The 124266-nt window shown below is 40.8% G+C and overlaps 5 protein-coding genes and 2 long non-coding RNA genes across 11 annotated transcripts; 1 reads left to right on the top strand and 6 right to left on the bottom strand.

Moving 5' to 3' along the window:
- Window positions 1–17235: 17235 nt before the first annotated feature.
- Window positions 17236–23380, bottom strand: LOC121184755 (adhesion G-protein coupled receptor G1-like). 2 transcript variants are annotated; one of them, XM_041042609.1, is made up of 12 exons: window positions 23259–23380; window positions 22863–22917; window positions 22263–22350; window positions 21881–22009; window positions 21245–21388; window positions 21109–21163; window positions 20932–21023; window positions 19952–20070; window positions 19070–19350; window positions 18200–18302; window positions 17732–18048; window positions 17236–17638 (listed from the first exon to the last, which is right to left on the bottom strand). In XM_041042609.1, exons 1-12 carry the CDS (start codon window positions 23317–23319, stop codon window positions 17523–17525), a joined length of 1560 nt encoding a protein of 519 aa, XP_040898543.1. In that variant the 5' UTR covers window positions 23320–23380; the 3' UTR covers window positions 17236–17522. The 2 variants fall into 2 exon arrangements, with proteins under 2 accessions (XP_040898543.1, XP_040898551.1); XM_041042617.1 differs by lacking the exons at window positions 20932–21023; window positions 21109–21163 and having other exon boundaries at window positions 23259–23363.
- Window positions 23381–26908: 3528 nt separating this feature from the next.
- Window positions 26909–30173, bottom strand: LOC121182017 (adhesion G-protein coupled receptor G2-like). Its single transcript, XM_041038296.1, has 6 exons — window positions 30037–30173; window positions 29672–29787; window positions 28664–28932; window positions 28160–28265; window positions 27191–27516; window positions 26909–27027 (listed from the first exon to the last, which is right to left on the bottom strand). The coding sequence occupies exons 1-6, from the start codon at window positions 30142–30144 to the stop codon at window positions 26909–26911; spliced, it is 1044 nt and encodes a 347-aa protein (XP_040894230.1). The 5' UTR covers window positions 30145–30173.
- A 3390-nt stretch (window positions 30174–33563) lies between these two features.
- On the bottom strand, window positions 33564–42382 carry LOC121180101 (adhesion G-protein coupled receptor G2-like). Of its 2 annotated transcripts, XM_041035363.1 has the most exons (15): window positions 42269–42382; window positions 41451–41599; window positions 41270–41345; window positions 40901–41042; window positions 40183–40299; window positions 39203–39328; window positions 38997–39045; window positions 38807–38901; window positions 37694–37809; window positions 37131–37234; window positions 36834–36998; window positions 36622–36712; window positions 36175–36301; window positions 35505–35652; window positions 33564–34838 (listed from the first exon to the last, which is right to left on the bottom strand). In XM_041035363.1, the coding sequence occupies exons 2-15, from the start codon at window positions 41596–41598 to the stop codon at window positions 34738–34740; spliced, it is 1605 nt and encodes a 534-aa protein (XP_040891297.1). In that variant the 5' UTR covers window position 41599; window positions 42269–42382; the 3' UTR covers window positions 33564–34737. The 2 variants fall into 2 exon arrangements, with proteins under 2 accessions (XP_040891297.1, XP_040891216.1); XM_041035282.1 differs by having other exon boundaries at window positions 36834–37234.
- A 3212-nt stretch (window positions 42383–45594) lies between these two features.
- mmp15b (matrix metallopeptidase 15b) lies at window positions 45595–74126 on the top strand. Its single transcript, XM_041043127.1, has 10 exons — window positions 45595–46571; window positions 53732–53880; window positions 54374–54496; window positions 54922–55229; window positions 59488–59649; window positions 59885–60081; window positions 63191–63329; window positions 66368–66518; window positions 67441–67559; window positions 67994–74126. Exons 1-10 carry the CDS (start codon window positions 46452–46454, stop codon window positions 68506–68508), a joined length of 1983 nt encoding a protein of 660 aa, XP_040899061.1. The 5' UTR covers window positions 45595–46451; the 3' UTR covers window positions 68509–74126.
- LOC121185129 lies at window positions 72409–91736 on the bottom strand. 3 transcript variants are annotated; one of them, XR_005894340.1, is made up of 9 exons: window positions 91689–91736; window positions 80892–88551; window positions 80509–80611; window positions 79590–79691; window positions 79001–79129; window positions 78571–78643; window positions 77736–77792; window positions 77485–77559; window positions 72717–72804 (listed from the first exon to the last, which is right to left on the bottom strand). It is a non-coding gene; the product is annotated as an uncharacterized LOC121185129 (long non-coding RNA). The 3 variants fall into 3 exon arrangements; XR_005894339.1 differs by adding an exon at window positions 72409–72547 and having other exon boundaries at window positions 72705–72804; window positions 77736–79129; XR_005894338.1 differs by lacking the exon at window positions 80509–80611 and having other exon boundaries at window positions 77736–79129.
- LOC121185139 lies at window positions 91725–112842 on the bottom strand. The gene is made up of 3 exons (XR_005894342.1): window positions 112810–112842; window positions 92041–92126; window positions 91725–91756 (listed from the first exon to the last, which is right to left on the bottom strand). It is a non-coding gene; the product is annotated as an uncharacterized LOC121185139 (long non-coding RNA).
- Window positions 112843–113677: 835 nt separating this feature from the next.
- On the bottom strand, window positions 113678–122730 carry dhcr7 (7-dehydrocholesterol reductase). Its single transcript, XM_041043473.1, has 8 exons — window positions 122614–122730; window positions 121632–121738; window positions 118043–118265; window positions 117853–117943; window positions 117413–117626; window positions 117048–117252; window positions 115658–115789; window positions 113678–115463 (listed from the first exon to the last, which is right to left on the bottom strand). The coding sequence occupies exons 2-8, from the start codon at window positions 121736–121738 to the stop codon at window positions 114999–115001; spliced, it is 1437 nt and encodes a 478-aa protein (XP_040899407.1). The 5' UTR covers window positions 122614–122730; the 3' UTR covers window positions 113678–114998.
- Between the last annotated feature and the right edge of the window lie 1536 nt (window positions 122731–124266).

Below are 124266 nucleotides of genomic sequence, written 5' to 3'. Positions count from 1 at the left end.
AAATTTCCTACTCCAGTCTCCCCTTGGAACAAAACTTGGCAGAGCAAGACGAGCCAGTGTTTGACTTCAAAGTCCAACTCACCCTTCCTGTACAATAAAGCTTCTATTAAAATTTGGCTGGTGATGATGGACAGCAGTGCAACTATGCTCAGGACACAGGCTGAATACTATTAAAAAAACAACTCTTACTTTGGAGGATCCCCAATCGATCTACATCAGACCTGCCCATGTACCTCCACCATTTACTGATGGAAAACTTAGCAACTTACTGACCTAACAATGATTTTAGTCAATATCAAAAAATGTGATCACAAATGTATCTCAGATGCCAATACAGAGTTTAAATGCAGTGATAAAACATCATCCATGGGCTGAATAACTGCTTGAGAAAGCCAAAATCAGAAATACATTTACAACCAATTCATCAGCTCAGAACAGCAATAGTCTATCAATAATTCCATTTAAACCACTCTTCAGTCTCCTTGCTCACACTCTACCTTTTTACCTCAACAGTAATCACTGCTATAAATTAGTAAACCTATGATATACATATAAATATGAAAATGTGTTTATTTTTTTTCTGATATTGAGGTGTATGTATATTCTAAGGGGTGGGTATTGTAGTTTTTTTTATTCTATTTGTTATTTATAATTTAAATTTATCAAAAAAAAGTTGTTGTTTTTTTTTTATCTTACTTCGGTCTGTCAACTCTTCTGCATACTATGCAGAAGAGTTGAATTTTCTTAATTTTCCATTGGGAGTTTGATTGTAACTACAGAATTTCCCTCCAGGGGATAAATAAAGGTTCTCTGATTCTGACATATATACAAAGAAGATTGTGTTTGTTTCTGAATCGAACAAAAAACAAAACAAAAACACAGCTGGACAATTCATTCATAACACGTGATCTATGAACTGAAAAACCACTTGAGAAAGCCAACATCACAAATGTTCAGCTGTGTTTCATTTGCACTTTCCTGAGACTGTCTCCTCTTGAGGCATCAGAAATAAAGAGTTTGTAAAACTTCAATCAGCACTTGAGCTTCATTATGCAGAAAATCAGTCCATCCACCTCCTAGATGCAGCAGATTCACGTCCTGCTCGTGTCCTGTAGTTTGAAGAGCAGCTTGCAGACTTGCGCGATGAGGGCTGCAACAGTCCTTTAGAGATGAGGTCCACAACAGTCCGTTAGAGATGAGGTCCACAGATCTAGGCGGTGTCCAGGGCTTGGTGGATCAGATCAGGCCACAACATTCCCCTTCCAGCCCCCCTTAAGGTTGAACATATGACTAAAACAGAAAAAAAACAATTATTAACAATAAGTAAAAAGTAAACAGACTAAACCAAACCTTTAACATGACCTCAGATCTCACCTTTGGTTGACGCTCTCTCACTTCCTCTGACTCTGGTGTCTGCTGGTTTCACAGACTGTGGTGGAACAGTCCAGTGCATCCATTCCTGCAGGGTGGAAAGTCTGCTGGGAGTCTCTGAACTCATCTATCCATCAGTCCATTAACTCAAAACTTCATCACATTCCAGTTCTGTATTGCCTGTGGAACTCCTCCTCAGCACGTTCTGCCGTGGTCTTGTGATCTTTGCAAACCCTTCCACAGAGGCTCAGCAGTAATTAGCAAGTCCAATGTCCTGACGTGCATGGAGACAGTCTGAGAAGACGCTATTATCTTCTACTGCACTTAAAACCTTTTGCAGACTAATATCAACAAGTTGACAGCTCCATGTCTTGGGGTCAGAGACAGAAAAGTCCAAAAGGAAAGTAAGAAATAAAAAAAAAAAGACAAAACAAATGATCAAGCACTACAGAGTAAAAGGTTTTCTTCATCCAAGTGACAAAGTTAAATTCACAATAACAAAAAAATTTAAGAAAAAGGATAACTATGAAAACAGAACTATGTATTTTAGTTGTCTGCTAAAAGACAGAGAACTGACAATTTGGGAGAAATGTGTGCAACACACAATGCAAAAGTAAACAGCATGGATGAAGAGAGTAACATCATCACTGGAGGTTCAGCCACAGAATAAGGCCTCAGTTCACACATAATCGAACTACAGCAGCTACACAATCATTTAAGCAGAATTTATGGTCTGTCCAAACGTCAACATGTCTTCCTCACTCTGTTCCTTCAAACACTGGAACGAGGCCTTAACTGTGTCTTCCCCTCTAGTGTCTTTGACGTGGTTTTTTAAAACATAGTGAAAGGTTTCTTTACCATCTGTAAACATCTTTTCAGGTTTGCCTTCTGAGATGGCTGTCACTCTGTTCACATTGTTTATAGAGATTAGCAGTTCTACTTCAAGACAAAGCCTGTTTCCTTAAGACCTTCTCTTCAATTCAGCCCATGACAATGTTTCATTTCAAGTATGTCAATGGCACATAGCTCAGTAGGAGCAAATTAATTATTATTGTTCAACCTGGTAAACTTGACACATCTATTAGGTTTTCACAGTGGTCACTGCGCTCATCATCACCACCAGATGGAAAATGAAGCAAATATACCCAAACTGGGTGCATTTTTACAGTCGTCTGAGCTATCTGAGTCGTCTCTCTGCCAGGCTTTCTTCCCTTACCCTGTCCACCACGCAAAAAAAAAAAAGGATGAACCCACCTACACTTAAACCTGACCCAAATAACCCCACGTCGCTTGATACTGCAGTGAATCTTGTCCGCGATTGACCGTACGTAGCGCTTTACAGGGGTGGGAAAGATTCCCCTGCCGGGAGGCCTCCCTTTGTGCCGACGCCAAGAAAAAGCAAACTCACTGCGCCTACTTCAACCCAGAAATTTCCTACTCCAGTCTCCCCTTGGAACAAAACTTGGCAGAGCAAGACGAGCCAGTGTTTGACTTCAAAGTCCAACTCACCCTCCCTGTACAATAAAGCTTCTATTAAAATTTGGCTGGTGATGATGGACAGCAGTGCAACTATGCTCAGGACACAGGCTGAATACTATTAAAAAAACAACTCTTACTTTGGAGGATCCCCAATCGATCTACATCAGACCTGCCCATGTACCTCCACCATTTACTGATGGAAAACTTAGCAACTTACTGACCTAACAATGATTTTAGTCAATATCAAAAAATGTGATCACAAATGTATCTCAGATGCCAATACAGATTTTAAATGCAGTGATAAAACATCACCCATGGGCTGAATAACTGCTTGAGAAAGCCAACATCAGAAACAAATTTACAACCAATTCATCAGCTCAGAACAGCAATAGTCTATCAATAATTCCATTTAAACCACTCTTCAGTCTCCTTGCTCACATTCTACCTTTTTACCTCAACAGTAATCACTACTATAAACAGTAGACCTATGATATACATATAAATATGAAGATGTGTTTATTTTTTTCTGATATTGGGGTATATGTATATTCTAAGCTCTTCTGCATACTATGCAGAAGAGCTGTATTTTCTTCATCTTATATTGGGAGTTTGATGATAACTACAGATTTTCCCTCCAGAGATTAATAAAGTTTCTCTGATTCTGACATGCATACCAAGAAGATTGTGTTTGTTTCTGAATCTAACAAAAAAACAAAAACACAGCTGGACAATTCATTCATAACATGTGATCTATGGGCTTCAGGTATCACAAGTGATGAGCTGGTAAAACTTCAGTTCCAACAACAGAGATGATAAATGGTCACAGTCTGTGCTTAATCAGCACTTGAGCTTCACTATGCAGAAAATCAGTCCATCCACCTCCTAGATGCAGCAGACTCACTTCCTGCTCAATCCTGTAGTTTGAAAAGAAGCTTGCAGACTTGTGCGATGTGGGCTGCAACAATCCTTTAGAGATGATGTCCAGAGATCTAGGTGGTGTCCAGGGCTTGGTGGATCAGGTCAGGCCACAACATTCCCCTTTCAGTCTTCCTTAAGGTTGGACATATGAGTCAAACAGTGAAAAAAAACAAACATTAGTAATAAGTAAAAAGACAAACAGACTAAAGCAAACCTTTAACATGACCTCAGATCTCACCTTTGGTTGACGCTCTCTCACTTCCTCTGACTCTGGTGTCTGCTGGTTTCACAGACTGTAGTGGAACAGTCCAGTGCATCCATCCCTGCAGGGTGGAAAGTCTGCTGGGAGTCTCCAAACTCATCTATCCATCAGTCCATTAACTCAAAACTTCATCACATTCCAGTTGTGTATTGCCTGTGGAACTCCTCCTCAGCATGTTCTGCCGTGGGCTTGTAATCTTTGCAAACCCTTCCACAAAGGCTCAGCAGTAATTAGCAAGTCCAATGTCCTGACGTGCATGGAGACAGTCTGAGAAGATGCTATTATCTTCTACTGCACTTAAAACCTTTTGCAGACTAACATCAACAAGTTGACAGCTCCATGTCTTGGGGTCAGAGACAGAAAAGTCCAAAAGGAAAGTAAGAAATAAAAAAAAAAGACAAAACAAATGATCAAGCACTACAGAGTAAAAGGTTTTCTTCATCCAAGTGACAAAGTTAAATTCACAATAACAAAAAAATTTAAGAAAAAGGATAACTATGAAAACAGAACTATGTATTTTAGTTCTCTGCTAAAAGACAGAGAACTGACAATTTGAGAGAAATGTGTGCAACACAAAATGCAAAAGTAAACAGCATGGATGAAGAGAGTAACACCATCACTGGAGGTTCAGCCACAGAATAAGGCCTTAGTTCACACATAATCAAACTACAGCAGCTACAAAATCATTTAAGCAGAATTTATGGTCTGTCCAAACGTTAACATGTCTTCCTCACTCTGTTCCTTCAAACACTGGAACGAGGCCTTAACTGTGTCTTCCCCTCTAGTGTCTTTGACGTGGTTTTTTAAAACATAGTGAAAGGTTTCTTTACCATCTGTAAACATCTTTTCAGGTTTGCCTTCTGAGATGGCTGTCACTCTGTTCACATTGTTTATAGAGATTAGCAGTTCTACTTCAAGACAAAGCCTGTTTCCTTAAGACCTTCTCTTCAATTCAGCCCATGACAGTGTTTCATTTCAAGTATGTCAATGGCACATAGCTCAGTAGGAGCAAATTAATTTTTATTGTTCAACCTGGTAAACTTGACACATCTATTAGGTTTTCACAGTGGTCACTGCGCTCATCATCACCACCAGATGGAAAATGAAGCAAATATACCCAAACTGGGTGCATCTTTACAGTCGTCTGAGCTATCTGAGTCGTCTCTCTGCCAGGCTTTCTTCCCTTACCCTGTCCACCACGCAAAAAAAAAAGTATGAACCCACCTACACTTAAACCTGACCCAAATAACCCCACGTCGCTTGATACTGCAGTGAATCTTGTCCGTGATTGACCGTGCATAGTGCTTTACAGGGGTGGGAAAGATTCCCCTGCCGGGAGGCCTCCCTATGTGCCGACGCCAAGAAAAAACAAAAAAAACACGTAAGAATCGCAAAACTTTTCCTCACTGCACCTACTACAACCCAGAAATTTCCTACTCCAGTCTCCCCTTGGAACAAAACTTGGCAGAGCAAGACGAGCCAGTGTTTGACTTCAAAGTCAAACTCACCCTCCCTGTACAATAAAGCTTCTATTAAAATTTGGCTGGTGATGATGGACAGCAGTGCAACTATGCTCAGGACACAGGCTGAATACTATTAAAAAAACAACTCTTACTTTGGAGGATCCCCAATCGATCTACATCAGACCTGCCCATGTACCTCCACCATTTACTGATGGAAAACTTAGCAACTTACTGACCTAACAATGTTTTTAGTCAATATCAAAAAATGTGATCACAAATGTATCTCAGATGCCAATACAGATTTTAAATGCAGTGATAAAACATCACCCATGGGCTGAATAACTGCTTGAGAAAACCAACATCAGAAACAAATTTACAACCAACTCATCAGCTCAGAACAGCAATAGTCTATCAATAACTCCATTTAAACCACTCTTCAGTCTCCTTGCTCACATTCTACCTTTTTACCTCAACAGTAATCACTGCTATAAACAGTAGACCTATGATATACATATAAATATGAAGATGTGTTTATTTTTTTCTGATATTGGGGTATATGTATATTCTAAGCTCTTCTGAATACTATGCAGAAGAGCTGTATTTTCTTCATCTTATATTGGGAGTTTGATGATAACTACAGATTTTCCCTCCAGAGATTAATAAAGTTTCTCTGATTCTGATATCCATACCAAGAAGATTGTGTTTGTTTCTGAATCTAACAAAAAAACAAAAACACAGCTGGACAATTCATTCATAACACATGATCTATGGGCTTCAGGTATCACAAGTGAAGAGCTGGTAAAACTTCAGTTCCAACAACAGAGATGATAAATGGTCACAGTCTGTGCTTAATCAGCTCTTGAGCTTCACTATGCAGAAAATCAGTCCATCCACCTCCTAGAGGCAGCAAACTCACTTCCTGCTCGTGTCCTGTAGTTTGAAGAGCAGTTTGCAGACTTGTGTGATGTGGGCTGCAACAATCCTTCAGAGATGATGTCCAGAGATCTAGGTGGTGTCCAGGGCTTGGTGGATCAGGTCAGGCCACAACATTCCCCTTCCAGCCTTCCTTAAGGTTGGACATATGAGTCAAACAGTGAAAAAAAACATTAGTAATAAGTAAAAAAACAAATAGACTAAAGCAAACCTTCAACATGACCTCACTACTATAAATTAGTAGACCTATGATATACATATTAATATGAAGACGTGTTTATTTTTTTCTGATATTGGGGTACATGTATATTCTAAGGGGTGTGTATTGTAGTTTTTTATTCTATTTGTTATTTATAAATTTATCTAAAAAAATGTTCATATCTTAATTCTGTCAACTCTTCTGCATACTATGCAGAAGAGCTGTATTTTCTTCATTTTCTATTGAGAGTTCGATTATAACTAAAGACTCACTTCCTGGTCATGTCCTGTAGTTTGAAGAACAGCTTGCAGACTTGTGCGATGTGGGCTGCAACAGTGCTTCAGAGATGAGGTCCAGAGATCTAGGTGGTGTCCAGGGCTTGTTCGATCAGTTCAGGCCACAACATTCGCCTTCCAGCCCTCCTTAAGGTTGGACATATGAGTCAAACAGCCATCAGTAAAAAGCAAACAGACTAAAGCAAACCTTCAACATGACCTCAGATCTCACCTTGAGTTGCTGCTCTCTCACTTCCCCTGACTCTGGTGTCTGCTGCTTTCACAGATTGTTGAGGAACAGTCCAGTGCATCCATCTCTGCAGGGTGGAAAGTCTGCTGGGAGTCTCCAAACTCATCTATCCATCAGTCCATTAACTCAAAACTTCATCACATTCCAGTTCTGTATTGCCTGTGGAACTCCTCCTGCCGTGGTCTTGTGATCTTTGCAAACCCTTCCACAGAGGCTCAGCAGTAATTAGCAAGTCCAATGTCCTGACATACATGGAGACAGTCTGAGAAGACGCTATTATCTTCAACTGCACTTTACACCTTTTGCAAACTAACATCAATAGGTTGACAGCTCCATGTCTTCTGCTCAGAGACAGAAAAGTCCAATTGGAAAGTAAAAAATAAAAAAAAGACCAAAAAAAATGATCAAGCACTAAAGAGTACAATGTTTTCTTCATCCAAGTGGCAAAGTTAAATAAATTCACAATAACAAAGAAATTTAAGAAAAAGGATAACTATGGAAACAAACAAAAAAAAAACACATACACATAAATATGTAAAGTTAATGACAAGTGTATGAAAAGGGTGCTAAAGGGCAGAAAATTGACAATTTGGGAGCAATATGTGCAACACACAATGCAAAAGTAAACAGCATGGATGAAGAGAGTAACACCATCACTGGAGGTTCAGCCACAGAATAAGGCCTCAGTTCACATATAATCGAACTACAGCAGCTACACAATCATTTAAGAAGAATTTATGGTCTGTCCAAACGTCAACATGTCTTCCTCACTCTGTTCCTTCAAACACTGGAACGAGGCCTTAACTGTGTCTTCCCCTCTAGTGTCTTTGACATGGTTTTTTAAAACATAGTGAAAGGTTTCTTTACCATCTGTAAACATCTTTTCAGGTTTGCCTTCTGAGATGGCTGTCACTCTGTTCACATTGTTTATAGAGATTAGCAGTTCTACTTCAAGACAAAGCCTGTTTCCTTAAGACCTCTTCAATTCAGCTCATGACAATGTCTCATTTCAAGTATGTCAATAACACGTAGCTCAGTAGGAGCAAATTAGTCATTATTGTTCAACCTGGTAAACTTTGCACAGCTATTAGGTTTTCGCAGTGGTCACTGCGCTCATCATCACCATGAGATGGAAAATGAAGCAAATATACCCAAACTGGGTGCATCTTTACAGTCGTCTGAGCTATCTGAGTCGTCTCTCTGCCAGGCTTCCTTCACTTACCCTGTCCACCATGCATTAACCTAAAAAAAAAAAGTATGAACCCACGTACACTTAAACCTGACCCAAATAACCCCACATCGCTTGATACTGCAATGAATCTTGTCCGCGATTGACCGTGCGTTGCGCTTTACAGGGGCGGGAAAGATTCCCCTGACGGGAGGCCTCCCTATGTGCCGACGCCAAAAATAAAAAACCTAAGAATCGCAAAACTTTTCCTCACTGCACCTACTTCAACCCAGAAAGGTCCTTCTCCAGTCTCCCCTTGGAACGAAACTTGGCAGAGCAAGACGAGCCAGTGTTTGACTTCAAAGTCCAACTCACCCTCCCTGTACAATAAAGCTTCTATCAAAATTTGGCTGGTGATGATGGACAGCAGCGCAACTATGCACAGGACACAGGCTGAATACTATTAAAAAAGCAACTCTTACTTTGGAGGATCCCCAATCGATCTACATCAGACACGCCCATGTACCTCCACCATTTGCTGATGGAAAACTTAGCAACTTACTGACCTAACTGATTTTACACAATATCAAAAAATGTGATCACAAATGTATCTCAGGTGCCAATACAGATTTTAAATGCAGTGATAAAACATCATCCATGGGCTGAATAACTGCTTGAGAAAGCCAACATCAAAAACACATTTACAACCAATTCATCAGATCAGATCAGCACTGTTCTATCAATAATTCTATTTAAACCACTCATCAGTCTCCTTACTCACACTCTACCTTTTTACTTCAACAGTAATCACTACTATAAATAGTAGACCTATGATATACATGTAAATATGAAGACGTGTTTTTTTTTTCCCCTGATGTTTGGGTATATGTATATTCTAAGGGATGGGTATTGTATTTTTTTTTTTTGTTTGTTTGTTTTTTAAAATTCTATGTTTTTTGAATTTATCTAAAAAAAAATGTTTATATCTTAATTCTGTTAGTCAACTCTTCTGCATACTATGCAGAAGAGTTGCATTTTCTTCATTTTCCACTGGGAGTTGGAGCTGGGAATTTCCCTCCAGGGATTAATAAAGTTTTTCTGATTCTGACATGCATACTAAGAAGATTGTTTCTGAATCTAACAAAAACACAGCTGGACAATTCATTCATAACTCGTGATCTATGGGCTTCAGGCATCACAAGTAAAGAGCTGGTAAAACTTCTGTTCCAACAACAGAGATGATAAATGGTCACAGTCTGTGCTTAATCAGCACTTGAGCTTCATTACGCAGAAAATCAGTCCATCCACCTCCTAGACGCAGCAGACTCACTTCCTGCTCATTCCTGTAGTTTGAAGAGACTTGTGCGATGTGGGCTGCAACAGTCCTTCAGAGATGAGGTCCACAGATCTAGGCGGTGTCCAGGGCTTGGTGAATCAGGTCAGGCCACAACATTCCCCTTCCAGCCCTCCTTAAGGTTGGACATATGAGTCAAACAGAGAAAAAAAACATTAGTAATAAGTAAAAAACAAACAGACTAAAGCAAACCTTCAACATGACCTCAGATCTTACCTTTGGTTGACGCTCTCTCACTTCCTCTGACTCTGGTGTCTGCTGCTTTCACAGACTGTGGTGGAACAGTCCAGTGCATCCATCCCTGTAGGGTGGAAAGTCTGCTGGGAGTCTCTGAACTCATCTATCCATCAGTCCATTAACTCAAAACTTCATCACATTCCAGTTCTGTATTGCCTGTAGAACTCCTCCTCAACATGTTCTGCTGTGGTCTTGTGATCTTTGCAAACCCTTCCACAGAGGCTCAGCAGTAATTAGCAAGTCCAATGTCCTGACAAACATGGAGACAGTCTGAGAAGACACTATTGTCTCCTACTGCTCTTTACACCTTCTGCAGACTAACATCAGCAGGTTGACAGCTCCATGTCTTGGGGTCAGAGACAGAAAAGTCCAAATGGAAAGTAAGAAATTTAAAAAAAAACAAAAAAACAAAAACAAATACAAATGATCAAGCACTACAGAGTACAATGTTTTCTTCATCCAAGTGACAAAATTAAATAAATTCACAATAACAAAGAAATTTAAGAAAAAGGATAACTATGAAAAAAAAACAAAAAAAAAAAACAAACAAAAAACACACATTAATATGTAAAGTCAAACAAATAAATAACATGACAAGTATATGAAAAAGGTGCTAAAGGACAGAAAACTGACAATTTGGGAGCAATGTGTACAACACACCATGTAAAAGTAAGGAGTGTGGATAAAGAAAGTAACTCCATCAGTGGAAGTTCAGCCAAAGAATAAGGCCTCAGTTCACTCAATCAAACTACAGCAGCTACAGAATCATTTAAGCAGAATTTATGGTCTGTCCAAACTTCAACATGTCTTCCTCATTCTGTTTCTTCAAACTTCTCCTTGCTGAAAAACCACTTGAGAAAGCCAACATCACAGATTGCTGTTTCGTTTGAACTTTCCTGAGCCCGTCTCCTTTTGAGGCATCACAAGTGAAGAACTGGTAAAACTTCAGTTCCAACAACAGAGATAATAAATGATCACAGTCTGTGCTTAATCAGCACTTGAGCTTCATTATGCAGAAAATCAGTCCATCCACCTCCTAGATGCAGCAGACTCACTTCCTGCTGGTGTCCTGTAGTTTGAAGAGCAGCTTGCAGACTTGTGCGATGTGGGCTGCAACAGTCCTTCAGAGGTGACGGCCATCACACCAACATGGCGGCTGTAGATACCTCCTTGCTCATACTCTACCTTTCACCTCAACAGTAATCACTTCTTTATATAGTAGATCTATGACACACACATTTTTGTCTTACTTCAGTTGTGAGGACACACTGAAGCATAATGCCTTAGCTCCTTACCCTGACCTGACCTTAACTATGCAAACTGAAAGTTGAAAGGAGGGTCTGACTTATCAAAATGCGTGATTGTTTTACTTTTTTTTTTTAACAGCTGCCTGTGTTATTTGTCCTTCCACACTTGTGACTATGGTCACAAGTTCAAGTTAATTTGTCTTATTTGAAGCATTTTGTCATGTGACATAACTGCTGATAAATAACACTGTGTATTGTGCCAATCATCTGTCTGCTTTGCAAATTTGGTGTTTAGGTTGATCTGATCTGCCAATAAAGCTAATGGGGGGCGGGGGGGTTTGGGGGGGGCTGATTTGGGGACCCAACACAGGGTCCCCAAATCAGCCCACATAAAGCTAATGGGGATGGGAGAGACCAAAACAGGCCCTAAATAGCCCCAATGTTGGGCCCCCAGATCAACCCCTAGCAGGCTGATTAGAGGGAGGGAGAGAGACAGAGGTGTGGGTGTGAGTCTGTGTGTATGTGTGTGAGACAGAGATAGACAGAAGGACAGAGACTGGCACAGCAGCCGAGACAAGGTAAAGTGAAGGCACTGTGGCTGAGCAAACATCACATAGCACAAACCTCTTGAAGACTCAACAGACGGAGGGACAGCAGCCAGGTTGGAAGGATGGACAGGAACAAATTCTGTGGGAGGAAAAGTTATGGCACGGCGGCCAGACATCCCAGCATCAAAGACATGAAACTCATACCTCGTATAGCCTCTTCTCCAACATGGTCAAAATCGACGCTACAATGCTGAGAGAGGGTTAGAGTGCAAGAGAGAGACAGACGGGCAAATGGTCGGGCGGACAAATAATTATGGCATGGTGGCTGTGCGTGAGACAGAAAGAGAAAGAGGGTGAGACAGACTGGTACAGTGTGTGTGTGTGTGTGTGTGTGTGTGTGTGTGTGTGTGTGTGTGTGTGTGTGTGTGTGTGTGTGTGTGTGTGTGTTTGTGTGTGTGTGCAAGAGAGACACACACAAACACACCAGCAGCAGAATAAAAACTTCACTTACAATTAGTTGATTTCTTCTCATGCTGAGCTGTTTGTGGACCTGAAAGAAGAAGAAGAAGAACCAGCTCAGTCTGAGTCTGCAGGTCAGAGCCAGTTCACCTGTGAAGACAGAGTGGACTGATCCTGTCCAACACTCACACTCTGTAGACATCGGTTCACTGAATATAAACCCATCTGTGTGAAGCTTTATACACACACACCTCACACTGATCTGGAAATAAGAATTTCTCCTGCTGTGATCGAGCTTATGGAACATTCCTGTCATAGTTATTTATCATATTGGAGACTGTGATGTGTGAGTGAGGATGACTGTGGTGAAGCTGAAAGATGAAGATTTTCAGACTGACTGCAGGTGGTTTACTAATCGGCAGCACATTCTCTTCACTGAGCAGCGTTTCACAATCTTTAAATATTGTTTATTGATTAAATTCTGCTCAACGAGTAAAACGGAAAATCAACACTGATCAAACTGATGGCGGTATTTTACCACTTACTTACTACCACTTATTCACTCAGTGCGAAGCACCGCCCTCAGGTTCACCTTCACCCAGGCCGCTGCTGCACCTGTGAGCCAGAGCAGCAGGTGCGCTCCAGACAGCCACAGTGCGCGCGCACTGATCTGCAGCTCTGGACTCTAATATAACTATTAAATGTTTATTTGGGTAAAAACTCCGGGGACCAGAATTTAAATATGTCAAACCACCAAGACTTAAGAAATATTTACAACAGAACCATGTGAGCTCCACCTTAAAACATAATCCCAGGTGGCACCAGCGCAACATGGCACTGTAAACTGTGACTGTTTTCGGAACCATGTCGTTGGCGCGCTCGTTGGGGTTCGTCTGAAATCGTGGACTGAAATGCTGTGTGTACTCACTTCTCGTAGAAAGTCCAGAAAGCCGTTTCCAAGCCGTCTGTCCAAGGTGAGCGGTGCGATGGAGACACGCGCACTGAGGCTGTGTGCGCGAGCGTGTGCGCGGGCGTGAGCAGAAAGTGGCGTCTGTGGCTCACACGGTGGAAAGGCCTCCGTTGCAGCACCTGAAATACAGAGATTCACAGGCTGATACACCTGGTCTGATACACCTGGTCTGTTTCCCTCAGTGTGCTCACACTGTCTCCATACTCACTCAGAAACTCGGTGGAAGTCTGTGTTCCGCGCACACGCGCTCTCCTCTCCTCCAAACCGGCGCGGTAATGGCGGACTCGGTGCAGCGCGTGGTGGTCGCAGTGGTACCGTGGTTTAGCTGAACTACGAGCTGAAACCAGCTCCAACACACGGCTCAGCGTCCGGTTTTATCAGGTTACACTTTGACTCAAAGTCCCGGGTCTTCAGTGAAGACTCTTCACCTGATGAACAACAGTATTTCACAGATTTGAATAAACTCGCAACCAGCGTCTCCGTGTCCACCTGTTTCTAGCGTCAGCCCGGCCTGCACCTGACCCTTTTAAGTCCCACCCTTCTAACAACCAGGTGGGTCGTCATCTCTGATTGGCTAATGATTGGCCAGTGATAATTGAGCCCGACCATAATATCACAGGTCATCTATTACGAAACAAAACATAGAAACCAGTAGGAGTGTGCGATACTGCAAAATTTGGTATGATCCCATACCAAGTAAATACAGGGCCAGTACTGCTGATACCCATACCAACAGCAATACTCAGAAAAGCAGCTTATCTACTTTTGTGTAGGGCGGAGCAATGCGTCATAATGACGTGAATGCAATATGCAAACTTGAATGAAAATTAAAAATTTAAATTTTCATGATCATTGAATGATTTTGTGATTTTTCAATTAGTTGATCATGATTATGATGATAATAAAACACAGAACAAAGATTTTAGGCAAATAAAAAATACTTTTTAAGTCAAAATTTAAATTTGACTTTTTCAATTAAGATTTTTGCTCAGTTTTTAACAGAAGAGGGCAAATAAAAAAGTGCAAATAACTAAACAAAAGCAAAAACTACTATTGGCTGTCATTCATGATCTTTGGCTAAGGTCCCCTTTTGGTCCCTGTCCCCATGTTTAAAGCCAAAGATTTATAGGTTTTTGTTCAGAAACAATAACACGTTTACATTTTTCCCTTTTATTGCACTTGCTGCAATTGCAATTGCTGACCACTAAATCTGCTACTGTTACTATTTTTATCTATTTTATATTTGACTTTTACTGCAGTTAGTATGACTACTGTTATCACTGCTAATCACAGTAATAATTTGTCTGATCCTATGAATGGATCTAATGTGCCTGCACCATGTCAGGACACTGGGATCCTCACAGGACTTCGTTTTCTCTTGTTTTCTTGTATGCCGATGTTTTGCCTTTGGGAAATTTCACAAATCAGTCATGATCATTAAAGGGACACCGTTCAAACACACCGTGTTTTGCACAACTTAGGAAAAAAGTTGAATACACCTCGAATACACAAGACTTGTGTCTACATTTTAAAGTTTGAATGGTGTTTCTCAGTGATAGTATGCCAGAGCAGTTGATGTTTGAAAAACACTGAAAAATTGTGACTTTTTTGACCTTGTCCCATTCATTTTCTATGGGAATTTTTTTCACAAATTATGTCGTGAAACCTGAATATTCTGGAGAAAAAAATACAAGCACACTAAGTCCGATCAAGCCGCACATTTTGATGTATTATTTGTTGGTGTGCGCAAGTTACAAACTGAAATAACAGAAGAATAACAATAGTGTGCGGTGCTACACCCCTCACCACTAATAATAATAATGAAAAAAATAGTAAGTGGGAAGTAGATAGTAGTAGTAGTAGAAGTAAAAAGAAATAATATTAAACACCATTCCAGACAGTATTTTACAACTCTGTTTAAAAGTTTTAGTAATTTGATAAAGCAAAATATAAATTACATTAAGAAAAAGAAAAAACAAAGAAACTCAGGGTACAAATAACTGTGGAGATTAATTAAGGACTTTGATTATGTGAATTACTAGAAGAAATACTAATCAAAAGAAATCTCTGATACCAGTATTCAGATTATATCATTATATCCAAACTGCTGTTGAATGAAGTTAATCCATCAGAGAGTTAGTAAAACTGGAAAACCGTGTTTCCACTCACACTTTTGTGTCACTCAGTCTGTGAACTTTTGCGTCCTCAGGTGTGTCCTGAATCATTGGCTGAAAGTTGTGTGCTGTCCTCCTTCATTTTCTTCATGCAGTACAACAGTGTAATGTGTATTTGTGGTCTGAGTTAAGTGACACACCTGGTTGGTCTTGCTGAACAGCTCCAGTGGTTTTATCATGCTTTGTGCACATACAACAGGAGGTTCCACAGTGCCTGTAGAGCTGGACACTGTAGGACAGAAGAAAAAAAACAACAACAACAAGAGTCCCACATATACACAGGAAAGTAAAAATTGTATTCTGTATAAATAAGCAATTCTGGCAGTTGTAAAGGGAACATTTCCCTTGGCAAATTAGTAACATCAGACAGTGTCAGCCCTAAACATAAGCTAATTGACCTTTTGGACAACTTTGAAGACAGAATGTGTACAAAGCACAGGGAACTCGTGGAGCTGAATTTCAGCAGATGATCCAGGAGACACAGCTGAAGATACAGGAGCTCAGACGGTTTGCAAAGCTCAGCATAGAAGCTGCAGACAAAGAGACAGCAGATGGCGTACATGTCTTCTTTGCTCTGAGGCAGCATGCTGAGACAGGCCTGGCATAGCTCACTGAACAGATCGAACAGAGGCAGAATATTACAGCAAAATCTGCTGAGGGCTCCATCAAAGACCTGGATCAGGAGTTCTCAGAGCTGATGAAGAGAGAAAAAGTGACTTTAAGAAGCTGTCAGTGTTAACTATGAAAAACATAAAATCAAAGCCTGTAAACACATCTGGTTCCACATACTTTAATTTCTGCGGTATGTTTTGAATCTGGGTTAGGGTTGCAAGCAGAAGAGATTTAAATATTTCCCTTATAACAACAGACTCAAAATATCACCTAACAAAATGACAAAAGGAAAAAACCCAGACAAAAACAGCACATTCAAAGCAAACAGATAACAGCTGCTTCCAAATAAAAGTCTAATTCACATCAGCCTTTACAAAATGTGGAATCGCAGTGGTTTGACTTTGGTGAACTTTGATACATGAGTTTGCACAATTAACCAATGGCCAATCATCCTCCCAATGTTAACCTTTCAGCAAATGGAGACCCAGGAAGTCTGTTAGGAGCCAAGCTTACAAGTTCTTCACTGAAATAAATGATGCACGGTCCTGAGATGGTATGCCAGGTGTGCGTAAACAGCACAGAAAAAAAACAGAAGCTTGTAACTGACCAGTCCTAGCATGAATGTGCTGGAAAGAAATCCGACACCACGCACTGTCATATTAAGCAAAGGTGAAAGAGTCGGGAGCAAAGCAACACTGTTAAGAAAAACATCATTTTAATAATAATTTTGACTCTGCGACACGTTTTTATTAAATGGTCTAGCACACATTGTGACTGCATTAGCAACTGGGCGAAAGAAACACTCATTGTTAATGCAGAGGGAAGAAAAGAAACACCTGTTACCAGCCGTCCTGACAAAGATTCCTGACAGTTAAACCTGATTTGCTTATATACTGAAAAGAAATTTAGCACTTGAGTGAATTACACATGATGCAATGCATGTGACATTTTCTGTTAAGTGTTGTGTGCTGTACGTGCTGGCACAGGTAGGCATATCAGACTTGCACAGGCTCAGAGAAAAACCCAGTGTTACTCCCTTCCTGTGTTCATTTCTACCTGGTTCTTCTCTATTGTGTCCATTTTGTTAATTTGTTTTATGAAAGGTTGTGCTTTGGATTTTAAGGCTACAGCAGGGTTTCTAAGGGTGTTTTTCAATCATTCAAAAATGTTTTAAGCTTAAAAGGCAAATAGCAGCAACTGATATCTTCTGAAAACAGTCTTAGGTTTTAATGTGTAGCCTAACGATTTGAAGTCGCTGCTTTAAAGACAGAGAAAATACAGGGTTGTCTTTCCAGTCATGACAAGTGTTATAATGCTCACTTTTGCAGAAAAGACTGAGAGATTGTTTTATTCACTGATTCAAGTAAATCACTGACAACTTTTTCCATATTTGATATAACTGTAAATAAAAGAATCACAATTGTGTTATAATTATACTTTTATTATATTATTGTAAAAAAATAAATTAGTGGAAGAGTTCCTGTTCATGATGTATTATTTTCAATTTAATCTTTTAAGTTAACTGAAATACTGAATATGTCTGGAGTCCAAAGGCCAGTAAAGACCTAATATAGGCAATAGATGATTGTTTTAGCTGTGAACATCAGCTGTTGAAACTGGTAGTCATCATTTTCTGAGAGGAAGGGTCTCTGCTTGAGGAATTGTTGTCCGATCGAGATTTGCAGATCAAAGCTATGGACCACAGGAACACAAACACACCTAAGACGAGGGGATAAAAAAAAGGCTGTGAGTACTTAAGCAAATCACTAAAACACTGAGCGTACTGCATATGAAGAATGTGCACATACTGACCCTGCAGGGAGTTTAGTATAGTGAATACATAGATCCCAAGGAGAGAGAAGTAGGTGGTGCTCGCTAACCCCCAAGGTAACCCCAGCACGCAGCTAAGTCCCAGCACTGTGGCACAGTCCTTCAGTAATGTGGTCCTTTTCTCTCGGTTCACCTTCTTCCAGACACTGCTGCTTTCACTACCTTTTCTCAAGCCCCAGAGCTTAAACACCACCACCCCCAGCATGCAGGAATTATACACTATCACCAGGCAGGGAAAGGCCACAGTGGTGACGTAGCTGACTACAAGCCTCTGTGGGAACTCTGTCTTCATCCAGCATCTGCGGGTTATTAAAAAGCAAAAGTCAAGAATTTAAAATTCCAAATAATCTTCATGTGGACAATGAATAAATCAGAGCTCGGCTGAAGGTTATCAAACCTCTTGTGGTGGCTGAATATTCAAAGTCATGACTATGAATCTCAAATTCTTACATCTGTGCTGTTGAATTGTGGCTTTTGTCATCCCTAGGTACCAGACTGAATTTGCCATAGACACGTGAAATCCCACAAACCACTGCAATCAGTGTGGGAAGACCTGCAGAAAGACGGGAAAGACACAGAATTTACTTCGACAAGCCATGATGGTTAAATTGCTTGAGCATTTGGTTACACTTCTCTATTTTTAATATTATGTTATTGGATTCAAAGAACAAAATAAAGTTTAAGATCAAAAATTCAAACACTTGGAATATGGTTTTGAATGTTTTAAACCTGTATTGTCTACAGCTGCTGCAGACTCCTTCATTTCCTATTACTTGCTGGTTTTTACAGTGCATCACCACCCACATAACCGCCTGCTGCACTCAGCAGAAATACTCACTGTTTTGGTTCATTCTCATTGCTCTTATCAGCATGGTTTTCTGATGCATCAGGCAGCTACTTTTAGTGACTAACCACCACTTGACCTTCACCAAGTGTCAGACATTTTTCTCACGAGTCAGGAGAGCTAAAGGGACAGTGAATATTGGACTTGTATTTATCAGGTGGATAAATGAATGCTAATATTTTTCCATATCTACTAGTTGTGTGACAGGTTTGCTAATTCATCATAAAATATCTAAATATGTCAACAGCATGTTCCTGCTGGTCCCAAGTGGCTCTACTGCACCCCTTGTAGTCAAGTGGGTACCCTTGATTTGCTGAAGTTGTTCTAAATGAAGTCCCATAACTGCATTTGAGCAGTTTACACAGGGAATTTTTACCTAGATATTTTTCCATCTTATGAACAGTGTAATGGAAGAATGCAAATTCATGCACCTTAAATGTCTGATTGAAACACTGTCCCAACCAGACCCCACTCACCCCATCCCACCAGGCTGAGTTTGAGCAGGTATCTCCTGACGTAGATGTTGAAGACTCGGACGAGGAGAAGGTAGAGGTGGAATCCCTCCAAAGCCGTCCAGCTGATGGTGGCCAGCAGGGACCAGTGCAGAAAGAGACCCAGAAACTGGCAAACCCAGCCCTCCATATTCTCCTTCATCAACCACACCCAGAAGCAGCTCAGCAGGAAGCTGAAGTGGAGGCAGAGCAGTGCCCCTGTTAGTTGCATGTGCACACTGATGGATTTTTCTGGACGCCGCCGCCTGAAAGACAAACAGTATACGGTACGTCATGATCATTTTTGTGTGGCCTATTTAGCAGATAGTGTAATACATCTGGCCATTTTCATTTGAATTCTGCTGGTACTTTCACCTCAACATAGTCAGCCCTCATATTTTTTCACACACTGATCACTTGCCCTCTTGCTAAAAAGACGTTAGTCAAATTTATCTCACCCATTCAGGCTGACTGACTACTGTACCACACTGACGTGAGACGTTTCTTGATTCTGCCTTCTTTGATCTTTCTAGCACACAGAATTTAAATAGTAATGATGGGTTGTTCTGTCAAAGCTTGTAGACTGGAGTTGTTCAAGAGGAACTAGCTAGTCAATCAGATTTTTGATGAGATAACTGAGCCTCATACTGTGTATAAATATGTCTGCCCCATGGTTTGACTTCTACCAGAAGAAAACAGTTGTTCTGTGAAATAAATAAAATGATGACACACACTTAACAGCAACATATTGCTTCAGTTCCTTGACTTAAGCACAGAGGATGTCGCTTCTGGTGAACATAACATCACAGATATTTTATGAAATGTTACGATGCATCACACTGTAGAAATAAGAAACAAAAAACTCACTGTAGACATATATAGATGATCAAGCTGATAACTGTGAAGAAGACTGAGAGTGCTGATCCAATGTAGGTGATATAGCTAAGATTCACAGAACTGGTTTCATCCACTGATAACACAGGGTTCTGGAACAAAAAAGGATAAGATAGGGAAATACAGTAAACACCTGAATAAATGAGTGGAGAAACAAAACTGAGCATAAGCTGAGCAGGTCCAGTTGATTTGGGTTAGTAAGAATTTGAAAGAGTTCTCTGTTGAGGCACTAATGGCAAAAGCTTCAGTCACAAAGACTGTTCACCTGGCTACTGTTTCAATAGGAACTGTGGATAAAGTGACATCTGCTTTCAGATCTATGGGAAAAATGTAAGAAACTGTGGTCGACAGCACACATTTGATGACCTTGATGTTCGTCGACTAGTGACATGAAAGAAAAAACAAAAGAGCAACTCCTCCTCTGGTGACTGAGAGTGTCAGTGCAGGATGTGATCAGACTGTCAGCAAGAACAGTCTGCGAACAATTACATACAGAGGGATATTATAGTTGGGTTGCAGAGCAATTACAAAATGGAGACACATTTGAGAGATCAGTGGTGAGACAGAGACACCGGTCTGCAGAGATGTGGAGAACAGTGATGTGGTCAGAACTTTCATAAAGTGCATTTCCACCCACCTGTTTTGATGTGCATTTTTAATCTGCACTTAAAAAGTGGAGTGGAAACACCATAAATTAAAAAAAAAAAAAAAAATCAGAGTTGGTGCGCATTAATTCACATTTCCATCTGCATATCTGCTTAAAATTTTTTGAATGGAAACCTGACCACTAGTTTTGTAAGTGACAAAAATGTACCTTTAAAGAATGACAGCTTATAAGTGATGCAACCCCTGTTTGGGGGAAGTGTTTAACTAGCATTAGGTGGGATGTGGTTGATGACAAAACACCAACACTAACAGAGGAAATGTATTTTGGAAAGGTGCCATCAGTTTACCACAAGGACAGCAAAAAAACTGAGATGATTGCAGCTGCAAATAAAGTGAGATCCACTGTCACTGGTGTTGCAGCCGTCTGTACTCCAGCGACCTAGAAAAAACACACATAATGATCATTTGTAAATTGTCTTTTTACTGAAGAACAAAAATACTGCAGCCTGGCATATGTAGCCCACCTGTTCCATCCTCTAGAACTGACTCCTGCCAAAACACACAAATCCCATCTTTCTCCTGAAAAGCGAATCACAATCAGTGGGAAGCAAGTTATTGTTTCCAAGTGTATGATAAGCGCAGCTGCTTTCGTCACTTTACCTCTTTGTTGTGTGGGAACATTAGTTTGATAGGTTGTGAGAGGTTTCCGACAGGGTGGTGCCCTGCCCTCACTGCTAGGACTGACTCTCCCAAAACTGTGGGTGTGGTTTGCATCACCTTTCCTCTTGCCCGAGAGGGACTCTGCTGCAAGGACAAACAGAGGTTCCATAGGGGAGCAGTGACATTAATGTTAATAAGGTTAATTTGAGGTAAATCAGCTTTCAAAACATGTTGAGGAATTGAAACAACTATAGTTGCAGAATCAACCTTTCCTCGATTTCATAGTACACAGTGGCTGATTATGAGTGTATAGGGTTCCTGGAAATCAATGCAAATCAGCTTCAAGGGAAAGTTACCTTCTATAATTATACAGAGGCAGCCAACATGAAGTAGGATCCACTGTCAGTAAATAAAAACATTAATGTCTTCCTCCTCATCCATCCTCCTGAATTTCTGCCGCTTCTGCACAATCAGATTTCCCAAAGCTCAAAAAACTTCTTTAACTCGCCTACTTCTCTTCATCCTTACTTCCAATGTGACTGGTATTGAATAAATAAGAGGAATTAAGGTGGGATTAACTCATCTCGCTTCAGAGGTCACCTGTGGCTCACATTTTGTAACTCCAGGGCTACTGACCTTGAAGTGAGTGCTATCGATCACTGTGGCCACCACCAGTACATCCTGGTTAATTACACCTCCCATGCTTCTCTGGAGAGCTGAGGACGGGATGTGAATCCTGTGTGTGGAAGTGAGACTCGCTTCAGCCTAAAAGCCAAAAAAAAGTACACACAAAGCGAAATAAATAAATAAATAGGACAAACACAGCTCTTTTTATACATGTCCCAGGAAAAACGATTGAAAGGAATGTGTATGATTAAGACTAGAAAAAGTATTTTTCTCGTGTCGCTCATTTGTCGGTGCATGTCATGTGAAACTTAAGATTCTTTTACCTCAAAGAATCAGCTGAGAACCAGATGAGACAAGAGCTGTGAACCAGTTACCCAAAATAAAACCTCACCTCCTGAGAGAAGTTCACCATCATACGAACGAAGTTTAACGAGAAACGGCCTTTTGGTGTGCAGGTTGCAATTCTGTCCTCATAGCACCTACCAACACACATTTGACACATTTCAGCAGTCATGGAGTTATATAGTATAACAACTACACTGCTGCTCAGTTGTAACAGCTTTAATTAGTGCTGACTTTATGTCAACAAACAACGCAGCACAGTTATCTTAAAGAGAAACAACAGCACTGCTGAGTGAAAATCTCTGACATTAATTGAATGATTATAGTACAGTAGTTTTTTTTAGGGGTCTAGAAAGTTGTAAAACACTCTGGCTGATGAAGCCATTGCCAAACACTTTAGTATAAGCAGTGAAATGCATGTGCATTTAGTTCCTGAGAGGCTGACAAACTTTTCTTTGACAACAATATGATTTCCTTTGTCATTTTGAATGTTTGTTTCACAGCCTCACTTGTCAAAGCTATCCCAGCATTCATCAGACAGCAGGGAACTATGATGTGCATTCATTAGTGTAGGAGAAAGAAATATTACCCATGAAAGAGAGGAGTGAAAGAGCTACAGCATCAACTTAGTGTCTGCTACATGAGTTACCTGGTCCAGGGGCCAGCACTTTTCTTGCACTCTTCAATGGCATCTTCACAGTAGTCTGCCAGAGAGACAGATACAAAGAGCCAAAGATAGTACAACATATGGACGGCCATACAAATAAAGACTGACTGAATAAGATTTATAGGCGACAGGCCTCACTTAATAGAAATGTGAAAGACTTTCTGTTTAACTGCTGGATCATTGCTTACTCTGGGAAACAAGGTTTTTAGTGTTGCACAACTGGTTGAGTAAGAGCTCCTAACACCAAACAGAACCACAAGCAAGCTCATTTCCCCCTCCGTTTTAATGATCCACAACTTTGATAGATTAACAGTTAAAATGGTATCCATCTCACATACACACAACCATAAACACACATCAAAAATGCGAAAAACTCACCTCCAGCTTGAGTTGAAGAAACCCAGGCAAGTGTGATAAGAAAAAGAGAAATCCACATCATGTCTCACAGTTCCTCAAACACACATGCAATGAGACAGCTCATGTGTTGTTATGCTTGCTGATGAGGAGAGTGGGGAGTTTCACATCTGCATCACATGGTAGTTGCAGAGGGGGAGGTGGAATATGTGAAGGAGGTGATTCATGTCAAATGTGCTTTCAGGGGTATTACTATGACTCAGTTCTTATAAACCACTGATGTTAACTTTAGAAACCCTGACACATTTTAACTGCTCATCACAAAGTTAGGTACTGTGGGTTTATAGATTAATAGTAAATCAGTGTGTGAAACTGATCTGAAGCCAAGCCAGTATTATTTGATTTAAAGACTAGAAAGACAGGAAATTTAATCTCCACCACAGTGACTGCTTGTTCACCCTGCCAACAGAAAAGAGGAAGTTTCAAAACATGACCATTTTCTCATATACGCAAGAAATAAGAAATAGGTCAACAAGTTGACACAGCCTGCATGGGGAAGAGAAACTCAGACCTACACCACATAATGTTTTTCCAAAGCTGGCAAGTTTGTATGGGAAAATAAAACTGCAAATTCGTCAATGTGTCATCTGAAAAATTTAATGTTATAATTTAAAGTTAAGGTTCAAAGCTTGAAGTTACCTTAAAAAGGCTGAAGTTATTGGAATTTCCAACCTTAAACGTTGTCAGGGCTACACGTGGGAGTCACTGTTATGGTTATATGAAGCGGGCCATCAGCTCATGCCATCAATGACTACATCTAGGTCTTATCATCCAGACTAATGACAGGAAAGGAGGTCCAATCAGATTTGATTCCTGAAGTCTTCTCAGGAGTTGATGTCATCCCATTCTCCATATCTCTCTTCCTATGCTAATAGGCTGACTGACAAATCCACAGGAAGATAAATAAAACCAGACACAGAAACACACTTATTCAGTTGGTTTGTGAGCTGGTAAAAGACTTTGAACATATATATCTGATAAACATCTGTCCATATACAGACTGTTTAAAACTCAAAAACAGAGAAACTGTACTACTCAGACAGTACATCTAGTGTGGTGTTGAGGATGCTGAAAAGGTAGAATCCTGAGTCCAGGAGGGTCAGGATCCTTCAGCCAGAGCCAGCACAGTGAGACCGCTCCTGCAGGACTCACTGAACCTGTGTCTCTCCAAATCTTTCTCTGTCTCTGCTCGAATTTGGAGTTGCTCCTTCAGACCTGATTACTTATTGTTTATTACAGGTGACTACATACCGTATAATGTTATAGGATCTTTCTCTCTGAAGTGCTCATGAAACAAAAAACAACAAAAAAGAAACATCAAACACTCTGAACTGAAATTGATCAACCAGCGCTGTCTAGCATTAAGACCAGTTCTGAAGTGACTGCGGGGAACATGATTGCAGCTCTATTCCCTATATATTATCTACATTGAACCCTGTGTGTAACACACCAAACGGGTTCACTTTGTGAGTCATTTAAGTCCGTCTCATATATGAGCTGCACAATATTTCAAAGTGGCATAGCAAGGAAAAGAGTCCAAACATCATTTTCTTTGCACTGGGTATGGATCTGCGCTTGGTCCCCTACTCTTCTCAATATACACCACCTCCCTTGATCCCATTATTCACTTTTTCTTACCCAACTCTATCTGTTCTTCCTACCAGACCACCCCACTGTTTCAGCTGGGATCTAGGTCTGCCTCAATGGTCGCTCAAATGTGTTTTTACTTTATCTCAAATATATTATTTTTACTACTGTCCTTATATTGTGTGTTTTTTCATCATCTAAATATATATTTCATCGTTCATCATTCAGCAGGACAGTGATCCTAAACATACAGCCAAAGCAACCAAAGAACTTTTCAGGGTGAAGAGGAGGAATGTCCTTGACTGGCAGAGTCAGTCACGTGATCTCAGTCCTATAGAGCTACACTCCACCTGCTGAAGACCAGACTAAAGGCAGAGAGAGCCCACAGCAAGGAAGAGCTGGAGGTGGCTGCAGTGAATGCTGGGAGAGCGTCACAGAGTGGAGTGACCGTGACAGCATAAAATACTCTTCTCTGTGGGGAGCTGACACACCAAGGCAACAAAACCCAGGGCAAGGTTCAGTTAAAAATATATACATTTTTTTTATTACAAAAATAAGCTAAGAACAATAGATAAAAGAAAAGAGTATCGAATTAAAAGAGTCCCACAGGCTGTCCACTCGTCCAGACAGAGTGTAGATGATTCCCTGGACAGCAGGTCTCTGCGTGGCTGTCGGGTGGTAGTTTGAGGGAGAGACAAATTAGGGCATCCGTCAGGGTGGCCAGCTACCTATCAGTCTTTGTACAAGGTATACTAGTCCCAGAAAACAAAATCAATAAACCTTATGTGGGGCGCAAATGCTAACAAAACTCTATATATGGATAAACAAAGAAACACAAACTAAAAAAAAAAAAAAAAAAAAAAAAAAAAACTAACCCAACACAGAACAACTCAAGAATTTACATAACTAGTCCATTGAAAGTAAACCCACTCCAACACAATAAGGCCCGATCCACAAAGATTGCTGAAGAAGTTTGGGGAAAATGACTGAACCCTCAGATGCCAAATTTGTCCAAGAGTATCAGAACCCCCAAGAACAAAGGAAGACAAATAAATTATCACAGGAAACACGTCACTTAACCGCAGGAGGCATCCAGACTTCCCCCTCTCGCACCGTGCGTCTGTGGCGTGACGGCAGCCTGGATCCCCACGCGGTAGCGGACACACAGGACTCGACCGAAGCGCTCCTCTCACGCTGTTCACCTGGCTCTTAAGATGAGATGGCGTAGCGACCATCTGACCAGCACTCACTCTTACACGCGTTCTCGGCCGTTTCTTACCAGCAGTCAGCTCAGCTGCTTCTCCTGTCCGCTGCTCCCCTTTCTTATCGCCGCCTGCGTCCACTAACGAAAAAAACTGCCCGCCAACACACACACCTGTGTCTCATCAGGTGCTCAAGTAGTTCCGGTCTGTGCGCACGCAACCTCTCATACACACATGCAAAAAAGAAAACAGATTTGTCAGTCTAAAGCTTTTGCTTTATTTTACCAGCTTTTCGTGCATTTTATTCTAACCAAGCCAAGCAATTGTTATGTATTTATTTATAAGTCAACAGAAATGCAGTCTTACCTTTTATGTAAGAAAATGCGATGCACAGTCAACAACTAACTTTTGTGGTGCTCTATGGATTGGAAAATTACTGTATATTCTACCAGTGCTAATTCTAATTTGCATAATATATAAATATATATATAATTATAAACTGGATCATTCTCTTAAATTGACTAATTAAAGTTTCATTCAAATACACTTGCAATGTTGTACAGGAGTTTAGAAAAGGAAACAACTTCACTTGCATGGCAGTACTGATTTAAACTAGAGTTTTCATGTTTATGAAGAACATTTACAAATTACACTGGAAACAGTTTTAAAAGTTAAATTAAAAATTAAGGCAATTTTCAACCTAGTGTTGACAGGGCTACATGCAGCTGTTACTATTGCTGTGGTCACATGGAGGGGGAGTTATGCAATCACAGACTCCATTTATAGGTTTTTTTTTTCATCCAGACAAATGACAGGAAAGGGAGTCTAATCAGATTTGATTCCTGAAGTCATCGTCTTCACAGGAGTTGAGCTGATCCTGTTCTCCATATCTCTCCTCCTCTGCTTCTTGGTTGACTGGCAGATCCACACAAAGATAAAGAAACCTTGACAAAGAGACACACATGTTAGGTGGGTTTATGAACTAATGAAAGACAAGCTGAACAGATGCATCTGCGTTTGACAGCGCACGGACTGGTTTAAAAGCCCTCAGGCACAAAGGCTTGAAACCAAAAGAGCAAAAGATTAAAACTCAAACGGACCGCAGACCTTGTAAGGAGTTGAGGATACAGAATAGGTATAGGATGGGGTAGTTGACATATCCTGAGCCCAGGAAGGCCAGGCCCCAGGTGGTCCCCATCAGCCAGGTAAGACCCAGCACAGTGAGGCCACTCCTGCAGGACTCGCTGAACCTCTTTGGGTCGCTCCAAGTCTTTTCATCAGTCTGTGCTCCAAACTTGGATCGGCTCATAAATGCTTTCATCCTACAGATGCTAGAAGCCACTGCCACCAATATGCCAGAGTTGAAGATGAATGTAAGGGTGAAATACACCAGGTTTAAGGAGTAGAAGAAGGAGTCATCTGTGATCCAGCACCTGTGGGACAGGCAGGTTATCCACAAGACTGTCAGAATACTTTCCCAATACATTAGAGAAGACAGATAATCTGTGGTTATACAGGGTATATACAGCACAGTAAAAAGAACACAAACATTATCTTAATTTTTTTTTTAAATTTAAGTTTTTATTTGGAACCAGGTTTGTACACAGTACAATAGTACATGTGATTGATATTAAATTATTTAGTCATTTTCAAATACCTGTCAGTTTTAATATTAGAAACTATTATTTTAAACATTTTAAATTATCATTGTTTTTTTAATAAAAATCTTTTTTTGTATTTTTAATGGTTGGCATTAAAATTTAAAAGCCAATCAATGTATTTACATTTTGTAATTACTTCCCTGTATAACAGTGTGAGAGCACCATTCCTCCATATGTTATGGTCTTAAAGTCTTTTTTCACACAAAATGTATACAGGATTATCCATTTAAGTATGAATATGTTTTGTGTGTGACTTACAGCAGATGTCATATAAATCAGAAGATATCCATGACATACATTATTTTTCATATATGAGATGTATGTCATGTGAAGAACAATCTTGTATTTAAATATAGATAAAAAAAAATCAAAAGCTGGATTATTCATCAGTGAAAAGCTATTAGAATTTACTCACATTTCATTAGTTTGGTTGGTGTCGGCCATGGTCATTTGTGTAACTCCGTAAAACTGTTTGAAGTCCTTCATTCCTAAAGAAACTGTCACGATCACACCAGGGATCCCTGAGAATCACACATGTACCAAAACACAGATTTTGGTGTTAATCACCAGAACCAAAGTTCTGGCGATTAACCAACCTTTTTTTTTTTTTTTTTTTAACCCTGCACCAGTGTTCAATAATTATATATGACAAAAGGAATCAAGGAAGGGGCAGAGATATTCATAGTATCCACACACAATAAATACAATACATGTTCCAGTCATCTTCTAATTAACATTTTTCTGTGTACCAGAGACTCAGTGGGTGTTCTCTATTTGTCTGTCTAAAAAAAAAAATCAACTGGGACATGCTCGTGGGGTCTTCCTGTCAATGTTCTAAGTTAAACTGGTGTCATTAGTCACACACTGACGCACAACATCAGCATGTAGTAAATAGAGTAGGTGGTCTTGCAACACTCACCCCATCCAACAAGAGACAGTTTGGCCAGATAGTGTTTGTAGTGGGTGTTAAACACCTTTATCAGCAGTAGATAGAGGTGAAGTGCCTCAATGGCCATCCAGGTGAAACAGCAGAGCAAGGAGTAGTGCATGAAAGCTGCAACAAACACGCACACCCACTCTTGTTCCACCGTGGCCCCCCACTCAGTCAGCAGGAAGGTTGTATTGAGCAGAAATAAGGCGCCACTCAGAGATACATGAATAGAAATGGAGTGATCTATTCTGTCTTTTCTTTGGGAGAGAAAGAAGAAATGAAGTGTTTATTAACAGATGCCATGTTTCATGATATTATGATATTGATTATGATATTATTCAGTCTTGTTTCTCATTGTAGAAGTTAACTGTTCCATTTCTCAGTGTTTTTCATCCAATTTATTAGTATTTTTTGCCATCATAGTAAATTTTTCATAACATGCTTTGACTGTGAATGAAACTTCAGTAGCGATGGTGTGGTTAAGGATTTTGGAGAGCCTCTTGGAGACCTCCAACCACAAGGACTGAACTGGTGAACAAAGCCAGAATGTGTGGGTGTGATTATCCACTTGGATACAGGTTGAAAACAAGTTGTGTAGTCCTGGTTCACTTTGGGCTTTAATACCAATCAATCATGGTCTGAATGCCACAGTCTGTCTGAGTATTGTTACTGATCATGTTCATCCCTTTATGGTCACAGTTTACCATCTTCTAATGGCTACTTCCAGCAGGATAATGAACTTAAACTGGTTTCATGTACATGACGATTACGTCAGTGAACTTCAGTGACCTTCCCAGTCACCAGATCTTAATCTAGTAGAACATCTTTGGGATGTGATAGAACAGATTAAATGCGCAGCTGACAAGAAAGTTTCCAACATTTTGTGGAACTGATGAAAGCAAAGGGAGGAACTACCCAGTATTAGTATGGTGTTCCTAATAAAGTGCTCAGTGAGTGTATATCTGCATGGAATGCAAAGAATACATATATACCTACCGACTGAAGAAATACATCACAAGGGACAAAGAAGTGAAGAAGGCAGACAGGCCACAACCTATGTAACTAATGTATGACAGTATTTTCCAGTGGACTTCTTCAACTGGTTGTCTTACCTGCCGAAAATATGGAAGAATGATTAATGGTCTGCAAGTTACAGATGAACTAACATCTGGAAATAAGTCAGAGACATAAGCAACAAATTTTTTCTCATATTGCACTGATAAAGATAACCAAACTTTCAAAGATGGCTATCATCTGTTTTATTTCCTGTGTTCTATAACTGCTTGACCCATTAGTTGATAATTATTTTTCTATAGATTAATACACCATTGGGAGCACAGTCAAATCAAGTGTCTCCTTACCAGTAGGACAGCAAAGGCTGTTGTATGGCTGCATTGGCAGATAATGCCATTTTGACCATTGTCGTGAGTCTCACATCCATCTGCTTTCCAGAGCCAGTCTGAGAACATGAAAACTTGGTTAGCTAACTAGACCTTATTCTGCTGGCTGTAAGAACAGCAAATTCCCCTTAAAGCCATAAAAATAAAAATAAAAAAGCCACCTTAAATTATAACCTCTCTTGTCACTGCATGCAAATTAAATCTTCTTTTATGCAACGTATAAGGTATCACAGACATATCTGTGATGTACAAGCCTGTTCTTACACACACACACACATGAATCAAAACATCAAAGTTAATTATGTTACTGGAATGATTCTGTTTGTTCTCAGGTAATAAAAAAGTGACATACACCTACCATGTTCATTAAAATAGCAGCACTGTAACCTCGAGTCATTCTGTGAAAATACAAAAATGTAGAAATACTTGAAGTCAACAAGGGCACATATGGCACAGTTAAAGAAATGTACCAAATAGATTAAAAGTGCATTTAACAAAATACTAAAGAACCCCAGTGCCACAATACTGTGCTTTTTAGTGACTGATGAATTAAGAGAATTGAATGTGATTACAGCACCAAAGAGTGTCCTCAATGAGCAGGTTTAAATAACGGCAATAGATTACAAAAGGAACAGGCATGAAAACAGTGCCCAAATTTCAAAAACATTGCTTGAGCAATGTGTCGCAAGCCTTTATCAAAAACAAGTCAAGTTTTATTTAGATAGATCTGTTTCACAGCCTGTGCAGCATACAGCACTGTGTCCTTAAACCACAGTTGACAGCTGAACGATTTGACGCTGAAAATATTAAAGCATGTGTGCATGAACAGACTTACACCAATGTCTATGTGTGTAGCAACTCTGAAAATCATCTTAATGGACGTTTTCAGATTGTGAAGGCGTCGTTCCCCCAGCAGTTCTATCCTGAGAACCATTGATGAGATGTTCTCCTGTTCAAACTGATGAGGAGACGTTTTCAGTACAGGCATGGAAGGAAACACAGCAACGTACATATGATACGATCTGAACATTGCTGATAGAAGAGAGATGGATTTAAAATGTTCAATGTCAAACCCATACTGACCAAAGAATCTTCAAAGATTCATGACAGGGGCTAAACTGTGAATGTAATTTATGGACTGAAACACAAAGGTGTCAGGATGGATTAATGCAAGAGTAAATAGGAGAAAGGATATACTTGGAACTGGCTGTGCTCCATGTAGCTGACCAAACCAATAATCCTCTCCTCCTTTGGGATGGTTTGCAGGGCAGACACAGGCAGCCAAGTCTCAGGGAGGAATGACTCATTCTGAGGCAGCAACTGACAGTGGATGAAAGAAGATGATCAAGATCATCAAGCGAGGGCAATTTGTGTCTTGCATGAAAACACGCACACAAAAATCATCAAGGACCAAATTGGCAAGGTTTGTTTTAATTGAACACTGTCTAAACTGATGTCGGCCTTATGTAGCACAGACATTAATATATTTACCACAATGCTTTTTAAACCTTAATTATCACTGTGCTTTCGAAATTCATCACCACCATCTTCATCTCATCCTGTGTACCTGTGGAACTTTTAACTGGATCCTGGATGTGGTTCCTGAAGAGCTGAGGGCATCCTCACTGATGTTAACCACATTCAGGGACAGGTCCCTCAGGCTATATTCTATGGAGCCTCCAGTCTCAAGCTGGGATCTTCTCATGATGTTATGGATTATCTTTCTTTCCGCTCTGCAGACAGAACCAAGAAAGAACCAATTGTGCAAACAGGACACATACTGAAGTTCAGGGGATCAAAGTGTTTAAGATTCATCCTATGGGAACCATGAATGCTTGAACCAAATCTTCTTCCAATTCATCCTACAGTTGTTGAGATATTTCAATTTGGACCAAAGTTAACAATCAATAGACCGACATTGTCAATCGAATGGATCAAAATAAACAGTAGTGCAGAAAACAATATGAATGAATGAAATAAATGTATCTGTTCGGCTGCACACAGAGGAGTGCATGCAGCAGGACTCACACTTACTCTACAAAGGCTGCCTTGGTGTCAGTATTGGTACTGAAGAGCTTTGGACATGAATGCCTTATGTAGAAGAGTTGCATCATTTCTTTCTGGTCAGAGTTGTCATTATTCAGAGACTTAATCAGTTGCAAGATGACAGTGACGTTACATACGAACAAGTTGCAAGTTATATCTGAGAAGTGACACAGGAATCAAACTTTAGATGCAGACATATAATCTCCCTGTTTGAGGATACAGCGCCGTTGGGGATGGATATGAATCAGCTGCTGTGCCTCTGCACACTTTCTGACCCTGCCTGTACTGAGTCAGCTGTCTACTTGAGAAAGAATGTACTTACTTGGTTGAAAGCTATATTCATCCTTGATGGGAAATTTTGTCACTTTGGCATCTAAGCAAAAAGATGATCCATTGAACCAAGTCATATTGTTGAATGTGCATTGAAAGGTGCAACGGTCTCCTTTCACGTCGCATTTCACATGATTAGTTCGGATTTCGAGAATGCTACCGTTAATGATGGTAGTGCTAATGCCACCATTTGAAATGTTGAAACAAACTGGACAGAAGAGAAACACAAGACAAGAAACAAATACAAGTTATTTTACTTTATCTTGTGACATGCAAAGTAACTTTTACAGCCTATGTAATGGTTTAGTGTCTGTCTCACTCTAAGGAAAAATAAATGAATGTTTCTTCTGATTTTAAAGAAACATAAGAATATATTTCAAATTTTTACTATTTTTTAGTAAAGTCATTTGGATTTCAGTAATTGCTCCTGGATTATGCGGCAAAAGTTACAAGCTCTCAACTGTTCACTTTTTTTTTTTTTTAAACTCCACAGAACCAGATCTCAGTCAGTTCTGTTGTGTCCTGCTGTGGTAGATAAACCCTCTATGTGTTATTTTATTGCTGTTTTGACTGAAGTAGGAGATAATAGTTACACTTTTCCTTTTAATGTGTGAATTAAAAGTAAAAATAAATCCCCAAAATAGAAATAATTAAATGATATCTATTTCTACCCATTTTGAATTGATGCATTATTTTTTCTTTGGTGAACAAAACCTGAACTAATAAAACCAACATTCGTACCTGGGTCAGCCAGCGATTCAGGCAGCAGCAGTAACAGCAGTAAGGGAACCATTGTACTTCCTCTGAATGTTTGACCAATGGAATATGTACAAAATAGAAATAAACACTGCATTTTAACACAGATACATTCAGTGTATCTCAGCTCTGAGTCGATTCACATCCAAAATCCTTTTGTAAGGTCAGACAAAAGAATCAGCACAGGACAGAGAGCCTCTGCTTTAACAATGAAACTCTTACTCTGTTCCTAAACAGGGTCAAGTAAGTGACATGAAAGCAAATACTTATTATATAATATTAACATATGCTCCAGTTTTCAACTGTGGTATAAAAGCATAAAGGAGTTCAAAGAAAGAAAGAAAGAAAGAAAGAAAGAAAGAAAAAGATTTTAATCCTTGTACAAAGAACACCAGTCCACTTCGCAATTACAAAGGCAAATATGGGGCCAGTTCTTCTAATGGAAACACCACAAAAAACTAAAATTCAAAACTCAGAAACATTCAAAACATCAGACATAGTTGCTATGGCTTTTCGAGTCTTACTCTACTGTTGGCCAAATACAGGAAAATCTTTTGTACAGTTCCACCTTTGAAGCCCATCACCAGGATTTCTTTCAAATCAACAGTATATCTACAAAACGAATTAAAACGTTCAACTTCATTAGTTTGATTACGCTGACCAAAATTACTCTGTCATTTTGATGAATTTAACAGGTAATTTCACAATACCATCACAGTAACACACCTGATACATCCTATTAAAGGAAAAAAAAGAAGAAAAAAAACAAGACTTACATTATTAGCCAGTGGATATAGAGTAGTACTCTCTTACCACTAGAGTGAACAGGATCAACCAGACAAATGCTAGTAAGCTGTGCTCATGAAGGGAGAGATAAAGTGAAACACAGCAGTGCCTGTGTTTGGTCTGCGGGGGGTATTTTTTTTATGCAAATTTTTTTTTTCATCAGAGCAACCAAATTATTACAGGTGAGGTTCATTTTTATATGTCAACAGAAATAAAATAATATAATATACAAACATGTAATGATGGGGAAAACCACTAAAGACTAAAGTTTCCAGCTGTCATTGGTATTAGGTATACTGACATATAAGCCTTCAGCCATTCTGGGATCTCAGTTCTGGCTTTTCTGTAGGGAGTCTTACTCTGTAAAGAGTTTACGAGCTCTTATGTTCACACAGATGTGAACAGAAAGGGTGAAGTAGGACAATTGCCGATAGATGTGAGCGTGTTTTTCTGTCTTTTGCCCAGTGGATGAATAAATAAACCCCTCACCACAACACTTTTATAAGCACAGCAGGGTATACTAATGACGCGGCACTAAAAAAAGATCTGAAACTGCGAGCTGCTGAAGTATTTTACAATTAATATTATATATTAGCTTGCATGAGTCATTACCAGGTAGTATGATTGGTTCTATGCCATGTTGTTGTACATGATGTACAGAATGTAATTTAGAAATAAGTATGTCAAAAGTATCCACCCCTCCCACACACACAAATGTCTTGGTGTAATGAGCTGAGTTTAGGCTCAACGGTTGGAGCTATGTGCTTCAGTGGTAGTGGTAGTGGTAGTAGCGGAGCTTCTATTCTTTCTCAAAGACATCACAAACCACAGGAAGATGAAGAAACCTGTGATTCAAAGGACAGAAAGAGAAATAAAGTGTTAGGAGGAGGAGAGGATCATGCAAAGCATGCAAATGCCTCTGATAAGGTCACTGTTCATCAATTTACAAATGAGACAGTATCCATTGCAAATTAAAGTATGTATTTTAAAACCATTAATTCCTGATAGTGCAAGTGTTTTAACGTAAATGTGTTTTTTTCATGCAATCATGTCATCATATTTGCAAAAGGAATAAATGTCCTCAACCTGCAAAGTTATGATTCCAGAGACTTTAGCCCTTTATTTTATGACTGTCCTTGTCCTGCTGTCCAAATTTGTGTTTCCATTACACATTTACAGCCTGGCCTGTTTGGTCTGGAATGGTCAAAGGATTACAGTTCCTGCTCTTAAACTTAACTTTGTTGGGCATAAATGTGTTGTAATGTGAATAATTTCTATTTTCAGTTTCAGTAGTTACGGATGTTACACACTTCGATGCCCCATCCTGAAATGTAACCTGATGATTCTCAACAATTGTGGACGTTACAGTTGCAGAATGTGGTTTGCACCTTAACCCTAAGATGACCCAGTACATAGTGTTTTTATATTTGCCTCATATAACCCTTTCTGTTATATATCCAGTAACATCACCACATAATAGAGATGAACAGGTGGAAGCAGGTTATGCAGACCTTGCAGTGAATTCAGGATGCAGAAGAGGTAGAGGCCTGTAGTGTTCAGGTAGCCAAATGAGAAGAAGGCCAGCCCCCAGGCCACACCAAACAGAGTGGACACTCCCAGCAAGGTACAGATGTCTCGCTTTGTGGTGCCAATGTTACCCTGCTCATATTAGCAAATCATAGGCAATCAGAAATGACCAGTTAGAAACTGAGAAATGTATGTACTCTGTTAGAGTGAACACCAAAACTGGTTTGAGGACAGTAACTGAGAGAAAGCTCCTGAGTGGAAGCATATTTGTATTCTTTAGTTTGTTTAAAACTATGCTCTCTAGAGCCACACATACAGGATTATCACTGTTTTCAGTGCTCTTTACAAGAGGCAGCGGGGCAGTGGTTCAGTTATACAAACTATGTGTGCAAGAGAGACAGCTATAATTTCAATGAGTACATATTAAACAAATTTACTGGACATGCGAGAAAGGTTATCATAACAGCAGAGATCGGCCAACCCAGTGTATGTGTATTCCTTAAAGGGAAAATGCATCCTTTAAATATCATTTTAAAAAAATAAAGAATAAAACTGGCTATATTCTGTATTTTCTTTCTGTCAACAAATCCCATGAAAAGACTAAAAGAATATGTTAGTCAGCTTGTAATGCAAACAGTGCAGATTGACTTGTACCTCTGTTCTTTGGCGGAGACTCAAAACACGTCTGATTGCCATCCCTATCAAGATGACATTCGAGGTGAACACCAAAAAGAGGGCTCCCACTACAGTCACCGTCTTTGCTGTACCAGTGACAAAGCATCTGCAGGTAGAGGGAGTATGAACAACAGTTTAATCTTTGACTATCTGTAACAACAATGTCAGTTCAGGTGGCTAAAGAATCAGCTGTATGCAGTAAGGTTACGTATCCCTGGCACTAGTAGTAGGGATTCAGTATTTCAACATAAGGAAATTCGATGCTTGTAACCTGTGGCTTGCTGTCCATGAAATGAAAGATGTCAGCACATTCCAGCTATTCCTTCTTATCATTTATAATAACTGTTGTCACAGTGAATGGTTAAATTATTTTACTCATTAGTCTAGATTGTACATGCTTGCAAATTTCTACCCTTTTTCCCTTACATTGAGGTGCTGTTAGGCGGGTCCAGAACGAAATTACGATATGACTTTATGTCTATGATGGCCACCAGAGACACAATGACTGCAGGAATACCTGCCAGAAACACAAGGATAAAGCAAGGGAATGACTCTTTCACTTAAGGGTGCAGTCACTCAAATGTTTGCCAGCTGATACAGACAACTTGAAGGTTCCTAGCCTCGGTGACTCTACTCACCCCATCCCACCACACTGAGTTTGAGCACATATCTCCTGACATAGATATTGAAGACTCTAACTAAGAGAAGGTAGATGTGGAACCCCTCCAAGGCCATCCAGGTGAAACTGGCCAACAGAGAGTAGTGAAGAGAAATAGCGATGTAAAGGCAAACCCCAGAGGGGGGCTGTTCTGTCACATTGGGGAGGAAGTCTCCCTCTAAGGCAAACTCTGTGTGGTTTGCCTTAGAGGGAGACTGTTCTGTCACTGTCTCATTGGGGAGGGACAGTCCCACTGTGGGGTTTGCCTTAGAAGGGGACTGTTCTGTCACTATCTGACTGAGGAGGAAGTGTAGGTTGAGTAGGATCAGGGCAAAGACGAGGCTGATGTGGATCCTCATAGAGACATCTCCTCTGAGTTTTCTGTCAAACACAGGAGAATTGATCTGTGTGGCGTTAAGTAATGCACAGATGTATCATAGTGGCAATGAAATTTGGAAAGTGGAGGAAGAAATGAAAGAGAAAGAGAAAGAAAATAAAGATAGAAGGATGGCGTTTACTGTAAGAAATAGAGACAATGTGATAAGAGAGGAAGGACAGCGCATTGCATTTCAAAAGTAACTGAAAGAAGGAAAAACAAAATGAGGCAACAAACGGACAAACAAGAAAGGGCAACAAGAAAAAGCCAAACATGAATCTTGGAATGATCACCTGATACAGTAGTTAAGAAGAGAGCTGAGGAACTGAAGAAATGATGGGAGCAAGGACAGAGGGATGCTGCTGTAACTGAAAATATGTCAGGGGGAGGATAGACTGAAGGTAGGAAGGGATAAAGGAAAATGAAAGGTGAGGAGAATAACCCACCAAGGAAGAATGAAGTACCTATTTGTGAAGAAGAGCAAAACAGTGATAACCAGGGAAAATAGAGAAAGGCCGCAGCCAATCACACTAATGTATGTCAGAATCTCCTGGTCTTCAGGTGAGGGGATCTCAGACACCTGTGGAGAAAAAACACAGGGATATTGCGGTGTAGCTGTATACTTGCTGCATTTCTGTTATTACATCTATTAGTCTAAAATCAAATCAGAGATTTTGAAATAAATTGTACGCAGAGGGTACGTAAGTGCTCAACATGGAGCAGACTAAGGACATTTATTTAAATATTCAAATATGGTACTTTTACTTTAACTCCACTACCTTTGCTCCTTTACTATAGTAACAACTTATATTGGATGTTAAGATTTGCATACAAAATCTACAGGCATGAAAGTTATGACACCTGGTTACAGATTAAACTATAACATCGTTAAAATTAGCTCCACTGCCACCTGGCTTTAACATGGCCTCTTACATGTGAATGTCTCAGTATTAATAATCCCATAATATAACCAAAAGAATATACTGTACTACAATATATTGAAGACACCCTTGTACATAAAACTCCCCTTTTGATACTTTCAATAACATGACATTTTATTGTTAATATTTAACTCATTGCTTGAGTTAAATTTTGAATACAAGATTACTAGTAAGTGATCTTTACCCTGTGGTGTTACTATTTCTACTCAGTCATTGTGTGTAGAATTTGATTCATTTTTATCTCTTGGGCCATCTAGTGGTAGCATCAAGAATGACATTGTAGTAGTCAGCAAGTCATAACAAAGTAAATGTATTTTCTGTACAAAGTCATCTGACTGTGCATAACTGTTCTACATATCACTGTGTAACATGAACAGTGTGCAGTAGCATGTAGACAATATTGGTATTCCCATTATTTAGGATTTTTAAAATCATGTGGAGGCCATGTCAGAGGGTTATCCACTGTATACTCTCTCTGTTATGTCCAAATTTTTAAAAAGAGTTCATGCTACACTGGTTTCTGGGCTAAACTCTGTGTTTGTCACTCTTATCATATTTTGTGAAAATGAAGCCACTTGTTTTCTCACTCTAGGAGTTGCAGTTTATAGTCATTCAATTGTAAATTTACTATCCTACCACAAGCACACCAAAGTATGTGAGGTGGTCACAGGAGCAGGTGATGTTATCCTGACCATGTACCCACAGGGTTAGGCAGCCATTGTTGCTATATTCTGGAAAGGCAAACAAAGACAGACATCCATTCTGCCTATGATGTGGTCACATTTGAATTATGTATTCATGACAAATGTGATGCTTGGTTACTCACCATCACTTAAAAAATTATAGAACACACATATGGGCACAGTTTGGTTATCCTGTAACACAATGACATTCAAGGTTTACGTAAGGATTAATACAGGGCGTATTTATGACTTTCACATGGGCAAAACATACAAATATATGCAGTATTCAATAACGAGAAAAGATTACAGAATTTAGAGTAAATGATCTGTGAAATGAAGATGTAGTTACATTTATGGCTGTAGTCAGATTCATGGTGATGTTGACACGCTCCTGTAGTCCTGAAATACTCTTGAGATGCACACTTAAGCCATGCATTCTGTTCTCATACAGTTGACCTGAGGCTCCGGGTATGGTCTACAGTACAACACACCTTCAGTTAGTTTGACAGTTTCCAAGACAGTTGTTGCATAATACTTGATCACCATCCTTAAGCACCTTTACTGTGTCAAATGGAAAAAGCCACCCAGTGATCCTCTCACACTGCTTGATACCATGTGTGTTTTTATTTGAATAAAACATTGTGGTTTACCTTTACTGGTGTACTCACTTTCCTCAATTAGAACTTCTCTAATCTTGTATTCAGTGACATTTTACATGTCTCTGCAGACAACAATGATAAAAAACAAAGGAGCAACAACCTGTAGTTCAGAAAAAAAGTGACAGCTGTTTGTTCCCTTTACTTAACAAAAGGCAATATCACCAAATGCAATGGTGCTATTGCCTTTTGTCACAAACTGACATCACTGACAAACTGACCCAGATTTGTCAAACTTTTCTGCAAAAGGAAGGCCCCTGTTCACAGCAATGTAACGTATTGTTCTTTTTAGTAGCTCTACTAATATTTAATGAAATTAAATGAATGAAATACACTAATGCTGGTCATATTAGCAGCATTGTGAAATGAATAAACGTGTGCCTTATTCATCTGTGATCATTCCAAGATCTAAGAGCTTTAACATATTAAGTGGGTCATTTAGTTTCAAAAATGATCGCATGCCAGGCATTTTTGACATTTTCAGGTATTTTTTTTGCAGATTTGTGACTCACAAATCACAATTCACACTGTCGTTGTTTTTGCCAAACCAGCCTAAACCCTGTTCACTGCTCCATAAGGCACACAGTTCCATTTATTAAACCATGAAGCCAGTAGACAGAACCTCACACTCACTAAATTTTAAACATTTTACATAAAATCATGCATCTCTGACCACGTTTGTTTCCGGCCAGGGAAGCGAGCAAAGCACAATTGTGTTGTCTGATCCAACATCCAACCCTTTCGGCAGTTGAACTCTCACTTTGCTGTTGGCGACAGGCTTGTCTGATGCCTGTAACAGAGGTACAGAGCCAAAACAGGAAGAGACACGCTAAATCAAAATACCCGTAACAGCATGCTCACAGCAGTGAACTGAGCTAAATGCAAATGTTGGCATGCAAACAAACTCACAAAGTAATATGGCTAACGGATGGGAATGTACAAATTAAAATTTGACCTAATGTTGGTGCTAGTGGAAGAGTCAGAGGGTCAGTCAGATGTTTAAATCTATTTTGATGGGATGAGACAGTTCACTCAAAATTACATGCCAACCTTATGGTGGTACCAGAGTCAAAGTCATGAGATCACCAACATCATTAGGATGCATTGTCTGAGAACCATGAATATCTGTATCAAATCTCATGACAATCCATCTGTCTCCAGCTGTCATGCTGTTTCACTAAAAGCCAAAAATGTCAACCTCACTGTGATGCTAGAGAAAAGTATAATTCAACATCTGGGAGCCATGTATGTCTGGACAAAGTTTTACCGCAACCCATCAAGTAGTAGTAGGAGGACAATGCCATCCCTAGAAAAATCTACCAGCAAATTCAAAATGTCACTGAGATTCTGATTTTTACTCAGTCTCCAATTAAGATTAAACATAGCCTTACCTGATTCTCACTGGCATAAATTTCAAGGCCTTCAAAGGAGCCTTTGGGTTTGTGCAGGGCAGCCACCAAATTATCGACAGACATGAATGTAATATCATCCACTTCAGTTTCCTCTAGAAAATTTTCTAGATCCTCAATGGCGCTTGTGGAAAAAGACAGGAAATTATAAGTTAATTTTTATTAACAGCTCCTTAAATCTGATTGATCTGATTTCAACATCAACCCATGTACATATCTGGTAAAACTATATCCAAACACACACACACACACACACACACACACACAGTGCTCACACAACATAAAATTCCCAAAGGATTTTGGGATTTGAGGGAAAAAAAGAAATCTTTGATATATAATTAAAATGTCTACTTGATAGAGTCACGTTTGTTTCCTTTTGTGAAAAATTTCGTTACATTCTCCATACAACGTTTGGCCTCCTCACTCTCTGTAGAACACAAATAACATATATTTACTACTTTCCCATTCAAGAGAAGGTAAACACATATGGTTATGCACATATTAGATTAAACCATATACTGAACCATCTTACTTGGGTTATTTCCCTTAGAACAACATCTGTTGCACCTTCCACGTTGTGAACATTTTTTGGGGGTGTTATTGTTACACTGACCACAAGTGTGATTTTTAAAGATGATGTCATGAGACAGGAGAAGCCACCAGAGGATCCACCACTTCATCCTGTGGAGTGAAAAGGTTTCACTAAGAACAAAAACCTGTCTGTGCTGTACTAACAGACCTATGTCATGGAATCAGTTCAAAAGTAGAAAAAAAGGTGGCACTCTACCAAAGCAAGCTGAGAGCTTCACATTTTATCAAATTATCACTGTCAGCCAGCCATAGGCCTTCCTCAGAGCATGAGTAGTATTAACATCAAATCACTTAATGCATTCACAAGGCAATGAAGGCGACAGACCACACCCAAAAGGACTATGCACACTCAACATGTGAAGGGACAGAGACAAACTTAGTAATTCTGGCAAAATATAGTCTAATACAGAGGACAGGAATACAAGAATACAACTGCTGTGTTCATGTGTGCATCAAAATTCAAATATTAAAAGAAAGATTTAAAATGAAAAACTATCATTAAGAGCTTGCCACCTTTTTTGATATTTCATGAAAAATTCTTGTATTAAAACCTTATACACAGACACGGGGAAGAAGGAACACAATCATCCAACCACATTTATTGATCTAAACTAGGAATACAACAGCAAATATGTTTGCACGTCATTTCCATACAGTTAGTTAAATAACCAACAGATAATTTTCATGCCTAATATCAGCATCATTATAGATAGCTAAATTATGTGGTTCTGACATAAAGAGAATCAAAACACAGCCTACCTTTGTATGTTACTGAATTCCTGTAGAAATGATTTAGTCTGAAGACGTCACAGAACGCAGCCGATGTGACAGCTAGACAGAACCAAGTGAGGAAACCTGCTGAAACCAAAGAGCTCCTGGGAAGTAAAGAAAAACACACACACACACACACACACACAAAACATGTAAATGATATTCTAAAATAAAAGGAGGAAGCAGCAACAGACAAATGGCTAAAAAAAAGTTGTATCTTACCTCTGTCGCCACTGAATCTACAGTAAATGTCGGCTCATATAAAATCACTGAAAAAGATTATACTTGACAAAGACACTGCACATTTGTTCTGTATACACATTCAGCACTAGTTCATGGTTTTGTTTAGAGGCTAGTTTATCCTGAAGTAGTCATCATTGCTCCGTAGCACATCACTTGGTTTATGGCTGCATGTCATTACTCCTACCAACAGAGGGGAGTAGTGCATTTAAAAAAATCAAGTGAAACAAGGTGTGTTGAGTCCAAGCCTTTAATTCTGCAGTGGAAGTTGAAGCCAAAGCCAGGAGGAATCAGTTATTTCAAAAATATAATAATGTTACAGGCAAATATTGTGAGAGAACTGTGTCTCTCCTGGTAGCTTTGTCAACAACTTTGCATTCCACATGAAAATCTTTGTCTGTGTTGCAAGCCATGCAACACTTATTACCATATTTTCTTGGTCTGTTCTCTGTCTGTCATTTGTGTCAGCTGTGACTTTCAATAGAAGAAGAAAAAAAAAAAAACTTTCCAAACCTGTGTGCTAATTCATTTCATTTTTTCCCCACATTAAGAACAGAAACAAAATGGCTGAGTCCCGTTGCCTTGATGAAGAAGTGATGGAGTTTGGTATTTGGAGCTGGTATTGTCATTATAAGAACCTCCATTCAAGACACATGTTTGATTATAATACAAACCCACATGTGTTTATGGACTCACCTGTAGCTTGTGACACTGTGCATGCATTCCATGGCTGTGTCTGTGTGAGTTGCACATAGTGTTTTATCCATCAGCAAGTTTACTAGCTGGACATCCAGGTGGCCTTTGTGCCAGGTGGCCTGTATGGCATAGAGACAACAGAACAGACTAATTTAACAGAATACCTACACATCTTACACATGTATGTAAAGTGAATATATGAATGTTTTGTTTTGTATTACAGGAATTAATTCATATTAAATAAATAAATCAGTATAAAACTAATAGTTTAACAATAATCCATTCTGGTATGGCGTTTTGAGCTAAATGTTGTCAGTGTTATGGACACTGGTTTCCACAGTTTACTAACTAAGCAAAACAATGAAATAGAGTTCTAACAGAATGGAGTCTGTTAGTGGGGGATTTCTCCGTGTTTGGTTGATTGATGCTGAGACAGTTGAGGTCACTGGTGTGTGACAAGGGTTGACTGATCCTATGTGTGACAAAATGCCACAGACCACTCACCTGGATAAAAAGAGAAAAGGGAAGAAGAAGAATGGAATGACTCATGTACAGCAGGTGTTGAGCCTTGTTCTGGCAAACTGCAAAAAACCCAGATGATAAAACACACTTTTGATTTGTATGTAAGTGAAGTGATTTACTATACACTATTAGCAAAATTGGCTACAATGCCATATTAAAGCGATGGATATTTCCAAGGTGTCAAACTCTTTTTGCTTTTTGCCTCCCTCCCAAGTGGACTTGCTTGAAAATGTCAAGCCTTGTTTTGTTTTTATTTGTACAAACTTGAATCTAAAACACTAGCTGAGAACCAGTAGAATTTACCACATGCACTGAGGCTCTATCATAAAGGAGAGTAGTTTAGGGAGGCTTTAACAGTGACCATTGCATGTGTTCAGTAGACTACAGCACCTCTTCCTCTGTGATGACCTCGAGCTGCAAAGATGTGTGAGCTGTATGTATATAATGTCCAGAAAAACCAGCCAACACTGACTGCATATCTCCTGGTATCCTGATGGCTGAAGACCACATGGACACATCATGTCTTGAGTACAAGATACCTTCATCATCCCATCACCGTCTCCCTCACCACCCTTGCCCTCCTTTGTCCTGTCAAAGTATAAATTACAGAATTTTTCTGCAAGTAGCTATTTCCTATTGCCTTAGAGTGGATCCACTGATAGGGATCTAACTATAGACATACCTCTCCACAGTCTGCATCACGCAGAGTAGCAACAAATGACAGGAACTGCCCGAGGAACTAGGATCACTCTCTGCTGTCCTACCAATCCATCTGCAGAGACGACAGGTGCTTCCTACTCACCTGGGCTCATGTTGACTACCACAATAGTTGTATGTATGTATGTATGTATGTATGTATGTATGTATTTATTTATTTTTAACACAGCAGCGTTACCTTATTACTTATGAGGATTTCATGAATTTGTGAGGATGAAGCTTTGTGACAGCTTTATTGTCAGGCAAAATCACGTTTGTGGTGGTGTTGTGTTATGTCTGCATAAAACTACATTCTCATATTAGTTAATGAATATTTGTGGTCACCTTACCACACAAATGGTGGTTTTAAATCACGTCTTATCAGTACTTTCCTGATGTATTCAGCTTGTGTGTGTGTGTGTTTGTGTGTGTGTGTGTGTGTGTGAGAGTGATGTGGTCTATTACCTCGCTGTAGTGCAGCTATAAAACACAGGGGGGAGGGTCATGTTTGCCGGCGTCCTCCTCGGGCTCGCTCTTTTTTTCCTGCTCCATCTCCGCTTCCACCTCCATCCGCCTGGTTAGTAGAAGCATTGTAGTGGTCAAAGCCATCATTTTCGCCAAAGAAACACAAGACAAAACCGGAAATTAGACATGCCGTCAAAATAAAAGATTTTTTAAAAGTTGACTTTTCGGTTCGAAATAAAGAAGTGTAGTTCACAGTTCCACCAGTTCATCCCTTGCTGCCTATTTCAAATGTTTATTGTATTTATCAAATAAATTAACATATGTGTTCCGTGTACCCCCATATTCCAAAGTGTGTAACTGTCGACGCGCTGTTAATGGGAAATATTCGAGAAGGAAAAATATAATACGGAAATAAATGAATAAATAAATAAATAAATAAATAAATAAATAACGGTTTTGATGGGAGAAAATCAATCACTCACTCTCTGTATTAGTTGCTCCTTTCATGCCTGGTTTTCATGTTCACGACAGTCTAACCGTCAGAGCAAGTCAAACAACTCAGGCTCCCTTTTATTCTGAAAGTCATAGTAGGAACACATCGTCCCCTTGCAGTAGCAGATGGATCTGGAGTCTCCACGTTAGGTACTGAAACAGCAGGATCAGCGGACCACTAACAGTCCTGCTCCGGTTGGGAGACAACGCGCGTGGGGCACCGACTCAGGACAGGACCGATAGAAACTAAGTACCGACTTCTTATATTATTTCCTCTGGGAAAAGGGAAAACTGGATATAAAGGGCGAAGAAGCATCAGATTTATGTATATATTCTGCAAGAGGTCGCTATCTAAAACAACCGTGCTCGCTTTCAGCTGCGACACGGCTTGAAGCTGCTGCTGAAGGAGTGGGTCAAGTGCGGTGAACTTTGCGCTTATTATTTGCTCGTTGTTCTATAGTTCGCAACTTTCTCGCTCCATTAAGCCTCAGGAAGAGAGGAGGCTGTTAACCCACCGGATTTGAACATGTTGGCAGTAAATGATTTACTAAAGCATTTCTGCTGTACACCCATTTTGGTGATAACAGGCATTCCTGGAGACGTTGTGGCTTTTTTGTAAACCACACGTTCAAGGTTACTAATTAGGCAACGACTTTGATGGTAATTAGATGAGACGTGCGCTCCGGTGGGTTAAAACTCCCGCTACAGATAACAGAGCTCAGTGCGTTCAGAAAGGTGAGGCAGTCTGTCATCGGTGTAAAAAAACTAAACTTCAAGGAGAAAGCTGTATGGACTCATAGGGCTCACACATCAGTACAGAAAAAAAACACCGACATTTATGGAGGGTCACTTTGTAAAGCGGCTCTGACTGTAAATCTGGAATGGAGCTCTTTTCCAGTATACAAGTGCACTGCTGAGGACCGTCGTAGCACTCCTGCCAGGGAATAGTTTACTGCAGGTCTTTTATTAGCGGGTTTACCGCACAAACTTAGCTCTACTTAGAGTAAAAACTAGTCAAAGGCATTACACCGTCGAGACTGAACCGCGACGAGCGACGACCATGGCCTCCACCTCACGGGACCGCTGCTTCTGGTTGCTCTGGAGACGGACCGTCCTCGCGCTGTGGCTGTGTGCGCTCGGGGCGCGTGGAGCGGAGGATGACAGCACCTTCAACTCAGAGGTAAAAACACGGCAGCCCTATAACTGTAGACTGAATAATGCTTGTTATTTACCCACTACAGCAGAGGTTTGAGATGACTTATTATTATTACTATTAATTTTCTTAATAATAATAATAATAATAATAATAATAAACCAGGCATTCACCACTGCATGGTGAATGCCTGGTATTATTATTATAGTAAGAGCACAATTTGATATATCATTTGCTCAAGTCAGATAAACAATGGTATGCCTCACTTTAATCAGCCGGTATGAAGGTATGACATTTACCTGTGTGAAACAGCTAGACATAGCTGAGGCAGGACTATTCACTGCACAACATCTGGATTATGTTACTAACACAAATTACATTATTATTATAATTCCCTCAACACACATTTCCATTTACAGTCTACAAAAGAAAGGTCTTATACTCTGGAATGACCATGTAGCAGTTATAACAGGAGTTTGTGTAAACTTTTATGCTGCAGTTTACAAACATTACAAGTGTTCCAAAAATCTACCCCTTGTGGTCTCTGGACTAATCACTATGCTAGAATTAAGGAATCATGCCCCTTTCCCCTCATGAGAATATGCAGACATACAGAAAAGCAAAGCATCATACTCATGGTCAAAGACACTTTTAGTGATCATCACTTTAGAAACCGTTGTTTAGTTAACTGTTTGGAATTTAACTTCTTCAGCTAACAGAGTTAACAGAAGAGAATCAGTGTAAAAAATCATCCAGCTCATATCGTAGTCACTATATCCAGGTCTTTTCTCTTGGCCATTCATTTTTCACACTGCTCATGTTGCCCCTTCCTCTGATCTCTTAACCATTAGGGACACCAGTGCACGTTTATTCCATGTTTATTGGTGTCACTACACACCAGTTTGCACCAAAGTGTCAAGTCAGAACTTGAACCAGCACAACTTGTTTTCGTGTTCCATCAGTCCATCGGTGTTTTGCGAGACATTTCACTATAAGAGATAAGATCTCAGTCTATACCTATTAGAAGGTGATTAGTGGTGCAGCTCTTGTGTCTGTTTTTGTGTGCTGTTTGAGAGAGAGAGAGAGAAAGAGAGGGAGAGAGAGGGAGGCAGGCAGACACAGAGGCTTCCCGGTCATTAGAGGTGAGCTTGCATCACCAAACCCAGTGACCGGGGGTCTGGTTGTCACTCAGGTCACAACACATTCTGATGGAGGTATTAGCATACCTGTGGTATGTGAGACAAGAGGTAGGGTTTACACAATGTGTGGACTGATGTGAAATTCATAATCACTTGTTGCCAAATGCGTGTGTGTTTGTGTGCATCAGCACAAATAGTAACAACTGCATTAACCATTTCTACTGCTCCATACAAGCATAGATCTCAGAAAGTATAGAGTGCTTCTGTGCATCTTGGGCACAGGGAACTTCAGCTTTATTGGTGGTTGCTGTTCCAACAAAAGTAAATTAAAGCTGCACAATTGAGTGGAGACGAACTTGGCTGGCATTTGTCCGAAAAGGATATTGTGCAAGATGTTAAAAAAAACTGAATATCCATGCTAATCAACCCAATGACAAATACAAAGCAACAGCCTTCTCTCTTGAAAACCTGCAATTTTAAAGTGCATGAGTGTTTTAATATAAGTAGGCACTCCAAGTGTTGTAGTTTCAATTCAAAGTTAAATTATTGAAAACATGTAAGAGTGTCAGGACTGCTTTTACTTAAACCTTAAAACAATTTTCAGCTGATTTTCATAACATTCATATGAGGATATGCTAAATTTCGATATGGGAGCATATCAAGCACCTGAGGACAAGTTCAGATCATTTTAACGTGTAGAAGCTTTAAAATCAGCAGTGGTCCAGGAAATATAGCAAAGAGGGAAGGGCTATATCTGTTAGATTTAAGTAAAACTGCAGGTGTTAGTTGAGGACTTAGCGGGGACTTCAAGTCATGCTGATCATTTGTTGATGGGCTTGCTATGACTTGCCCACTAATCTTTCTGGCAAGGGAGACTCAAGTTTTTTAAAGTCACTGATGGCCACAGTGTGTCTTTGTGGAGGAGATTAAGGACAGGTAAAAGAGGACTGAATGTGTTTTAAACAACATAATCAACATACAAAATTAAATGTAAAATTGATGTTTCAAAGCAGCTGTTATCTTTACAACAATTCCAGACCGAGTTGGACTGTGTTGAAACTGCATTATACACCGACTTTATAGTTAGTTCACACGCTGAAATACCAATTCAAAACTCACTTTTGAAATGTGGCTCAATCCGTGTGTCAAAGAGTTGGTGAGAGAACTGAACTCCTACTCTGTCTGGACAAAAAGGATGAGGTGGGAGGTGAGAGGAATGAGGGAAAAGAGAGGGATTATCAAACGTGTGTGTGACAGGAATCTGAGAAATTTTGATTAACAAAAGGGAAATGTCACAGCTACGGCCAAGAGAAATCTGTGATGGAGCTATTTATGAAAAGACAAAAGTGGAGAGAGAAAGTTGACAGGGACGGTATTGGTCAGTCTCAGCTGTGCAGCATGTGACGGCTGAATGTGACAGCTGTTCTCTAACTGGGACGGACACACACACACACTCACAGTGCGCAGGCATACTGGGCCTGGGACTCCGAGGCATCTTAGGAAATACAATGGAGCCTCTTGTCTGAAGAGGGAGAGCTGTGAGAGTAAAACTTGTGAATAGGAGAGAAACTTGGATATGATAAGACGGGCTGTATAGACAGAATGAAAAGAGTGTTCAACAGCAACTGGCAGCTAAAGCAATAGTAATAGTAGCGAGGGCAGGAGTAATCAGTGGCTCATTGGAGCACATAAGGCAGCTTCCTCAGTCCATATTCTCTTTGTATCCATGTAATCTGCAACGTGTCGTCTCTTAGCAGTCCTTCTGCTTCCCCCCTACTCCCGTGTGATTTGGCGATCACCATGTCCACAAGGACTCACATGGTATGGGGCAGGGGAAAGCCATGAGATGGAAACTTTCTCTGAGTGTGTGATAGGATGATTGTGCATGTTTTTATGTTTTCTGTTTGACTCTGAACCCTGATGTGTGCTTCAAGAAACCTTTGAGCGGAACAAATCAAATTATCTCCCTCCTCTCTGTCTGTTTCTCTTTCGCTCCCACTTCTCCATTTACTTACCCGTCCTCCTGGTACGACTTTGGGGGTAAGAGATGGCAGCAGACCAAGCCTCGGAATAAAAGCTCTGTTAGTATCTTGGCTGACATTGTGGTGGACACACACACACACACACACACACACACACACACACACACACACACACACACACACACACCCCTGGCAGGTTTTACAACTCCTTGTATATTGCTGGGTCTGGTCTTGGCAGGTAAGCTCAAGGACTCTTTGAAAGCCCATTTAATAGACAAGGTCTGGCGTATACATGAACACACACACGCACACACAAAACCCTATTCCTCCTGTTGTCTAAAACGTATTTTGTATTCAGCTCAGCTGATGAGGAAAGGTGAGCGGCCAAACTGGAGTAGTGTACAGTTGAAGACGACGGGGGTGAGAGGTGGCAGGGGTTGGTATGCCTCCATACATCCTCCCAGCAGCACTGCATCTCTGCCCTTGTACCTGATTATAGCCTGGGATGAAACAGGGAAAGAGCGCATAGAGACAAAATCAGATGTCTATATATACACAAAGACACACACATCAACAGACATCAAGGCATTTCCCTTCCACACCAAGTACTATTACTGCTGCAGTGACAACCATGTGGAGAGGCAGATCACATGGGGGCGGGGAGGCAGCGACTGAAATGTGTGAAGACACATTGGCGATTACACAGGACAGTAGATTGGGGTTTCCTTTAAATTACTTTGATTTGAATTTAGATGGAATTTCTGTTTTACCCCACTGTTTCTCCCTCAGTGACTGTTGTTTTTAGATGACCACTATGGGGTCATCACAGCATCACAGAGTGCTTTGTTTTTATTGTCAGACAATATGAACAGCATTAGCTGCCATGAAACTCAGTATTGCTCACTACTAATCAGCCCTTGAAAGATTTTCTGCCTTTTGTGGACATGTTTTTTTTCCCCGACCATTTATTTTCCTAACTCCATCTAGTGGAACCTAAACCAGCAGAACTAGCACTGGGCTTTGGATTGCGCCACATTCCAAAAGTGGTGTTCATGGGACTTTAGTTAGAGCGATGCTTTGCATCTAAGAGCTTGAAGATGTGTCTTTTTTTAAATAATCTTCAAACTCAAAAAACATAAGAGCAAAAGTATAAGAAATGTATGAAACTATGTTTTTGTGCTGTCATAAGCTCAAAATAAGTACCCAAGATACTGTTTTGTATCATTTGTCATTTATACAGCCATCAAGTGCAGTTTAAAACCCTTGCTTGAGTTTCTCACTTTCAAAGGACTAATGCTAGGTAGTTCTAGCTGATTAAATCTGCCAGCGAGAGTTGTCATTTCAGCTGGAAACATTAGTAATCACAATAGGCTGAAATTGAGAAGCTTTTGTTTGAAATAAAGGGACAATTGTTGGAAAAACTGTTAAAAAATGAATTGAAAAAAAATTGAATGGCAGATCTGCTGCTGTTACCACTGTGATCTTTTTTATGTGCCATGTAAGAACTAAAAGCCTGGGGGAGGGGCTTAGTGCTTGGCTCTTTTGTTGTAATATGAATCATATTGCTATTGTGTAACAGTGAAAACATGTATGTTTAAATTATTTCAGATGAAAAGAGTGTTTTGTGAACCCTGCCACCTGTTTCCCTTGCCCTGGACTATGTGGATGTGGAGAGCATGTGTGTGTGTGTGTGTGTGTGTGTGAGAGAGAGAGAGAGAGAGAGAGAGAGAGAGAGAGAGAGAGAGAGAGAGAGCATAGTCACATAGTGTTTCAGGAAGTGCATGTTTGTTTTTGAGTGTGTGTGTGTGTCAGTGTGTTTGAAGTTTCCTTATCTAAAGGCAGAGGTGGGTTCAGGGTCATGTCCAGTTCAAACCTCTCTACAGACTCTTAAACAGAGAAAACCTGTCATTATGCTGCCTTTGCTTGTTTCCACTGAACCGAACAAATGTAGCATAATGCTGCCTCCCTGTGTGTTTTCAGATAGCATTTTTGGAAACAGAGACATGACCTGTAACACAACAGCGTAGTCGCCTGTCCTGCCATGCCAGCTCTCTCTTTTACACAGATGTCGATCCGGCTCCATGTCTGTCTCCGCTGCCCCCTGATTCTGGCAAGACGGGAGGATGTATGGCCAGTACATCCTCTGCCAGAAAGAGAAAGATAAAAGGGAATAATAGTAAAATAATATTCTGCGTTCTGGAGCCTCTGAATATGGTTTATAACTTTAAGAGAAAGCAACCAGAACATGCATAAGGAGGCCAGAGACTTGCTATCTTGAATGGCAATAAACTGATTGCATCTTTCATTGAAACAGGCTGGTCAGTTACATTGATCATTTGCTTTTAATTTCAACATTTTAAATTTTAAATAAAGTTTTATTTTTTGGCCTGTGAGTGTACTGAACGCTGTACTGTTATGCAGGATTTCAAACTTTTTTTTCTGCCGTCAGAGGAACATAACACACTTTTTGATGTAAAAACCTTAACCTTCAGGGAAAAAGAGAAGAGGTTGTACTTCAGCAAAAGCCATAAATGGGTGATAGTAGCCATCTACTGTCTTAACTGATCACAAAGGATGGGATTCTGTCAGGATCTGTCAGACTCAGCTCAGCGTTTGACACTGATTGATTGATTACTTCATGATAATTGATCACAGCAGTAGTGTAATGACTGGTCTAATGGTGGAGGAAGGGCACATGTAGGCAAAACATATAGAGGAAAAGTAGTGGGGTTAAAGTCAGTGGAGGTTTGATATCACCAGTCAGTGGGTGATTTCAAAGTGAAGCACACATCTGCCTTTTGACCGTCTTATTACATCCGGCCATATTGTAGATATGTAGACGGTGCATGACAGACAGGCAGGCAGAGGGTAAACAGAGTAAATCAAGGAATGTCTGGGAGAACTTTTGTAATTTGTAATTGGACTGTGGGGACCTTTTGTTTCTGTGGAGCACACATACAGCAAATAAACCCTTTGTGTGGGTGGACAGTTACCATCTCCACTAACCAGTTTGGTTGGCAGTACATTTCATATTTATAAGATGCATGTAGCCTACTGTGTGTGTGTGTGTGTGTGTGTGAGGGAGAAGGACTGAAAGAGGTGAGTTTGTTTTTATGGCTATAAAGGAGTGGGTAGGTAAATACAGAGCATTATCAAGCAGTATTCTGCATTGTGAAAGATGGGCGTAAACTTGAGGCCTGCACACACAGATGCTCACACAGCTACATGCATGAGCACACACGCACACTCAGGCACACACCCTTTTACATTCCCTGCACCACCAAGGGGAGTGTGTTCATGTGTAGGCGTATCTAGTGTCTCAGACTACCCAGTGTGCAAGTGCTTGCCTGTGTGTGAATGTGTGTGTGTTGTGATATAAGGTTTCTGCATAACAGGTGGGGTAGACTTTGCGTCATCTGTGATTGGGTCAAGTATCACGTTTTCTCCCTCATGTCTGTCATTAACCCCCACCCTCCAGCCTTCCCAGCCACATACTCCTAGAATATGGTCAGATACAGTAGGCTGATCTCTTCCCTGCCTTCTCTCTTTTATGTACAAAACATCAAATGCAATCCAGTACACAGCAGCATACATTTAAAAAAAAGCACTGTTGCATTGTAAGATCAATTTTTCCTTTTCTTATAAAACTTAAAATCTGCTCTAAACCAGTGCATACCTCATTCCTCTCACTGAAGATCAAATAACAGGAGTGATTTTCTCACAGAGCCTGAGTACCAAGGCAAATCTCATGTCATGTCATCATGTTACACAAGTTGAAGCTGAGGAGAGGAAAAACTTTTAAGGTCCCCAGTGCTTCAGATGATTGCTCTCAGCTGTAAACAACACAAATTGCCCGTATGTTTATAAAACAGCTGTTGCTGTTTACATAAGTTCTGTTTCCTTGTTCATGTTAATTATATAACAAGTTTTCTGTTGTTCCTGTTAGTGTCAGTAATATAAGTCTAATGAGCTTTGATTCAAATGAATTAGTTTCACAATATTTGAATGGATGATACTTCATATTTGTAACAGTTTCCTTTATGTTTTTCTTCCTGTGTGTCTCCAGTCATGGCTGAGGATGTACGGCTACCTGCCCCAGGCCAGCAGGCAGATGTCGACCATGCGATCAGCTCAGATCCTGTCCAATGCCATCAGCGACATGCAGCGGTTCTACGGTCTGGAGGTCACTGGACAGATGGACCCTCAAACCATCAGGTCAGCAGGGCTTAGCTAAGATATTTTTGTACATGGACACTTACACCCATTCATGAAAAAAAAAAATATGGCCCAGCCTGCAAAACACTGTCCTGAAACCCATTTTAGGTCCCAAACTTTAATTAAAGTGTTAATTCTAAGTTTGGCAAAGCCCTGAAATGTTTTTAGTAGAATGAAGTGTCCTAGAATTTCCAGTATGGACCTTTAGCCAGGATTTGTTGAAAGGTAATATTTTCCCCCTGCCATTGTGCAAGGTGTACGTTCTCCCTTTTTGCTTGAGAGGAACTGCTCAGTAGGGCGGCTGCACTAGGCAGCTCAGAGGTACACTTTCAATTAAACAACCAAAATGTACACAGACATCAAGAGGAGAAGGTAGGGGTTTTAACGTCATACTCCCCTTCATCTCTTCTCCGGGGTGCTTCTTTCTTTCAACACACACACACACACACACACATATTTCTTGACTGTTTCTGACATCTTTCAACTCCTTCAGCGCCATGAAGAGACCCCGCTGTGGTGTGCCTGACAAGTTTGGAGGCCAGATCAAAACCAACGTGCGGCGGAAACGCTATGCCCTCACCGGACATAAATGGAACAAGAACCACCTCACTTACAGGTAACAAAAAGGCGTTCTGTTTGTAAAGAAAAATCGAACCTGCCACAAACGTACAGTACATGCACAAAGTCTTAGTTTGTTGTAGGTGACTACTGCAAAACATTATGTTCCAGTTTGGATTTGAATGAATTCAGCTTTTATGTTTGACATTTCTTTTGTTGATTTTGTCATATCAAGAAGGCATTTACCACCATAGATCCCCCATATAATGTGCCAGACTAGACACACTTGCCTCAGCCAAAGACTTGTGCATTTTTTTGGAACAAAGTTGTAATTGCTGTTATTTTTTCAAACTTGACAAACATCTGAAATTACTAACAGCATAAAAATGAGAAACATATGAAATACTAGTTATCAAAAGAGATATGTTTTACTCAAAAATGATACAGGACACTTTTCCACTCTTCCCCTCTTTGTTCCCATAGTATCCAGAACTACACTCCCAAGATTGGAGAGTATAACTCGTATGAAGCCATCCGGCGGGCCTTTAAAGTCTGGGAGAGGGTCACCCCATTGACCTTTGACGAAATCCCCTACCAGGAGATCAAATATGGACGCCGCAAGGAGCCAGACATTATGATCTTCTTCGCTTCAGGTTTTCATGGAGACAGCTCTCCTTTTGATGGAGAGGGGGGATTCCTGGCTCATGCCTACTTCCCTGGACCTGGAATGGGTGGGGACACACATTTTGATTCCGATGAGCCATGGACCATAGGAAACCAGAACATACAAGGTAAATGGTGACTATCAGCATAATTTGGAATGTGTGTTGGATTTTAGGGGCAGTGGTAATTTTCCTTAATGACAATCAAATACAAAAAAAAAAAAATTAAAAGCAAAAATAACAACTGGAAAGAAAGTGATGCTCCAAGATCTAAGGGAATACCTTTCTAGGTAGGTTTTAAAGACTTACATCATCTAATGTGGCTTCAGGTGGGTGGATGTTTTGCTGTAGAAGTTGAGTTGGTGTGTAGTATGTCTGTGTTTATGTGTGTGCAGCCACACCACACAGATAGCTTGTTGTGTTATGAAGCTTTTTTCCTTGAGGGCTTGGGTGTTGCAAGGGAGTCATTTGATTAACTTTCAGGTGGAAATGGAAGATCGAGGGGTTGTTAGGCCCTTGATCATTTCTGTAGGTGTTGAGCTGATGAGCAGTTTGCAGTGCCAAAGTCATGTCATGTTGTGAAGGTTGTAGTGGATCTATATAATAGATTGCAAACAGCTGTCCCCATCCTGTTTCCTCCTCACCTAACTAGAGTTGGCATGGTTCAGCTAGCTACATCATCTCTTATTTGTCAGGCTCTGCTGGTCCAATTACCTCTTTAAAAGTTCAAAGTCAACGCTTGGTGTCATCACACAGTAATTGTCCCAACAGGACCTCCTCCGGGGTCTCAAATTTACCCCCAGTTATGTTGCTGAGAACTTATACTGACATCCCTCTTTTCTTTAGATGAACCCTAAACCCAATTACAACTCTTAACACCAGTTTCTAGCACTAAACTAATCCTGTGCACGACTGATGATCAAGAAAATATCTTCATTTTTAAGACTCTTTGAGAAGTGTTCAGAGTTCCTCTCCTTCCAGTGCACCCATTAACCCTGTTGACCAGAAAAGGATTTTTTTTGTGACAATAGGCCTTCCTGCCCTGTTATCTACATACACACACCAGACACAGACAGCTGAGCTTTGTGTATGTGCAAGTACGACTGTGTGTGCCTGTGTGTGTGTGTGATCAGCTCTGTGTGGGACGTGTTGCTGGACAGATCACAGGGACAGTGGAATCCCACAGTAAGTGGGAGTGTGTTCCACTCGGGGAGATCTGTAGACCGGTCTCTTTGTTGCACCACGCTACTCACACAGCTTAAAAGCAAAGAACAACCTAATTACAATCTTGTCTGACTTTGGACATGCCTGGCTAGTCGAACTTTTCACAGATGTAGACCTCATTTAACTCTGGCATCTTCACTGCCCTCCAGTTGCATTAATGTTGAAATGTATCCTCTACCATTTCTGAAATTTGAATTTTGTTGTTTAAGTTTGCTGGCAAAGCGCATGCAGATTGATTCAGCAACTGGCTGCTGGAGTGATAATTTACACTAGAGTCAAGAATATCTTAACAGAAGCAATCTTTTGGTTGATTCAGGTAATTGTTTAAGTTGATCAAGCAAAAATGCCAAACATCCAAAGGCTGCAGCTTCTCAAATATAAAGATTTGCTATTCTTCCTCTATTTCCTAAATTAAATATCTTTTAAGTTTTAAGCTGTTATTTAGTTAGTTTGAAAACACCACCCTGGGCTCTAGAAAATTGCGGCATACATTTTCTTTATTATTTTCTGACATAGATTAAATGACAGATCAGTGAATTGTATTGTTTTCTGCATTTATTCAGAGTAGGAATATTATAGCCCTTTCCCCTAGGACTACCACTGCTCAAATCCTGGTGCAAACAAAATGTCACACAAAGCAGCAGAATTGTATAAAGGAAGAAGTGAGATTTGAAGAGTTCAGACCTCATCTTCATCTGCCCCGCTGAAGTGTCCTGGAGCATGAAACAGAATCAGCTCTGACCTCTGACCTTCTTTTGGGTGAGGTCAAACAAAAACAGACTTTATCTCAGGGATCAATAGTTACTCATAAAAAATGAATATGATGGCATTTGATGGTAAAAGCACAAATCTGTTTCATGAACTTTTTGCAGTCGTAGTGTTTTCTTTTCCTCTCCCTGACCTCAGTTTCATTTGTTAGTGAATAACAGTTCTATTGGCCTAAAACGTTTTGGTGTGAGCCTTGTGACGCACAGTGTGATTAATCAGCCTTTTTGGCACAGAACAAAACAAAAACAGCTTTTACACTTTATTCGAACAACTGACAGACATACACACTCAAACACACCTTACACAAATGACACCCAGTAGGCCAGTAGTGGTAAAAGGCCAGAAGCCTTTGTGGTTCTTTGTGGTCAGATGAGACTAATGTGAGCAAGTTACTGGAAAAAGGCAGAGCGAACTTGGAAAGTGCATTCTGGTTGTCAGGGTGCTGCTTTAGACTGCCCTTGTTACACAGGGAGTCTCCGTAGTTGCTGATGAATACGGTGTGAGACGATGTAAACAAGTGAAATAGGAATGACTAGCCTGTATGTGGGGTAGTCAGAAATAGATGCGTTGGCTGTACTTCTAACTTTGCTAAGATGTTTGAAGTTTACTATAGCTTTTCTCTGACAAACTGAATGGTTGCTACGGTTACCTCACAAAGGCCTCTTTATCTGCTCTCAGTGCTCTCTCTCTTTCTCTTTATTCACCCTTAGCTATCCGCGGTGCTCTGTCTTGCCCTCTGCTGTTTTCTCTCCTTGAGTGTTAGTGCAGCTTAGCATGCCATGAGGACATTCATGTGACTCTGAAATTATAGATGGTGGGGGAGATGAACTGTGTGTATCCTTTTTGTGTGTGTGTGTGTGTGTGTGTGTGTGTGTGTGTGTGTGTGTGTGTGTGTGTGTGTGTGTGTGTGTGTGTGTGTTTGTGTTGCAAAGAGCAAATTAGGAGACACACAAGGACAGGCATCCAGAGCATCCCCCCCTTTCCCTTGCATGCACATCGATGACATCACCAAGTCCCAATCCCCGAACAGCATGATGTCACTGGCACAGATCTGACCAATCAGCATCAGGCCAGACAAAATGGCTCACAAGTTCAAAGTTCACAGAGTGCAGGGCCGGGCAACAAAGAGGTATTGACTGAGGGGAAGTACCCAATTGTGTTCTGGCTTCACTTCAGACACAACGATATAGGAATATGTTGGTCAATTCTAAACCAGGTTTTCTTTGGTTGTATTTTTCAAAAAAAAAAAAAGAAAAATCTGTGAGACGTCTTTTGTGTACAGAGGAAGTTGATGCAGTGGTCAGTGTGGCACAGCTGTGTTGTGGCCCTGTCAGTGTGTAATTGTTGTGGTGGCAGTGGACAACAGCATCCCTTGACTGGTTAGAAATGTTAGAAATGTATGCTGATTTATATCAGCAATCATTAACATGCCTTTTGTGATTCATGTGCCAGATCTGTGGAGATTTTTAGATAACTGGGAGAGAACAATAAATAGGCATCCTCATACATTAACTACATGGATATACACTTACTGAGCATTTTCTTAGGAACATCTGTAAGCCTGCTTATTCAGGCAATTATTCAGTCAGCCAATCATGTGGCAGCAGTGCAATGTATAAAATCGTGCAGTGAAGAAAAAATGCGATCTTACTGACTTTGACTGTGGCATGATTGTTGGTGCCAGATGGCCTGGTTTGAGTGTTTCTGAAACTACTGATCCCCTGAGAGTTTCACACACAACAGTCTCTAGAGTTTAAGTCAGAATGAGAAAGGTCAGGGGAGAATGGTCAGACTGGTTGGGGGCGAGAGAAAGGCTGCTCAGATAACCACTCTTTACAACTGTGGTGAACAGAACAGCTTCTCAGAATGAACAACATGCTTAACCTTGAGGTGGATGCACTGCTACAACAGCAGAGACCATGTCAGTCCTGTCAGCCAAGAACAGAGATCTGAGGCTGCAGTGGATACAGGCTCAACAAAACTGGACAGATGAAGACTAGAAAAACATAGCCTGGTCTGATGGATCTGGATTTCTGCTGAGGCTGCAGATGGTAGGGTCAGAATTAGGCATCAACAGCATGAATCCATGGACCCAACCTGTCTTCTGTCAACAGTCCAGGCTGGTAGTTGTAGTGTACTACTGTCGGAAATATTTTCATGCCACATCTTGGGCCCAAGAGAGGCCCCATCCAGTATTACTGTGAGAGACTTTCTTCTATATGCAGCATATGAATTCCTGTATGTGTTTTTCAAAAGACACATATTTATTAATGCAGAAGGACGTGTATTCTCTCTTTATCCTTCAGCACAAATTCAGATAATACGCTTCTAGTGATAAATGTAGTGTATATTGTCTAACTTTCTTTCCTCCTCTAACATTTCTCTTTCCATACAGGTAACGACCTCTTCTTGGTAGCAGTGCACGAGCTAGGTCATGCCCTGGGTTTAGAGCACTCCAACAACCCACTGGCCATCATGGCTCCCTTTTACCAGTGGATGGAAACTGAGAACTTCCAGTTACCTGAAGATGACCGGCGAGGCATACAACAGATCTATGGTAGGATGCACCTTGGATAACTTTCCTGGTTGGATATCTGTTTAAAACCCTATCCCGATAAGTTGCCTTAATATATTTGGAAATTCATTTTACAGCTTTAAATTCATCAGCATTTCAGAAATATCAAAGAAATGTGGTGTTCTCTGTTTTTTTTCAGTCAACTATTCCTATTTCTTGTCATCATGCATAATGTGGTAAAATACGTTTAACCCACAGTGTTCGTTTTTCCTTTCAGGTCAGCCAGACAGCGGCCCCACCCAAGCCCTGCCCACTGTGACACCCCGTCGCCCAGAACCGAGGCCACCTCAAACACCTCCTCGGCATCCTGATCGCCCCAGGACTACTGAAAGGCCAGATCACTATGGACCCAATATCTGTGAAGGGAACTTCGACACAGTTGCTATGCTCCGAGGAGAGATGTTTGTTTTCAAGGTAAAGGGTTTACAGATTGGGAAAAGGGGTGTTTTTAACTGCTACATTGATCTTGTTCTGAAGTAATGAGCATAAAATGTCAAAAGAAATTGGTTTACCATCACAGTAGTTTATTATATGTCCTTGCTTGTCCTCAGTCAGCTTCCAGCTTAGGAGCTGTTCTGACAAATTAACTGTGTCAATAAATTAGTTTTTCTTTTCTGGAGAATCAGTTTAAGACAAATGGCGTGTGCTCAGCCAACAAGAAGTCTGTTTTCAATCAGGTCCTTGTGGATTGTAAACCAAGAGGGCCGGTGTTTTTTTTATGAGACAGCACATTGTTAAAAGGGTGGGGTGCTCTCAGGTGTTTGCCTTAAAGAACCTTTGGACCCACACAAAATATTCATAAGGGCTGAAACAGCAGCGAGCAACATTTTTACCTTTAAAAGCAATGTAGAAAACTCTCACTTTGCAGTTGGCTGCAGTTTCTGTAAGCTGGATTTTATTATTCATTTAATATTTATATAATTATATGCATTATGCAGCCCAGCCCTGTGGTCATTTGTTATTATACATTTGCTATTATACGGTTCCTGGTCATTGTTGATGATGCAAGTAATTTATATGGTCATTGCCAGTTTAATTAAGTGAAATTTCAACAGAAAATAACACTGGGTTTCTTCCACTGTATTTTATCCCCTTCAGGATTAGTTCAGTGACAATCTATACATAGAGCAGCTCTATAAAGATAAAGTAATGATGTGTTTCAGTGCAAGAGGTCGAAGGAGGTGTCGAATGTTGGCACTGCTGAACACTGAAGAGGTTTGCAGATATGAGAGAGCTGGACAGAGAACACCAAGGCTTTATAGTAAATAGGCCTCAGCTTTTTTTCAAGTTTATTTCGTTGTCATATATGTTATATACAGTGAATTCCAATGCAATGGAAAACCTGTTCTCTGGCTAATGTTGACAAAATGTTGTCATGATATCTGAAATGTTGACGACTGACAGTGAACTGCAGTGGTAGGGAGTCAAAACAAGTGAAGCTATCCAGTGTCAACCACATTTTAAACTGGATCCCAGAAATACAAACCTGTTTTCTATTTCTGCAAATCTGTAATGCATCAGTGTGTGGGCCTTTTTGTTTGCATTATTATTGTAATATAGTAGAATATTTAGACATCAAACTGGCATTCAAATCAAACAACACTGTTTCAAAGGTCTACTCTATGAGAGAACCCTGTCCCTCTGAACACTCAGAGATCAGTCTATGAATATCTCTTATCTTCGTCTGTAAGTGTGTCTGACACTGACCAGTAGTTATAAGACTTGGCAACCAGCTGCCTGGACATGTGCTGCACATGATCAGACAGTTATATCTATGCTCTTAGATTTCATCTCAGCCAGTAATGTCTGTGCTCTTGGGTTTCATTCACAGTCATGAAGCTCGTCTGGATAGCATTAATAAGTGTCCAGAATTAACTTTTTCCTTGCCTACCAGTGGTTTTTACACTAATACAAATGACGCAGTCAGAATAAATGCAGACCAAAAGCAATTCCTATACCTAAAGCGATCAGATCTCTGTGAATATAATTGTGTTTAGTACATCATTTGCTGTGTGAAAAATGATCTGCCATTTGCAACTGAGCCCAAAAATGAACTGCAAGTTCAGAATGCAATTAAACATTCATTGCTTTGTTTATTCATTTTTAGCCATTCTAGCGTGTTGCTCAATGGATGGCAATGTTGGCCTGTTGGTCAGTCGGTCTACCATTTTGTTTTCTCTAAGAGTTGTTGAATTATCTCAGTAACTATTAGATGGAAGCTCGTAGAGGCATTTGTTTTCTTCTGAGAACAAATCCTTATAACTTTGCTGATCCCCTGACTTTTTCTCGTTTTATTGTCATTTACCCCTCTGTGTACTAGTTTGGAAATGATGCCTCCTCTGTTTAGAAATTGTGGTTACTGATGGCAGACATTATTTGTCATTGCTGTTACTCTGCATAGGCAAAATTTCTTACTTTATGTACTGTATGAGTGGGAGTAAACTGTAGCACATCAGCACCACTCTCTCTTTTCCACACGGTCCTGCACATTAAAAGAAGAAAGGGGCTGTCATTCTGGATGGAAATGGCTCATTTCTTTAATTCACATCTACTTTTTATTCTCAGCAGAGGGCTGGACATACAGACAGCCAGCACACTGAGCTGCCTTCAGTACTGAAACTCCCTCTCTGGTCTCTGGTCTGTTCTGCTGAGGACTAATATGGTCAATTCAGTCTTATTCTGGTCAACGCAAGGAGCTGTCAGACCACACAAATCAAAGAGCATGCAGTCTGTTCGGTTCGGCCTTGTTCTGTTTCTCTTAGCTCTTGCCAACCCATCTCCGTTCTGTTCCATTCCATACCGTGCCGCGCCGTCCTGTCTGCCAGTGTGTCCTGCGTGAAGGACGAAACTAGGTGCGCTTGCCAGAAAGAAGCAGCACTGAGCATTTTACCGTTACATTATCCAGGACAAGCAGGGCTACTGACTCACCACTCATGAATGAGTCTGAGGGCTTCTGGTGTAAATCTGTCCGCTGGCTTGTGTGCACAGCAAACACTGTACAGTAGAGATGAATGTTCACAAGCATAAGTTTCTTTCTGTGTTCAGGTTAAAGAATGCTACTGTGATGCTGACACCACAATGAAATCATTCCAGCAGTTCTTTATAAAAATTTGATATAAAAGTTAAACATTTGTAGCAGTATGTGATCAACAGAGAGAGAGGGACATGAGGACATATAAAGCCACCAGAGTGGAGACTGACCATTAGTTGCCTGCTGCTGTTCCTCTATTGTTAGTTTATTGTACGTTCTGGTCTAGTTATCCTGCAGAGCTCAATTTGCTTGGCACAATGGCCATCAAGCATTACAGCAATGCTAGCTGACCTTAGTGTGATAAAACTCATGGACTGATGAAAAGTGACTTAAGAGTACCTTTCACACAGTAGCTATCTGTTCACCTTTGTGGCCACTGCATGTTCTTGGGTGCACAGGAATGCTTTTAAAGTCTGCTGTGAATGAGACATGTTTAACTGACAATTAGAAATGACTCACACTCAAGCACACTTCTCAATTTTGTCTCCTTAGGGACGTTGGTTCTGGCGGGTGCGTAGGAACAGGGTTCTGGATAATTACCCTATGCCCATTGGTCACTTCTGGAGGGGTTTGCCTGGAGACATAGATGCTGCCTATGAAAGACAGGACGGCAGGTTCGTCTTCTTTAAAGGTAAGCAGCAAATACTCATTTATCACTCATTACTGTAAAGAACAAGAACAGAGAATTGCTCGTCAGTACCTGGACTTGTGTCATATTATCTCACATTACATGACATTAAGAGAAACTTAAAACTTGTTATTATGTTTGTGAATGATATAACATAATAACCCAAAATCTAACATCTAAAGAACATTTTTTATACAATTAAATAAATGATAAAATATTTCTAAATTATACAGGCTCAGTTTGTTATGAGTGTTGTTTATTTTTACAATATGATGGCTTGCTTTTGAACATGTTGGGTGGACAGCATGAGACCTTTCATAAACGTGATCAGTCGTTTTAGAAGATCATCAGATGGACTGACACAGATTCATCTCTTCATCCATGCTCTTCTTCCCCTGCTAGCAAACAGCAATCTCTCCTCTCTCTCTCCTTAAGGGATCAAATATACCATCTACGGTTAACCATTTCAGTTTAATGTTGCTATAAAAACAAGCTTCTGACTTCCAGTATCAACAACAGCCTTTTGAGAATGTGCTCAATTTTGAAATCAGGGTAATAACTGTCTTACAACAGGCAGGAGAGTAACACACAAACTTGTGCTCGAGTAGCAACAGTGACAAACAACACAAGTGTTTTGGTTCAGTTTCTAGTGAAGCAGCGCTGTTTACTCTGACATGCCAAAACACAGTCATAGTGCTTTGGGATCACAACATCCACACTGTATCGTAAGCTAGTCTGCCTTACATATGCAGCAGCATGTCAGTGCATTAAGGTAAAAAAATATTCTTTTCTTTTCATCTTTGTAGATAAGATATGGCAATTTTTCTAATGGTGCAGGGTTCGTATCACAAGCATATGGAAGATAAGTATACCCAATGCACAAATATACTCTTCCTGCATCGAAAGCCATCCACCATCTGGCTTCTTCTTAACAGCCTAAATACAGTTATATTGCTCCATAGTCATTCCAAACCACCACGTCTTAATGCTATCATATTTCAACAGTAAAACAGATTGTGGAGCTTTTTTCATCTTCTGCAGATAATGTTGAAGATATACAGTACATAGCCCCGCTTCCTCAAGAAAGCAGCAGTACATAATGTATTCTACATGCAGAGTATAAATCTCCTTTAGCACAGCTCATTATTTATGCCATGAGTCACCGAGAGCAGCTTGTCTTTTACAATGGTGGATAAAGTTGTTGAATGAAAAAGAAAGAACTCAGCCTTTAATGCAACTTAAACCGTGGAGCCACAGGCTTTGGGGCAGCTGTTGATGATGAGGAGGATGATGTCATTGGCAAGTCTTTCAGTATGACACTTGGCTGTAAGCCATTAGCAAAGAAAGAACAAGAGAAAGGAAGAGGAGGGAAAGAAAAAAGGAAGGGCTGTGAGACCTGGCAGCACAAGAGAAAGGGAGGCCAACGCAGCAGTGGGATGTCTGTTACTCAAACCTTTAAATGGACCAATCAGATCAGCAACAGCTTGACTTTCTGTCAGCGTGATAACTGCTTTCCTTTCTTAACTGGCAATTTTGTGTGTACTTCTTGTGGACTTGTGAAAAGTCATCAGTCACAGCCAAGGTTCTGCACATTTAGCTAAGTGGAAGTGTCCTTTTTCTTGGGGATACTTTGGCGGCTTACTTGTGTGATTTGGTGGTAGACAAATATCTTAGACAGACATACAGTTCACATCAATCAGCGGTAATGGCAATCAACAACAAACCCACAACCATCACAGAAATGAATGTCATCATCACGTCCCACTCCCTGCTGTGATGAGACTGGTGTTTCTTTATGGGGCCAGAGTAGACTCTAAATATCAACTGTGTTCATACATTTTTATGGACACAATTTTTGTTAAGTGTAATTACTTGAGTCTCCCTGAACCAGTGATGTCAACTAGAACACTGTTGTACCAGTTTAATCTACTGCATCCCTCCGTCCTTGGGAGTTTAGACTGCCAAGTTCAACTTACTGGCATGCTATTTACTGAGAAAGGCCAAGGGTGAATATGTTTTTGGAGAAATGAATGGAAAGGTGTAGTCCACACTTGGAAAGAAGGAGAACATCAGAGAATTTTACATATTCTCGGTACTGTAACATTCAGAAATGTATTCAACTTCTCTGACGCAGCTGTTGTATTACCCAGAGGTTTCACAGCTGTTTTTATCCCAAACAAGTCCAACTGTGATGGAAACCACACTCTAGGAAAACAACAGTTACATAGCAGGAAGGAATCAAACCTTTAGGTCACTGTAGCATTCTGGCATAGATGTGGAAAGTCATGGGATTTTACATCGGGGCTGTGCACCGCAGGAACCCTGGGAAGCATTGCGTCAACCTCTTGGTCTCTCCAGATGCTGAGTGTAGAGCTTTCATTTTAAATGAGGAGCAAGGGGCTGGAGGTGGGTGGATGGATGGGTGGGTGGGGGAGAACTAGAGAGGGAAAGGCGGATTGAAGCCAAGAGGAGAGATGTAATGGTGCCAGGAGGAACAGAGTACCCCTGTCTGACACAGTGAAAAACAATAAAACCTTCCCTTCAGAGGGAAATCTGCTTGAGCCTGACATGAGACAAGCCGCTCCTAATGGATAATTACAAGCCAAACCCAAACTCCTTAGTCAATGATGTTGTGCTCGCTTTTGCAGTGTTTTTTGATTGCCTGCCAACAAATCATTATTACAGTCATATAATTTACAAGTGTGTGTAAATGCTGGTTTCATTTCTCATATTGCTCTTTTTGTTCTTTTTTTGTCCTTATTCAGTTTCAATTATTCAACATGTTCTGTGCCAGAAAATCAAACGTGTGTACACAAGCATGTGTGCCTATCAGAATATGTGTGTGTGTGTGTGTGGACCTTTGTGTAATCAAACGCACATGCCAAATACAGTATGAGGGTGTATGTGTGTGTTAACATTTTTCTGAGTCCTAAAGGGTTATGTGTGGGAGTGGAGAGCAGCTATCTCAATGCATGCATCAAAAAGGATTATTAAGCAGTTTGCCTCTGTCTCTTCTCCTCTCCTCTCCTCTCTCTCCTCAGGAAACAGATTCTGGCTTTTCAGGGAAGCTAACCTGGAACCTGGCTATCCACTGGAGCTAAGTGATTATGGTCAAGATATTCCCTACGACCGAATAGACACGGCCATCTGGTGGGAGCCGTCCGGCTACACTTACTTCTTCCAAGGAGACTGGTAACATAGCCTACATCCTCTCAGCACCACATGAAACCCCTCTAATTCACCTGCTCCAGTATATTAGTTTGTTATATGTAAATGTATTAGTAGTTTGATTAGATTTGAAAGTTTCAGCAGTCTTTCATAGGTTGATCTTGATCTCAACCATTAGCATTCTAGGAATCAAAATTAAAATGCAGTTGCATATGCTCAAATACAAGTTAGCCATGCTAACACTGTGCCTCTATGGGGGGCACTTTGGCCCAGAGTGAAACATCTCAGCAACTATACGAAAGATCGCTACGAAATTCTGAACAGACATTCATGGTCTCCAGATGACTCCTAGTCACCTCAACTCTTCGGTAAATACAAACACAGCTCAAACTATTCCTTTGGTAACAAATTGTTTTGATTCCTGATTTTATCTTCAAAGACTGTTCATATGTATTTCTACTAATGTACTGTATATACTGTATATACTGTATATCTCTACCAAACTGAAATCATAATATCTAAACAGTGTAGTTTTTTCTGTCCATCAGGAGCTTGTTGTCTTTCCATGATTTTTCTTACTAATTTAATTACAACATGTTCTTACCAGTATGAAGCTGTACAAGAGGAAGAGCAGCAACTGTATTTGTACAGCTCTTTGCTAACAAAGTTAGAAAGTTCTGTGGACATTACAAACATACTGAACATACCTTGCACTGCCGGTGAACTGAAATAACACAAATAAATGCAAGGGGAACATATTTCTGAAAATACTCAGGAAAGTCATTACACTGGAGGTTGCTTCAGGTTTCTAGTGCATTTACACTCAACAAATTTGAATGTTCTGTGGAAACCGTACTGTTATATAAACACCATGTAGGCTCCCACCATGCTCTTGTTTAGACAGCTGATAAACAGTTACAACCATCTTCTCTGGTGCTGTCTGCAGGTACTGGCGTTTCAGCGAGCAGACCCGCTCAGCTGACAGAGGCTACCCGAAACCAATCAGTGTCTGGGGATCGTCAGTGCCCTCTACTCCCAAGGGGGCCTTCCTAAGTGATGATGGAGGTGAGCTGGGACAAGAGGAGTGGTTTCTGTGTGTGTATGTGTGTGTGTGTGTTGTGTGTGTGTGTGTGTGACAGGCAGAGACATGCCTGAAACAAAGACCCTGAAACAAAGGGCGTGGTCATGCAATCATCATGAGAGAGGGGATGGGTGTGTGTGTCTTTGTGTGTTTGTTGCAACCGGTGGAGACCCCAGGACAGAGCCAGGCTAGCTGTTTCACCCTGTCTCCAGGCTTTATGCTAAGGCAAAGCTAAGCAGCTGCTGGATCCAGCCTAAAATTGAACAGACAGATATGAGGGTGGAATCAATCTTCTCATCTAACTCTTGGCAAAAAGGCAAAGAAGCTTATTTCCCAAAATGTTAGACTATTCCTTTAAATTGAGTGTCTTCAGGTTTTTATGTTGGCTTACATCTTCTGCTCTCCTTCCCTTCTCCAGCTTACACATTCTTTTACAAAGGTTCTAAGTACTGGAAGTTTGACAACCACCGCATGAAGAGTGAACCAGGCTACCCCAAGTCCATATTGAGAGACTTCATGGGCTGCAGTGTGGACCTGGGCCCAGATAGAGACACGGACACAGACTCAGGACGCAAATACCCAGATGTGAACCGGCCACCATTCAACCCCGACGCTGGACGTGACAGTGACAAGGGCAAAGACCACGATGGAACGGATCGAGGCGGAACAGACAAAGACTCAGGCAAAGGATCAGACAAGGACAAAGACGAAGATTACCGCGAGGGTCGTGAGGAAGACACCAACGAGGTGGACGTGGTGCTGAAGGTGGACGACAGCGAGGAGCGGACCATGAACATCCTGATGGTAACCATCCCACTGGTCCTGGTGCTGTGCATCCTGGGACTGATCTACGCCATAATCAACACGCTGCAGAGCAAAGGGGCGCCGCGGCTGCTGGTGCACTGCAAGCGCTCGCTGCAGGACTGGGTCTGACCCTTGACTTTACTTTGAACTTAAATTGGACCTTAGACACCTGCATCTTCTAATCCAAGCCTCTCCCCTAGTGATCCATCTGTCTCAAGTCTCTTCTGCAACTCTTAGTAGTAGATCCATGCAAATACTGTACTGATAAAATCCACACACACAAACTAAAAGCAAACATAAATTATGTCTTACATATATACATACACTCTCACACTCACACACACACACACACACCATCTTAACCTCCTCTTGTCTCCCATGGTGCTCTACAATGCATTGACTGTAGTCTATTTATATGAGAGAAGTTTGCACATTGTTTTTTTTTCTAGTTGTTTTTGTTTTGGTTCATTTTGTGTGACTTTTTGTTGTTGTTATTATTATTTCTAAAACAGGAAGGCCGCTCTATTCTCTCTCCTGTGTCTGTACCTCCCCCCTCCTTCCCCTAATCTCAGTAGGGGCTTTTTCCTTGCCGATAACTTGACATCTGCTTATGCTATCACAGTTGCCACAAAAGAGGGACACACAAAGGGTTAGAGCAGATTTGTAGACGGACCACTACACTTCATGTAGGGTTTAGTAGTGCTCCTTCCTCCTTTAATCATCTTCTTCTTCATCACCTCCTCCTTTGTCTCTGCAGTACAGTATGTCATAAGGTGAGGGCTGAGTTAGTTGACAGCAAGAGGAATTCTGAGGCCACTTTATTACTTAAAGTTTTTATTACTTAAATCTTATTTTTGCAGTTTTGGCCATTGATTTTAATGGTAATAATAAGACTGTACTCTCCAAGCTAATTGCTGAGTCAGTCTCAGAGGCTTTAAATAAGTTAGCCAGACTTATTTGGGAGACTAAATGAGGACAGACGGTGCAGTTATTACTCAAACAGATTTCACTTCCAGGTTTCACATTGACCAACTGTACTTGCCGTAGTTGTGCAATCGCATCATTTTTGGGTGCGAGGACCTTTGGACATTTTGGTTGTACTCACTTTTGGTTTTAACTCCAAAGAAAGTTGTTCAGAAAAAAACGAATAAGCGTTTCTGAAAAGGGCGAATTATTTCTTTAAAATCTGGCTGATTGTTTGACTGATTGTGTATCTTGCCTCGTCAGGCTTTCTGTAGCCATTTTGCCATGTTCACAGATATCTGCAGTGACTTTAATGAGTACAGTATGATAACAGAGAGAATTGATGGCTAAAACTACAAAAATAAAACCCAAGCTCTAACACATGATAATTATCCTTTAAATTCTGCTTGCTTCAGCCTTTGTTTTTGCTCTTTATCTTGTGCCCACGCAGCTGGACAATCTGCTTCTTTCTTTTCCTTACTTGGAAACCATTTAAAGACCTCTTTGGCTGAAAAGGTAAACAGACTTTAAAGGGGACCTCTTCCTTTAACTTTCATTTATGTGGCTAATTCTCAGAGAGCCTCTTTTCTGTCAACAATAAGACCTTTTATTTGTCCTGCAGAGGAGACAGACTAATGGTTAATTTAAAAAGTCACTTCGCTGTTAAATAACACAGGAGAGCTGCATTCATTGCATCTGCGTGTGTGACATAAAACAAGGGACAAACAAAGCAAAACCATGGCCTTTAGGTTCAGAACAGGATGTAACACCACAAATGCAACACAGCAGTCACAGGGTACAACTAATGTACCATGCAATTTATAACAGACTTTTTACTGCTAGTGCTTTTTAAAAGGACGATCTAAGAAACCTCACTGATGACCTGTGGTCTTTTTGTTATAAAGATAGCGTAGCTGTAAGCACCAGGGTGGGCTCGGGCCATGCGGGCTCATGTGAACACAGACTAATCCTCTTCATTAAGAACAGCAGGTGTGTGCAAATGCTGTTAACCCCCGTGACCCCTAAACTAAACTTTGAACTCCCAGAATCAAAACACTCTCCACTCCCATTTCATCTCACAAGAGCAGAGATAGGATGAAGGAGAGTGTGTGCACAGGAAAATGTCTGTCTCATCTACTCATAATGACTGCTGAAGCATTAAAGGACCATACCAGAGTTTTTGAACATATAGCTACTTCACTACAAATCACTGCCAACCATTTTCAAATGCATGCCACAGAGTTTTACATGGTATGTATGTGTTCTGCCACTGGCGGCAGCCTTTGGTTTCCATTTTCTTTATATAGAGTATGAAAACCAAGTAACACACTATTTAACCCCAGAAAATAATGTAACTTAAAGCAGACTTAGCATTAATGTGTGTCTTGGGTGATCCAATCACAAGTGGACAGCTCTAAGTACAGATGTGTGTGCACCAAGATGCATTGAGGACACATTTGAGATCCATTCACTCAGACCACATTTGGAGGTGGTTTGGGCCGCGTATGGCCACGTTCTTTTAGGAGTGTGAACGTAAATATGTCCTGGGCCACAGTGAAGGATCATCTACTCCACTGACGTCCTCTCTGTAAACAGACATACTAATTTGTCAGCAAATTACAAATCGTACAAATCATGTAGGCTTTGTCCATGTCTGAAATTTTCAGAAATCCCAAAGAGATATATTAAGAGTTTGTCAAACAACTTGGGTGATTTGGATTGCCTGGAACACAGTTTCTTCTTCTTCTTTTACTTTCCAGTGGACAGGGGACATCAATTTCATTTCTGCCTCCGGTTAAAAACAACACATTTGGTCTATTTTCACATACAGCGGGGAAGTGAAATCCGATTACAAGTGGTCACTGGAGACGCATTTTAATGGCAGGTGTGAACTGACATAATTGTGCTGTCCACTTGTGATCGGATCACGTATGTTAATGCCTGGGTCTGAACAGGGCCTTTGATGATACAACTCAAGCAAGTTTAAAGAATCTGCTGAGTTTTATATCTTTTTTAAAAAATGAATGAAAACCAAAGGCTACCATGGAAATGTATGTTTAAAAAAACTGCATGCTTTGCAAAATGGTTGGTGTAAAACAGTTAATACATTTTTAAATAGTAAAAAGGCTAAAACATGTCAAATCAATTGGGTTGTCATATAAAACCGAAATTTCTTCTTAAAAGAAGAAAAACAATATTCAACAAAGACAATATCATTTCATTTTTTAAATACATTTTCAAGAAGTTCTCGGGTCAGGTGACATTACCCACATACTTAAAAAAAATTGTAGCAGCAATGGAAAATGTGAAAATCTTTTTTTTTTTTTTTTTTTTTAATGAAACTAAGATTCTGAGTTTGAAAATCAGGCTGAAGTGAGCAAATGTGTAGGGGTGGAAGATTTGAGAGCGTGACTTCAAATATGAATGGGAGGAAGGCTTATCTGTGGTATTGTGAAGTAAGCTACCACTCTGACCAGAGGGGGCTCAGCTCACCCAGCTCAGGTTACACAGATGTGGATGGGGAGGGTGAGGAGAGAACGAATTTCCTGCGGCTGAGACAAGGAAAGGGGGAAGGGCGAGGGGGGGCCTGACCTCCTCTCCCTCAGCTTGAACAGTTCGGATCTCAGGAATAAGGAGGGGTGGGAAGAGAGAGAGAGAGAGAGAGAGAGAGAGAGAGAGGGCTTTGATGGCTCTATCCCACTGGCAACAGCCCATGTGACCCAAATTCTCCTGCTAGCTCAACAACAGTGAAGCCAAAGAGGAAACTTAAGCCTACAGTAGGTGACAGACCTTTTCTTTAGGGGTGCTTGCTGTAGGTGCTTTGCTCCTAGCTGTGTATGTACCTAATCACATGTTTTAACCTTTCAAAATGCAGCATCCCACGGGTGGGATGCTGCATTTTGCCTCAGTAGCGCTTCTATAGTTGTGTTTTGGTCTGTACCAGACTCAATATTCACAAACCTTTGACAAATTATACGAACAATCAACAACCTTTTTATTTTCACCACATTTTCAGGCTTGTGCACAAAAACGGGGGTGTCTGGGAACAGGTTACAGCCTGCATATGGATTCCACCCCTTATTCTCAAGCAGTAGCAGTTGCGTTTCATCATACTGCAGCTTGTATGCTGACAGACCAAGCAGATACGTCACCCTGCTGCTCTGTTAGGCCTCCAGCTACGTGAAAACAGGCTGAGGTGGGACACCTTAACAGATAAACAGACAGAGTTAAAGTTAACTGGACACTTGTACTGAAAGGAAGAAAAGGAAGAGCATAAGCAGCCAACACAAGAAGTCTGGAGATTGATCTGTGGCCAGTCGATAGCGGTTGCCAGGAAACGGTATCCTGTGTCCATCGCTCACCTCCTCATCATCAGGGTTGGGGGGGTTGGCAGACGCAGCTAATCAGTGTTAAAAGCACCCCCACCCTCCTTTCCTCTCCTGTGCTGCTCTTCCACTGGTCCTACAGACACATCAGTGAGTGCTTAGACAGTTGAGCGTCTGGACAGGCTCAGAAAATGCAGACTCACTGACACAATGTAGTATATGGAGGTTTTTTTTGTTTTTTTTTTATCAAGCCTCCATTTCTCCTCTGTAACCTCCGTACAGAGAGCCCACAGGGAGTTGACCACTTCAAAGCTAAAGTAACCTCCTCAAAGTTGAAAAAGTTGAGTGCACCTAAGTTTGCTTTTCTCTAAGTCACAGATTGGGTGAATGAGCAGTTTGAGAGATTCTATGTGAAGTGACTCTGACTGGGATTGAATTTAGTACAGTTTGTCTCTGGACTCAGAAGCAGAAGAGAAATGTCGAAAGGTTAGGAAAATTGATTGATGAATGTTTGTGTGTGTGGAGGTGTTCAGTTTATCAGCTCTACTCTAAAAGTGAGGCCTGTTTTCTGACTGTAAATTTCCTCATTGTCTTTATCCCCACCCCTCTGCATACTCAGCCCAGCCCTCTAAGCCCGAGGGGATCATAATAACAACAATGGCCTTCTCTCTCTCCTTCTCCGTCTCTCTCTCTCTTTTCACTCTCTTTCTCCTCCCCTCCCTATTTTCTCTCTCCCTAATACACACACAAATACATTATTGTCTTCCCCAACCTCACCTTCCTCCCCTCTCAGGAAACTAGTCCAGGCCAAGGTCCAGCTTCACACAGCAAAGCCTGTTTTTAGATCCACCTCCTTGTTCAGCAACATTTAGCTCTGCCGAAGGCTTCACTTAAAAGCACTGTACCTGTCAGGTTTTGGGTTTGTTGAGCAAAGATTTGGCGAGAGGACGTCACATTTAAAAATAAAGCTGAAAAGGCTGAAGTTCTTTTATATCAATGCCATGTTTGTTTTGAGGTGCAGGGTCTTGATGCAAAGTTGAGGTGAGGTTAGGACATCGCCGTGCTTGTCTGAGCTTTCATCTCTCTCAGGATGTGTTTCTGTAAACACTGCATGTTAAGCTTTCCTGATTCAACCCTGCTGTTTTGGCTCTGAGCACCGGCTTTATGCTTTTCTTTTTTGTTAATTATATGTTGATGGACATCTCTGTTAAATTCAGAAGGTGGTATTCTTTTAGAGGTGTCTTTGCTCTCCTCTCTGTTTACCCTTTGTGTCTCTCCAGCCTCCTGCGGTCGCAGTGTGTCCATGCGCTGCCTAATAACCACAAGCTTCAAAAAGCCATTGCATCAGCCCTGTGCAAAGTCTGAACTGTACCAGGAAAAAACAGATCGATAAAAAAAAAACAGACTGAAAAGATTAAAGATGAAAAAAAAAATCTGTCCAATATGACATAAAGTACAGACGGTGTTCTGTTTCCGTTTCACTCGGATCAGCTTTGTGGCTTACGATAGCTCAACCCCAAAGGATTGTGGGTTGTCCAGATGCTTCTCTCTTTTCCCAGAGCGCATCTCAACTTGCTCATTGAGCCCATCCTCTCTGAAACCACTCATTGGCCCACTCATCCGCTCACCGTGGGGATGAAACAGAAAAGATGGCTGACAATTGACTTTTAGCGTCTGTGTCGTCGTCTTGTCCTGGGTAAGTGCAGCGGATCAGCTCTCACTGTGCTTCAGACGGGCATTGGAACTGTTGCAAACAGCCCACTTCAGAAAAATGTCTTCATCCACTAACTGCAGCAACAGTAGAGAGTAGATTTTGTTGGATTCAGTCAATTCTGCACTGACCATCAATACTTGGCATCTCACACTAAGCCGCCTTGAACTTCTCTCCTCATTGCTACCAGAGTAATGGTTCAGTGACTTTCTGAAAAAAAACTTCACCTTCATCCCGGATTGGGATGAGATGGGAAAAAAATAGCAGCAGTCGATCAAATCAAAACATACAAGGCAATTGTTTGTCCTTGATTTGTCTTACTTTGATTTCATTTTGTGCATTTTTTTCTTTCCAAACTTGATATGACATTTTTTTTTGTTAATAACATTCCAATTAGTTTTTTTTTTTTGATTGGTTGTTAGTGGGTTTTTTTCTGTAGAAAATGTAAGATTTTATACATTTGTGTTGTTGTGTGTTCACCTCTAGTTGAGTGTGTTAACAAGCCATGCTGGACATGTACACATTAAAAAAAACGCTCTGAAAAATTCAGTGTAGTGCTGTTTAAACTTTTTTATGCAGATACTGGTGCAGCACAATGCTTTCTGAATTTTCTGCACACACATTGAGTACACACACCCTCTACTCTCTTCCTGCGGTGAGGTCACTGTCCATAGGGCCTTGCTTCCTGTCCCATGTGGGACATTCAGCAGAGTAGCCTTAGAGAGAAGAGAGTGAGGGGTCTGGCCGATTGCCAGGAAGCCACATAAGTGGGGAGGAAGTTAGTAGGCAGCTTGTGGAGCCTATAGGAAACCAACCAGGCAATGGTGTCATCACACTGAAAGGAAGTTCATTGTTCACAACACCAGTGTTTTGTTGTTGTTGTTTTGTTTTTTTTTGGATGGATTTTACCCAGTCACAAAAAATGACAGAACAGAGTCTGGTGACAGACTTTAGTGAGATGTTTTCCAGACTTAAATTGTTTCCAAGACAGAAGTGACACCTTCTGATATCCCATCTCAGGTGTATTTGGCCAAAATTGGAACAAATCAAGGAATCCAGCTGAGGGCTGCAAGCTCTCAGTTGAAAGAAAGGACATGTATGTTTCATCATGACAGGGGAGAGAAAATGGCATGCCATGTCTTCAGGGGTGACACTGTCTGACACATTGGTCCAGAGAGAGATACCTCAACAACTACTCGATGAGTCGTTGAAATTTAGCACAGATAAGAATGAGATAAAAACAGTAAGATGAATCCTAACTATAATCCTGCATATTGTCAACAGATCCCATAAAAATACCAAAACCAACTGTCCATTAGACCATCTCTCAATACTTTTCGCAAAGCTCAGTCAAACAGCAGTATAAGCACGTGTTGCAGACAATCTTCAGCCATGACAGACACTTACTGCAGCAGAAAAGTGTATAAGGGACTGACTCAAAATGAGCTGTCCATGTCCAGAGTAAAGGGTAAATAGGGTAACTACACAAACAGTACTAGGGTCAATTAATCGCTGGTTTTGAGATTTGTTGAAAAACAACATTTGAGCATATCACTTTCCTTATTCTTCAACTCTGATAACTCTGACGTTGTACCTGTTGCCAACAGTAGGTCTGACACTTGCAGAAATGCTCCATGGAGGTGATGGGAATTGCAGAGTTGGGTATGACTTATCTGTGGAATCTTTACAGACAGTCTTTTCACTTTATGCATAGTCATTTAATCCACTGTTAATATAAAATATTGATCTGAACAGCTTTGATGGCCATTAACATTGCTTGAGGGCTGCTGCAGAGCTTAGCACATTTGAGATTTGTACTTTTTGTAGTAATTGTAATTTTGTACTGTAGGTACCAAATGTAATAACTGCGACCTGCCAACATCTAGATGAGTGGCTCTGTTTTACTGGCCTTATTTCAGATTATTCATTTGGGACTGTGATTATACTGGAGGAGGATGGGTGCACAACCAGTGTACAAGCTTTCCAACCCATGATGACCTACTTTTGGATGCGCCATCAACCATTAAAGTGGACATATCCCTGTGCACTTTGTAAACAAACAACTTCAATGGTTCATGTCGTGTGTACATGGTATTTGAGTATGTTGGCCTGCTTTGCACTTTGTTTACATGACTTTAATGCGTTCCTGCTGTGTACTCATGTGTATGTGAAGTCTGAGTCTGGCCTGGATCATTGCTTGTTAAATCTATCTGCTACAGTTATCACCAGGTACACCCTGTGGAGTACCGTAATTACTTGCAGCCATCTCTTTCCTCTGGATAGAAAATTAACTCACTTTCAGCCCCTCAACACACACAAGCGTAGGCGAGCACATATGCATAAAGTTAATCACTAGGGGCTACAGCTAAGTACTCTGCTGCAAATGCCTCAACCTAGTGAAGCTGAAACACCTGTTTAAGAATATGTTTCCAGTTTTACAACTGTTGGGTATCCTAAGTGGTGTGTACAAACAGGCAGGGTTTTAAATGGAAATGAATGGACTTTAGATTTTAGTTAGTTTTTTGGTTTGTTATCATTGGAACTAATTTCTACTAAAGTAATTTTTTATGGAAACAACAAGATCTGTAGATTGTCCAGTGAAACCGGGACATTATCTCTAGTAAGAGATTACTGTTGAGTTGTTCGTCATGCTAGAGGTGGCTAGGGATGGCAATGTTAATGGGTTCACTGCTTAGAGTCAGACTAAAATATCTCAACAATCACCTAGTACATTTATGTTTCAACATACTCCCCACACTTAGTGTAGCGGTTGTGGAGCATAGGGATCCCTACTCTGTAGAAGTCAGCATCTTGGACCTAACAGATAACTTAACAAAGGTCGGAGTTGCCCATTTTCTCAGACAGAGCTGACTTGCAATTTTCAATGACCCAAAACAGAAATATCGCAGCAGTTATTAACTTTAAACTTTCTGCATAATCATTCAAAGAGTTGAACTGAACGGGCATGTAACAGAGATCTGTATAACTCATCTCCTTCTAACTCAGGTAGAAGGAGATGAGTTAGGTCAAGTACAAAGGAGATGACTTATATATTCTACTTAGACCCTTGTTCAAATGCTTTGATCCACACAAATGAAAATTTACCTCCAGGGAGTGTGCCTCACAGGGGGATCCAGCAACATCCAGTTCAGCGGAGATGATCCTCCATTGACCTTGTTCCTTTTTTGAAAAAATAAAGTTGAAAAGTGAACAGTAAAAATTTAATTACATCAGCATGCATCTCAAAGCAATTTTGAGAAATGTAAAATAGATGTAGACAAGAGTAAATGTGCTAAAAATTCAAAGGACTCCCATTTTCTTTTCTTTTACTTTTCTTTAGGTGTAACTTAACTTACTTAGATTAGCTGATTAGATTAGATGAAACTTTAATGAGTGCTGGGGGTGATCCGAGGCTGCAGATAATAGGATACAGCAAAGAAAAATAGGAATTGAGCAGATGAGGGTTCATCAGTTCAGTTAAACCATTTAAACGCACAACACAAAAACACCTAGACTGTACAGACTTATAGCACGTGACCATATCCTTTGACTAAGATTGAAAACAAAGTAAATGTAGGGCATAGAAGTGCACTGAATGCAATTCAGCTGAGGGTCTTTCACTGATCATTCTGTCAATCAGCTGAGATTCAGTGAACTATCAGTGCCGATGCTATTTACCCAGTCTGTCTTCTCTCTAATGTGAAAGTCCTGCCGAGTATGCAGGCCTATTTAAACTATCATGGGTCCTGGTGCAGTTTTTCTGTCTCCACCACCCAATGATACCATCTTCATTTATCTACCAGACCTGTTTTCCTACTTTAAGATCATTTATGTTGAAAAGGCTGCATTCCCCAGAAATCTAAGTTGGGCATTTGAAGTAGCAAGCAAGAATTTTACCAGTGACTAACTTTAAATGTGAACCCACTTCAAATCACAAAGAACATAAAACAAACAAAAAAAACAGAACACAGGACATGAAAATCTGAAAATATAAAAACTGAACAGTTCAAACAGTCCTGGTTCATCACCTAAACATCATGTTTCTGTGTCATTCCTCAGATGAGCAGGTCAGTGGTTACTGTTTGATGTAATTACTGTGATTCAGCCAAAGATCATTTTCAAGTCTAAACTCAGACTTTTACTCAGGTTGCACATGTGTAAAATCACAGATCAAATCAGTTTGTACTTGACCTTGTGCAGAAATCTGTAGTCCACTCAGCCCAGTTGGACTCAAATAACACCTGGACGTACTCACAAATTCCGTCTGGAAACACAAACATGCAAAGAATGCACAAATGAACATGCACAGACACAGGTGCATGGATGTCTTAAAAACACACATGCTTGTAAGTACTGACAGAGCAGATCATGTGGTGCATGATGAAAGATACTTAAGACTAAGCATATTCCAATTTTGTTTTTTAAATTTGCAAATTTGAATTTCCCCGACATTTTCACTTCTCGATTCTCTAAAACCAGGAGAATTTTCTGAGATGTCTGAGATGTTTATTGTTAATTGCAGCAGTCAGTGTCTCCCCGCAGCAGAAAACACAACTCTGCACATGTACTGTACGCAATAATCTGTAAACACCAAAAACAATGAGAAGTCCAGACACTGTACACATATGTTGTTATTGTGGATTTGTGGGGTGGTCCAGTTGCTCCGGAAATGTCTCCTCAAAACCTCCACAATCAGTCCGTCTTCTTTTCTTGAGAGAAAGTTCTGACCCCGTCTCCACAGCAGCTGAATCTAAAAGACGACAAGGCTTTTCACTTCCCACAACCCCTTGTGTTATGAACCTTTGACCTCCACAGACCCAGGAGAGATGAGACACAATAGCAGGATACATACTCTCAGGATTAATCCTCTATCATATCTGTGAAGCTACTTTGTTCGGTATTAGGGAAATAAAGGAATATTGCCGAACTCATAATTTGGTAACACAGCGTTTTTAAATGACTCATGATAATTACATTAATTAAACAGATTAGTTTTGTTTTGATCAAACTGTGAGGGGGAATCTATTTCCTTTCCCACTGGTCTTTTCAGTTCCTATACACTTAGAGCACTGTATCCTAGATGAACCCAAATATCCAGAATGTGCTTCACCCTGTGGGGAACACTTCTAAGACAAGCTATCAAACTCTCCACATTCAGCTCACGCATCAAATCCACACAGAGATTGCACAACAGTCATGGGAAAACTTACCTGGTCATCATGCTCTCCTGACTTTATGTTACTGTCTCTAAACTTTTATTGCATCCTCCATCAATTCTTGATGTGTAGCGCTGTGCTGTGCAGTGATGTGCTCTGCAAAGAGAATACAAAGAGAACCCACATGAGGTGGTGAGATTTAATGCAAACCTGCTGCGGCCGTGTGTTTTATAATGATACGTAGTTCCCTCATCTGTACAATAAAGCTTGAATCTATGTGAGTGTGTGTGTGTTTACTGTCTTATATGCATGCTTTAGAATGTGTGTGCAGATAAAAGCTGTCTGGTTTCACACTGATGTTAAACCTATTATCATAACAACTGGCAAGAAAGCTCATAAAATTATGGGATGTAATAAAGTTAATGAGCAAAACATCTCAGGGGACACATGGTGTGTGTATCTGTAGCTGTGTGCGTGTGTATGTGTGTGTCTGTGAGTTGTTCTTTTATCCTTGTGAGGACCAATTTGAATTGTGTACATAGTTATATGTGTGCCTCTCTGTATGTGTGTGTGTTTCTGTTTGTGAGTGTGTGTGTATGCATGTGCATGTGTGTATGCGTGCGTGTGTGTATGAGTATTGCTGTGTCGTTTTTTTGTCGAAGACAGTGCAACACAGGAGTGCTGGTGTGCAGTGATGCATCATTGTGTAATCACTTTTTCCAGTAACAAACAGTGTAGGGATTACAATGTGAAATTCCGTAATTACTCTGGAGTTACTTATCCAAATAATGCTTTGTTAATTTGACAGTTTAGTAAGTTGTGTTGTTTACTGTGAGTAGAAATGGAAAGCATCTGCACACTGATTCAAAGCTCAGAAAACTTTGCCAGACTGAACAATGGCAACATTTTGAACCAACTAAATATATATTAACATCCCACACCACCTACTGCCCTCAGTGAATTGTGTATTTACCCTGTTGCCTCCATTTCCCATTAACCACAGTGCACACAGCAGTCTACCTTGACTTGGTTGTGTGTGCCAAGTTTGATTAAACACAACTCTCCACAGGGACCATCTACAAAACATGACCACAAGATGTTAATGATGCAGAACCTGCTTTCGTTAATGTTGTATTTTAACGGTGCAAATTCCCCTTTAGGTCCTGACAAGGTCGGTGTTTATACCAAAACAGGTCCCAGACAGGTAACACAACAAACACAAACACACACACAGGTATGCTGAGCATCTGGATTCAAGATTAGTCAAACATTCTCTGTCCATGATGTCTGGCAATCTAACAGCTGTTGGGTGGCACACACACATAGACACACACACACACACACATAGACACACACAACAAGTTCATCTGGAGAAACTCTGCCTCCAACAGGGTGGGGACATCTGGAGCTGAGGAGTCCAGTGAAAGGCAGCAGTAGTGGGCCACACAGCAGGAGGGGAGCCCCTGGTCCTGAAGAGGCTGGAGATGCCGTCATGTTTTCCAGGCAGCTGGAACAGGAATGATGAGGCAGGCTACTAACTAACAGAAAACAAACAGATGCCAAATGGAGAATGTGTGTTAGTGTGTGTGAAAGCATCTGTGGGGAAATTAAAAACTTTTATTAACCAGGTGGATTCCTACATCCCATTGCTGTTAAATGGCTTTAGGGGAAAAAATCCCTGTTTATACTGGATATTTAAGAATGGGCACAAATCATTTGCATCCAGAATGAAATCTGTCCTGACAGGACATACAGATTACACATACAAATTAAAGGAGAAACTGAAAAGATGAGTGTAATTATGAGAAGTACAGCGGCCTCCACCCAGGCTTGAAAGCATCAGTGCTTCAATATGGCTTCGTCAAAGTGTTGCTGATGACCTTCACAGCCTCCATGTCTCGACCCAACTGAACACCTGTGGGAGAATTTGATGTAATGTGTTAGACAGCATTCTTTAAACGAGAGAAACTCTTGGTAGAGGGTTGTTCATCCCTCCTGTACAGCTCGGATACTCGGAGAACCTATGATACGGGAAGCAATGAGGCTCACACTTCACGTTGGGTTTTGCATTAATTTTCCACCAATCTGTATTTAAAGGTTAGATATTTTGGGAACTGTTCTTGCTCATAGTTGGATGAATAGATCAGTCCCACTCTCTTGTCTGTGTGGTAAGTATAGAGCTGGAGCCAGGATGTGGTTATAGCTTTGGTGAATTTAGTTTCATAAAGATTAGAAGAGGCGGAAAACAGTTAGCCTGTCTCTGTACAAACTGAGGAAACCTCGGGAGAGAACCGGCTCCTCTAAAGCTCTCTAATTAACATGATGTATCCTGCTTGTTTAATTTGTACAGAAAAAGAAATATAAAAATGAAAATTTGTGGACTCCGGGAAGTCATTGTCATCTCCCTCAAAATGGTTATAACTTCCCATGAAACTGCAAAGTGTCATTTGTACATTTCTGTTTGTGTGTGGATTTAACAGACAGTGTATACATGACGCTGCTTCCAGTCTCTACGCTAACTTGATCACCTAATTACCTTCTTGCTCCAAAATACCTAACACACACAGACATGAGAGTGGCGTTGATCTTCTCATCTAACTATATTTAGGTGCCACATTTAGCATTTTGACATGAATTCCCCATTAATTCATAGATGTGGAGACGCTGGAAATGAAAGCATGTCATCTAATGCCATTCTCGTCATTTCACATTGTAATTAAATCTACTGCTACATAGCACAAGACAAGATAGCCTGAAGACACAAAACAGGAAGATGCACTACACTTTCAGCATAAATAGATCCAACATCCTGTTTATAAGAAAAAGCAGTGGGTTCTATTTTGAGAATCATTAGCATGAGCAATGCTGCCTGTCATGACAGTAATTATTTGGACCACAGTCTCATTTATTTATGCTGATCAAACCAAGGTATCCAAATTAATCTGGAAAGTTTAATGCAACATACAGCAAATCAAATATCGCTACTTTTCCATTTGGTTCCATGGGGTTTGTACAAGAATGGCTCCTTCAGTCTCTACATGCAACAGTGAGACAGCGCTCCCCATCACACTGACAGAGATAAGAACTCTTTTCAGCGTGGGCCTCTACATCTCAGCTCCCATTCTCCCCCATTTTCATCTTTTTTTTTTTCATGGCAGAATCACTTCTCGGCTTGCTTCATCTCCCTCTATCACTCCAGCTCATTCATTGCGCTGTCGAGCGAGTCTGTTCTGTCTACGTTTCAGCTTCTCCGTCAGATCCCGCCTGGGGCCAGAAGGATTCCTGTGATAGTATCCTCAAAGTTAAGATATGCCTGCACACTGACACACATGAAAGAATGAGATGAAGAGGCTGCAAGTCAGTGAGACAGAGTGTGAATCTGACTCAGAGAGACTTGAAGTGTCTCTGTTGGCAGTTCAGTTCCAATTTGCCTGATTTGAAATGTTACATTTAAAATTTGCAAATTAGAATATAATGAAAAGCTATTCTCTTTTAGTTTTTATAGATTGGAAATGAAAAGAAAGTACGTAAATGTAGTCTGGTTTTTGAATTTCCATTTCCTGAATTTCAATCCAACAGAAAACATGTTGAGCCGAACTGTGCTTCAGAGATGTCCCTTGCTGTTTTTGAAGTCTGCAGCTTCACTCATTTTCTCTTGACAGCTGGTTATCAGTCTCTTCGCACCCACTCCTTCCATCGGTCTAATGACGACTGTGCCTTCCTCTCATGTCTGCCTAAGAATAAAGGATTCTTGTGCAGAGTGAGAGCAGTCTGACTTGACTCTCGCCTCTACATGCATTCCAGCCTCCGTCTCATCTCAGCCCAGGCCGGAGTGCATCAAGACAATGGCCTCAGTCTTGATGCACTCCTGACTGGCTGAGTGGGCTGCGTAGGTGGATGCTTGTCTATCTGCAGTTTGCCTGCATGACTTTCTAACAGGCTGACGGGGTTAATAACCAACTAAGTGTGGGTGTTATATGAAGTTCAGTTTTTCAGTGTCTGACACCAGCCTTATGGGTTTTTTATGCATCAAACTCTGTGGAGTTAGGGCAGCCCAACCCAGATTTTAGCCTTTAGCAAGATGAGCAGAAGTAATTAAGACCTGCAGTGGCTTAATTCACAATATTTTGATTCTTGCTTTAATTGTTTGCAGTGATTTCACAGAATAAAATCTGGCTGTTTGTCTCGCTTCTGTAAGTGTATCATTCATAAGCTGAAGTAATTGACCTTTTGCTAAAATTATTTTATTTTAGCACATGGCTAAATAATTAGAACATCACTTCTGCCCTGCTTTGGTTTAACAAATTAAAAACTGGCTACATGGGATGAAATTCTGAGTTTGCACAGTCAACCAGTTCTTCTAGGGTCTAGGATGCAATAAGCGAATGAACTGATGAACGAGCAAAGGAATAATCAAACAACCACTGTTCACATAGCAAATTGCTACATCTCAGTTCACAGAAGGCGCACATGACTTTGTACATTCTGATTCAGATTCAGTCCCTTGCTGACATATGGGCTGACTGACTGTTTGACCTGCTGGATATCTGTCAGGCCTGCCGGCTGCTGGCTGGCTGAATGGCAGCGTTGTCCACGCACTGTGACCTATCCATATTGCATCCTTGAGATCGCCAGGTCATGTTGTCAGCACGTCCGAGCACAGCTATAGGGGAATACCAGTCCATATGAGATGTACATTAAACGCCTGAGGCTGTCCAGTTGAAACATCAGCATGTACAAGTCTGTCTAAAAACTATTAAACTATGTGAAACACAATTTCAGGTTTGAAGGAGAATCTAGATGTATGGGTATGTTTAAAACATCTGAATTTGGAACTGGCATTTCAACACTGATAGACTTTAGTTTACTGAATATTGCACTGATTGTGGACTAAATCCACACTCTCTGAAGTCCTCTTTGATTTTGTTAACATATTTAGTATAAAATCAAGCAGCTGTACCCATTCACATGATGGAGAGCTACTGTGCTAATCATCTTTGTCTATTGCTTGAAGGAAAAGTTCAACATTTGAGGGAACAGGCGTTTTCACCTTCTTGTCAAGTGTTAGATGAAAAGATTGATACCACAAGTCTGCACTATAAGAACTAATGAGGGAGGAGAGTCAGCAAGCAAATAGCTAGGCTCATTTCTCATCTCAGCACTCTATATGTTATGGCATGATTAGGTCTCATACATCCAGCCACAGCTGCGTACGTCAGAGGAAAAGCAGAGTTGAGCGGCTGCTGAAAAATCTATAAACTTGATGATAAACGAACAAAAAGTAGGTGAATGTGAGATTATGAAATGTGATGTACAACCTGCTGCTGGATGATGAGTGAGCAAAAGAACATTTAGGTTCTTCCCCTAGAGTTTGCATAAGGAATCCTACAAAACATGGTCACAAAAAGGAGCCATCGATTAGCAGAGCTTAGCACAAAGACTGAAAGCAAACAGACTGACTGATGTGCAAAGCTGTAAATCCTTATACTCTGTGTACAAATAAAACAAGACATGACAGGTACACTTTGGAGGTACTGGTCTCTCTGTTCTTCTATATTCATTGCTGTCTCGTAACAGAAAAATGCATCCTGAGAGCTAACTGTAGCAACACTAAACTCTTTGGTGTCTCTAGTTGCACAATGCAATGCACACTTTAATATGACAACTAATCAAAACTCTCACAGTTGTTATTAATCAGACTAACAGTGGTTTGTGAGTAACGAAGACGTCATAACTCAGAGAGGTAAGACGGATATTTAGAGCAGAGAAGAAGAAGCATGAAACTAATCAAAGTGCTTTTTGTCTGGCTTTTCCAGTTTAAGAATAAAACTTTTCTTCATGGTCTCTTCATTGATATCATTACATTCCCACTCAATGTAAAATAGAGTTAGGGTCAGACGTAGTGTAGAGTTGACAAGTCAGAAGAGGTGATGTGTCAGCACCAAGCGATGTAAGAATGCACGCTGGTCGAGATTTAAATGAGACGCCACTATAAGAACATGTTTGCCGCCCCAGTTATTCTCTGTGGCGTGGAATGTGTTTGCATTGGTATTTGTATTGTGGTGTCTCGTTATTTAATGTGGTTCAGGAATGCAGACAGATAGTAAGTTAGCTGCCACCTCTGTTTTGACCATTAACTTACATCCCTGGGGTGATGCATACACACACACACAGACATACACATTCAGACAGTTGGCAGCCTGGTAGATTTACTGTGCTGTTTATTGTGCCAGTCGGCTTTCTGTCTAGTTGTCATCTATTCTTGTCCTGCAGCTTCGTAGATGTGAATTTAACCTCTTGGATGATGCACACCACAAATACATGCCACTTAATGAGAATAGGTGCTATTTGAATGCTAAGCTGGTAGACCTGGCCGGAAATATTAAGAACCGCAGATCGTATTCTGCATGGTGCAACCGCGGCACATGCTGAAGCAACCAGCAACCAGCTCATGGGAAATTGCCTTTCTTGGGTTCCCTGGGGGCACAGCGAGCTATAAGAGGCATATCACACTGTCTGGTTCAAGACCTTTGTTGTGTGTCATCTTCTCTACCACTCCTCTCCTTTGTTTTCTCCCTCTGTGTGTGTACGACCTATCACAGTGAAGCAGTAATCACCTAAAAATAGTGTGTTTTTAAGCTCCGTGGCTTCTGCGACAGGTGTGGCAGGTATGGCAAACTGCAATAGAAGCAACAAGAGTTGACGTTACAGTGGAAAATGTTGTGTTGTGTCAGAGCAGCATCTCCCCCCCACTACCTCATAACAAGCATAACCAGCACATGAGGTTTGTGGTTTTAAAATGACTACATCGGAACAAGATTAAGTAGAAAATGAGAAGGCGAGTTAGGAATGTTGAGAATGAGCCTTAGGGTGTAGTGAAGTGAGACCTCAACCATGAGCAGACGAGAGGTGAGGGGGGGTAGAGACAAACAAGGCTAAGTTATAGGCCTCCTGCTTCATCAGGGGAATTACAATGAAGCCTATATCCCTCAGGACATGAGATATTGTGTGTTGCATACAATAGCTCGTGTTTGTGGGGACTTTCTGTTTGTGTGAGTGTTTGCATGTTTCTATTGCTTTGAGCTCATGTGATGTTTTCCCTGCTGGCTACAAGTGGTAGTTGTCTGACGGTGACAGATAGAGTACTGTATATACCAGAAACTACTGGTACAACATCGTGTCTCTGACTTCACTGTGAAACAGGGGTCTTGAAGTTTTTGAAAGACGATCTTGCCAGTGTGAGGAAACTTCTACATGAATAATTCTATCTGATTTTTCCCGACTCAGTTTAAAGTAGCTTACACTGCCAAATACAAGACGTAGAAATGTAGCTCTTTAACTTTTCCCAGTTTCAATGAGCGACCACAGAGGCCTCACTGATGTCATGCTGATTTAATGTGCATAAAGTGATTTTAAGAAGTTTGAAAAACTTGTTCCGCTTCATTCGTTCATTTGTCAAAGATCAGACACTGATGTGAAAAATAATGAGGCTGTTTCAAACACAGGCTGACAGAGACAATATCCCTTCAAAATATTAACTTGCATGAACTTTTTTTTTTTAGGGATTTGTGCACTGTGGGTTTTTGTTTCCTGAGCGGAGGCTCTTAGGCAGCACTTCCTCTCAACATTAGCCCAACCTAAATGCAAGAATAGCCGTAACGGTTATATTATCTACCAACAACGTAAATCATTGAATCTCTACAGCTTGTTGGTTCAAAGAAATGCTGAGTTTAAATGTCTGCTGTAACCAGATGCTCCACAGGCTGCATCATTTGATCCGAACACCTTCTGTGGCTACAGACAACCAGCTGCTGTTCGTTCTGTGGTCCAAACCCATCTGGCCAACTTCTAAAAACCCTTGTAACCCCATTACAGAGCCTTTGCGAATACCACCTCATGACCACACACACACACACACACACTTCTCAGTGCTCTTCCCATTTACCAGTTCTTTGCTCGATCATCTCTTTAATCAGACAGATTTCCTTCAGTTTTTCCTTTCGGTTTTTACCAGTTTGATTTCATTTTTGCCTGTTTTGAATGTCAACTATTCACACACTTCAGCCCTTGACACTGCCAAATCTACTGAATGGCTTGTGGCCTGTAGGAGGCTACGACATGTGTTATCTCTATGACACACAACTTTTCACAATTCCACCCCCTGCTGTGCAAGCACCTGGACCAAGCACTAGGCGTTTCCAATGCAGGAACAAAGGCCAGGTCACTAGAATGCACCACCAAGTCAGAGGTACTGCTATGGGGAACCAAACTGCGGAGACCAGGGTTGATTACACTGGTCCACTGGTAGGTTATACAAGTTATACAAGCTAATTTAGTTGGGCCCCAGCTTCATTGTTGTCAGCCCTTTCCAGCCATAGCAGGTAGCCATTTCCAGCACAAAAGCTCAGACGAACCAGTTGTAACCAAAGTTCCCGACTAGCTACTGAACATACGCAGCATTCAGAAGCCAGAGAGCAAGATATTTCCCTCTGGAGCTGATGGAGACCAAACTTGGAGCTAAAAGGAGAATGAATACTGAACTTAAGTTATAAAATTCTAGAGTTGCTTGGAATTAGGTAAGGATATTTGTGGGTCATTTGGTTGTTTTGTTTACAATGGTTCCTTTGGAAATGGCTGTCATTGACTATTTTTCAACACTGATTTTAAGATGAAATTAATACTGGTCATCTTCCACAAGAAGGTTAAGTTGCCCTGCACATGTGATTTATCCTCTTTAGCACCACTCCTCGCTGAGATTTCCAGGGCATGTTTGTGTGTGTGTGTGTGTGTGTGTGTGTGTGTGTGTGTGTGTGTGTGTGTGTGTGTGTGTGTGTGTGTGTGTGTGTGTGTGTGTGAGAGAGAGAGAGAGAGAGAAAGAAAGACTTAGCCAAGTCATGAGATCAGCCAATCCACTGCTCCTGTCCCCTGGCACAGAGCGTTGTAGGAGGTGAGCCAAGATGTCGTCCTTCACGGTGAACGGAGACATATTTGTGCCTTGATCCTTGCTGCACTCTCTCTAGTAAAAACAAACAAAAATTAGTGTGGGACATGATTGGTGAGGAAACCAGCAGCTTGATCTTGACCTGTTTCTCACTGGAGCATTTTCAGTTTGCTGATCCCTTCATCTTTCTGCATTCTTGCAGTAAACAGGGTGGACGCACACTCTCCCCACATAATATACTAATCCACTGTTATCGCTATCACTATTATAGTATAAAGGTGTATCTAGTCTGTGAATGTATTTTAATGTTGTCAGTCAAGGACTCACAAAGTACCATCATTTGCTTTGAATGACTCAATCAGTCTTTTTTGATGGTGAGCGTAATATTTGTACAAATGGTGGATATAACATTTTGGAATGAAACTCTTCAATTATTTAGAGACCAATTAGTCAAACCACAAAGCCTGGAGCAAAAGCAGCTGTTTAAAGTGAGGATGATCCATAGAGGCTAAAGGTAGAGCAGGTATGAATCTTCACAAGCTGCATTTACACACACAGAAGCAAAAAACCAAACCTACATTTTGAGCAAAGAATGTATATATATATATATATATATATATATATATATATATATATATATATATATATATATATATATATATATACAAAGAATAAACAAGGCAGGTTAGCTGAAAACCAGAGAACATGAAATTCATTTGTGCATCTGATGAGGATTTTGTGTTGTGAAGAGTGTGTGTGATCTTTATTGGTAAAGGTTAACCCATTATTTTGAAATGTCAGCATGCAGCATGTGATTGGTTGAAAGGCGAGGAAGTGGAAACTGGTCACAACAACTCTGTCGTGAGAAGTGCCATCATGAAATACCAACATAAAACTGATGAAATAAATAGCGAGTAAGTTATCAAATTATTCCATAATTTATTGGTTTGTATTTATTGCATGTTTTTGCTGTGTTACTTGTCTATCAATAAATTATTTATTTCACGGTCATGTTTATTTATTTATTTAATATGGCCCATTTCCTCATTCCCTATTGTCAAACTGTGTCCTCACTCCAATCTAGACAGAGTGCCAGACAGAGTTCATTATTAAGATCCCAAAGGGACATTGGTGGGATCACATCATCCAATCTCACTAACCAGGAAATGAGTCAGTGTTGCCAGGGAGACCAGTTGCCAGGGCCACCAAAAAGCATGAACAGAGGTGACTGTTCTGATGCACGCACGCACACACGCACACACGCACACACGCACACACACACACGCACACGCACACGCACACGCACACGCACACATAAATAATGATACAACATTTAGTGAATGCAAGTAACACAAGAGAGAGAAGAGAAATTCAAACTCACAATTCACAGGCAACATTTTCTGTGCACTTACTTTAACATGGAGTTAATTATTCCACAATACATGGTTATGTGCTGTGGACTAACGTCTTGGTAATGTGGTGTGACAGTAGTAGGCAAAATATTAAATCTAAAATACTAAATTTTTAACGTTTTTCGAAGTGGTGGGACGTGGGCCTCCCCACGGGGGCTCAGTGAGAGGAAGTGAAAAAAATATGACATTAGTTATCAAAGGGAGATCATGTAGAACAGAGTAAATGTGTATGATCTGGTTAAAGAGATAGTTCAAAGATACAGAACTTTTACTGTTTTTTCAGACTTTCCCAGTGACAGAAACTAATAAACACCAAGAATTGAGCAAAACTAAGCAAGTAAACTAAGTGACGAGGGGCTTTTACCCAGCTTTGTTTCAGGGGAGGCCCACAGTCTCAGACTTTGTTCACCATTGTCTCGAACAATTTAAAGTAAATGGCAGACAAATTGCTTTCTACTAATTGCTTGCTCTGTTCACAAGATTGCGGCAGTGATAGCTGCGACAAGTTACAGGAAAACACTTTGGAAATAGCTGGGCCACAATGAAGCCCCCGTAGAACAGCTTCAAGGCTTCTCGGCCCTCCCTATACGCAGACCACGCACTGTGCATAGGGCCCCATGTTTCCGGAGGGGGCCCTGAGGGAGATGTGCAAATTGCGTGAATGATTCATGGAGCGCACCGCTGTGCACATAGAGTCAGTATGAGATGCACAATGAGGATCCTTAAGTGCGAGCGAAGCAAAGGGTAATGGCTGACACCGCGCATGCACGCCGCCATGATGATTGGCAACAATCAACATCGGACCAATCAGCAGTCAGAGGCTGCAGGGTTAGGGGTTGGGGTTAGGGTTACAAAATCTAGCTTAGGGCCCCTGTTTGGCTAGGGGCAGCCCTGGATTCTACAATTGACAACATTCAAAGTATATTTCCCACGTTTGGTGATGTGATGATGTACGATGAAGTCTCCATTGCTGAGAGGCAGCTGTCCATCTTCCTACCTCTCCTCTGAGTTCATACGCCCTACTCTTTCTTTGATCTCCTATTCATCCATCTATCTCAGTCCATATCTGTGGCGTAGGCTGATGTCCCTGTAATTACGGCCTCCTACTCTATCTCACCCTCAAACACACACAAACACGCACATATCAGACAACAAATACAAGGCTTTTTACATTTCATTTTAATCTTTCATGTCTCTCATCTCCATTTATGTAAATTACAGGGCTTCATCAGATTGCGTCTGCCTACCCAGCTTGACTGTGGCAATTCTCTTGTGTTTCAGAGGATTTCCATATGAGTTGGGTAATTATGTCTAGCTATTCAGCCTACGCACAGGGACACTGCGCCATGGGTGGTAGAGCGACCACAGTTCATTGAAAGGTCAATAAGTAAACAGGGGTATCGTCTTTCATACAGTTCTGCTGCCCGTTCTCCTTATAGCCTTGTCTGTTACTGTACTGTGTGTTTGTGTTTGTATATGTGTGTGTGTGTGAGACCATGAAATGTCGAGCTTCATATTAAGTCAAACTGAGCCACTTTAAAGAGGACTGATCAATTTCCATTCCAGATCCATCCAGATCAACGTTGAAGTTGAAGTGACAAGGATGGCAATACAAAGACAAGTGAATATTCCACACTGAGAGAAATCTGGGGCCAAAAATCCACAAAAAGACAAAATGAGCTACAGCAGCTTGGCTGCTTGACTGACAGGTAATCTCCCAGAGGTGCACTAACATAATCTAGGTGGATTTACTCTTCCTTACCTGGCTATAACTTTCCCTCTGCTTTTTGTATGACTCACCTGTTAGCAATGAAAAGCTGTGACAGTGTTCATGAACATCTCTCTCTCAGGCAGGTCGTACTTGTCTCCTGCTTAGGAAGAATAGAGCTATCAGTCACAGGTTGTGTTAGAATCATGACAGCAAATATCCAGGGGTCTCAGGATGTATAAATCACTAGCTTCATTGATTTACTTATCGACTGCTTTTACTCTGATGCTTTAACCCTTCAGTACATATAATAACCAGCTTTGCTTTACTGTTTTTATTGTTGTGTATTTATTGCTGTCTTTGCTAATGGGTACTGTAATTGGCATATTTGAATTGGTTTGTCTGTGTATTTTAGAAAGGAATGAAGACACATAGTCCACTCACCACTGGGACCATTTTCCCCCTCTGACAGCCACAAGGGCAAAGAGCAAAACCATGATGGATTGGATGGTGAGAAAGTGGAGGAGGGCCTAGAGGAGAGATTAAAGGAGAAGAGGAAAGTGGGACGGAAGAAAAGAAAAAAGAGGTGGAAGTGAGTACAGTGACTTATTATCTGACCAACATGGTTCCGGACCAGTAGCTCTCAAAGAGGAAGTCCTCAAGCAAAATGAGGAATTGTTTCAATTCAGTATAATGATCCCTATTAGCCAGCGTGCTCTGACAATGACCTGTGGTCCTGTCTTGTTTCTGTTTTGGCCTTTGTTTTCATCACCTTCACTCTAATTCAGTGTGAATAACAACAGTATTCTTTGTGTATGCAGCCCCCATATCAGGAAAATCTGGATCTGGATTTTGATGTGGGTCTAAACGAGTCCATGACATGAAAATATTTGGGGTCAACGCATGTTCAGAAATAGATTAGAAGAATTCAGCTGCACTGCTTGAAAATACAAACATAGTGTGAAACAGACTGTCAGTTGTATAGAATCTATCCAGTTTTCAAACATGAGCCATTAAAAACTGCTGCTCATACTCAGTTACCCAATAAAGGCTGTAGCAACACGAAATGACCAAAAAGGAGAGGATACAGAGAACTATAATTCAGGATATCGCAGGGTCTCTTGGTTTTATATTATCCATTGTTTTAATCTGTCCCTTCCCCTCCCTCAATTTCATGAAATTATAATACTAAATTGCTGAAATATCCCTGTTCTAGGGGGCTTCATTGTGGCCCCAGCACTCTACTGAAACATGCCTTTGATTTCCCAAATTGTTTCCTTGATAATGATGTATATGTACAAAAAGACTGTACACATTTATGTAGTCATCAGCTACTGTTCAAAGCACAGCACTGTTTGCAGAGTCAAATCCTTCAAAAGCTTTTTTTTTTTTTTTTACCGCTCTGTGTAACAAAGCTCCTTCTCTGATGTTTTACCAGCAGTCACTCGAGCTAAATGATTTAGTTGGCAGAGATACCCATGGGCATAACTCACCACCCGCTATTCTGATGGAGGGGTCGCAGGTCATACCAATTCATCATAGCCAGGTGGAGTGGAGTAAATGATGGAGAAACACACACACACATGCAAAACACACACAAACGTGCACACACTCAGAGCGGCAGCTCTTTAATGTCAGACTTGCTCGCTCAGTAAGGAAACTGAATAGGAAATGCTAACTCATAATAACGTGTGACCTATGAGTTCACACTGAGGTAGATGCTATTATAGCTTATATAACAACTGAACCTCCTTTTCATGTTATCACAGTTAGTTTTCTCCTTCTCTTATTTGTTGGCGCACTCAACATATACTTCCTTTCTCTCTTCCTTCCCTTTTCCTGTTAAGATACAAATGTTCCAAAAAGAAGTCGCTGTTTTATCTGGTTTATTGCTGTTAATTGAAGTCCTGGGTGGAGTTACTTTCCTCTACACAATTACGGACGCTCAGGTCGGAAGATGGAGAGAAGTGGTGGAAGTGTGGAGGGGTGGAGTGCAGGAGAGGAGGAAGAGACTCAGGTGACATCACCCCCTTCCTCTTACAACTATGCTTGGGACTACGTGCTGCTACTGGAGGAAGTGGTGCTAACATAGCATTTGTGTGTGTGTGTGTGTGTGTGTGTGTGTGTGTGTGTGTGTGTGTGTGTTATAGACTTCAAAGAAAATCTAATACTTTTATAGAAGAATCTGTGATTATATCCTGATGGATTTGTTGATGGGATATTTTTGGAAGGTTCATTTCTTAAGAGATAAATTTACCTCTGAAATCTTTAATCTTAAACATGAACATATCACCTAAAAGCTGATTCATGAGTGAGGTGAAAGTTTTGACAATGTACAACTGTTATCCACATTTTTTTTGTGTGTCGGTGTGTCTGTGTGTGTGTGGGTGTGTGTGTTTGTGTGTGTTTATGTGTGCATGTGTCTTGAGGATGGGCTGTGGTGAGACAGGATGAGAAGTAACAATGTTAGTCACCACCCTGCCCATAATTTCTCACACATTTATGATGTAAAATACTGGAAACTAATCAAACATAACCAAAACCTCCAGTAAATATCCACTCCCAAAAACACAGGTTTAACAGGAAGAGGGCTGAATCATTAAACTGTATCAGGGTAGATCCTGTCCTCCTGGAGAGTTCACCTTTTGCCAATTTAAATAAACCTGTTCGGAAACTTTCGTCAAGAAAAGAGAGTGACCATTAGCAAATGTCACTGACAGGAGTAGTTGAGAACTTTAGGAAATAAACTCATTTGCTTTTTTACTGAGAGTTGGATGAGAAAACAGACACCACCTTCACGGCTGTATGCTAATTATAAAGCTAGAGCCAGAAGGCTCTTAGCTATCCTGGCACTGTCCAAAGGTAAAAAATACACCTACCACAACTTATTAATGCCCCACAACCACAACATGGAGTTTTTACACTTCTGGGGTTTTTAGGATTAAACAAACATTGGTCAACAAAGGTGGATTTCTTCTGCCTTTAGACAAAGCTGGTCTAGCTGTTTCCTCTTGCTTCCGTGTTATTTTTCCATCTTTTCTCTGGTGTTGTTTCACCTTTGTTGGATTATTGCTGTCTCCAAGTCCTTGCTCAGCTAATCCAGCTGGTATTGACATATTTGCCTCCAACCAAGGAGGTTCTCTTCCTTCTCTGTTTGTTGGTTTGTTTGTTTATTTCTACACAGGATTACTCAAAAAGTACTGAACTGATTTGCACCAAACTTGGTGGATGGATGGGGCATGGTGCAGGGAAGAACTCATTAAATTCTGGTGTGGATCCAGTTAAAGAAGCAGACCCAGTAATTTTTGTCAATTTGCCAGGATATATGTTTGGATATTTATGAGAGATGAGCATACTACTGAGTGCCATTCTAGTTAATGCTGTTTTGACATGTGTTGTGGGACACGAGGAAAAGCAGAGAGTGAGCAGCTACTATTACGTGAAGCAGATACCCATGACATGTGCCAGAGAGTGTAATGAAGGGGCATCCATCAGACAGACAGTTTGTCAGTCAAACACACCAGCTTCTGACCCTGCAGAGACAAGCTCATCATGTGCACTTGCCGCCCCTTAACCTTGCACCTTTGCACTGGCAAATAGCTGTCAACAGAGTCATAGATAGATATCGTTGTCATGTTAGAGCTACATAACTAACAACATTCAGGAATCAGCAAGAGACATCTGCCAGCTAATAAAACCCCCACAAAGCACTTTGGAATAAGTCACAACTGTCCAACGAGCAAGTTCAACCTGAGACTGTCTATCTCCTGAAAAAACAAACTATCCAAACATCTATAGTTTAAGGCAAACATGCATCCACACACATGACACAGACCCTTGTACAAAAGACAGACACAAGTCTCGTGTGTTTTCAAGACTGATAGAAATCTCTCAGAAGACCATATGTGTCTTTGAAGAGCACATAACAAAGAGCAGACTGCTCAAACTCCATTAGCTGAGGACATGGACATGGCATTGTTGACCTGGAGCCTGTTTTTATTAGTGTGTGTGTGTGTGTGTGTGTCCAATGCATGTCAAAATTCATTCTACAACTAAGGAGCCAGTAACCTATGTCTCTGTCTGTCTGCCACAGTGGACAGCTGTTTAGCCTAGCTTAGCATGAGGACTGAAAACAGGGAGGAACAGCTAGCACATCTAAAGCTCTAAAGTAAAATATAATAACTAATTTGTTTAAAAAAAAAAGAAGAACAAGTTGCCATTTTATGGTGGATCACGAGTAACCCTTGTATAGCATAAAAATTTAAATCAGACTTTAGTCACAGTAGGTAAAACTGTTTCCTCATTGTGTTGAAGTTGTTCATTTCTGATCTTTGTGAGTGATCCACCACATGCAACTTTTTCTCTGTCCCAATCACACTGTGAAGTCTCTCTCAGCAGAATTGACCATGACCAAATAAAACCTATACAGCCCTCCTCCCACATGACCCCAGCTGTGTTTACTGTCTGCTACTGTGTTTGATTCCCAGGACCTAGAGACAGGAGATCCTGGGAGAAACAACATATTCACACACACATACACACGTAGTCATAGTCTGGATGGATGGATGACTGGTGGCCAGGACAGAGAAGGCCAATCGATCACGATAATAAAGTCTTTGTGCTCCTTGGACCTGTACAATGGATTATTTTGTACCATTTGTGGTTGCTGTCCCCCTCTGGGCATCAGCGTATTGAAAGAAAAAAACTTTTTTTTCTAAATGCAGTGTCTTCATTGAAAACAAGAATCTGTGAGTCATTTTTAAAAGTGAGCCAGTTATAAAAATCTGTCTCAAAAAATATCAGTGCAAATGAAAACAGAGTGTTCAGATCCTTGGATGGATAAACAGTGTTTTATCTTAATCAAGACACTTATTCTATTACTGCATGTTAACATTTCTAAGGACTGCTATGGTTTTTCTCCTCCAAATCAATTTCACAAACTGCTTTGGGTAAAAAAAGGGAAAAGTGTTGTGTGCAGTACAAACAGTGCAGGTTAGATGGGATAAGTTATTAATAATCCTCCTCTGAAAGTTAGAGCAGTGCAGCAGAAATGTGACAGGATTTTGAACAGGAATTAAAAATAAAACATAACCACACAAACAGAAGAAAAAACAGTTCTTCACAGGGTGAAATAGTGCCTGAGAGGACAAGTTGGTGCCACAGAGGGAAAAGAGCACAAGCTGCTGTACAGGGCATTTAGAAAAGAATGAATCACGTGAAGAGACTTTTCCCCTCTTCTGTTTTCCCTGTGCATGACCTTACTGAGCATGTTAAAACTGTTATGCCATCCAAATGACTGAACTACTGTATGACCTAAATAACTTTCATCCACCAAAAAAACTGGAAGGGGTAACTGGCTGATTTCACACATTATTGTTCACCAAAGTTAAAATCAGTGAGAAAATTGAATGCAGATTTATTTTGCCCTGATCAGTAAATCCTCTCATTTGCTTATTTACAGCCATTAAGATGAAGAGATTTTGCTACAAAATGAAGCCAAATTTGCTATTACTATTAAGCATGTTGAGCTAAATGGGCTTTGAAGTTGAATTATCCTGCTGAGCCTGCTGTAGGGTCAGTGTTTGACAGATTATCTGCTGTTCATCGGATAGCATTTGAATGTAATAACAGGGAAAACAATCAAAACCAGCTGACAAGAAGAAAGGCTGAAAACGATGGATAGTCTTGAGCAACAATGAAAGGACTTTAGGAAAAGAGAGAACAAAGAGAGCGGGTTAATTATTGAGACAGATGGTACACAATGGCATGGCATTAACCATTAACCAATCACAGAGGTTTAACGAATGAGGTAAGAGGTGAGGTCACTACCTGTAAGCACTTCAGCTTTGGATTTAATCTGTAGTCGAGTGATTTAGGTGAGGAACTGTTCCCTGAAACCCTGTGCGTGTGTGTGTGTTTGCATAAGTACCTGCAAGTTAGTGTGCATGCCCATATACAAGGCCACATGTTTTTAAGGAGACATTACTCGAACAAGGACCCATTTATCACATATATAAAACTTCTCCTTTGAAAGTCCAACAGTGCAACATATAATTACATACAAGAAAATTACACTGTAGAAGTTTTTAAATGAGCTTATATTAAGTCAAATATGTTGTGGGGGATGCTGTTTGACCTGGATGTGTGAGTGATGCTTGACATAGTCCTCAGCAGAACAGAGAAACCCTATCGCTGCCATTAGTGCATTATAAGGGATGTCTGGACATAGAGACCAAGTGTCACCTTGGACAATTTAAGAGGTATGTTTCCTTACTCAGCTATATGCGCACACACACACACAGGACATGGCAGACGCCACCGGTACATTAGTTTGTCTGTGACCAAGCCGGTCATTATTAGAATAGTTGCTGTTGATGCAGACCTTCATTTAAACCTGGCTAATGGCTCAGTGTCGCCTGCCCACACCCACGTATACACACACACACACAGTGACACACTGATAATTATACATTCCAGGGACACATTGTCTCACTATGGTGGGTCTCCATGCAAGTCTGTCTCTGTGCATCCATCTCTTTTCTTTTGTCTCACCACATCTCTTGTTAAATTTCCACAGTCATTACTTCTGTCATCTGGGCTGGACATCCCTGGATGGCTGGTAGTGAACATGAACACACACAAATTTGTGCAACACTCTGTACTTTCTAAGGACAGACCCTGATCACAACCACTGCCCAGATATAGGGCACATTTCAGCTATAGTCTTCCTGTTATCGATATGTTAAAAATCCCAACGTAGGAAGTTAAAACGTAGGAATAGTTTGAGATTTTGGGGAAATGTGTTTATTTGCTGTCTTGTTGAGAGTCAAATGAGAAGACTGATACCACTCTGAAACTTAGTTCAGCATGCAGACTGAGAACGCAATAAAACAGCTACTGAAGCCTGACTCTATCAAAGGGTAAAAAAAAAAAAAAAATCCGCCGACTGGCACCTCTAAAGCTCACTAATTAACATGTTATCTTGTTTGTTTGATTTACACACAAACCAAAATAATTAGTGGTTTAACCGTGTGGTACATACTGTAGCTATTTCTTGCCGAACAACAGCCATGGGCAGTGACTTCCTGTCGTCACCCTGATGTTGCCACACTACCAGCAGACAGGGCGCAGAAGAGCTGGGCGGACAGGTCAGCTGCTGTCGGTGAAGAAATAGTTATAGCACGCAACTCCCTCGAAACCACAAATTGTTGTTTTTACATTTTCCTTTTGTGTACAGATGAAATAAATGAGATATAACATGTTAATTAGAGATCTCTGTTTACCCCTGCTTCCAGGCTTTACGCTAAGCTAGGCCATCCACCTCTTCCCTCGTTGCTTATAATTACCGAGCGGACATGAGAGTGATATCGATTTTCTCATCTTACTTGGCAAGAAAACAAATTATTCCTTTTTATCCTCGTCCCTAAACCAGCCTAAACTAATCCAAATCTGATCTCAATCACAAACTCAAATCCAAGAGTCGCTCGCTGCAGAAGGAAGAGGCAACAAATCATCCACATTGTGTGTTTCACTGACATCTGCTCTTTAAAATGACAGTCACACACACTCTGGTTGTCTCAGCCCTTCTGTGCTGCGTTCAGTCATCAGGCAGCATTAAAGGGAGCCATGTCTGTCTGAGCTGTTGATGGACCAATTTCATTTTAAACATTTCTGACAATTGAAAAATGAAACACATCACACACATGAATCCATATGTACCAAACATATAAACATACGCTCACACGCACACACATGTTCCTGGTACGCTCGTCACACACATACATACTGTAGATACACATTGATTACCCACCATGCTTCTCTCTATTTACGAGGGCTTGTCCCTTTTCCTGTCCTGGCTTCCAGATCATAACTCCACCCCCCCAACGCCCCCACCCCTCACTGCCTGCAGAGCCTCCGCAAATGAGATAAGAGCACTAATGTGATTGGGAGAGAGAGAGAGAGAGAGAGAGAGAGAGAGAGAGAGAGAGAGAGAGAGAGAGAGAGTAAGAGAGAGAGAGTTTCTAATTTAATAGAAACTCCATCAGGCTAATGGAACTGTAGACTGACCGCCCAGCCCCCCATCCAACCCCCCACCACCACCACACACACACACACACACAAACAGTCACTTACTCTTCACTATATTGTACCTTGTGAGTGTGGGAACCTATTAGCATTCACCACAATACACTGGGCCACAGAGTGAAACGAATACGCAGAAAGAGGGGACATGAGAGGTTGAGAGAGGACGACAAACTAATGAGTGTGAGAGATGGACTGGTGGAGAAGAAACATGAAATGATTCTTTTAGATGGATGTTCAAAGAAAAACAAAAAGGCCCCCCAATTATGGCCGTGCAGGTTTGTGGTACCTGTTGAAGATGGGACACTGTGAATGGAGACTGGAGGGGTGGAGTCAGGTTTTGGGTGGGGCGGAGGGCGGAGATGACAGATGGTTTTTCACTCACAATCTGTCTGGTACAACGGTAATAAATGAGTGTGTACTCCTCTAACTATCTCACACACACACACACAAACACTGCTGATTCTCATTCACGTACAGGCTTGTCAGCTGATTTATTTCCACTTACGCTCTCAAGTGTGGAAATTTGGACGAGTGACAAAAAGCACAAACAGGACGTGTCCTTGAGCTTCATGGTTCCTGCTCTTCTCATTCTCTCTTGTTCTCTCTTTTCTTCTTCTTCCTCCTTTCATTTGTAGCACTTCTTTTTTACCAGCCAGTAAGAATCAGTCTTGTCATCTAACTTCCTCATTTCTGAAAATACAGCTACAGCTTGTTCGTCACATGCTTCCCTGTCTCTACTGACAAATGGAGTGTCCTTGTGTTTCCTCTTCTTTGTGACCCTGATGATACAACTTGTCAATGTCTGAGTAGCCTTCTGCGTATTGTTCATACACAAGATAATCTGGCTTCCCAGCTTCAAATGTGATAACTCTGACATTTTGAAATCGAAATTGAAAAATCTTAAAGGAATAGCTTCACATTAAATGAGTTTGTTTGCTTTCTTGCCAAGAGTCAGATGAGAAGGTCAATACCACTAATGTATCTGTCCACTAAATACAAGGCTAACAGCTGGTCAGATTAACCTGGCATAAAGACTGGGAACAAGAAGAAACAGCAGGCCTGTTCTCCAAAGTTCAGAAATCCTCCTACCACAACCTCAACACTCACTAATGAACACATTACAACTCATTTGTTTAATCTGTACACAAACCATAGTGTAAAAATATACAATTTGAGATTTTAGGGCAATTTGCTGTTGATTTTGTTACCTTCAGTCACAGCCAGGACAATTGTTTCCCCCCCCTGTTTCCACTCTTTATGCCACTCTAAGCTAACTGGCTGCTGCCTGTAGCCTTACGTTTGGTGGACAGATGTGAGAGTACTATCAGTCTCCTCATCTAACTCTCAGCAGGAAAGAAACTAATTGTATGTCCCAAAATGTCAAAGTAATTATTTAGATGTGAAGGAAACAGGCCCACCAGGAAGAATAATCCTACTCCAGAGCAGAATGACATGGCCACTGTGTGTGTGTGCGGACTATTACTATAGTCTAGTTTAATCAAACATCACCTTTTCTACTGATCCTCTGATAGACAAGAACACTACACCTATGGTAACTACACACATCCAAGCTAGTGACAGCTGTAGCCTCAGAGTATTTAGAGGACGAAAAAATTAAAAATGCAAAACAAAGAAATGAGATTAAACTTCAGTCTTTGGTGAATTAAACCAACAGAAATCAAACGACTAAAGCGTAGCTTTACTAGTGTTCTATTTTCATCAAAACGTTAAAACTGAACCAAAATCAAGAGCCAAAATTACCACAGTACATAGAGGATTACATCGGAAATAATGAAAATGCAAAAGTATTCAGCATAAATAGCATGAGCTTATTTTTTGCTCACACACATTTGGCATCTGTGATTCAGAACTTGATTGGCCTGATGTGGTTGCTGTATTAAATGTCAAATTTTGATATATTTAATATTGGTGTGCTTTAAACAACACAACCTGTACTTGAACCAACACTGGGATTAAAACAGCTATGAAAACATAGATTGCTGCCAAAGCAGTACTAGTACAAATAATTAGTGAGGAATGGCATAAGGTGCATACACATAAAAATAAAAGATTAAGTTGGTACAGTACATCATCATCTGGGCAGACAAAGTGGACTCAGACATCCTCAGCCTTGCTAAGTAACACAATTAAGTTGAAGTAAGTAAGCAAAGAAGAAGGACTGTCTCTGTCTACAGCTGCTCCGCTGTCTATCTTCTCATCTCTTTTTCTCTGAGTCACTGTTGTTTTTGGTCTACAACAGACCATAAGAGGGAAGATGAGAAAGCTGCTGCACTCATAGGAGGGAGAGGAAGGGCTTTGATTACCAGGCTGATTACTGTCAACATCGTTTGTAATGAAATTACTGCTTATTGGATCATAAAGGGTCCACATTGCTATTAAATTTTTTTGGGCGTGTGTGGAAACTCTGGTAACAAGATCCATAACTGTCTTTATACATTATACATTCCATCTCCTCTTAACAGCCAGGATTTACAAAAGGATTCACACACCCATACATGCCAACAAACATACCAGCTCACACTGGCAACCACTAACAGGACAGCAATTTGTCTCTGCGACTCTGGGATCAAATTTTATTGCTTGTACGATTGTTTGTACGTCTGACATGAAGAATAACATTCAGCATCCAACCAGAGGATCACCTTGGGAGGCTGCTGAAAAGACTTAGACAGCAGAAAGGGAATAATAAATATTGTTATTTTCATAAACAGAACTTTTTTTTGCTAACTTCAAGATGCTCAGGCTGTTTATCCCCCCACGAACATGACATGAACTCCCGTCAGTGAATTTGCTTTAAAGGACAAGGCTGCTCATATCCTGTATTTTTCTTGTTGTCTACAACTTTCATGAAAAGACCAAACGCAGCAATTAATTGATCCCACTAACAAATTTTGTCTTTTATCTGAGCTTTAAAGCTCCATTATTTTTCAAAAGCTAGAGACACCTTTCTAGTGGGTGACATGTTGTTTAACATCATGAACATTAGCAATGTAGTTCAGACTTAATCCAACATCAAACCCTGTGAGTTGTTTTAATAGGTAAATGTTGGTTAGCTACCATTGTAATTATTATAACTGAACTGCTTTAGTTTACAAGATATTCTTCCAATGTTTCACCAAACAGCTTCAGGTGCATTGCCACCTTATATGTAGTTAATGTTAGAACCTTTTGCTTTTTACAAAATGTTGTCCACATTTTAAGTAACCGTTACTTTTTTCCCCATGATGTGAATACCATTACATTGTGGATGTCCTACTAATGAAGGGAGGAATCTCTGTCTTTTGATTTTCTTGACAATAGCCCATCCAATCAACTTCAGACTTTGCATCTTTATTGCTGGGGATTCAAGAAGTGCAGTGTTGACTGTGAAGTTTTTTAGATGAGCGGCTGTTGAGAAAATCAAAAATACAGACATCATCAGTGTCACAACAGGTCAAGAAATCAGTCCCTACCAACACTGACAGGCACATTTTTGAACGAACACTGCACCAGTCATTATAAACATTCAGTTATGTGTCGGGGCAATGAGCCCAGTTTCTTGACTTGACTTATCTTTATGCATCCCTTTCCTTTTAAACACTGCCTCACCAATGCATGTACACTAAAAGACACCCTCCCAACACATAGACACACACACACACCGACTCCACCCACTCCCGCTCCATCCAACTTCCAGTAACAGCAGGTTCAGCTAAACGACTAACCCACAATTGTGTGTGTGATGTGCTATGACAGTGTGAATGGGGAGGCGTGTGCGGATGGAGCTGTATAGGAACTGGGTGTGGAAATGTGACTATGTGCCAAGGGACTGGTACTCAGGAAGACACACATACAAGCATACACACACACACACACACACACGGGAAGGCCTGTGGACAAGCTGGGAACATAAATGGCAGACAAGCCTCAGAATGGACTCAGATGGGCACTATGCCAGCTGGCTGCCAGAGGACACTGATGTGTGTGTGTGTGTATTTAAGTGGGTATATGTGTGAGTAGAAGATAAAGACTGAGAGACATAGAGAAGTCTGAGGATATCAGTGCAATCACCTGCTCACTGTCTGTATTGTAATATGTGTTCACTTCCAATTGTCTTTCCCTTCACCTGCAATATTTCCTGAATGACACTGTCTGGATGTGGATATTAACGACGAGGCCTCATTCAGCTATTCATGGCAGCAGCTGTTTTGGCATTAGCCACATAAATCTAGTGACATTCCCTCCGTCTAAAAACAGCTCGCCCACAAAGCCCAGCCACTAGATCACTGTGGCAGCCGCTGATGGGAATCAGCAGCAAAACTCGATTAAGCCTGGCAGGACGACAGAGGAGACAGGAGTGTGTTTATGCATATCCGTGCATTCATACTGTACATAGGGATGGTATTCCCCTCCTTAGAAGTGAAATTGTTTTACAGTGTGGCCTTTTTGACACTGATCAGCAGAGAAACATCCTTTGATGTCAACAGATATCTGCAAAGTCATCTAAATTAATTACAAATATAAAATACAAAATAAGTATTCGCTTAAGTGTTCAAGGGCTTTCAGTCGTTTGTAGTATAAATACACCTCTACCTGGAAGGTCCAAGCAACTCTAAGAGTGAGTCAGAGTCCACTTCCAAATCCAATCAAGATTTTGTGGCTGGACTCAAAAAAAGGCTGTTTGCTCACGATCACCATGCAGCTCAGCAGAGCTTGAGCAGTTCTGCAAAGTAGAATGGGGGAAAACTGCAGCACAGCTGATAGGGAATTTTCAACAGTGCATAAACTCTGTAAATGCTGGTATTTGCCACTGTCACAACAGCCATATTAAATCTGCTTTAAATTAGAGTTGTATGACAATAGAACATGAAAACTTTCCACACAACTTGATAAGCAGAAATTCATAGACTTCATTTCTTAGTGCAACTCAATCTCTTATCATCTTCTGCCCTTGAACAAATACAGACAATCATGCATTTTATTCACATGATGTACAATAATATTGCCTTATTAACATCCTGTGCCACCCCCTCACCACAAACACAAATACACACACACACACTGCGCATCCTGCACATGCACACAGGAATGCACACATGCATGCAGCTGTGCACAAACTGGGTCAGATAACACTTTCTGACCAACCACAGAAGACCTAAAGAGGGAAGGGAATCAATGGGACTTTTCCTGGAGATCAAACCTAAATAAACACACACACACACACATCTGCACACACAGTTTTCATTCTCAGCATCTGACAGAGGAATACCCCAGCTTTAGAGTGCCACTGGCCAGACAGGAAGTAGGAAGTGGAAAAAGGAAGCACAGAGTGGCTGATGACAATACCTTCTACATCCTACTGCTCTGGGCCGCACAGCCAGGTCAGAGAGGTGAAAAATCCATTCATCCACAGCCACTGTAGAAACTGTAAGGCCCACTGGAGATTTAATGCTCACAGAAATAAACTTGGAAGAAAATTGGCAATGTGGTGAAAAAAAACCCTCTTTTATTCAACCAATTTAGCTCATTTCGCTCAAGTCCTTTTTGAGAAAATGATTTATTCACAGCGTGTGCCTTTCCATCAGGCATTAGCAAGCAGACAGCAGCTTCACACTGTAATTAGACAGAGGTTAAAAAATATATTAAATTCACCTCTTAATGCTCCCAAAATGACCTGAATATTTGATCACCTACACAACCTCTGGAACCTGTCAGAGAAGAACTGGGCCAAATTAAACACAAAAAGTCTTTTCAACATCCAAGTGCAGAAACAGAAATAAGTCTAGGCTATGAGGTATGCGACATGTTAGACAGTATGGACAGCGACTGGTGTAAAAAGAATTATTGTGGATGTTTAATGTTTTGTAAGTTTTGTAAGGAAGCAAATATTATGAGAGGACATTATGCCCAAACTGTTTCTGCAAGAGAAAGAGGCATTGATTACAATATGCATGTGTGTTACATTACGCAATTTTCAATATTGGATGCTCCAAATGGACTCTAAACATCTGAACACTGTTACTGTGTTGATAGTGTGGTGTCCAACATGACGGCATAAAGTCTCTACATTGGTTCAAAACTTTGGTCAAGAGTAATATTCAAATGAATTTATGGCCTTTCCTGACACACTACCCCCAAAACAAAGAGACTAAGCTCTCTAGTGGTTGTAGTAATCATGATGGGAGCAAAGGAGGAAGTTGAGTGATGCTGATACGTGACAACAAAGTCTGTGAAGGGAGGAGGTCAGGGTGGATGGATGGGTTGACAAAATACTGGAATTTAACAGCTTGCTGTGTTTTTTATTTCCACCCAACAGTCAAAATTCTTATAACCATGGCCATGACCGTTCCATAACCTTGTCTTTGTGCCTTAAGCTAACCAAACTTTTACCATAGCATCATCACATCATAAAAGGATTCTATATTCTATTTTTTGACAATGACTTTTAACAGTTTAACTGTTATCTCCTCCCCTCACTGGTCGCTAATTCAGGAATTGGCCCTGTGGGTCCTATGGTATCAGACATTGCTCAGACACTGTTGGCTCTACTACCTTTAACTCTGTATCCCTTCCTATTGTTTTTGGTGTTGGAGTGAGGACAGAGAGCTTTACAAAAGAGTAAAACAGTACTGCAGATGCACACTGTATTCACATGCAAACAGTGTTTGTATATTTAGCTGGCTTAGTGGGGATGGGTTCTAAGGATAGCAACAGGTCTCTGGGGGCTGCTAGAGGAGCTAGACTTTCGGTCTTCTTTTCTTAAATATTCATAAATCCTCTGAAGTGACACAGACAAATGCAGCTTGCTCATTTTTTTTTTTTTACCACAATTGCTTGTCTGTGATGCTTTAGCAAAAGTACTAGAGTTGCAAAAAAAAAAAAAACCTAACATTGATGTGTCCAACCTCTCTCTCAACAGCACACTGCTCCCTGCTGTTATGGAGGCAGTTTGGACTTCCTGCTGGTACTGATTTCCTGCCAGTTTAAATACCAACACTACATTTTCATTATCTTTGCATCATTTTGCTTTGCTCAATTGGATATTAAATCAGCTGTAGGAAAATGTTTTGGTGGGGAAAAAAGTGCACAGAGCAGCTTTAATATGTAGATAAATCATGTGCAAGCATATTTTTGGATAAAAGAGCCATTTTAATTCCAGGTTTAAATAAAGCCAATGTGACACAAGTTAGCAAAGGTAGTAGCAATGTCTGATGTAGGACTTGTCTTTCAAGTTTCAGAATGTCTGAGTTTCTGGCAACTGACAAATCCATTAATATCTAGCGTGTGAACAACCACTGGTGACCAATTATTCACGGGCTGAGTAGACAGACATGAGCCGAGCAGCTGAAAAGGATGCCACTCCTTAGACCGCAAGTTATCTCTGAGGTGGAAGGGGACTAGAGGTGACCTTATCATGAGTGAGTGGGTGGGGTGACAAAATCAAAGGAGGAATCACGATACCAGAAACATGGAGTGTGACACACAGCCACGCCATTGTTTTCTAAAAAACAAAGTCTAGATCTGATCTTTCTCCAAATCTCTTCTTCACCAACCACTTTCTGTTGACAACTCCGGTGCCATTAATAAACGCAGAGCATGTAGCACTTCATTCATTCAGTCATTCAGCCAGTGATAACTTTTCCTACCAAACATGTTTGCTGTTGCTGTTTAGTTGTAGGTAAACATAATTTCTTGGAGACAACAGTACCAGCGGACATAGCATGGTGATGGCAGCGTGGGGAGATTCAGGTCAAATTAAGGGTGAGGACAAGAGAATATGTGTTTAGGACTGGTGAAGATGAAGAAGGGAATGGGAATGAGAAAGCACTGATATGTAGACAGACAAAGTTGGGGTTCAGGCCAAGCAAGAGCTGCAGGGTGTGGATGGGACTAGATCCTCTGTGTGTGGAGAGCCTAGCATGGTTTTACAGTCCCTACAGACCTGTATTCATCACTGTATAAGTACGTTCCATGGCTGGACTGTTCATAAAATGCAACATGTGTTAGCCCTTTATTTCTGGCTCAGGTTCTGGCAGAGTTTCTCTGGCTTGATATCAGCACTGGAACCGACACTCAAAGGTCAAAGCTAATAATGTGGCAAGGAAGAACTGAGCTCAGCATTAAGATGGCTAGTAGAATAGATTGGGGAGCAGTGTGGTTAACGTGTGAAACAAAGCTAGAAAACACAGCTTGACTGCCAACAAAAGGAAAGATTGAACAGTTATGAGGTGGGTGTGTGACTAAAATGCTGACTTTACACCAGGCATTATTATCCAACCTCTGGTTCTACTTCAGATAATAGAAAAGACGAAGGATTGGATTGCTGTCATCATGTACAATCTATACAGTGCAGCATTTTAATGGTGTGTGATTGTGGCAAGTGTGATTGAAGGTAATGGAAGAGTGATTGCTCCTTGTGATTTATTAAAGAGAAAGCTATTAGGGGCTGTGTGAGGCGCTGCTGCCGCTTCAATTATCGTTAGATCCAGTTCAGACCAGTCAGCTAATTGGAAAGGGAAAAGAGCATGGCTCGTTCAGCATCTCTTTACGGGTTCATATATAGTAACAGTGGATCTGGCGAGAGAAGTTGAGAGTTATGAAGATACCATGACATTTGGACTTTTACTCGTCTTATTTTCCCATATTGAAAAACAGTTCGAGTCAGAGATCAGGGACAGTTGCAGAACAGCAGCCCTAGATCTGTTGGGGATTTTGTGCCTTGCTCAGCTTCACTTAAGGGAAGCGTGTCCCAAGTTGCCTAAACATTATCTTGATTATTTTTCACATCTGGCTTCCATAGAAATGGTTTGTTTTGGTTGTATTCCTCATTTAATCCACTTGGTACTCCTTGCTCCAAACTGTTAAGCAATTTAAGGGTCTGAAGTATGTTAATGCGATGCCTCTGCCTGGAACTAGCACACAAACAATTAAAATGTCAGAGTTTCTTCTTTGCTGATGGAAATATTAAAAGCCAGTCAACTGACTGTTGTCAACAGTCCTCAACCAGAAACGAAAGGCTATTTTTTTCTACTTTGTTGAAATCAAGGGTCCATTTTTTTAAAATAAGTATGATTTCTGAGTGGCAAAGAGGTCACCCCTTATGTTTCAGCAGTTGGCTGAAGAGACAAGAGTCAAACCCTCAGCAGGTTCAAAGTGTGCTGATGTGGAAAAAGACATCCAACCCAACTTTAACAGCAAGTAGACCTGGGAATCTTGAATAATTGGGACCTGCATCAGAATCTGACCCTCAGATCACTGTCAGTGGCTGGCATTGTCACCGGATGCCAAGCCAGTTAATAACCCAGATTCTAGAGTAGGGTGAGGCCTGGTACGGTTGGGAAAATCTGGTCAGGGGGCGTCCTTGATGTTGAAGCTCTGCCCAGTTTGACAGCTTCATCCCTAGACTCCAGTGCCAGCTAATATCCTTTTACCCAGCTCCCTACCCTCTGGACAACTGGCTGTCACCCGGGCAATTCTACCACACACACCCTCACACCCACAGATGCATGACTGCCCGTCTCCAAAGCAACCAAACATGTCAAACAAATCCCCTCCTTCTGGAAACTCCCCACCTGTTTCTTGTGTATGTGCATTAAGGCTCAAGTACACATTTGTGAGTGTTATTGTGTACAATTAGTAGTGCGTATCTGTGAGTTCAGTGGAAATGCGTTAGTCATTCTGTCGTCTGGTTGTGTTTTAGGGAGTAAACTTATATGTTGCTGATTTCTCAGCATCACTTATAATCCAGTAAACAGAGTTAGTGTAACTACAGCCACAGCAGCTCCCCTGCAGCTGTGTCAAGCTCAGTTTGGTTCGTTAGCAGTGCAGGATTCAAGCTGTTCTCAAGTCAGGGCCTTGACTCCCGACATGTAAAATATGGGCAATTTGGTGCCTCAGCTCCTCCTGGTTTTCGCCGCTGATGTGTGACGAGTGTGCCTCCATGCCTCACAAGCCTTGCTAATATGAGATGTAGCATCTACAACCAATCATTTTTACCACATCAGCTATGGATTTGTGGAGCAGCCTGAGAATCCTTTCTAATCCCTCTAATTCTTTCTCTGCTCCTAATCCTTTTTTAATTCAACTCTGAGTGACTTACAAGGAGTCAAGCCTAAAATGTAGCCATAGAATTCTGTCAGCTTATTCTGATAGAGCCCTTTCCTCAATTTGAAACCTGTTTCAATACGTCTGTAAGAGCACAATGGAAGAAATTTAGGTGGGACGTGTTGTCTGACTTCAGGCTAATGACAGATGTGTTTGGTCTGGAACCATAAACTTTAAAGTTGCTGCTAAACTGAGGAGGAACAAATATCTAACCAAGATCTGATTTCCAAAGATTCCAAAGCTGTCACAACATCTTCAGGATTATCTTTACTTCTCAAAGCCGATCAGTATTAGCCATGTGCCCTGACATTTAACACTTTGTGTTTAGTCTGATGGTCAGTCTGGCTGTCTCATCAGTCCATTAGCTAACAGGACAGACCAGGCTAGAGGTCAGAGGTCAGAGGAAGGAAGGAAGAAAGGATGACCAGTGGAAGAACAAAGACAAAACAAAAGAAGACATGAGTGACTCCTTTTGTCGTCAGACAGAGGTACAATGAGAGAAAAGGTTGAAGTAGGAAATAGAAGAAAACAAGTCTCAGCTGTGGTACTTTGAGCTAAAAGATCCTAAGATGCCCGCAATGATGAAGCAGACCTGAAGCTGACGGGAATGTCATTTGCTTTGAAGAGAATTGTCAATTTTGGACAAATCAAATGCGTTTATGAAATGAGTTATTATGAAAACTTAAGGATCCACCAAATTTCAGATGACAATCCATTCAATTCGATGTATGGAATCATCTCATTCTAAAAAAACAAATGCCAAGCCCATGGTGGAGCTCAAGGAAAAGAGGATCACCAAAATCAGTGGGACAAAATTTCACAACATTCCATCAAGTAGAGATCTTTCAGCCTGGACCAAAGTTGGGCTGGCTGACTAGGCAACGGACATTGCCATCCCTAGAGCCTCACTGCTGGTGACACCAAAAACCAAAGGAGGATTTGAGTGACTCCTTTTGTTGCTGGGCTGTTGAAGCAGATGAAATAAAAGAAAGACCCTTGCAATAAATGCAACCATCAAACTCAAGCACAAGAAATCAGCATTACGATAGTTGGAATTGGTCCTTTGCCACCAACCGCAAGCAGCCAGTCTTTCTAACCTCACCCACCGCAATGTGGTTACAGGTCTACTGCAGCCTGGGACGCTCTTTAGTGGTCTGTTGTACTTTATGGTACATGTGAATTGTCAGTACTTGCAGTTTGCTGACAAATCACGTACTTTCCTCCCTCTGAGGTGCCCCTTTCCTCCTGGCTTTCGACTCTCACACGAAGTCTCTTACCCCCCAAACTTCCAATAAAAACTAATTTGGCCTCTCGGGAAATCAAGCCAACTTTAGCTGAGGAGTGGCACCAGCTCCAACTATCCCATTGTGCTTTCTGTATATCTCATTCTACTACTCCCCATCTGTCTTTTCCTCTCATTTTCTCTGCCACTCACTCAAAGCCCCCACTTTGCTACAGCTATTTCTTCCTCCATGACCCCCACCTGCCCCTCACTGCAGATGAATGTGCAGCTGCAAAAGGAGGCTTCCACAATGTGGTTATTGTGTATACTGGACATTTGAATGGATGGGTGCATGATCCCCACTTGCAAATTCAATAGTCTAGCTTTTAGTGTCATCCCTTCCTTCAGATTTCCACTTCTTTCACAGAGAGTTATTTGTCAACTTGGTTATGAGTGAACGTGACCATCGCACACTGGAGCCCCCTCAGTCTCACACAACTCTTCCTCACCTTCAGGGATAATTTGAGAATCAGTTAACCTGAAAAAATCATGAGGTAATGTGGTTCCATGTAATGCAATATAATGAATCGGGTGAATATTGCATTAGTTTTGAACAAAGGCAAGAGGAATCGATGAGTCTTCCATTATCTTAACTGATTTACATCCAGAACATTGATGAGAGACCCGCTGATGGTGAGGTTCAGGTAGCAGGCGGGTGCTTACATGGCATAATAGGCCTTCAGGTTCAATGAATTACTAAAACACGCTGTCAGTTTATAAATGGCAATGTCTTCACCTATTATGATCCATGTTAAAAATGTAATTTGGATGGAGGATTCATGGTAGCTTTTAGAATTTCAGACCAATACATTGTTGTAAGGCAAAAATCATCCTTGAATGTCCCAACAATGATTAATTAGCTGTTGCTTTAATTCAGATCACTTGCTCTTCGTTGGCAGATGGAGCTTGCCAAATGTGAAATCGAGATTTTTTTTTTTTTTTACCTTAAGTGCTTTAAGGACTTGTCATTCATGTTGGCTTAAAAACTGAGATTCATTCTTCACTTAAGAAAGAACCCTTGAGAAAACAATTTCACCACAATTCAGCTACACTATTTGTACAGTTGACTAAAATTAAATGGAGCTGAGACTGCAGTGTGTGTGCACTCCTCGTATTGACATTTTACTTTGTATCCAGCACCTATCCCACTGAGCTTTTGTGGATGCATATGCCTAATTGAAATGAATGATGGTGATGACACAGTAAGTCTTTCTACTTAAAAGAGTGACTGCTTTGAGAGAATAATGCAGTTCTGTGGGTCTGAATTGGCCGAATAACAAATAAAAAGCTGTGAGTGGACGGTAAGGGGAGCTCAAAATTTGAGCTTTGAGGTGTTTCCTGTTTAAAGCGTGCTGCTGGTACATGACTGTATGTGTGATCTCACTTTAGTGATTATGTGAAATTTATACTATATATATATAAACCAACCCTTTTGAATCACTCCCAGTTTTACACATACAGCCTGCATGCAATTACAACAATATCTCCAGCTGACTGACCACTGGGATTAGTTGTCCTCTGCTGCCCCCCAGTGTTGAAACACGTAAAAATGTGCAGTGGTGTGACTTACGGCTTGTACCATGAAGCAGGATTTAGGTTTTGGGAAGTAACTTCAAGTTTAACCCTGGGTTTTCAGGGTTACTATGGTGGTTCACTTCTTACTAGGGTACATGACAACGGTAACTTGCGCAGACTAACTTCAAAGGATCAGTTCAAAACCAGTCAACAGTTCAACTACTCACCAGTCAGATCACAGGAAAAACGGAGTCATCATCCTGCAGGAACAAAAGAGTTTACAATAAAATGACAAGTAATAAAGAGCAACAGACATTTTTTTTCTGTTTAAGATTTTCTGTGTTCACTCAGGTTTTAAAACAGAGCTTCTAACAAATGGAGGGAAAGTTTATCACCCTAAATAACTGCATGGTCATTATTATAGCTTCATTTTAACAGCATATAGATTCTTCAGTCCTGAATTAAATTCCTGACAGTGTTGATGCTTTGACTCTTACTCCATCATTGTAGCTCAGAATAACATGAGGAGACTCTGTGACGATAATTGGAAATAAAAACTAAACCCTCTGATGTCTTTTATTAGAAATATTCCCCCCGATTATAAATGAACATTTCAGTCAGATTGACCTCATCAGACATTAACTACTTTCCCCCTCTTCTCTCCTCTGAGCTTTGGCAGCAGATACTGATATTACTTCAACTTTTTTCTTTTTTAATCTGAATCACATATTCATGATAGTTTGTTCATCAGACAAAAGAGCATAAATACTCACTGAGTAAGAAACTTTATAATAATTCCTGTAAATGTTTATTGAAATTTAAGTAGCTCAAGTCCAGTGAATAAACTTAAGTTAGTAGGAAGTAAGTAGGAAACTGCCCAAGGTTAAAAAAAAAAAAAAGTTTAAGTAATAGAAATAAATGGAGCCTTGAAGGTTAATGCAAACAGTTTGTGCAGGTGACCCAACTTTTGTTGTTGACTTACAAACTCTGTTTGGAAGAAGCTGTGTTACTAAAGCCTCTGATGCATTATTAGGACAATACTTTCTTGACAATTTCCTAAGAGCAAAGAAGCACTGTGGGTAGAGAGAAAAAAAATCATAACAAAAATTCAACTTTATTTTGTTACTTTATCACTGTAAAAGAGAGGCAGTGCTGGCGTGAGGAAATAAAACCAAACACAAAACAAATGTGATGGTTGGACATAGCAAAAAACATTTGTTATCAACACACAGTTAAGACGTGGCTAGACTTTGATCAAGACAACTTGCTGGTTTAACGCGGAGCAAATACAATGAACTAAGTAACTCAGACAGAACAGAAATGCTGTTCCTTACTGTCAAATCACTGTCCTCTATAACTAACCTGAATTATGTGAGCATGTTCTCTCCACCAGAGTGAGGGAAATTCTCACCAGCAAGACACACGAATAACAGTGAATAAATCAAAGGACTCACACAACCTTTATACAAAGATTACATAACTGTTTATGAGGCAGGTCTCATTAGTGGAGCCAAGAATCCCATTTGGTCCATTATGCCAGTAGAGCAGCGACAGAATATAGTTAATATTGATTAATACAAACGTCAGCTTTCATTGATGATTACTCATTTTAGTCTATAAAAGCCAAAACAATGAATAGCCCCTATCATAAGGTACCTGAGAGCTAAGTGTCATCATAAAATTGCTTATTTCTTTGAGCACCTGACAAAAGAAACCTACAAGTGTTAAACTTACAATGATATAAAACACAAAAGCATAAAATTCCTATTTTTGAGGAACTGGAACCAGCCATGTTTTCGTATTTGTCTGGATAAATGAATCTCAAACTGACGAACGTGTCAGATTTTTTTCTATCAATCTGACAAATGAATTAATCAAGTTACCATATAAACCATCCCAAGTTACATTTTGGGAATGTCACAGCTTTGTGCAGAACAGTCCACCGGAGGGCTGGTTCTGTTTCTGGTCCTGATTTTGGCTTGAGCTGGTTTACGTTGTGTGTGGTCTCACTAGCTCCAAATATAGATTGTACTGTTTTTAAAAGTAAGAGTTATATTGTCACAGCATAAAGAAAGCAGCAGACCTGGTGTAATCAAACTGCCTTCACTAAGGCAGAGGAATATAACAATAAACTGTACCTGTATATACTCACGTACAGCAGTTTACACATGTATGAGAAATACACACAAATTACAGAATGAAGGAAATGCTGTGTTAACCAGTTGGTCAGGCAACCTGCCAGTGTTGTATGTATGTTGTATGTTTGTATGTATAAAACACACACACAGCCATACACACACACACACCCCTAATGTTTATCTTGCTGCCCCATTCCAGCTACATACTTTCTGTATCTATCTTATTCTTCTCCCTCACCCCCGCCCCACCCTCTCCTTCCTTGCACTCCTCTTCCTCTTTAAAACACCCCAGGGATCAGCCGATAAGGCACAGCGTCTGTGTAGCGTTTCCAGTCCTTGCCATACTTGCTGCTGCAGCGGTGCTCGTCACGCACACAGCGGTGGACCAGCAGGATGGTCATGTAAACAATGTAGAAGTATGGCAGAATGTGGCTGAAGCCACAGGCGGCACAGTAGGCCAGAGAACCCATCAGGTCACCGGTGTAGTTAAAGTGTCGGGCCATGCCCCAGAAGCCTGAGGTCAGGAGCTTGCTGCGGTGGATACCACCATCAGCGGAGCGGTACGAGCACTCGATGTATGCTGGCTTGCGGCCCCAGATGGAGCAGGAGCCCTCTGTGCGGCGGAAAAGGTCCTTCTGGTGGTTGGTGGAGCGGAAGATGTAATACCCGACAAGACCGAGCAACAGGACGGCCAGGGCATGGGCATCAGAAAGCTGAACTGGGTGGTACACCAGGTACAGACCCTGGAGAGCCAAAAACTTTAGTGTGGCACTAACACTAAAGTTCCGCATTGTCATATTACTCTACTTAAAAAACTGTTTGTCCTAATATCAGAAAGGTATTTACACTTGACGCAGATAAGGACCACTAAAATGTGTGGTTGTACCAACGTGATTTTACTACATAATTATTATTGTGGAAACAGTGTGTTTGTTACCTGCAGTGTGTAGAGGTATGGCAGCCAGACACAGTCTCCCCAGCCCAGATACCATCCAAAGTGGTCATGGCAGATATCAATGGTTTTCAGGTACCATGCCTCATTCCAGAAGAAATCCAGCACATAGATGGCCTAAAAGAAAACACAAGGTGTCCAATTATCCAGTTACCAAAGTATCTCACTGAGCAGTGTCCTCTGTCTAAACCTCTATTCTCAATGTAGTTGAAAAAGTTGAGAAGTTGTGAAGGATACTTACACACAGCACCTTTAGGCAGTGGCGGTTTTACATTGAGCGCCCTAACCCTAAACAACCCCCCCCCCCCCCCACCCACCCCCCCAACCCTAAGCCTAAACCCTAACCCTTTAACCACAAACAGCCATGTTTTATTAAAACAATATTTATATTATAACAATCTCCAACTCCAACACTGCCAACAATTTAGAAATTAAAGTTATAAGAAATTAAATAAATATACTGTATATACATAAAAGTGGCAAAAATATACACAATCACACATAACAGCAGAGAACAATATAAAATAAAAACATAATAATAATACAAAATATATAATTTTATTTTAGAATAATAACAAAATAAAAGATTAATATACAAATAAAATATATAATAAATATTCTGAATAGCACAAATCCTTCATCACATAAATGAAAACACACTAAAAGAAATCTAATTATACCACTAATGCACTAAGAGCAGCAAAAACCAAAAACCTGATCTTTCTGGCCTTCCCTGATACAATTGAGTGACTGATGCTGATGACAGCAAGGCCAGTGAGCCGTTACTGAGACAAAGGTGACCTCAGGTGACCTCAGGTACGACTTGATCAACTTTAGCTTTGAAAAGCCTCCTCTATACAGCCTCACCACCCCCCCCCCCCCCCCCCCCCCCCCCCGCCCCCCCCGCCTTTTCCGTTCCATTTGGGAGAGACCCAGAGGTGAACTGTCCCCCGTACCCCCCTCCTCACACAGCTTCTGAGCACGGCACCTTCTCAGAAAGCAGGGGAACCTGCAGCTGCAGGGGGCGCCAATTTGCTTATTCCCCACACAGTAATATGACAGATAATAGAAAACCACTTAGCGGCACAGATTTTTTTTTTTTTTTTGATGCCGTGCCACCCCGGGCGGCTGCCCTGTTCGCCCGTGCCAAAAACCGCCACTGCCTTTAGGTGAAAGATGCAAAGCAAAGTAATACAACATACACGGGGAGACAAACACAACATTATAAACAGCTAGCCAAGGTTACACATGATTAAGGTGAAAGACACAAAATGAGAAGCTGAGAGAAAGCTGAGTTTCACTAAACAGAAATGAGTTAAACACCTTTACATCGACCCATTATACTGCTTTAAATTCCATCCTTATCCCTCCTCACCTGCAGCACATTGACCAGAATCATGGAGTTGGTGACCTGGCCGTACAGTTCTTGCTGCTTGGCCATGTAGGACAGGTTAATAAGGGTCCAGGCTACAATGCCGGGCCGGCCGTTGAAGAAGAGCTTGAAGTCAAACCACTTCCCAATGCGCGGGTTGAACTCGATGCCCATCATGTAGTTGTAGAATATGTTCCCTGTGAACTTGCTGCAGAGTCACAAGTGGAGGTAAACAAGTTGATGAAGTTACAGTGCAAACTAGTTTACCTTTAACGTATCATAAGCATTGTGGAGATATAAAAGAATTCTGATATACAAATCTGCTGTAAGTACTTGAGTTATGGTTCCCTGTGTGCATGAGCACTCACCAGTCCTCAGCGTTGGTGGGGAAAAGGTAGGCCTTTGTGAAAGCAAAGGTAGAAACGGCGTAGCCCAGTATGTTGGCACACCACATCAGAGGGATCCAGTTGTCGAAGATGATGGTGGGGGAAAACCAATGGAAATAGTGGGCATTGGCAAACCACAGGACATGAGTAATCAGCCAGCACTGCAGTCCATTGATCTCATACTTGTTAACCAGGCCTAAGGAATGGGGACAACACAGGAATGTGGATTTTTAAAGATACTATCTACACACTGTTTTCATAATGATTCCTATCTGCTCTCAGGGAGTTTAAGACAAGAAATGCTTGGTTACAGTATTTGATCGTCCTCTCCAAAAGCACTGAATCAGACTGGTGTAATACTAGACCTCTTAAATTAAGTAACACAGCAGACTAATGAGTATGAATATCTGTGTGTTCATTACCAGCAGGAGTTCGTGCTCCGTCTTGCACTCCACCAACATAGCCAGGGATAAACTTATGGGTAACATCGGGAATACACATGTACAGGAACACCTAAGGGACAAACAGAACTTGAAGTAGCTAGCCTGCATTTGCCAACATTGTCTGATTATTCCTTGCCATTTCATGCTATCTATTCTCTTCTGTTCTTACCTGGAAGGCCACCCAGATGGCATATATCTTGGCAGCTGTCCAGGTTAAGGAGGGTGCCAAGGCCCAGATGGAAAGCAGTGTGGTCTCTCCACGGTACAAGTCCAACAGAGGTTGGCTGATGGAGCACTGGTACTGATCACATGCCATCACAAAGTAGAAGACGATGAACGGGGCAAAGCAAAGGAGGCCAATCACACCAATCAGGGAAAACCAGTCCACCTCCCTGAAAATGAATCAGATTCACAAATTGATTCTGTACACTGTGTACCAAATTATTATGCAAGTGATCTTTTCTTGAAAATCTGGATGGCTGTTGTTCAGAAAAAAATAATGTTTTAGTATGATGTTTCTAAGGCCTTGTGCTTTAACAAAACCATTTTTGTTTGAATCCACAAAGCTTTCTAATATCCTTTATCACAGACGACATGTATATACAGTGGGGCAAAAAAGTATTTAGTCAGTCACCGATTGTGCAAGTTCTCCCGCTTAAAATGATGGCAGAGGTCTGTAATTTTCATCATAGGTACACTTCAACTGTGAGAGACAGAATGTGGAAAAAAAATCCAGGAAATCACATTGTAGGATTTTTAAAGAATTTATTTAGAAATTCCTGCATAAAATAAGTATTTGGTCAATAACAGAAGTTCAACTCAGTACTTTGCAATATAACCTTTGTTGACAATGACAGAGGTCAAATGTTTCCTGTAGGTCTTCACCAGGTTTGCACACACTGTAGCTGGTATTTTGGCCCATTCTTCCATGCAGATCTCCTCTAGAGCAGTGATGTTCTGGGGCTGTCGCTGGGCAACACGGGCTTTCAACTCCCTCCACAAATTTTCTATTGGGTTGAGGTCTGCAGACTGGCTAGGCCACTCCAGGACCTTGAAATGCTTCTTACGGAGCCATTCCTTCGTTGCCCGGGCGGTGTGTTTGGGATCACTGTCATGCTGGAAGACCCAGCCACGTCTCATCTTCAATGCTCTCGCTGATGGAAGGAGGTTTTTGGTCAAAATCTCACGATACATGGCTCCATTCATTCTTTCCTTAACACGGATCAGTCGTCCTGTCCCCTTTGCAGAAAAATAGCCCCAAAGCATGATGTTTCCACCCCCATGCTTCACAGTGGGTATGGTGTTCTTGGGATGCAACTCAGCATTCTTCTTCCTCCAAACACGACGAGTTGAGTTTTTACCAAAAATTTCTATTTTGGTCTCATCTGACCACATGACATTTTCCCAATCCTCCTCTGGATCATCCACATGGTCACGGGCAAACTTTAGACGGGCCTGGACATGTGCTGGCTTAAGCAGGGGGACACGTCTGGCACTGCAGGATTTGATTCCCTGTCGGCGTAGTGTGTTACTGATGGTAACCTTTGTTGCTTTGGTCCCAGCTCTCTGCAGGTCATTCACCAGGTCCCCCCGTGTAGTTCTGGGATTCTTGCTCACCGTTCTCATCATCAGTTTGACCCCACAGGATGAGATCTTGCGTGGAGCCCCAGATCGAGGGAGATTATCAATGACCTTGTATGTCTTCCATTTTCTAATAATTGCTCCCACAGTTGATTTATTCACTCCAAGCTGCTTGCCTATTGTAGATTCACTCTTCCCAGCCGTGTGCAATTTTGCTCCTGGTGTCCTTCGACAGCTCTTTGGTCTTGGGCATGGTGGAGTTTGGAGTCTGACTGTTTGAGACTGTGGTCAGGTGTCTTTTATACAGATAACGAGTTCAAACAGGTGCCATTAATACAGGTAACGAGTGGAGGGGGACTCTACAAACGATATAGCCAAGAAATTGCAGTGTGACCCCCAAACCATAAAAAGATATGTCCAAAATAATCAGGATGGGAGAAAACCCAGAGTAGAAAACGCTTGTCGAATATTATCAAGCCGAGAACTGTCAAGAATCAAATGAGAGGTTGCTGAAAGACCATTAGGTACCAGTAAGGCCATTTTTGAAGCTGTGGGGCTTGATGATGTACCCAGGTCTACTCAATGTAGGACACTAAGACGAGTGGCAAAGGTCCAAAAGGCAAAGACAAGACCTCCACTGAAGAAAATACATCGGGAAAAACTATTGGAATGGGCTAAACAATACATGAAAACCGACTTCTTCAAAGTTATATTCACTGATAAGTGCTGGGCAACCCTAGATGGACCAGATGGGTGGGCATCTGGTTGGATTTCAAGTGGCCATGCCGCTCTAACTCAACTGCGACATCAATAACTCAACTTGTTGGTCCTTTCCAGGTTCAGGATGGTGTTAAAGTGAATTCTGAGGGGTACTGCACTTTGCTCAAGACAAATTTCCTTCCATGGTGTAAAAGGCAATCAGCTAAAGAGAAAAAGACGCTAGTGTTCATGCATGACAATGCACCGTCACATGCCTCACGTTATACCCTAGACTGGTTGGCATCTCAGGGCTTTAAAGATGATCACCTCATGAACTGGCCTGCCTGCTCATACTATATCAACACTATTGAGAACTTGTGGTTAATAATAAGAAAGATAATTTACAGTGACAGCACACACTACAGCTCAAAAGACCAGCTTTGGAAAGCCATACAAGGTGCAGCACACAGTGTCAACAGAGAAGTCATCAGAAACCTAACTAAATCAGCTGACCAGTGACTTCTGACCCTCCTTGAAAGGAAAGGATGTTATATTGGACATTAGAGAAACAGCTTACATTTGAAATGTTTCAAAGACATTATAAGTTTTATTTTGTATACAATTGTAAAGAAAACTGTTGTTTTTGTTGGTTTGAATACAGTTGTAGAAAATATTATTATTTTCAATCAACAAGATGTTTAAAAGGTGCCTAGTTTTTATTTTTCATAAGTTAAATACTCTTATAACCAACTTGCATAATAATTTGGCACACTCATTTCTGCAGATTCTGCATTAATTTAAAAATACAGCCTACAGTACTTTGATAAACATAATATTAATCACACATTTGAAGAAATATATTCACTATCTGACTTCTTAATAAATTTGAAAATGACTGTTAACATAGTTTTTAAAATATTCACAAAAATGCAGCTTGCATAATAATTTGGCATGCGGTGTATGAGGGCACTGTACTGTACAACCAAAATATTTCAGTTGGACTACATAACAGAAAAACACATCTCTAAACATTTAAGCAGGCACTTTGTGCTGTGCCATATTGACTTAGAGTCAGCAGACATTTTGATAGTAGGAAAGCACATGTGAATCTAATTTAGTTTACAATGACTAAACTACATCAGGAGTCACAGTGAGCCATGGCAGTAGGCCAGCATGTACAGTACAGGAACCTTGGAACAAGCTCACCTGAATGAAATTCAGTAATTTCTAATATCAGTTACACCTGTGCTTTTCCTGCTATGACAAGTCAAAATGTCTGTTCTGAAAAGTCCTTTGGACCACAAGGATATAATTTGGGGAAAAAAGTATAAATAATGACATGATTTCATTGTCTAATAAAGGTACCTCAAAGGAATTTTTCCTCATCACTGGCCTGTCAAATTTCATACAGATATTCATGGTTCCCAGACAAATGGATTATACAATAGCCCATAGTAACCTGTGACATAACAACTCACCATGCTCTCCCCCACTGTGCAGGCTGCTCCCTCTGTTCAGATGTTTTCCCATTGGCACTGGGCTGAGTTCGTCTCCTGGTGGCCTCCATGACCACTGCACCATTCATCTAAGGATAAAGTCATCAGGTCAAGATCAGGTATGCAGTGGCACGCTGTGTACTTTGTACACTACCACAATCACTTTAACACAGTGCGATAGACAGCAGCAATCCCCTAAGGTACAATACAAGTAATAAAAGTAATGGCACAATTAAAAACAGCCAAAAGAAAAAAAAAGAGATGTTAACATTGTCCTATTTTCACAGAATCTGTGAAGTATGTTTGTATTCTTTTAAGAAAGGGCCCACAGTGAAAGTATCATGAATTAAAGTCCATGTCCTTGGAAATGGAAGATAACAAACGTGGCCTTGAGTGGAATCAGCTTGACAGTGCTAGCTTTTACAGCAGACTCTGAACACACTGATGACGCCATATTTATTCACCTGAAAGAAATTATTTTGTTCTCTGTAGCTGCAAATATCTCTCTGCCTGTCTGTCTCTCTTCTTCACCCTGACTGACAAACTTCTGAAGCAAAGGTAATGCAAGGTTAGCTGGAATTATTCACACAAAAGCTACACAAACAACAAAAAAACACAACCAATGTGTCAGATGAAAAGATCTGAACGCCCCTCTTTTCTCCAACATGTCCATGTCCAAACACAGATGAACTACAGGAAGAGGGAGGGTAGCAATACGTTGCATAACGCAAAAGCAAAACCTTTAGGTCTTTCGTGATATATGTTCAATAAACTGAATTTTAGCACTTTCTTTCTTGCACGTGCATCTCTTCTGATGCTACGTGAACTAGCTAAGTGGAATAACTAATATCCGCTGAACACTGAACTAGCATACTAAGGTTATGGACAGGAAGCATCGTTAAACACACACAGTTACGGATTATAATGTGGTTACAGACGCACTGTTGTACCTTAGGACACTCACCCGAGGATAACTGAGAGGTCAGACGGAGTTGGAGACACGCTGCTCGTCTCTTCTTCCCTCCTGGGCCTGGAGCAGGTTATCCTGTATCCTCCCGAGAAAACTCACCGTGGCGCCACAGACTCCGCCCATAACGCCACTGCGTATGGAAATGTAACCAATAGTATCAATGCGAAGGCGGGCCTACTGATCATCTCTGGCTTCTGATTGGGTAAAAGTGACTGGAGCCACCAGCGCCTGATAAGTTTGCGGTGGATGAATGGTTTAGGTAAACAGCTGTCAATGTTATGAAATAGTTGTCATCATTATCTTCTTTGTGTGTCCAAAAACTGGCCTTTGACATCTTTGCTTTTTATAATAGGTTGTTATGTTACGTTACGTATAGCAGCGATAAATGCATAAATCTTAATGATCAGCCTTTTAATAAATTTTTTTCATGATTTCTCTCAATAAATCAGTTGATAAACAACAAAACCGAACCCTCATGATTAAAAAAGCACATTAATGAAATCTTCCTGAAAGTTCCTGTTAAGCCAACCAGAAAGGGAGTGTGGGCTTGAGTTGTGGCAGTTTCCCACTGAGGGACTTCTAGTGGAGGATTAATGGTCTCCTGTGTGACCTGAGTGTAATGAAAGTCATATTTTATTTTCCACTACTGTATATTGTGTTTGTCATGAGTGGATAGAGAGGTGGGCAGTTATCTCTCCTTCTCTGACAATTTATTTACCTTTTTATTTTTTGTTTTCCAATATATTTTTTTGCATTCTGCCCTCCTCAGTGCAATGGTTATTGATGAATGCTTTGTGTGTGTGTGTGTGTGTGTGTGTGTGTGTGTGTGTGTGTGTGTGTGTGTGTGTGTGTGTGTGTGTCCATAGTAAAATCTGTAGCACTTGTGACATCCAGTAATTGGTCTCCTGTTCCCAGGTGCATGTACATAAAGAAACCACTAGAGGGTACTGTGACATAAACAGATACTTCTATGAATTGAAAAATGTTTCAACTGCTGTACAAGTCAAGCAAACAAAAATCATCAAATCCTGCCCATGCCCATACCATCACCACCTGCCCAGAGAGAAGAGCAGAGAATTTGCCCCTCATGTATGTTTACAACAGTCTCTGAACTCTGTTCATTCTGCTGGGAGAACACTGGCAGAGAGTTAGTTCTCCCTGCTGACACCTTATTTCTGCTTAGATATTTTGAAAGCCCTGCAAAAGGGCAGGACATTTTCTTGGAGTTGCATCTATGCCCCAGTATGTGATCATTCTGGACCTTTTTGCTGATCTTTGTCCGGGCAGTGAATCCACTGTGAAACATCTCAAGTCATGAAGAACCACATCAGAGTGTGTTCTCAAATGACGGATTCTTGTGCCAAACCTGCCAAAAACAAAGAGCAGAAGAAGGTCATCATCAGGAGAAAATAAAATGAGCCACCTCTCATATTTGAATGTTGTTTTGTATCTTGTTCTGTTACACAGTCAAAAGAAATAGCTGTTTGTATGAAGATCTCATACTTTGATTTATAGAATTTTTGAGCATTTGAGAAAACCTGCTTGTTGTTGACTCTCGTTGGAACAGCTCTGTTAACAGATGTTCGTTACATGTTTACCTTAAGAGGACTGAGCACCATCTAAACCTGTAGCCCCAAATCTCAATGT

This window comes from Toxotes jaculatrix, chromosome 1 (genome assembly GCF_017976425.1).
Source record: "Toxotes jaculatrix isolate fToxJac2 chromosome 1, fToxJac2.pri, whole genome shotgun sequence".
Classification (NCBI taxonomy): Eukaryota; Metazoa; Chordata; class Actinopteri; family Toxotidae; genus Toxotes; species Toxotes jaculatrix.
Note: the sequence above shows the minus strand (reverse complement) of the source record. Positions and strands in the feature narration are given on the sequence as shown.

Coding starts and splice junctions, on each gene's coding strand:
- mmp15b (XM_041043127.1), top strand. CDS start 46,452: ATGGCCTCCACCTCACGGGACCGCTGCTTCTGGTTGCTCTGGAGACGG. Junction 55,230..59,487: donor AGGAAACCAGAACATACAAG/GTAAATGGTGAC, acceptor CTTTCCATACAG/GTAACGACCTCTTCTTGGTA. Junction 67,560..67,993: donor CTTCCTAAGTGATGATGGAG/GTGAGCTGGGAC, acceptor TCCCTTCTCCAG/CTTACACATTCTTTTACAAA.
- LOC121184755 (XM_041042609.1), bottom strand. CDS start 23,319: ATGATGTGGATTTCTCTTTTTCTTATCACACTTGCCTGGGTTTCTTCA. Junction 22,918..23,258: donor TTCTTCAACTCAAGCTGGAG/GTGAGTTTTTCG, acceptor TCTCTCTGGCAG/ACTACTGTGAAGATGCCATT. Junction 22,010..22,262: donor TGGTGAACTTCTCTCAGGAG/GTGAGGTTTTAT, acceptor TTTGGCTTTTAG/GCTGAAGCGAGTCTCACTTC.
- LOC121180101 (XM_041035282.1), bottom strand. CDS start 41,598: ATGAAGTGGTGGATCCTCTGGTGGCTTCTCCTGTCTCATGACATCATC. Junction 41,346..41,450: donor TTCTAAGGGAAATAACCCAA/GTAAGATGGTTC, acceptor TGTGTTCTACAG/AGAGTGAGGAGGCCAAACGT. Junction 37,810..38,806: donor CATACTTTGGTGTGCTTGTG/GTAGGATAGTAA, acceptor TTTTCTCCACAG/GTGTCTGAGATCCCCTCACC.
- dhcr7 (XM_041043473.1), bottom strand. CDS start 121,738: ATGAATGGTGCAGTGGTCATGGAGGCCACCAGGAGACGAACTCAGCCC. Junction 117,944..118,042: donor CCATCTGGGTGGCCTTCCAG/GTAAGAACAGAA, acceptor TTTGTCCCTTAG/GTGTTCCTGTACATGTGTAT. Junction 115,790..117,047: donor TTCTGGTCAATGTGCTGCAG/GTGAGGAGGGAT, acceptor GTTTTCTTTTAG/GCCATCTATGTGCTGGATTT.
- LOC121182017 (XM_041038296.1), bottom strand. CDS start 30,144: ATGTTCTCAGACTGGCTCTGGAAAGCAGATGGATGTGAGACTCACGAC. Junction 29,788..30,036: donor CAGCCTTTGCTGTCCTACTG/GTAAGGAGACAC, acceptor TATTTTCGGCAG/GTAAGACAACCAGTTGAAGA. Junction 28,266..28,663: donor ACTGTCTCTTGTTGGATGGG/GTGAGTGTTGCA, acceptor TGTGATTCTCAG/GGATCCCTGGTGTGATCGTG.